This window comes from Chamaea fasciata, unplaced genomic scaffold, assembly GCF_029207755.1.
Source record: "Chamaea fasciata isolate MVZ Bird 193981 ecotype frontalis unplaced genomic scaffold, bChaFas1.0.hap1 SCAF_1, whole genome shotgun sequence".
Lineage (NCBI taxonomy): Eukaryota > Metazoa > Chordata > Aves > Passeriformes > Sylviidae > Chamaea > Chamaea fasciata.
In genome coordinates this window covers 43721080-43857960 of record NW_027094086.1, presented here as the reverse complement: position 1 = coordinate 43857960, position 136881 = coordinate 43721080, and the positions used below count along the sequence as shown (strand labels likewise).

General features: G+C 41.5%; 1 protein-coding gene across 2 annotated transcripts; it reads right to left on the bottom strand.

Moving 5' to 3' along the window:
• Nucleotides 1-15699: 15699 nt before the first annotated feature.
• KLHL14 (kelch like family member 14) lies at nucleotides 15700-76424 on the bottom strand. Of its 2 annotated transcripts, none has more exons than XM_066181934.1 (9): nucleotides 76289-76424; nucleotides 73744-74726; nucleotides 59501-59622; nucleotides 33000-33089; nucleotides 28491-28569; nucleotides 22141-22331; nucleotides 21819-21977; nucleotides 18874-19031; nucleotides 15700-18396 (listed from the first exon to the last, which is right to left on the bottom strand). In XM_066181934.1, exons 2-9 carry the CDS (start codon nucleotides 74679-74681, stop codon nucleotides 18256-18258), a joined length of 1878 nt encoding a protein of 625 aa, XP_066038031.1. In that variant the 5' UTR covers nucleotides 74682-74726; nucleotides 76289-76424; the 3' UTR covers nucleotides 15700-18255. The 2 variants fall into 2 exon arrangements, with proteins under 2 accessions (XP_066038031.1, XP_066038022.1); XM_066181925.1 differs by lacking the exon at nucleotides 76289-76424 and adding an exon at nucleotides 75184-75473.
• Between the last annotated feature and the right edge of the window lie 60457 nt (nucleotides 76425-136881).

Sequence of the window (136881 nt, the reverse complement as noted above, 5' to 3'; positions counted from 1 at the left end):
GCCATCCATGGATGTGTGGCTACTTGTAGTACAGCTGCTGGGTTTGCAGCATTGGGTACTGCAGCTGTTAGTGGGGCCGTGCTGGCATTTAAGCACCAATAATCCATAGTAAGTAATCATCTCCTGGCTTGTTTTCAAACTGATGAAACCAATGGTTCTGGACACAGTCTGTCATTTTTTCAAATCAACTACAACTTCCTAATCTGCTTCATGCTGCTACAGAAATTGAGTAGGGGGATGGGAGGCAGGTGGAGGTGGGCTGTGGGTGGAATGCACCACCACAGATGTTCCATACAACTCTTTTCACAGCTGCCTCATCCAATCTTCCACACCCCCCTGGGTTTTCCACCTTGCATATTTTCCCAACGTTGTGCTTCACAAAGCATAGGTAGGGCCTGGTGAAATGAAAAGACCAAAAGGGTGAGAGGAACCAGGATGAGAGACACTGGGTCTGGTGAGCTGTTAGAAGATTGAAGCACAGTGCAAAACTTGACCTTTCTATCCTTTACAAAACACAATTGTTTGAGCTATACTGGTGACATGGTCTTTCTTAAATTAAAGCAAAATCCTAGAAGTGACCTGCCTCAAAGATGACTCTGAAATTTGGAGTTTGTGGTTGTTAAGGTGGAGGAACAAAATTACTGTGGGCTACTGAGGCTGTGGCCGAGCAAAGCAGAGCAGACAAGTGGTGCTGTGGTTGTGGAGACTAAGGCAGCTGTGGCTGTAGTTTATCCACAAGCATGAGCACTGATATCTTCTGTGAAAAAAGGATAGTTAGCACTGAAGGAGTGCTCCAAAGCTCTTCTGGAGCCATTGATCATGCACATTACAAAGTGCACAGGAGTGTGTCAGCTTAAAAGAGTGCTGCCTGATGACCGATGAAGTTGACCAAATCTCACCTTCAGAGGAAGCTGGAGATGAAAACAAGTAATGAAATGTGTGCCAGATAAGTTACACAGGATAAGCCTGGAAAATGATAAACGTAAAGCTTATCTTTAGAAAGCAGGGAAAGGAAGAGCCAGAGACTAAAGGAACAAATAATCAAACAAGCTGCAAGGACAAATGGGATTTGTCAAGTACAAATTGTATTAAACCAGCCTAATTTCTTTCTGTGACAGGATAACAGACCTTGTGGATTAGGGAAGAAGGAATAAGAGTCTGTAAATCACAACTTCAGGGAGATTTTTGTCATGGTTCCACATGGAATTCCCATAAGCACACAAGGAAAATACACTCTGGGTACATCAGTCCTAAGCCATTTCAAAAACTAAAGGGAATAATTAGTTGATCACTGTCACACTGAAGCATGTTTGAAGAGAGAGTGTCCCAGAGATCTGTCATGAACCTGGTATTAGTGTTGAATATTCATTCAGAGTAAATTTCAGTGAAACACGGCTGACAAAGTAAATAGCATATTTATTAAATTTGCAGAAAACACCAAGCTAGGAGGGCTCCACACAGTTTTCAAGACAGACTTAGGATCTAGATTATACTTGGTGTCTTGAAGAAGGAGATAAGAAACTAACACTGGGTGAGTTCATGAGGAAAAACCCTACACTCAGAAATGAGAAGCTGCATTTCAAACCCCACAAACCTGGAAATAGTTGCAACACCATAAAAGCCATGGAGAAGATCTGGAAGTTACAGTGAATATGAGTTAATGATATGGCAAAAAGGCAAATATTCTACTGAAATGTATTTTAAAAAGTGCCCTTTGTGTGCAATGCAGATGAAGTTTTCTTCCTCTGCTCAGTGCAGATGTGGTGTTCAGCTGGAGAATGGTGTCCAGTTTTGAACAATTTTAGCACTTAAAGACGAAGGTGAAGGAAGTAAGGTGGATCTGGTAATTTTCTTTATTTTCCTCTAAACAAGATTAAAGGAACAATGCTTTTTTGATCTAAAGCTCATTACTTTGAGAAGATTTTCCCAGTTTTGCAGAAGAGTGAGATGGCATTAATGATAAATGATAAATTCTTTTCTCACTATGACTTTCTTAGCTGCCAGAAGTTTAGTGATTCTTTCATTAGAGTCACCTTCGTCTGAGGAATACAGACATGTCAGAGGACAACATGAGCATGTATGGCACCTTTCCCTGTGATCATGTGTTAAAAGCCAACAGGATTGTGAATTGAAGATAATTGTATGCATAAGTGAGCTAAAGACCTATGTGCCAATTACCAATTCTAAATAAATAAAGGTCTAATTCAATATTTTTGGTAATGGAACACTAAATGCAATAGAAGAAAAGAACATTTTCTTTCTCAGCTTTTCACAGGTGATTTAGACTAACCCTGCTTACATTCTTAGCTTGACTTCAGCAAGGCTGTTGGCAAGCACGCAAATTAATGGGAATAGACAAGCATGGATTTGCAAGAGGCATTAAATAGTATCAGTAGAGTAAAACAAATACATTCTTGTGCCATGTGATGTGCCAGCACTCTTTTAACTGCAGTCTCTTTGAATTGCCCCATTTTGATCAGAGTTGCAGACAGCCAATAGTGCTTCATAAGTACGGTATATTTCTTTCTCGAAGTCTAAAATCACTGAACATTGAGCGCCTCTTGTCATTAAAAGTAGAGGCTTTTCAACTGGGTTCCTTCCTGTCTTCTGGAGCCAGAAACATTGTACATATAATGCAATAATATGGGACTCCCTGGGGCAGAAGTACCACAACAAGGAAGGAAAAAGCAACTGAACCTTCATGGTTCTACTGTGTCCCTGGTGGAATCACAAAAAAAAAGTTCAAACCCCAAACTGATTTCAGGTTTTTGAAGGATTTACTTGGTGATTGTTTCAGGTCTTCACTAAAGATTTTCACAATACTTTTAATATCAAAACTCTCTCAGAAACAAGGATGTATAACATCAATAATTAGAATGATTTTTGCATTGCCAACCTGTTCTTTGCAGTCACATGTTAAAGGTAAAATGCAGATATTTTCTGTCAATCCGTGGCTTTTGAGAAAGTACCTAGCCACTACTGAGTCACATATCTTTGCTGCTATCCTATCATTAGTTATATGTTATGTGTAAATAGTTATATGTAAAAAATACAGGTGTTTCTCTCATGCAGAAAGGAATCCAAATAGCAGGTCAAGGCTCTCCAGTCTTCAGTTCCAATCTTCTACCACTTTCCATGTTGTGTAAATAAATTCTGGTATCTGTAAAGGTCAGGTTGGACATACACATGTTGCAATTAAAAAACAGTTTGAGGTGCACTTGTGTCTCTTGGACATCATTTCAGCAGTCACAGATCTGCAGCTCACACTGAACAGCACATGCTAAATTCCAAATCACGATGTAGCTGTGATACATATCTGCAGATATGACAGACACAGACTGCATTAGGAAATTACACTTTTTTTTCTTGGAGCAACTGATATAGCTGGGAAAAAAAAAAACGTTTTCAGGCACAAATTTCTCTGCAGATAAAAAAGGCTAGGAAGATTTTCTGTGGTTTACAACCAAGTAATGGGTCTAACCAAAAATATAATTTCTCCTGGCAGATTTGCCCCACTGCAGCCTGGGCATCAGGACTTGTCAGTGCTTGCTGGTGGTCTGTGCTGGGACCGTACTGGCAACTGCTGTGGGACCTCTTATAGGGACTGTGGTTCTCCCAGACATGGCGGAAGCAGGACAAGGCAGGGATGTGGCAGCAGCCAGTGATTGAGGAGGTAGAAGGAAAAACCTCATGTTTGCCCCCACAAACCCCATATCTATCCTGCAAACCCTATCACGCTTTAGTTTCCCCTCCAGTGCCCTAGTTTTGTCCCTCATTTGGACAATGTCCTGCCATCACTATCTAACCAGGCTTCAGCCTGCTTGCTCTTGTCCCATCTTTCCAGAAATCCCACTCACCCTCCCCCCCCCCCCCCCCCCGCCCCGAGCAGCAGTGGTCATCCAGCAGCCACCTGCTCCGTCATTGCCAACAAGCAGCCATCACTTGCCACAGACACCAAAGATGAAAAAGGAGGAAGGCCACAGCTCTTCACTGCATACAAGTGCAAATCATTGCTTTCCCAGGAGAGAAATTATAGCAGAATAAGCCACACGGCTGCAAGATTGATTCAAAAGTGCTAAGAGAGTGAACACAAAACATGAAAGTTTCCTCTTAAAGTTAAAATAAGCGATCTGAAATTATGAAAGGGGTCTAAGGAACTACTTTCAAAAAGGGCAAATATTTTAAGTCAAATGCTACTTTTGCAGACTTGCTGACTTCAACTTCTCAAATCCAGAAGTACTTAATGTCCTTATTAACTAGACTGTATTTCCACAAAATGCAGCCTAAGTACTGTTTTTTTGACCTTCTTTATATATTTACTTAGACATGAACTTGTGGTAAACGCAGAACTGGAAAATTTTTGAATGCTGAGTCAAGCTCCTAATGAGGAAAACAACAGAAACTGTAAGAGGACTGGTACGTGCAGAGAATCTGTTTCACCCTGGAGCTGCTTCCAGCTCTGTCTTTCCCTGTGTACGCGTCTGGGGGAATGGTGTCTATTCAAAAGCATCAATTTCTCCATCAAGCTGGTGTTCAGCGAGTGAGGCATTCCACAAGGCGGTGCTGGTACTCCAGAGGCTGTACACACTGGGGGCTGGTTCATGTGGAGCAAAAAGTGTCATCCTGTGCCCAGAGTAAGGGCTTTGCCTTACAAACAGCTGCTCTGTGCCCTAGCTGGTGCCTCAATCCCTTTATTCAAGGAAGCCAAAGCAATATTGCCCTCCACTGGTCCTGAAACTAGTTTAACTGCTAATGTGAGTTGGACAAAATCTTTGTTGGTACCATCAGGGGCACTTTGAAACCAGAATTTGACTCAGATTCTTGGGACATTGGCGTTGTTCCATCTGTGCCAGGAAGCTTTTGCTTTTCAGACCCAGCTGTGGCAGGGACAGTCATTATGAGTGGCAAGGCATGGCTGCACAGCAGGAGGGGGGTACACGCAGCATCACTTCCTGTGAGGGATCTTTGGTCAGGGGATCTGTGGCTCAGTTTTTGCTCAAAGCAGATAGAAACTCCACTCAGCATGACTTCTGGCACTGTCCAGCCTGATCCTGCCCAAAGACTGGATTTGCTGTTGACAGTGAACAGTGACATTACCATCAGGTAAAACCTGCAGGTCCGCTAAGCATTTCAGATTTCTAAAGTTTGTGATGCTGTGTTGAATACCTGTGTTTTCAACTATTATGTCTGCTGCTTCTCACTGCTGGCTGAGGAGGAGGTGAGGTACAGAGGTTACAAAACCTCAAGGTCTTACAGGCACCAGAGCTGGCTGAAAGGCACCCAACAAAGCCAGCCTCACTTTAAAAACCCAGGGAAACACCAGCATCCAACAGCTTCATGCTAACAGCAAGGGGGTTTAAATACTTCCCCACGTGCTCAGAGGACTGTGCAGGCAGCAGGGCAGGCTGCAGGTCTATTCCTTGGGTGTGAAAGTGTGTGAAGGCATAGCTGGGTTTCATCTGTGTGCTAGTGGCACAGTGGAAGTCTGTTAGATGATAGCGATTTCTGGTGTGGTGAGCAGCAGTGGAAAGATTAACTGTCCTGGCATTTAAGTGACCAAAATTAGGCTTCCCGTGAACAACCCTTTGAAATAAATAATAGAAATTCACACCTATTTGGGTCCTACAGCTTTGCAGACTATTTGGGGCAGGCTGAAATTGTGTGTGTAAATCTCCCTGACTACCTTGGGCACTCTGCAGTTTTCTTAAGGAGCTCTGGCAGTTGTTGGCTCTGCCTCCCTAGTTCAGTCTTTTAACCTGCTGTTCCCAGCAGCACCTCCATGAATAAAAATGTTCCTGGTTTGCAAGCCATGCTTCCCAGAAAATTACTCTACTAAGCACCCACAAATCTTACTTCTGTCTTGATACATCTAGAACAGCTGCGAGAAGTAAGTCCAAGACCACTGTGAATGGTTGAAGTATGAAATATTTTAATATTGATACATTTATTGTGAATTATCGCACATCAGAAAAACTTATTTAATTTCCACCATTGGTTTCTTTCAGTGAAGTTGGAAGAGGAGCTTGGATGTCAGAGAGGTTTTTTGCAGACTTAAGGACTTAATTTTAGAATAATTTTCAATAAGTTGCTAGGAAAGATTATGGGCTGAGGGTTTTTGCAGAATATTAAGGATTATATCACCCCTTCCAGAGCTATCTGCAAATCCTGTGCTGGTGTGATAAATAACCCCACATTTGTCAAAAGACAGGGAGCAACCAATGTCCTTGCAAACTAAAAGAGGTCTGTTTTCCAGGCAGTGAGGTTGTGAGAGCTACAGTTGTTGTTCTAATGCTGTTAATGGGTGACTGTATGCTAATTAGTCAGATTAACTAAGCGGGTGAGTCATGCACTAACCCTTCTTGAGAGAAAGTGCCCATTTTGAGATGCTAAATGAGAACATAAATGCAATCAGGTAGAGAATTCTTGAAAGATAAGACGAGAGCAGACCTGCTTGTTAATGGAGTTAGTGAAATTAATTCTGCTCTGGAAAGGGGTGCACACTTTCATGTTCAGGGTTCATTTTAATGGGGAAGAGTTCAAAACATTCAGATCTATATAAAGCATTTTGCGAAGTAGCTTTAATGACCTATCAAAATCAAGGAAATTTCTGATATTCTCTGTTATGTTTGCACCTTCGGAAAAATTTCTTTTTTCTTCTTCTTTTTTTTTTTTTTAATTAGAGGCATTCAGATGTTTCAAATGAAGACAAAACTATAATATTGTGAAAAAACACAAAGCCCTCTCATCTGTGATTGATGGGAAAGTATTAAAAATGTTTATTGTGAATGTTCAAGCTATTATACAGAAAAGCTACAGCCTTGCCACATTTGAGAATCGAATGGCATCAGTCCTGACAGGGACCACAGGTATGGTTCTGCTGTGGTATTGGGAGTCACCACTGGCGGTAAGGGAAAGAGGGCTGGGTGCCCTTCTGTGGAGAAGATATGTATCCTTTTTTTGGTGTGTGCCATCCCTTCTGGTCAGGGTAGCCACCCACTATGTGTATGTTCGCCTACTTTTACTTTTTTTTTCTTCATTACTCATAACACTGCAGGCATCAAGGAAGTGTAGCAATGGTGCTAGCAGCCAACCCACACTATCTGGGATGCTTTAGGTCCTGTGCTAAACAGGGCTCACACAGCTGGGAAGCCCCAGTCTCCACTCTGAATATCCCTGTTAGCTTCCCAAGTGCCTGACATGGTGAGAGGAGGGAGCACCAGACCTGGCTCCCAGCTGTTCAGTGATCAAGCCTGCACATGGCATTTATTCATGGCAGCATCTGCAGCAGCCCTTTGGGCACCATGAGGCTTGTGGTGACATGCTGCACGTGCACATGGGAGGCAGCAGGGAAGTCGGTCAGTGCTGTAAGGAGGCTGATGCTGGGCAGAAGTTCTGAGAAAATGATGCCATGGGAGGTTCTGTGATCTTCAGGACCTCCTGAAAAAGCACAGGCCTTGCCACAGCCCTTGGGCACTGAATTCACCATGAAAATATTTTGCCTCAAGCTTGCTTTTGAACATATTCTGTTGACTCATTATTTGCCAGAAATAGTCTTTTTTCTTAAAGTTTTTTGACTCTTCCAGGCTGATAGCAGCTTGGCAGTAGAACTGTTAGAAGTGCTGGTTCCACAACTCTGCCTTCTTTTCTAACCCAAACTCTTCCCAGTGCCACTGCAGTGGGCACCAGTTTCCAGCCCAGAGGTGGCTGCACTGAGGTGATTGGTGAAGTGATCCTTATATACATTTTCAATTCTCTGAAGGGCCTCGAGGCATGCAAAAGGCACTATATAAATCAATTAATAACAGTATCAGAGGTCAGTCAGCCAATAAGAATACAATTTAGTTTAATGAGAGATAAATAAGACAGACAGAGTGAGAGGGAAAGGGAGCTACAAGGCTACAAGCTGGCTCTAAGTACTCCAGCTCCTGGCTTTATCACAGTGATCATCAGAAACACAGAAGATAATTGTGTCATTGCCATTTCTTAGTCCAGTGTAATATCTATTACTGGTTTTGATGTCTTACTCAGCTCCGTACCAGTATGATTTTAGGAAGAGTGTACATTATTTTCATGAAAACAAATATGAGCATGAGGAAGCATTTTTCCCTTGCGTGCAATTCCTACTAAAGAATTTACATTCTTCTAATTTACTGGTTTACTGCACCACTTAGTGCACTCCTGAGATGTGCAGAATGTCCTCGCAGTTAAGAATGTGCAGATGAAATTTACCCTTTTTGCACTGAATCACTCACTCTTCCCGTGGAAGTCACCATGCTCTTTCCTCCCTCTAAATCTCCTTTAACCACTCTAATAAAAGAACAGATTATTCTGCACAGTTACAAAATGGATCAAAAACGGATGGTTGGCAGTTTATTTGGATTTTAGGGTACTTATATATTTTTGTAACCAGTCTGGTACTAAATAGGTGAATGGAAAGACACTGTTTTACATTTGATTCTTCCATTTATATGGGACTGTGGATGTAGGAATGAAAATTCTCTATTGTAGACCCAGACAAAAAGCTGAGCTACACCACCCTCATCAAAGCAGTATTTGTTAAGATGCCAGAAGATGCAGAGAACATGGAGCAATAACCCTGAGGGGGGCATGACAGGGGATGGGGGAGGCCTGTGTGGCTAAACAAGGAGGTGTTCCATGTTTGTGCCTCAGCAGAACACAAGCAGCACAGCCCATCGCTGTGTCTGTGTCCACATGGACCTGTTGGAATGCACTGACCAGTGCCTTGGGCCCCACTGCCCAGGATGTGAAGCCTGAAGAGCTGTCAGGGAAGGCAGCAGCTCCTGTCCAACCTCTGCACATCCCCTTCCCATGGGTCCGGAGGGAGCCTGTGCATTGGTATGCATTGGTACCCAGAACATTGCTGGGGAATGTTCCAAGGCTCGGTAGTACAGAAACTGCCATTAGCAGCAGAGCATGAAACATGTATCTAAAGCAGAATTAAGCACTATGAAGCACTCATGGTGAGCAAGTCTATAGCTGTAGGCAAGGCTGACTTGGGTTCAGATTTGACACAGTTTAGTGTAGCATCATTACATGCAGAATTGTCTCACCTGCTTATTCCTAGAATCTTCTTTTTTTTCAGCTGTGTCTGCACTCACTGAATCTCTCTTTGTCTGGCAGTTCCTACATTGTGTTCTAGTGGGGTACTTGTTCTGATAACCTGTAGCCATGGCAAAGGGAGGCAAAGGAGGAAAACCACCCTTCCTAAAGCTCTTTCACAAGAATCCAAAGCCAAACGGGGCTGCCTTCAAGCACATCAGCACTTCCAATGTTGTGCCCCCCAAAATCCCACTTATATTTTTGAGTCCTATCACATGCCTCAAAACAGCAGCCTGTTCAAATCTGGAGCTGTCTCCTTCACACTTAGGTAATCCATTTTCAGCCACTCAGACCTGGACATGAAAACATTTCTTCTTTAAGGAGGACTGCTCTTTGTTCTCTATCCCCCATGCCAAAAAAATCCAGCCCTGAACACTGTGACAAAGGATTAGCTCAAGCTGAGGCCAGGCTTTAATGTAAATAGCCAGACAGAGAACAGAATGGCTTCTTTTATCAAACTTAACATCCCAAAGCTCTACTGATTTCATTGTCATTATGGTGGTGATTAATTTGACCCAGAGTACTGCCACCCACTGTTAAAGCCTTCGCTGCATCCCTGTTGATAGCTCTCATGACAGAGATTACAGTCTGCCACTGCGTTGTCCATAATTAGTACTTGTCAAAATGAGATTTGCCTATGGTAGCCCACTGCTCATGAGAAACCCATTCAAAATTAAACATGCTTTGGAAAACAGAGACAGTTCATCCTCTAATTGGAACCAATAAGTACAGAATGACAACTCTTTTTCTTATCTGTTAAGTGTTGTTCAGGTCTTAAAAATGATTTTGTGAGTTCTCTCCATAGCCATCAGTAAGTGCCCTCTGGTGAAGTATGAGGGTGTCAGTCCTGTTCTGCATCTGGGTCCTAAAATGTTTGCACAGTTAATTCCCCAGAGCAACATCATTTAATTACTTCATCTGAAACAGTCAGGGCACAGTGGCAGTCCCTGACACATGGCCAATGCCAGCCCTGCTGTCCATCCATGAGTGACGGCAGGTCCTGCAGGGCTGAGCACAGCCTGGGGAATACCAGGAGTGACACCAGGGAGGGGGCATTTGGAAGAGCTGTCGCATATCTCCAGGGAATGGAGGAGAGAGGAGGGAGTGAAGCCACACAGCCCGTGGTCTGCCCAATGGGGTGGCATGGAAATGGGATGTTTGTAGTGATTGGGATGTGGGCTAGTCCAAAGCTTCATTCATTGATGCTTTGGCTTGGACTAGGCTTGGAGTCTCATACACAATTCACTTTACAGACCAAGACTACAGCTCTTCAGATTTTTTTCCCCACTGTAAGAGGAATGGACAGTGTTATTGCAACCCTGAATGCTAAGATTTAGTTACTAGATCCCGTATCACTAAGGATTGCAACAAAAGGTTTTCTGATTAAACTCTGAACTATAGGGCCAGGGATGGAGTAAGTATCCACACTGGAATCAACTGAAGTTGATGTCCAATGACATTTTTTACAAGACAAGCAGGAGAGCTGATGTTTTTCAGAAGCATGAATACATCTATCTATGGAAATAATTGCTCTGAGCAGCTGCCTAAAAACAAGTGGAGGTGATCCAGAGCATGACACCCTCGTGCTAGTCAAAACAGACCATTGTTGGAGAAATATATCTTTTTAGTTCAGGTACTGGAAGTGCTCAGCAGCTCTTGAAACCACTGGAATATATCATGGCAAAAAGTGAATGCTTGGAGAATAATTCACGAGAGGTGATGATATGCCAGACATAATTCTTCACCAATATCTTTCATTTTATTCCACTAGAAGAAGCAAGAGATTAAAAGACATCAGTATTTTTTTTTCAGAGTGCCTAGCCACTGATTAAAGTGCCACACTTTCTTACAGCAGGTTAATTAATCTTTGCACAGTCCTGTATGTAAATTCCACTCACTAAAGTTTATTGGATTCCCTACCTGAATCTTGCACAGCCAGATGACAGCTTTCATCCTTATCTTCAGTGGAAGTGCTGGTAAGAGGGGGACATTTTGTCTTGAATAGTGCCAAAATATCAGTCTGATCTGTTGTCACCTGGGCAGGTTACAGGGAGGTTTCCTAGGGATGGAAAGACCCCATTGCAAAACTTCAGTCCATTGCAACCCTGGGCAATGTAAGTTAGACAGAAACCTCCTGGTCGCTGTGCAGGTGAAGATGTGGGCCAGCTGGAGATCAGCTAAAAAGGGAAAACAAGAACTGCTGGTGGATATAAATTCTATAGTCAGGGAGAGATTGAGTCACAGGCTTAGAGAAAAGTGAAGACTGGTAATCCCTGGGTTTGCAAAAAAAGCTGTTGCAGAATGGGAATAAACAGTTCTGTTTATTCCACTGAAAGCAGGAGAAGAAAAAGAAGAAAAAACAGCTTTGAAGTTTCTGTCTGTTGTGAAAGTTTTTGATTATGTAATTATGGACTTAAATTTTTTGGAAAATATTTGTTTTCTATATTAGGTTGGTTTTTTTTTTGTTTTTGTTTTTTGTTGGTTTTTTTTTTGTTGTTGTTTTTTTTTTCCCCCCCCAGAATCACCTCTTTAAACTAATGAGACATTTAAGCTAGACATTAGGATGCATTTTGTGATGATGACGGTGACTCCATCCCGTCACACATGGCTACGAAGGTTAGGGGAGTCAGCAAACGTCTGCTGGGAGCGCGCTGGACACGGCCAGCCCCGCCGGGCTGTGGGGGAGGCAGGGGATGACCTTGGCAAGCCCCAGCCAGTCCTGCTCCCTCTCACTCCGGCAAGTCTGAAGATTTACTCTCACCCTGAAGGTAATCAGTCAGTCGTGATTTTGACCTACAGTTTAATGTGCTCTCTTGCTATAGTTACAGACATCCTCCTTCTGGTTATGCTCCCTGCTGTGACTAATGGCATCTTTGCAGTTAAAGAGGTGGTTTTTAAAGAAAAACATCCAAGTTTCAGTGCTGTTACTGAGTTAACAGTTTTAGCAAAAATAATGGCACAGAAGTCCTTACTATGGCCTGTGAACTTGTCATTTTCTGCGTCTAAATGTGTACATGTATATTTGTATACATTTTGCAAAACACCTACATACACAGGAAACAACGATTTTTTTCTGTTTCTGAAAAGGATCATCAGTCTTAGTATTCACTATTCACTGTGAAGCACCTTTTAAGTTCAGCCTCCATTCGTACAAAATAGTCTTGGTCAGTCAAAGTTTTTTGACAACTGCATTATTTTGCACAAATGGAAACAAAAATGGAAATGCATTTGCAAAGATCAGGAACTGGATACCACACAACATACCTAGATATTAAAGAAGCTTTACAAATCTGATCCTGCAAGTGTGATTTTCCGGAAGATGTTCAAGGGTGACATGAGAAACCATTTTTTAAAGATAAAACTATAAGGATTTTAATGATATTTTGCAAAATAACTCAACCATTCCTAAGTACTCCTTTTTAAAACACTGCAGTTGTTGAAGGTAATTCTCCAAACTGAAAAATAGGTTCTTAGATTTAATTATGAGACCTCTTTAAATAAATAAACCGATTTTTGTCTGTGTAGGTGCTGATGAAAATTTTGGGAAAATGTTACATTAATTTAAATCTCCTTCCCTTGTTTTCTCTTTCCAAATAGGTTCCCTGTATCTGTTCACATCTAAGTCCAATTAAATTCAAGGGCAGCAGATCACAAAAGCTAATGCTAGTAGACCAAAATTTCTACTCTGTGTGGCAAGAAAATCAGCAGAAAGTAGCTCCAGGTTTGTTTTTTTTTCCTTTGCAATATAAAACTGCAGATGTCATTTGGATACTAATTGGAGTCATTGTAGAATCATGTTAGATGCCCTGTTCTCATTCAAAATGTGGCAGGTAACATAGTACCTATGTTCTTCAAGAAAAGATCAATGACAAAAAGGTAGTTTTCTGCTGCAGGGAGAAGACAGACAATTAGAAAATCACTATTTGTATTCAATCTCTGTTTACACTGGTTGACCACATCTCTCGCAAGTGCGCATTTCTCTCCAGATTCAGAAATACACAAATATATCAGCACCAGAAGTCTCCTCTCGTTTTATTTTGCAATTCAGGATTGCTTTATTAATCAACGCAAGATGCATTCATTGAACTGGATTAATCCTGCATAAGTAATTTTGAAATTTCCTGCTGAAGTTATTTTTCATTTCTGGGAACAAATCATTTATTTGGATTTTCATATATCAGGATCACAGAGATTTGCCACAGTCAGATTTTAATTTTAGTTACATCTGAGCTGGCTTATATATTAGGGTGCATAGTTTTGCATGAGAGCATCTTCTAAAATCTGTAATTGGTGTGGAACACTGACATGCACAGAATACATCTGACAAGGTCCAGAGAGTTAGGTTCAGTTTCGCTGATCAACATCTATGCTGCAGATTAAGTGAATCTTTTATGGCATTACAAGCCCTCCAGAATTCATTAGTGTGCTTTCCCTTCCTGCAAACCACTCTGACCTCCAGTGCTGCCGTCACTGCTTCCTTGTACTAGACCCGAGAGGCTGAAACACAGACTCCTTTCCACTGCTGCACTAACAACAGAAATTAAATGTGTATCTTAAAACTGCCCTGGAGTGGGTGCATTGGCACTTACCTTGGCCTTTCAGCACTGCTTGGGATTTCTTTCTCCTTTGTCTGTACCATAAAGCTCTATTTAAATTGAAATATGGTCTCTCCCTTAAAAGCAAGGGAACTAGAGTGCTTTATTGATGAGTGATTATAATACAATAGAAACCAGTACATATAATGAGGTTTGGCATGGATTTTTCTCAGAAATTGGCTTGCAGATGCAGCTAGCAGAGGAAATCATTGTATTAAAAGCAGAAAGGGGGACAAACACGAGGGAAAGCAATGCCAGCTTTTGGAAGGTGGGTGCAGAGTACCTTTGAAGACAGCACTGTAATTAATGAAAAGCATATTTTTCAAATGCCCTCTTTGTCATTTTTAAGGGCATGAGTACAGGTTGCAAGTCACCAGCAAGTCATTCTTCTCACACTTTTCAGCCAGTGGATGGGACCATAGGTCAAGATCAGGGAAATACCTTCAGTCACCAATCTGTTGTTTTCCAGGTTCCGCTCTGCAAAAGTACCTAGGCAAATTTGTCATGCTGAGGATGAAATGGGGAAGGACAGCAGAGAAAGAGAACTATGGAATAGTCCATGTGTCCAGCTCCCAAAGATGACTCTCATCAGAGAGTCAGAAATGGACAGGGATCCTCCCTCCAATGCAGCTGGGACCAAGAATTGTGGCTCCTCTGCTCTTCTTTTGCATCCCACCATCAGCATCAGCTCTCCTCCCTTGTCACAGGTGCTGGCCATGGTTGGGTGTTGGCCACAGCCCAGGCCTTGCAGAGAGGGGTTGCTGGGCATCTCTTTGATGCAGGTTTTATTGTGCTGAAGTCTGTGCATTAAAGCTTCAACACTGCAACAACTAAGTACTCTGCTGATTTATCCCTCTGCTTGACAGCTTGACCACTGAAAACGATTAGCTGAATATCATCACCCAAGGGCTTATTTAGTTAGTTTCATGTTTATCTCATGTTGTCTTCTATTGAATTTTCTTATGTTTCTTTTCTGCCCTTTGTATTTCCTTTCCTCTATTTTTTTCAGTCTTGCTCTGATATGTGCTTTTCAAAAACCATCTTTGCTTTCCTCATTAATCCTGATTTTTTCTGTGCTCTTGATCTTCAAAAACTTCCCACCTTCTCCTCTCACAGTCTCGTTTTCTATTTTTTCCTTTTGTCTACTTTCTGCCTTTCTAAATCATATCTCAGCCCATTGCTTCCAGTTTCTCGTCTTCATCCTCCTCCCACATTACTTAAAAAGTGCATAAATCTCCCTTCCTTCCTCTGCTGAAATAAACTCATTAATGAAAGGATTCTATTAGTTGTGCTATCTTCATGATATCCGGTACAGCTCACACCTGCTATAAACACAGAGGCCAGTTTGCTCAGTGCACCCTCCGGTTTGCAAAGGCAGGACCTGGTCCCTGACAAAGGTTTTTAGGCGTGAATAAACAATGCATGAATAGTAACTGGCATTGATGGCGCTTCTGCTTCCTGGTAGAACCTTCTGCTCTTATCTTGTCTTCTCAGCCTAGCAATACCTCTTTTCCCAACTCCTCTACAGTATGCCCATGCCAGCACATCCCCTCCAAGAACAGAAATACCCATCGTTAGAAGGGTCAGTTACCACAAGAGGAACATTTTAAAGAAGTATGAAGTTGCCACAACAAGCACCAAATTCCCCAAAGCAAGACTGGGCTTAACAAAGCAGGGTCTTTTTCACTTACTGTGGGACAGAGGAACAGAGGGAGCAGTGCAAGGCAGAGGCATTTCTGAGGCATGCAGTGGCTTCTCCAGTGAGATAAGGCACAGAAATGGAGCTTTCCCTGCTGGAAAAAGGTGTGGTTTTCCCAGACCAGGCACAGTGCTCATGGGAAGACCGGCTCACTACAGACCCACGTTTTACTGCAGTCACTGCACTGACAAGCACTGAGCAATGACACTTGGAAAACAACGAGGCTGTTATGTAACACCAGAAAATAAAGGAAGTTCACACATCTACATGATAAAAAAAGTTCCAAAGAATTTAATGTAGATATTATTTATACATACACTTTATAAGTAGGAATATGGCAGACAGTTGAATTAGTACATAAAGTTTTATTTAAAGTTTCCCCCCTACAAGCAAGCTTCATTTACACGGTCTAGTACTGTACAAAATTTACATTCTTTGTGTGACTTATTTAGTAAGCATTTTTTCCTTGGTCATGCCTTCTTGATAGATAGAAAGATTCAGATACAGTCCTCATAAATCTTTAAATTACCTTGGTAAAAAAAAGGAACCATTTAAAAGGACAAGAAGTATCCTTTTAAAATGGTACATTTTAGTAGAGACAGGTGACAGTCAGTGTTTAGTGGCAGACCTTTTAAATGTCATACAAGGTTTCCTCATTTAGTATCTTAACAGTTTCCTTTTTTATATATATTTATATTTATATATTTTCAACAGGAAAGAAAAAAAAAGTCATGATTGCACCAAATATATTTTACAAGGAATTCCTTGGATCTGAACAATATAAATAAATACAAAACCAACTAAGATTGCACTATGTAGGAGAAATGGATGGAGATTTCAGGATATACACTCCACTTTTATGAGTTCCTTAGTGATGCTCACTGGAAAACTCCCCAAGGGCACATTCAAATATTAGCATCTTCAGGTAATTATTTTGTTTAAACATTTTTTCCAGGCATGCAGCTACCTCATCAATTGGACTATTGCATTTGTGTGGTACCAGTCTTTTCTGCATTACTCCAATTTTACAAGTTGTGTAATTCTGCTGCAAGCAAGGGAGTTGCAATAAAACTGGACTGATGCCAGAGAGAAACAGTCCCATGATATTTGCTCTCTGTTATTTATATTGCTCTCAAGCATCAATATATAGTGTAATTTCTGTGTACATTCACCCTTTTTCTATTTTGCAAAGCAAATAATGAAGTCTGTCTCCCATCTATTGCCTCTGCAGCAGAAACCAACCTCCAGTAGCTGCCTGCTCCTCACTTAATGCACTAGCATTAAGTCCTGTCGTATGTGCGGGGCTGAAAATGCAGGATCCCAGTGTCCTTTGCCTTTTATCTGGTGCAGCCAGCTACAACTAGGCAAATTCAAGGCCAGATATTTAGCTGACATAAAGTACATCCATTGGCTTCAATGGAGCAATGTCAGTTTACACCAGCAAAGAGGATGGTCCTGAGAGTAATGGATGCAGCACTAGTAAACCACAGTGGAAGAATTATGCACACACTTTAATGAGGTGCAGATGATTATATCTGTTAACTGCAAGGTGATGAATAATTGGGCACAGATTTTGTCACTGCTTTTGCAAAGCCAGGACAGAAAGACATAAGCTTAACACATAGACAGTCTGATTTGTGCAAGCAACTATGACTTCATGAAGCAAGTCCTAAATGCTACTGGTCCTGTGTGGAAGCATTCTGAACTTGCTTTGCAATGTGTAAATAATTACACAGGTTATAAGGCAGTGGAAAGTCTAGCCTTATATTACTTTGGATCAATAGTAAAACCCTCTCAGAGTGCATCTTAAGATCAACCACACAGGACTATTTTAACTACTTACCAGCATCTCTCCAAAAACGTGCATAAGCATTTCAGATTCCAAAGCAATAAACTTATGATTAAATGCAGTCTTCTTGTCTTTGGAAAGAACTTGCACAGATGCTGATAACTAACAGGTTAGTGAAAAGGAAGTAAGTTTTCTGGTGCTTTGTTAAGTGGTCATAGAAATAACTTACTTTACAAAGCCAGATTTTAAGCTGTAGGATCCAAATTCTGTTATACTAATGTAGAACCAGTCATTCCGTGTGATTTCGGTGAAATGACTCTGACTTTACACAAGTGTGATTAGAAGAATTTGATCCTAATCCCTAAGATGCTATTGCAAGAAGTGCTCTGTAAAGCATAGCTTTCATTGTAGTCTGCTTTCTGCTGCACTTGCACGTGGGGACTTTGAAGGCAGAGTGTATTAGTTGCCAAGCTGTGCAAAAACTGAATATTTCTTTACCTTTTATAATCTTCTGATGCTGTGTTGCTTGCAGAGCATATGAAGTAGTTGTAGGTTAGGATTACAGAGGAGGAGACAATTCTGCAATGCAGTGTGAGCTTTTCACTATTTGAATTCTGAAACATTCATGAAAACAACATCCTCATGACTTCAACACAGATCACATGCAGGTAAATACAATGCACAATACTGATCTTGTCTCTTCAGGCTCTATTTGAACAGTTAGCCATCTTTTTTTTTTTTTTTAAAGTTAAATTTAATGTGAGGAGTGTCTCTGCAGCAGGAAAAGTTTAAATCAGTCTGAAATGGCAGTCTGTCAGCATGTAATGTTGTGTGTTTTAGCTTCTTGCTTCATAAGACACCGGCACCTATCTGAGATGGGACAACGCTTGGTTTTTCTTTTCTTTTAGTTTGCTCCTAAAGCATAAACATGGAATGAGGGGTCAATTATGGTAGCTTTGTTTTAACAGGAATTCTCTTCTAATAAAATATTTACGTCACCCGTCATTATTTTCCCAAATGCACTCAGTGTTAGTGTCAGTGCTCCTGGCCCATCACTTGTTGTACGGAACACAGGCTGGCAATACCACAGTCGAACATGCTGGTCCTGCAAGGGGCTCCGCAACGTCACCTTCCAGTTCTGTCCAAGTCCCTTTCTCAGGACTATAGCAAATAGTAGAAGATTTGTAGGCTCCCTGTAGTAGAACAAAATGTCATATGTGTCAAAATGTCAAAAGGTCAAATGTGGCTTTGGTAAAATCCAAGTCACACATCAGCTCTAAAGATATCTGAAAGAGATGTATGGTCACTCTAACTTAAAAGCTCTTCAAGAGGTTTTGGTTTTTTCAGCAACTAGCCTCTGAAAATCAGTCTCATCTACAAGCACCTCATAAGCAGAGCTGTAAGCATATAGTCCCATCAATCACTTTTTCAAAATTCCTTCCGATTTTTAAATTACTCCATATCGGTTAATAGCGTGTAATAATAACTTATCTAAATAGAGAAGCGCAACGGTGAAAAAACACTCCATGTTCTCCACAAGCTGAAAACTAACCGAAGCTGCCCCTGTAGCTAATTCCCCTCTCCTCTCCATCCCATACATGCATACTGTATGGACTGGCCACAAGAACTCTGAAGGAATAGAAAGGTGATTGTAGAAAGCAGGTACGCACCATACTCCAGCTGTAGCCTCCTACAAGGTAAATACTGTCATCAAGGACAGCGCAGCCAGGGCCACTGCGACCCTCCAAAATGGGAGTCTGGAGGATGTTCCACTGGTCACCTTTTGGATCGTAGCATTCCACAAGCATTACATCAAGATGGGAGAAACCTGGATGAGGGCATTAAGAAAAGAGAACACGTGTTATGACATGCTGTTTTATTACTTATTTTACTGTTAAATCTATTAAATTACAGTTACGATTATATTATTACAATTATAATTGCTAAACATTTTTCTAAAATTGTTAAAATATTTTTCTAGAAAATACTTTCATATACATTTAAGGCAACCTCTGTAACATGAATGTTTTGTTATTTCAGTTCAAATAAATCTGTTGAAGGTTTTCACCGTTAGTTCTACAGTCTTCCACAAATCACGAGTCCATATAAAACCTGACCACATCAAGAAATACTCAGTAATAACTTGTCAGTGACACAAGCAGATTCAAACAAAATTCTTCCCTGTCTATCAGCGCTAATACAGGTTTGAACATGTAGGAAAAGACTGTCCTCGCAGTTTTTCTCAAAATTCAGCAGATCCAATCTATTCATAATTGAACAGATTGAATTTTGCTCAGAAATCAATGTCTAACAAGTCCAGGGAGAGTTTAGACAACTGATGCCACTTGATTCTAAGGGGACAAAGTGCTTAGCATGATGGACATGATGTGCAGGACCAGTTTCAATTTTCCAGCTCATTTAAGGTGTACCCTAAAGCACACAGCTGGGGTAAAGTCTTTAAGGTAACAAAAAAATGTAACCACAAAAATAGTGGTCCCATCTTTCCCTGGTAGGCCAGAAAATGCTCCAAGCGACTGCTGCTGTTTGATCACCAAAGGGCAGAGGGGCCTCAGCTCAAGATTCTCAAGCTGTATAAGTTAATATGAATTAAGTGATCTGAACACAGACATTGAATACAGGAGTCCCAGTTCCTGCTCTAATATTTAGGCAATTCACTATTTCAAACTACTTTCTTTATCAGAGCACTGCAGTAAAAGCATGCCTTTCTTAATATGCTGAAGTGCTTTTCTCAACCCTTCTGTCTTCTCTTCAAGGTATGACAGCAAAGTTAAGATTTTCTGTGAAAAGGGTATTTGGTGATATCAGCACTTCACAAGGGAGCTGCTTGCTTGAATATTATTTATGTCTGGAATGAGTATGAAATAATATGAAATAATTCATAATAATATGAAATAGTTATTTTCTGCCTTAAGGGTTTCAAGGGGTTGTAAAAAGGCCACTGCTGTGCACCCAGGACCTGTCAAAAGCTCTGTAACAAACTGCAGTATGCACATGACTAGCTGTGATGTGGTAAATGCACAGCTAACACTACTTCACAGTTCAGCTTCACAAAGGAGGGCTTTGCCACAGAGCCCTGCTATTCCCTGCCAGTGGATAATTTGTGACATTTCATCCACATTTCAGTCCCCTCCCTCCTCCCTGTCCTTGCAGTTCTTCCTTTTGTTTCACTGTACGGGAGAAAACCATTTTTTTCCAAAAAGTCCTTTTACCAGACAGCCACATCTTTCCAGCAGCCTGGATGTTAAATAACTCTCACAACAGTGAGCAGTTCAAGAATAACAAAGGCACCCAGGACAACAGTTGTAGAGGCAAAAATGCAAGGTTTATCAGAAGTAGGTGAAACGGTGTGGGGTAAAAAAGAAGGTGGCAGAATAGAAGCAATTCAAGACTTTGCAAGCCAAAGCATGTGCTTTAGCTTGAGAAGAGCTGTGACAGGTTTTACTTTTGTAGGAGGAAAAGCCAACACTGTGAAGCACTGAAACCTACAAAATTTGCAGGTGTTCATGTGCAAGCAGCTTTTGTCCTCTCCACCTTATAAGGTCCTGTCTATAAACAGCTATCACAGCTGGGGGTGGGGAGTGGAAGCACCGCAGCACTGAACCTGCCTGAAGGGGTTTATGCACCAGTACTATTTATCAGGGAAAATTTACATCTGGGACTTTGTCCCTTGCATGCTCCACAGACATTCAGATCTCCAACAGCAGCATGTGGCTTTACAGTGTCATGAGGACCCAGGGACTGGAGTCAGAAATGACTGGTCTTACTGGCAGTTAACACCTTTTTTTACCTTTTCTTCTATATTATGATTTTCTTTTTTCTTGTTGGGGGTCTTTTTTTTTGTTTTGTTTTTGTTTTGTTTTTGTTTTGGTTTTGTTTGGTTTTTTTTTGTTTTAAACATTAAAGGAGAAAGAAGAAAAAAAAAGAATATAAACTATCAAATATTGTCATGGGACAAAGGAGCAGGAGGTGTGCTTTTTGTCTGAGTGGCCAGATTAAGAAGCATCTTTAACAGCAATGACATGCAGGTATTAAGATAAAAATACCAGATGCCTAAGCAATAGTTATTTTAATATGAGACCTTTTCAAAAGATGAAAACAAGGATTATAATAAACAAGCTACATTTAATACTAAAAAGGGATTTAAAGTGCCTAGTCCTAGTATTTAATGGCTGGAAGTTTGCTTTTTTTTTCTCTTCATTAAATCAGGAGCTTGGTTTTGTGTGTTGCTCTGAATAAAGCTCTCTTTAACTGCATATTTTAGAAAATGATTTACAGAGGAAAATATTGCTGGTACTTTTGGGTCAAAGAATAATCTGTTTGTTTCATTGAATTCTTGGTAATGACAAATTGTCCATGCCTTTGAGTAATGGAAGCTCCCATTTTTATTATCTAAAGCATTCATTACTCATATATTTAATGTACTGTTATAATTTTAAAATAATTTGCATAAAATGTTTTTAAAATTGCTGGCTCAAGTGTCCTGTTAAATTGTGTTGCTTGGCTTTTAATGTATTTAACGGTGACTATCCAACAAAAATCTTCTTTATCAGAGATGTGGGACACTGAGATACTTTTTCGCTATTAAAAATGTGACCTTTCAAATGGTTTCCTCCAATGGCATACAGTCGATCATTCATTACAGCCAGAGTGTGGATTGCTCGTTTTGTGTTCATGTCCTGTTTTCGGGCCCAGACGTCCATCACAGGGTCATAGCAGTACAGCCAGGGGACGTATTCTCCATTGTGAACACCTCCTGCAAAGTAAATACACATCAGTTAATTAATATAAATAAAAACATTGTGCTGCAGCTGGAACTTAGCTTTCTGGTTTTGGGGTTCTGCGGTTTGCTGGGGTTTTTTATGGTGGTTTTGGGTTGGTTTTCTTGTCATACAGCAGGAATTATTCAAGACACTGGCCTGAAATATATATCTTGCCATTGTGAACAGCTCCTGCATGGGCTGCCAGGGGTTGTGGTAATGAAGACACGTAACGCCACTCGTTTGTCTCCAGGTTGTAGCACTCAACGCTGGACAAGTAGCCAGTTTCGTTTCTTCCACCGATGACGTACAAGTTCTTGTCAAGGCGGCAGGCGTAGAAACTGGCTCTCCTGGAGGACAGGGCACAACAGAACAAAACAAGCCAACAACAAACCAATTAGCCGTGTCAAACATTTCTTTCCCCCTCTCCAGTTGACTCCCTGAACTGAGAGAGCTGCTCCTTCAAATGCTACATCAGAGAGAAGTGTCCAGGAGCTTCACATGCTTACAGCTCTCCTAGAGACTGTGGCTGCTTTGCTAAGCAAATGCACAATACTCCACGTGAAAAAATACTTTATTTTTTGTGCACACATAAAACTGCCAGGAAATACCCCTTTTCAAAGCTGTTTGTTGCTTTTTCACACCCGTGAAAGATGAAAAGGTGCTCATTAATGTATGGGGCATTACCTTGTAAGGGATATAACAACTCAGTAAGACAAAGTGAAAAATGAGGTAGATAATGTAACAATAATAAATTATCTTGACATTCACTTTCTTTATGGTCCTTCAAGGGTCATTGTTCCCAATTTACTAAGAGAACCACATCATCAAAATTTTTCTTCAATTATCATTTTTTTCTTCTTTCTGCAGTACTGCAAATAGAACAACTTTTCTTATGCTAGCCACAACACTACATTTCCACCCTTTAACTCAAATGAGGTCTGTCTCCATCTAACTAACCCTGAGAAAAGTTTTAGCCACCTGTCTGCTTTTACATGCAACTCAGGTGTGTGGGAAAAGAATTAAGTCTTCCGGCGAGGACTTGGGCATATATTAGTTTGTCTTCTTCATGCCTCCAAAATTAATGGTGAATTTTTGTTGCTGAAGTAAAAATTGAGCAACAGATGATTTTGAGAGACATTGGTTGGTGTAATCCACTCTCAGGGAAAGCTCACTGGAATATTCAGCAGTAGGAATGTTTGCTAGAGTAGAGACCTTTAATTTCAAGCTGCAGTAACATGAGAAGAAAACTGCAAAAGAGCAGAGCTGGGCTTGGATGAAGAGCTGTACAAAATATTGAACGACAAGAGTCGTCAGTCCCCAACATAAAATTTTCTCCTGGGTGAAACCAGAATGACATGGGAGCCCAGAAATGAGCCGGCGGGCCAGGCACAGCAAAGTGTAGCTCTGACGGCTCCTGCAAAGCAGGCACTCTGAAGTGTGGCTGTAGCTTGCCAAGCCCTGCTCTGTGGCTGATCCAATGCACTCTGGTTTCTGCCCAGATGCCTTAATTTGAATCTGGGAGCAGCTGCATATTTCACTCCTGAATCATGCACTAAATCTTGGGGTCTTGATGGTCACCTGCACCATCAAGGACTTGAACTGCAGAGCACTGCAAAGCATTTGGATGAGCAGTGGTACACACAAAGCACAGCATCCTCAGTGAACAGCTTCGGTATGTCCAACTTCTTCCCGGCCTTCCCGAGAGCCATCCCATGACCAGGTGAGCTAGCAAAGTCTGGTGTGCCCTGTCCCTAACCTAACATGTAGCCAGGCATGTTCAGGAGCATTTCCTTCAGTGAAGGCAGGAATAAGATCTTGCTCTTTTGCACAGCTACCTATTTTCACAAAATTTGTAGCATCCTTTAACATTTTGGAGAAATCTCTCTCTTAGTTAGAAGTGTCTGAGACTGGCTGGTGATTTGTAAGTTGGAGGAGAAGTCAGGCAGACACCAAGAGATACAGCCATGGAAACAGCAGGGTTGGCTGGGCATTCAGGGAACAGATTTGATGCATCACTGCCGGTTTCTGACCTGACTTTTTGCATTTGATGCACACCTGACGGGGCTCCTCACCAGCCAGAGTCACTGAACTCCTCCTGTTCACTTCTTCGCTTTCACCCTGCCTGCACATGGGCAACCTGGATAGTGTGGGACAGAACCCCTTTCTGAGTGGGGCTGGGAACTCCACCGCAGGGAAGACTTCTGAAAAAACCCATGGAAACAGGAGGACAGGAATACTGGCAAGTGTCTCAAATCAACTGATGAATTAAAAAAGACCATTTAATTTATCTGTCAGTGGGCAGATAGAAGCTGATGGCATATTTTGCTCTGCATGGTCGGGCAGCAAATTGTGCATCTATGTTTTTAGCCTGATATTCTATGGAAACAAAGCTAATTTGATTACATTGTACATGTACCCATGTCTGCCTACTGTTGTCTCCTAAAAAAACCCCTGCTGACTGATTTCACTCTAATTTGACAGAGGCTATAGGTGTTAGAGGCAATCAAGTGTGTATAAGCTTTCTGAGAATATGTGACGGGCCTGAGGCAACACAGCCCAGAGTTGCCCCCAAAAGTAGGAAAAAGCTGCAGAGGTCACCTCCTACTAGACATGAGAGCCTGCATAGGCAGGTACACACTTTTCAACCCTCCTGTGTCCAGCAACCACAAGGCACAAAACCAGAGGGTGCCTCTTGTCAGTGCTCCCACATCCATTCGTCTGTCTGTCTGGTGAACCCATTAACAAACTGCTCTTGGCATGTTCTTGCCTTTTCTTTTTCCATTTTTTTTATTTTTTTTTTTTTTTTTTTTTTTAGTTCAGGTTTAATAAACAGAGGTGGACACAACCTGCATGCATTATTCTCTTAACTAGGATTTCATGGATGATATTCTGTACGTGTACTCCTGGTTTCATCCACACAGTGTCACTATAAGGAGCAAAAATGAAAGCATCAGCACACTTCACTCTTCTGCTTGGAAATGAACATTAACTCAGTAGCTTCTGTCACAAATGTTTTAAGCTTTTTGGTTTTTTTTATTTTTCAATGATACAGTGTGTAAGGGCATGCTGTTACAGTGTGCAAAGGCATGCTGTCTAGTGATGACTTTTAAACTGCTGTAAAATATGATTCAGATTAAACTATAATACAGCAATCTTTGCATGACAACTTTCCTCTCCATACTGAGAAGATACTATCCATTCTAATCAGATAACTGGAATGTACCTCAGGATATGGACAATAACACTATTATTTTGTGATTTTCTTCAGGACTTGAAAGTACTCGATGTTCACTGGTCTCCCAAATGATTTTCCTTCCTACCCCTTCACCCAACCATCAACCCAACCAACTCCTTCTTTCAAGTATACACATATAAAAGGTAAGATTTTCCTCATGATTTTCACACATGATGAATTTATGCCCTGAAACCAAATAGAACTACCAGTCTGAAGTTTAAAGTTACCAGTGCTGTTACTGATTGTTGCAGTATCTGCACCTGATTTCAGAGTCACTTATAGAGTGCATGCTTTGTTTTTTTTGAAAAAAAATAATCTTAATAGGGGTTGACATTACTATTATTAAAGACAAAAATAAATTGTGAATTTTTTAATCTCTTTTTTTGTGCCTATTCTCAGCTCACTCAGCCTCAGAGAGTACACTGACCTACTCACTTCCCATTTTCACTTGTGCTTCTTCAGAACCTGGTACTATGCCATGCTTTCTGCCGGTCTTCAAACAAAAAAAAAATTAACTCAGAATGTAAGAAAAAGCAAGTTGTTTTAAATGCTGTCTTGCTCCACGCACCTTGAAAAGCTCCGAGTTCAGCTGGCAAGGTGCAACAGCTCTGACTGAGGCATCCAGCTGAGGTTTGCACCATGAGTTCAGATACAACTGCCACGAAGACTGCTCCTTCAGTAGCCATCATTCAGTCTAACTGAACTGTTCTGCAAAAACCTCCCTGTTGTTATGGCATCATCAGGCAGATGTGTATTTCCAAAACTTATGAGTCACTTGCTGGTTCTCTAAACAACAAACTCCTGAAAATAGTACATACTTTTCAAAAGCATTTGTTCTTCAAATGAAAAGAAACCAAACTTGGCTTTAAAGAAAATATACTGGCGACATTGAATCCATAATGGAATTAGACTTTTCTTTATAGCTCACACAGTAAAATCAATCAGATATGGATTTTGGCATGTGAGATAAAAGTTTACTTATCAAATATTTCATACAGATTTTTGACTTGAGAATATACTGCCTGTGAATGAGTCCTACATTTACCTGGCAGTCATTTCAAAGGAGCTATTATAGTCTATCCAGCCAATTATTCTCAGACTAAAATTCCTAAATAGATTTTGACTTGATGGACCATAATGACTCAGAAAAACCCATTTAACAGTCTATCTTGTCAATGGTGCCTGCATTATGCCAGCAGAGACAGGGCATGACCCTGTACTCCTAGCAGGGGGAAAATAGCGTGGTGACTTTAATGGGAACTTTGTCTCACTCAAGGAGCTGGGAAAGAAAACTGCGTAAAAGCTCACTCTTATTTGTATGATCTTCTACAAACTGGGTCAATCCATACCTCTGAAAGCTATACAAACTCTGAGGAAGTCATTAGGACTGAGCAAACCAACCATCAAAAACATTTTAGAAAGTGAGTGTAAAATCTCTGTTTCCCAGCAATAGCCCTCATGCTTAGGAGCCTTTTAAGAAAAAAAACGGGCAGGCCTATGAGCTATGTATCCTGAACAAAAGAGGTGACAATTAACATCATCATAGCAAAGCCTTTTGCAGAAGGAACTATGTATGAGTGGACCATTGTATTTCAGTCCCTCTGCAAGGAGCTGTGGTGTTCATACATTACAGTTTGTTATGGGCAGGAGCACAGGGCACAGCTGAGTTTTGGCCTCTTGGCTGAAGGCATTAGCTTCCACCAGAGCACAAGGCCAGTCACCTGCCACATGGTTTTCCAGGGAAACACAACTGGCCAATGTGGAGGTGAAAAATTCCTACTGTCTCCTTTCTCCAACCCTCAGCTGCCTAGTTCTGCTTTCTGTAGTTTGTCAGCCAAATAAACCCAACTGCTCAGCCAGCTGCCAACAGCCCTCAGGAATTTGGCTTGGAGATACCCAGAGGGCCTAATCAGGACTCAGATTAGGCTCCACAGAAGAGGTCCAGGCTCCATACAAACACCAGTTGGTCTCCTAGTCAGTCTCTCAGCTCAGCAAGGATGACTTGCATGGCGATGCCCAATCTGATGTTCACCTCCTGTCTCCCCCATGCCAACACCTAAACTGGTGGTGACTCACTCTAGGAAGCTGAACCAGAGGGAAAGGTGTCCCTCTGTTTTAAAGTAAACAATCTCAGTTGTGAAGGTTATCCCACAGGGTTAGTGGGAATGAGGGAGAAGGCTAGGTGCTGCCAAAGTAGGGACTTAGGTCAATCAAACTGAATCTTTAACAAAGGTCCTTCAAAAATTCTGCTGACTGACATTTTTCCCCATGAAATTTGAAAAGACAGCCATATTTCCAAGTGTCTCATAAGACACACCTTGAATCACAAGGCTGCACTGAATTCAATATATCTATGACTGCCAGACACCTCAATAGTGTAGATAGTCAACAACAACAAAAAAAAGAAAAAAAAAGAAAAAGAAAAAAAAAAAAAGAAAAAAGAACTGTAATACTGACATGGAGTAAAGAAATTTGAGGGAGACACTGTGAGCTCTTTTGTACATGGGATCCACGAGAAGATGGGTGTTGAACTGAAGGAAGGACACTGAATGTTTTCTTCAGTTAACATTGTAACTTTGGATCTTCTGCCTTTGAGATTCTTCTTACCAAACATGCACAATTCTGTCCAGGTTTACAGAATTTTTCCTGTCAGGGTGGGATTTGGGATCCACAGTTCAGTTTATGTCATCTTTACAAGTCGTTGCTCAAGTCCACATCCACCTTTGCTCCTTGGTACACAGCAAGATTAAAACATGAACTCCTCTAATATGCATTTACTGACAGCAACTTCACTCAAAGACCACCTAGGACTAAGAGTTCTCTGACAAGTGGAGACATGTTCAGAAGAGCTTTTCATAGCTGGTGCGGTGGAACAGGATGGAGTCAACACATGAAAGTTTCAGTTCCCTCTAAGATATCTGACTATAATTACTGCTTGTTTACTGCAAACTCATCATGACACTTCAGTCAGGGAACATGACAGGACTCTATGGAGACTTCAGGAAAACCCTTCAGACCGTACTCAGGCAACCAGTAATTGCATAAAGTCCATGGCTATTTTGCATGAGTTAGCACTGCAGGACTTGGCATCTGGAGTTCTGAATTTGGAAAGTTTTAAAAATTAGGAGACAAATGGGCCACAACTGCATGCTGCAGTTTTATCTGTGTTTTCAATACTTCTATAGGCCTCCTTGCTCCCAGAACTAAGCCAAACCTCAGCTGCTGCTAGGATGAGAAAAAAGAAATTGAAAAACACACAGCAGGTTTTTACCTCTCTTGCATGGGTGGAAGTTGTATCCAGCTGTTAAACCTGGGATCGTATCGGCTAACAAAGTTTGTACTGTGTTTCCCTGTAAAGATAGATTATTTTGACACTCAGCTGTTTGTTTCATGTATTTAACATCATGATTGTAATATATATTACATATACTTCACAAGTTGACACCTTTTATGAAGGGTTCCCCCTTTTACAACAATGCATGATTACACTATGTGTACAGTAATAATTCAACAAATGGGGCACTGCAAGGCTTGAATTAGCAGTCACTAGCAGTGAAAGCAGATAGCGATTATTCTTGGTCTTTGTAATAAGATCTTGAAAATGTGTATTTAAATTTACTTATACATGCTGTAGCTTTTTCACAGCCACAATAAATCACAGCACTAAACAAAATTACTGCCCAAAGAGGGCATCCCCACGGTATCTTCTTTATGACTAGAATTTTGTCAGGTAAAAAAAATTAAAGGGAGAACACGTGCTTTTCTTTCTCCTTATATCATCTCTGTGTGGAACGTGGCATAACTCCATTGTGCAAATAACCAGGAGCTGCATAAGCCATCAGCATGGGGTATGCAGTGTTTGCACTAGATAGTTTATTCTCCCATGTACTTTCAGTGTAAGTTAGAAGGAATTACAGATGTGCATCGAAGGAGGAATACAGTCTTAAGAGTTTTATTCCAACTGTGTTAGCTAAAATATGAAGCATGAGCAACATACACCAGCTAACTAGCTTCTCCCTGCTGTCAAGCCCAAGAACTGTGTTCATGTCTTCACGATATTAAGATTTCACCTTATTTTACATGCAGATTGACACCAAAGCAAGAAAACTGAAGCAAGAGAGTGCATGGCAATTTCCTCTAACACCTGAGACTTCAATAGATGAGCATTTTGAAAACAGAAACCTTTGTTTATGTATGTGTGACTAAAAAATTGAATTAGAGGCTTCACAGGCCAGCAGGATAACCTAACTGCATATGTCACAGTTCTATAAATGGTCACTGGGCATTCTACAAGGTGAATATTTTTGCATCAGACAAGCCTCTGCAGGATTGGCTCACTTTGCCTGCTTCATTCCACACTTACTTCAGCATGTGTAAACAGACCATCAAGACTGTAAAGAAGAATAACAATACAGCTAGAATTTGTATTCGTAGTAATTTAAGATCATGTTCTACAAGAAAACAGAGAAAGAAACCACATTGACCGCTCTGGAAGTAAACTGATATCCTTGCCATGTTATAGGCATGTTCTATATGACGAGGGTAAAGCAGAAGACTGATGAGTAACGCAGCATTTCCCTTCAAATCCAGCATGGTGCCTAACGAGGACCACGCTGAGCTCCTCTCAAGGACATGACCATCTCAGCATCATCTCAAGACACAGGGTGAGATTCCCCATACTGTAAGGGCAACTGGTCATTCTGCCACTGGGCTTAGTGAAGTGAGGCTTTGCTTTTGGTCCTTATCTGGATTCCTTTAGTCTACACAGACAATTTAGAAAAAGAGGCATCGAAAGCTATAGATTCAGTAAGCAGCAAAACAGTAACAGCAAGCTTGAACAGGCTAGGTTTCACTGTCTAAAACATTTACTAATCTATTTCAAAAAGCAGGAATTCAAAATAATATAAATATTGATCCTAAGTTTAAACTTCTATTTTTCAAATTTTTTTTCTAGGATTTAATGCTGCTGTTACTGGGACTTCGGTGCTCATTAGTTATATAGCAGCTTGTTCATTGTTGTCATACAAGTCTGTAATTTGGCTGCCTAACACGTGTCATACACATACCCAATAAAAACACCGTGTATGTAGAAGACTGTAAAGTGCAGGGTAAAAGAAGGGTTTAGTAAGCCTAGAGTGGGAATGCAGGATACAAATCTGGGTCCTTCACAGGAAGGGAGATGAAATCAAACTAGAACAGGCACAGAGAAGAGCTACTATGGCAACAGGAAGAACAGAAAGTTTACCTTATAGCAGGAGACAAAGAAACTTGGCCCATTGCACCTAGAAATACAAAAGCTGAAAGGGGATAGGAGAGCTGTCTGTAGTACTTCAGAGGAACAAATCTCCAAGAGGGGAAAAACTGGTAAACTAAAGGCCAGCCTTGGCATGAGAACAAGGTCATTTAGATGGTCAAAGAATACATATTACTGGATATCAGAATAAGGCTCCAAGTCATTTAGAGCAATTGGATTCTGTAACAGCTTTCAAACAGGAGTAGTGGGGGCTAGAAATCTAACTGCTTTTCAAATGTAGCTTAGAAAATTTACAAAATGGGACTCTAAGATGTCTGTGATTGCAGGAAAAGGACTTGATGACCTACTTAATCTGCCTGGTGTAACTGGTTTGACTGCAGTTTAAGTCTGGACTTCAGTTTGAAAGAGAACTCTACCTATATTTTGCCTTGCTCGTCAGTCAGGAGATTGCACGTTAGGATGCACCTGTTCTGTCAGAACACAGAACTTGAGGCAAGCGAACAAAAATCAGGATTAGCATATCAGGATGATGGGACAAAAGGAGGCAGAAACTGTTATCTGCTCTGCAGCCATGCTAGAAGGTGATGGACTCTGAAGGTTATGAAGGTTGGTCTTAAATCCATGCCTGTGTTGTGCACCCTGCTTTCATCAGCGTTTACTCATGCAAGAACCCCTTGTGACTGGAAAGGCATAGCTACTGGAGGACGTAAAAAAGTGAGAAAAAATGTCTCCCATACTTTCTGGGTTGTCAGGAAGTCAGCAGAGCATGAAGGAGGTGGGAGCAACCCTTGGGGTCCACAGAGTTTCTCAAGAACCAGATGGTCTGATGGCTAAAGCATCTCTAAGATAATTCTTTACACTGGAAAAACATGCTCATTTGAAGCAGAAACTTTGCAAAGCCTTGGCAAGATGGTTCCAGGTAAGTCCATCTGAAGTCCCTCCTGTGATCTGACGATAGCAGACAAAGGCCTTTACATAAATTCAAGGGGGCATGCGTGAGCTGCCCCATGTAGCTGCACATTTAGAGCAAAGTAGTTTCAAGAAAGAATGCGCCCAGCAGTAGCACAGGATGTAGTTTATGATTTCAGGTCCACTTTCAGTGGCAAGTAAGATCCATTTGATAAAGAGATCAGTATAGCGATGCTCATACCTTTTTTACAGCTATCTTCTCTATGGAAAAAAATCCCAGCACTGGTACTCACAGGACAGGGAAATTGGTAGATGTCTTCAGCAACATCTTCAGCCCAGGAGTTGATCCAGATCTAGGCAATCTCAGGCCTTAGGTACTATTCATCTCACAAACAACTGTGTTTGACTCCTATCTCAGATGCAAGATATGTACCCCTTCTACCACCTCCCCATCACCTTGCAAGTCAGTTTCCACATCTTTAAAATCTGGGTAGTTATACTTCTTTTCTTTTACCCTTCATGTGATGTGGCCATTTAATTATAAATTGTCTGGAACAAGGTGTGCCTATCCATATGCCTACCACCAAATACGAAAGAGGCCCTCACTGGATGGATGTGGTCAATGATTCTAAATGAAATTGTCATTAGTGATACTGTGCTGTTTCCTGCTTCAAATAAAAGACATCCAACAATAGGACTAAGGGGCCCTTCTCCTAAGAAAAATAGTGATATTCTTAACTACACCAGAAACATGCTTATAGGGTGGCCTGGATTGTTTGTCTCAGTTTTTAGGGAGTGAACAGATGTAACAATTTTCTATAATTTGGTTTAGTGCAGATGCTGAAATGTGGCATTCACAATAAAATATATGCAGTATATGTAATTTCAGCTGGATCCTCTGGTGTTTTAAAGTAAAAATGTGTACCTGCAAGCTGTTTTATGGTTTCTCAGTCATAATTATCTCTGTTACACAGACTGCTACAACTACAACTCTTTCTTCGTGTGCAAGCTTTTTAACAATGTCTTGACAGTTCTGTGAATTTTGCAAGGCATGGTATTCTCCTTTTGCTTTGCTCAGAAGCCTGTTAAATTGTTTAATTTCTCTTTGCAGTAAATTTATGAAGTAATCAAATCAAAGAAGGTAGCAGCAGATAATCTATATGAGAAGCTCTTGCACAAGACTGAAAAAAGGATCAGTTTAAGAATCTCGAAGTCTAGATAATTAACACATTAACAACTTGAGCTGCGAGTATCTTGTTTGACAATAGAAAAGAAGCATTCATCTACTGCAGTTGCATTATTATATTATGACTGGAAGGAGCCTGGAAATGAAGGTTAAAATTCTTAACAGCTGCTGCCTGGTGCATGCACTTGAAAGAGTCTGTTCTGCTGCCTGTGGCATTTCTCAAGGGATGTGGGAGCTGATGAATGACAGAGATGCTAATGCTAAAGTATCAGATATTTATAACATCAGTACTGAAGAGTAGCCTATACTAGGTTCAACATTAGGCTGAAGGTCCTCAAAATCCCTTGCTAATTACTACATCAGCTGACCTGACAGGCAGGAAGGCACAGGAAGGCAGATGCTCCCTTTGCCTTTTAGTATTCTGTACATACCATTAGGGTTCCACTGGTCTTCTCCTCCCAGCACGAACAAGAAGTTTTCCACTTCCACGACACAGTGATGGGCACTGTTGTATGGCATAACTGCAAGCAAAGCAAGAATTCTTTGTCAGCTCAGGACACTGATTTTATCAAATATTTTCTTTTTACCATCTGTATGAAATAATATGAGAATGAGTCACCCCAGGCATGTACGAACACTGAGTTAGCAGCAGACAAAGCCACTTATTAGTAAACTTATGCAGTTCAATTGTGCAAATAATTAAGGGAAAAATCAGGAATTCTGGTCCCCTCGGTGCCCCCTCACCTGCTCAAGTACTGTACATGCTGATCTAAAAAGAACTTGTAAAAAGGGGTGAAGTTGCATGATATTTCCCTGAAAATAAGCAGATGCTAGGAATCCTAGTAGGCTAGAAAACATTAAAAAAAACCCTCAGCCCAGCTTTGTTCTGTTGGTAATGTTTCCACAAGAAGAGTCAGTATGTTCAGTAGCTTTCTATTACACAGCAATGAACAAGCTGCATTTCCATACAGTTTTAAGTTTTTAAATTAAGGTCCTGCTGATTTAATGCCTTTTCCAAATGTATACGCTTAATTTCCTGTACAATGTCATTAGCAGCACAATCACACATCTTCTATTCATCTAATCAGGAAGCCCTCTGTTAAAAAAGATCAAAACTGTGGCATCAGATTTGCAATATCCCTTTTTTAGGGGGGGAGGTGTCGTGATTACTATGGACCCGCTACAGATGCAAACATCTATTTCCTAACATTTACATTTTCCACCGCAAATGCTAAAACACATAAACAAGGATTACATGTACATAATATACACATATTATTGCAGTGTGCCACACCCACTATAATGATATTATATGGAAAATGTGAACTTATACAGCATTAGTTAACTATACCACATTGAGGAGTTTTGGCCCAGTAACACCAGTAGGAAAAAAGATGTCCTTGTTCAGCTCATCATATGGGCACCTTAAATCTAGGTGAGGACAAATGGGGAGGTGATGTGCATGTACAGGCAGGGAACTTATTGCTTGACACGGATCAACAGAGCACTTAGGAAACCAGTGCAGTGGGAAATCAATATGACTCAGGGCCAGCTCTTACTTTGTGCTCTTTTGCCAATGCCAAAAAAAAAAAAAAAAAGAAAAAAAAAAAAGAGGCAGCCTATCTCACACTTGGATTATTTTGGGTGATATATCTCTCATTTCATTTGTTTTATTATCTTTTATTTTTCTCAGAATGCAGCTGTGCAGTACAGCATATGCAAATAATAATAAGAAGAAATATGCACAGCTTTGCTATTTAGGACACATTTTCTTAAAGATCAAGTGGGCTCATTTAAGCTTCTTACTGAAGTTTTTGCCTAGGCAATGATGAATAAATAAGGTATGTTTTTAGTTTCTAGTAAAGGTCGAGTATCTTTTTCATAGTCTGTGCTCTTACAAGTCATGTAAGTGAAGCAGTTCTTAAATTAGACAGCCAGGTACAGTGAAAGTTCATTAATTAAGGTTATTTGTTACTGATTCAATTTCTATTAACTGGGAACTAATCTTATACTAGACACAAAAGATTTTATACTACCTAGAGATTCCCTACAGTAGGGTGAAAGAATAAGGACCATTTTTGCTATCTTTTGAGACACCATTACCATCATTATCTCACTCTTTAGTCTTAGACATTTTCCTATTTCAAAATCTTCTCTCTCAAAACCACAGAACTTTTCTTGATTTTGTAGATGCTTGTAGTAAATAAGGAATTTGGTCTTCCATGAGAAATTTGCTGCCTTCCTTAGATGCTTTTTGGGACCCCTCCTCTCAAGAAGAGACTCCCCAGGGTCAGTCTGTAATGGCTCCAAATTTTAAGTAATACTGTGTTCTATTATGGTTTCCAATTAAGTCCAAGCTGGTGATTGTACCCTCAACCTCTTCTGTTGGTCAGTCTGGAGAGCTTCAGCATTCGTAGAAAAAACTCTCTGCAGGCAGCACACATGCATATTTTTCATATTGTGTTTTCACTTTTGAAAACATTTGTGTTTATTTATCCACCATATTGACACAAACAGAGTAGAGAAAGAAATTCTGCTTTAAGCTTTTCTGCTGTTTCCATGCATATAAGGTATGCAATAAGACTCCTGTATTTATTATGATAATTAAACCTTGAAAACTAATGGTTTAATCCTGGCTCTTACTGAAATTGATGGCAACATTCCCACTGATACAGGATTGGGCCCAAATGACCCAAACTACCATCCATAACTCACAGGAAAGTTAAAAGGAAGCTTGCCTTAGAAAGGAAGGTAGTATTTGGCCTTCAGAAAGAAAGGTGACTGCAATAAAACACTGCAGACCTTTACTGTGACCTTTGTTTCTCTTAGAGCTTTGGGGAAAACTCTGTTCTTAGTCTCATGAATCTACCCATGGGGCTGAAGGGAGCTGGACAAAACAGGGAGGATGGAGCAACACTGTGCACTCTAAGAGGGAAAGAATTCTAGCTGAGAAGTCAACCACCTCACAGTCTTTCTCCTCGATCCCTCAGAATTGGGAGTTATACACAGAAATCCAAACTATGTGAATGAACAATTTTTTTTTTTTTCTGCTGTAAAATATCCCTTGAGAACACGGAAAACTTGCACTAAAAAAACATGATTCTTGTGAACATAACTTTTCATAGACAACAGTCAAAATTACATGGCAATGAGCATGCTAAATTCAGTATCTGGTAGAAGCAATCTTCTCAAACTCACTGGGCTTGCCAGGGTGTAACAGGAAGAATTTGGCCCATCACACAGTCTGGCCAGGCTGCTGCTTTCATTAATTTTATATAAGTCTTTGTCTGCTGTTTGGCTTTAATAGTGTGAAAATCCCATCTTCTCATTTTTTTATGTCAACTCATTGGAACACCTGCCTGCCCCACAAAAAGGGTATTTGAAGAGAAGTTTGTATGCCACGCTCAAACACAGCCCGGCGTGAGTTTTTAGCGTGTCAGTCAGTGAGTTAGAGGGAAAGGGTAAGGAGAAGCTAATCAGGATGAAATGAGATTAAAGGCTGTCTAATTTTACAGCAACTGTGATCCATCAGCCACTGTGAAAGTGACAGTGGAAATGAATGATGGAGACAGACAGGTGGGGCTGTACATTTCACTGATTTATCCTCAAATGCACTGGGCCTTATTTTATTGAGTGAACATGACCGCATTTATCATGACTGTCATCTAAACCCACTTCCCTCCATTTAAAAAGGTCACTTTACTAGGAGGGAGTAGGATAGAGGCACTTTCAAAACAGATTTAAAATTTAATAACACATGTTTATAAAACCCTGTGCAAAAATTCTTAACTTTATTAAAGACCAATTTAAAAAGAAGGCGAAAACACTATTAAAAAGAGGAGAAGATAAAAAAGCCATGGTCATCTGAGAAACATGCCAAGGTGATAGGTGCCAGGGAAATATGTGAGATAGACAGATATAAATAGAGTAGTTGGAGTGGGCAGAAACCACCTCTCCAAAGTCCTTTCCCCTCACACACACTTTCCAAAGCTCAGGATGTCTGTGCTTTCCTGCACCCAGAGAACAAACAAGTGCAAACAGCCCTGCTGAAGACAGCACTCCCACCAGCCACCTTCCCATGCTTTTGATATACGATTGGTAGGAGACACTCAGTAAGGTGGGGGGGAATTTCTCAGGTACAGATATGTAACATGCAAAGCTCTCTAGGTCAAAACCAAATGGAAGATTTATACTTGAGAATGATCTGGAAGGCAGTGGAGTCCAAGACTGCAGTGGTGTTTGCTAATACTTCATACGCAAACGCCTGACATTGTGCAGGAGGTGACATTCAGTTGTTCTTCAGATACCGAGGGAGGTGGAAGACACAGCAGCACTACGTATCAGGATAGATATCCCAAGAAGAAATTCCTCACATATACCAAAGTTCAGCTAATAAAAAGTACCAGACAATGTTCTGGGACCTACTTTCAAAACCAGAGACTACAGGTTATTGCCAAATGCTCATGAAATCAAACACTCTCAACTATGAAGCCTGTGAGGTCAACCAGATGCAATGATGCTTCCAAGGCACCTCCATGATATACCTCACATACCTAACAAGCAACAATCCGTGCTCTTTGTCTTACCCAGTTTTGCTTAGTTTCTGCCAATTATTGCACATTTAGGAAACAGCATCTGGTTTCTCCATAAATTATTTGAAGGGTCATCAGTTCCTCCTTCTCCTTACACCTTCCCGTCTATTGTCGCTTCAACAGTAACTACCAGGAAAGAAGGGAAAACTGGAATAGCACTTCTCAAGACAGAAGGAGAATGAGCTCTGCTCCCAGGAGATCTGAAATCTGTGATACAGGCTATAGCCATTCCCTGCTCTGCTAAAAACTCCTTTCAGAAATTCTACTTGATTCCTCAACACAAAAAAAAACCCCAAAACAACAAAAACAACAACAAAAAAAACCCCAAAACAACAAAAACCAAACCCAAAACCAAAACAATCCCCAAAACAACCCCAAACCACAAAAAAATCAAACCAAACCACAACAACAAAAAACCCCAACCCCACAGATTTTTCACTGCCCTGAAGCAGTCAGCTGCTTGAGATACAGGAGGTAGTGTAAGGAAAGCCAAGAAAATTCTTTCTCAGCTACTGCACAGCTTGAGCATAGCCCCTTCAAGACTCAGTACACACCAAGAAGTCATGCTCAGCATCTCTAATCACCTGTGCAGATGATGCAACAGAAGAGTGTGTTTCCAGAACAAAGATGTCATTATCAGAGGACATATGGATTCAATAATGACCTTCCACAATATTAACAGCCTGTCCTGTTGACTACATAATATTCAACTACTGCTTCTTGGAAACTGGTTGTTTCTACAGCTCTGAAGAGAGCAGTGCAATGAGAGATGTCTCTTTCCAGTACAGAAGGCACCTACAGACTCACTTTAGGAGATTGTGATTTGCTCATGGCAGAGACACAATATTCATGCAGAGACAAAATATTCATTTCATTCCCAACCCTATCGGCAAAAATGCTGGGAAGACCACAGCTGGTCCAATTATTTCCTGAGAACAAAATATCAGATACTGTACACCTTTTTGTGTTTCATACCTCATTTGCAGAAAGACTATGCATTTATTACAGAAGGTTACTTGTTATTTCTCACCAAGGAGGTTATATAAATAAACACTACCATTCCTCTGTGAATTGTTCTCTTCAATTATTTGTGCTTTAGTAACTGTGGGGAAAGACTGACCACAAGAAGTATGAAATTCTAGCCTCGGTGAATGTGGTGGTAGTTTTGCACTGGCTTTAAAGGCATCAGATATTAATCCACTGGTATTTTCTGCTCAAAAGATAATGAAAGAAAGTTAAGAGAATGATCAACATAGATGGAAAATACTCCTATCAATATTCCTGGCCAAACTGCATTCTGTCACCTCAAATTCAAGGAAATACATGCGAGATGCTTTTTCTAGTAACATTCCAATGCCGGCCTTGACACTGAGCTCAACTCACTGAGGGAAGCTTGGGACCATCCAACAGCAGTTACCATAAGCATAAAGTCTTATGATGAAGCACTGTGCCTCAAAGTTGCCTTTGAGGGAATATAACTGATACAGCTCTGGTCCAGCTGCACCACTGAGAACATCATCAGCTCAGATGGAAACTTCACTGCCTCTTCCTTCCCATGCCAGCTTTGTGGCAACTTCATTCAAGCCATCAGAGGTAGGATGGGCACAGAGCTGCTGAATTCATCTAGGATACAGTCCATACTTCTACTGAGGCTACAGGATAACATAAGCAGCAAGAAAGATCTATCTGAGTAGATGAAAATCCACTCATAATATATTGAATGACATTTCACATTAATTACAGTATTTCTCATTGTGAAGGTGTTTCTTAATGAATTTTTTTCTCTTCACTCAAATGTCGAGAGTTATTCTTTTGTACATTCTCTGGAGTAACACCAGTCAGGTTTTCCAGAGGCCAGGGAGTTTCTTGGTATAGTTGTTTTAGTGAGCTAAAATTTTCATATGTGAGCATCTAAAATAAGACACTTAAATTCACTGTGACACACCAGATCAGGAAAACATAACATCAGGAATAGCTGGCATGCTCAGCTCCCTCCTGAGATAAACTGCTTTAAAGTTACTTGGATGCAAGTCCTGAGTACAAACCTATCAGTTTGCATGGGTGAAATTCACCCTATGGCAGAATGTTCTATTGGGTTTTCCACGACATATGCCTTTGGCTGTTTGCATCAACAAATTTTATCCATAATTTTTAAAAGCTGCAAGCACTCATTTGGATTTCATTTGAATAAAGCTGCCTACTTGGATCAACAGTGATTAAATAAGGTAGATAAATACTGCACTCCCACCTTAAAAACTGATGTTCCTGTATCAAAAACCTGACACAATCTTCTCCATGAAGTGCATAGAAAACCTATACACACTCTGCTGTGCTCCTCCCTACTACCTTCTCCATGGGAATGACTCCGTGCATCTGAGCCGCTGATGCAGGTCTGAGAAGCTCCTGTAAGTGAATACCCCAAAAATCCTGGCACAGCTTGGAGCAGAGGATGTAATGCATGGTCCTGTGGAAAGGTTCCAAGTGACAACGTTTCTTGTTTTATTACTCTCTGCTTACCCACTTACCAGCTGAAGGTTGCCCCTTGCCATCCAGATGCCCCACGGATTTCCAAAGACCATTTATCAAGAGACACTTGTCCACCACCATGAGTTATGCAATGCTACCTCAGTGATGGTTGCTCCCCAGTAGAATATTCTGTGTACCTACTCAGGCCTGGGTTTACAATCGCTGAAGTGGAGCCCAACATGTATTCCTGGGAAATGACATCTTGTCACATTGTAACAGTCTCATGATGTGACATTTTGCACAACAAAAGCTTCTCATGGACGAAATGATGAGTAGTCCCTGATGGGAGAAAACCACTGCAGAGTTGCTAGAAAGCTCTGGAAAGAAATACTATTTTGTCCCACCGGGGGCTTTCAGATTCTCCAAGGTGTCAGCTCAAGGACATGCATTCCCTTCTCCAACAGTGCCACAGGGCAGAAAACCGTAACCAGGAATGGTGTGTTAACGCCCAGCTGCTTGTGACCAGTTGTATTCATTTATGGCCTGATTTCCACCTGACCTTGAGATGCACACATTCTCCTGGTCTCCTCTGAAGGCAACCTTTCAAGCTCAGAACAATCACAGCCCCTTCTTGTGTTTCCCTGGCTGGATCCTGTTGATGCTCCTCGGGGACCCATGTCTTTAAAGGCATTCATCACACACAGCAATATCTTACTTGGCCCCTACCACCCCAAAACCCAAGTTTTCCACAATCTTCTCTCTCAGTCTCACTACTTCCTACTCCGCTCTCAGCTCTTGACTGACATACTATTTTAGAGTTATTGAGGGTTTTGTTTCTTCCCACTAACTCTCAAAGTCATTCCAAGGAAAGAAAAATGTGATTTTCCATTTGGAAAACTCTACATGGAGGAAGGATATACCCATATTTCACCCTATTAAAAAAGCAGTTTCTATACCCCTAAGTTCATTCATAACAGAGAAAATGCAATTCCTTGCTAAAATTCACTACTACAGATTTTTCAAAGTTTTCATTTTAAATACTTTAATATTTGCAAGTGAAAGGTTTTGTTTACAAGAAAGTCCAGCCCATACCTAAAGCACTAGACCTAAAGCAGAAGGTGGTGGAAAGATCTGTCCAATGCCTATCACCTGGAAAAAAAAAATCTACCTTTCCCAGAAGATATATACTTCATATGGGTATCTGAAGAAAAGTCTGAAACTCCAACATGCTTAACTTCCAGCATGCCCAATCACAGCATGCAGAAGCAGGACTGTCCACATAGTGGCTAGACAAATACAAATACAGAAAGAAGCACAGGAGTTGAACCATATAAATTAGGTAACAACCAGGTTGGTTTCTCCAACAGAAACAAGGCAGAAATGTTTCTCTCCTAGACCTCTCACCACAGCTGAGCTCCTAAAGAAGGGAGAGACAGACCCACAGAAAACTTTCAAATTCAGGGCAGGAAATCACCTAGGCAGCAAAACCACAAATTTACGTAAAATTTGCACAGATTTACTTTGTAAACCTATACACAGAAGACAAAATCAGAATGTATAGCTGAAAATGATCCATTAATAGATTTGGACTAAATTTATGTTAATTTTCTTCTGCTTTTTATGCAAACAGTACTGTTTAATATTTTCATAAAAAAACAGCTGTGAAAAATGTGTTGTGATGCCTACTCATAACAATCCAGAAAATTCACTCCATACAAGTACTCATACCCATGTGTTCTCAAAAACCTTTCGTGGATCTAGAAATCATCCAGTCAGGAAGCAGACAGAAAACCACGTTTCTCAAAATTGAATACCAAGCTCAGTATCATAGCACAAGTAGCTGCTATTTAAATCAAGAGGTGTCAAAATTCATGGGCTGAACCACGTTCACACGGAATCACAAGTAATTCACAAATCACATAAATTATGGTCATGGAGTGCTGACAAACAAGATGAAAGGTCATGTTAATTCAAATCACTGGCCATGCTGGCACTGCCGTATTCAAACACAGACAGCAGACTAAAGTAAAGCTGTTATGATCAATCCCAAAGACTTAAAATATACCTGTGTATTTTATAATATAATAATATATAAAACATAAGTATCCTCAAACAGCTTGCATCTTTTGTTGAAGACATTTATTTTGCAAAGAGAATTGTTCAGGAAGGTATCATTTTCAGTTAGTTAGGTGAAGGGACCCGAGGACTGAAACACAGAGTCTGCATGAATGAAACTGGGACTCGCTGTGCTAGTAAACACAGCTTGGACCAGATTCTGGTGGAGACTGAATTGAAGAAGGGAATGAAACTGAAAAGGGCAGGGATGGGTTAGGACAGGTCAGAGGGGACAGAACAAAAGTACTGAGACTGAAGGAAGAGACAGCAAAATCTGCAAACACAGCAGCACATACTAATCCAGAACTCTATGTCCTGCAGTCTTCACATTCCTCTGCTGTCAGCACATCTGGGTGCAACCCAGTCATATTTACACCCCCTGGTTTGCGGGAGAACTTTCTTCCTGAAGGTCCAGTCCCATGACACCAGAGGTCTGTGGAAACTGCCACTGCAAAAAAACACTTCAGCCCCTTCTTGTCTCAGGATCCATCACTTTTTGTGCTAGCCAATGCATTCATGAAGCCAAGAAATTAACAATCGAGAAACCCTGCTATTTTTTTTTAGGTGTGTTGAATTTAACCTTGATCTGTTCCCCACTAGGCTTCCCTGACAAGGCACACAAATTGGAGTGAGCAGGACTGCAAGACCATGAGAAGTAGGGAAGGACAGATGTATTAGCAGCAGCACCGTTTTGGATCAGCTTGTAATAGTTGTGTAACTACAACCTCAGCACATAATACCAAGCCACTGAAATGGGTTTCACCCAGGGTTGCCGTGGCCCTGTCCCTCTTAACAGCCCAGGCAATCCAGGCCACTCCTCATGCTAGCACAGTCTCTCCTCAGAACCCCCCAGTGAGTCCTTTCAAAGCAAAAACTGGCAGAAAAATGATCCTGAAAAATAGAAGGTATATTTTAATTTTAGTTTAAGCTGGGTTTTTTTCTACAGCTACCAATTTCTCCTGTTCTGAGAACACCAATTGTCTCTGCTTTATATTCAGAGCCTGATTTGATCCCTGTGCCTGATATGCAGGAGCACTCTGTGCTCACTGCTGTAACAGAAGTAGGTGGGAGAGGCTGTCTGGAGAGCATGGTGTGAGAGGTCTTGAAACAGGCACCCCAAAATAAAGAATACCTTTTACTTTAATCACATTGCACCTCTGCTCCTCATCTGAAAAATGGGAACAATGATAGACCATGCTCCTCACAAAGAGGACGGTACCAAACTACCACAGTGAATGTCCATGAAACAGTTGGCCTCTGTTGCTGTGAAGTCTGTGAAGAAAACCTTGTGAAAAAATTCTGTCTTCTGAAGAATATTTCAGAAGCATGTGACAGACAGGATCTATTTGCTGAACACCAGAAGAGAAATGCTGTGAGCAGAAATTCAGCGCAGTCCCTTCTTGTGCACTGACGTGTAACAAAGAATAGTGTGTGATATCATTGGAGATTTTATCTTAGTGCTTATGCAAACAGAGGCCGAATTAAGGTTGCAGAGGCAGCTTAATTCTCACATTTCTTAACTCCAGAGGGCTTAGTATCGCCGTCTGTCTAACAGTCTCTGCAAGCTGGGTGCGAGTCCCTCGTGTGTGATTCACCCGCGGTCTGACAGACAGCTAACACCTTCCCGCTGCTTCAGCATCTCCGGATCACCCGCGAAGGTGTCGCGGGGTCCGAAGTCTATGGAGCCCATGGCCGGAGTTACAGGAGCCTTCCTCCTCCTCTTCCTCCTGCTGCTGCTGCCGCATTTCCTTCCCGCCGGCAGTGTGAGGCTAAGCCACTAGATGGGGTGCGCTGTGCTCGGCTCCCCCCTCCCCGGGGAGAGGCGTTTCAATCATCTTTTGGCTTCAGGTTTTGCAGCCAACCAAAAAACAAAAGAGGTGAAATGCAGCACGAAAGGAAAAAAAAGAAAAAAAAAAAAAAGAAAAAAAAAAAAAGGCATAGCCAGCTTCCTCCCAAGCAGTTAACTTCTGCTTGTTCCTCGTGCTCGGCGTGAAAGGGAAGAAATCAAACGGAGTACACAAACCCCCGAGAATGCTCGGTGCATCAATCCTGGTGGATGCTGAGCCCCCGCCGGCTCCCGCTGCCTGCAGTGGGCATGGCAGGTGCTCAGGCTTTGGCACGGGGATCAGTCATACCTGCTTTGCCTCGTCTTGTCTCAGCTCCTCGAACCCAGACTGCGCAAGGATCAGTCAGCGATTTCTCTGGCAGTCTACACTCATCTGCTTTTCTACTCCACGCGCCAGTCCCAGTGAAATACAGCAGGCACAGTTCCCGTCCCCACCAATAAGCCGCCAAATCTCTCTCTCTCTCTCCCTTAAAAATGATCTGGAAGCTGGGTAAAAACAACGTGCTCGCTTTTAGCAAAGAGCGTGCTTCCCCATTACAGGGGTAAGGAAGAGGAAAGAGGACGTGAGGAAACTCTAATACAAAAAGATAACCTCAGAATTAAAGGAAAATATAAAAATCTTTTCTAAAAGAGTCAGTCCTTTCCAATGGAAAAAGAGTGCTTTACTCAATTAGTCCCCAACTGAACTGCATAATGGTGGCCAGAGTACAGCTCTCTTCTCATCTTCCTGAAGAATGATCTTTTGGGGAAGGCACAATGAAGCTGAAGCATGTCTAGTCCATCCAGGAAGGAGCAAGGAGACTTGTATTTACCTGCCTTTCCACCGCTGCTGAACTATGCCTTCTCTCACTCTTTCCCAACAGCTTACAAGAAGAATTGTCCCTCTGAAGGCACCATCCATCCCAGTAACAATACTTATATTAAACCTGTATATAAAATACAACCAAACACTCCTTCCCAACATCCAGCTTCTTCCAGCTTCCCACAAAAATACCAGCATCCGGGATCGCCTGCACAGTTCCCTCTCATGACCTGGCCCAGCCTTGTAAGCTCCTACAGACTCCTTCTCCATCACCAAGAGAGAGAGAGCCAAAGCCAGGATGATTTTGAAGTCAGTCTTTTCCTTGTATGATATGAATGGGGAAAGTCCTCCTGCTCAGCAGAGGAAGACTACCTGATAGTAGCTGCGGGGATACTCCTAACACAGGCAGGGGTAACTACACCCTCTGTTCTCCTCTTTACCCCAGCAATGGAACAACTTGAATTTTGCAGTCTGTCACAGACAATACTGCACAGACTGATTTCCCTGCAAGTGTCTCAGAAACCACCTTGAAAGAGCCACATGCAGGGGGTACACTCAAGTGGCAGTCCAGCACTTGGATTTCAGAGATTGCACTTTAGTTGTGACCTGAGAGAGGAGCACAGGCAGACAGATATGTGCCTGCCCAACACTGTGTCCTGTCACATACCCTGCAGGTGAAAACGCAATTTAACTTTCATTCCCAATGAATTTGGACTTTCACAAAGAGAAGCAGATGTAAAAACATAACAGAAAAAGAAACACAAAGGAAATAAAATAAGAAAGTGCATTTGAGTTGTTTGGGTTTTTTTAAATTCATTGCAAAAATGCTGATAAAATGTGCATTGCATCACTGCTGGACATTAATGCAGACCGATCCTGCCTAAGGAGTATGCAGTCTTTATATAAATCAATAGACAGAGTCTAATCCCAAGTGCAGTGCATTTGATCATATATATTAATATGGAGACTGCTGATCCACATCTGGCTAAAATAAATGTGTTTTTACACAAATTAGGTTACCACTGATACAAACAGTTTTGGTTCATACCACAGAGCACGAACAGATGATGAACACTATTGCTTTGGTAGAGCGCTGTGCTTGAGGAAGTCACCACTTATCAGCTGGGCTGTAGTAATTGCTGCCAGCCTTTTACAATTAGAAGAAGCCACTAGCTTAAACTATCTTAAGCACTGATTACATTGTTTAAATGAGCACATTTTACCTTACATTTGTACCCACTTAGGAGCACTAGCAGGCATTGCAGCTCAACTACTGGGTGCTACCTTGGGGAAAAGCAGATCAGTTGGATGTCTTGCAATCCTTTGGCCACAACAGAATTACAAAATATCCAGACTCAATAAACTTCCACAGGTGACAAACAAACAAGAATAGCAACTGTCTGCAAAATGAGTTGATGAAAGTAATCTACTCTTTATGCCAGTGTACACCGTTTATACGGTACTAGAACTCTGAAGTTTTGCACTGACTGTACATATCCCAAGAAGCAGTATGAAATATTTATTGCAGAAATAACTTCATTAAAATTCTGTGGAGTCCTTAAAGTCAAACTTTAGCCATTAAGTCTGTGAAGACAGCTCCATGTGATCAGCTGTATGTAAGCTTTCAAATGGTAAGTCCTCTGATTTTGTTTTGTTTTTTGTTTGATTTATTTTGTTTTCTGATGTAAGTCCTTTTTGGTGTTCTGCAATATGTGGGACATCTCTGACTGCAGAAACCCTTTTTGGGACACTTGCTGAGATCTATTTCACTGGATCTTTACAAATAAATTTATTTCTGATGCAGCACCAGGGTGCATAAATATAGTTTTGATTAAAAAAAATACTAAGCAAATATACAAAATTTTTGTCTTCAAATCATATTACTTTGAAGGCTTAATTATTTGTTTTCTACTCTACAGTACAAGTGCTGATAACCCAAAACATTTTCAAAAGTTACAAGCCAGACCACTATATCCAAGACACTACATATGCTTGATGCCCCTTCAATTTACTTTCCTCAATTTGCTTTCAATTGACTTTTAATTTTCAACCATAAGATCAAAACCTCCCATTTGAAAACAATCAGTTGAATCACACAGCTTTGTCTTAATATACTAAATGTGCAAGATCAGAGATAAAGTTGTTGGCAACACAGCTAATGTAACTCTGCAGCAAGTTCCCTGAAGTAATCAGAATTAGGTACTCAGTTACGCTTTATTTGGGCCCATGACAAAGGGCAGCATTATTGTTGTCCTCTGAGAGGACAGTCCCAGGGTAGAACTGTGAGTACTGAAATTGTTATGGTGTGGCGTAGTGATAACTGAACCAACTTCATGTTACTGACCTAGCCTCAACTGATGTGCTCTCAAGTTCTCCTTTGTTTTAAAGGTCCCAGTTGGTCAAGGGCCCAAGTTCAGTAGGTATTGTATTCACCAGTGGCAGGAAAAAAATGCATTAAAAAGGCATATATGAATGATCAAAAATGGGTAAATTGAATATTTCTTCCCAGTTTTTAGTATCTATCTGTGGGTTGCTCTACTGAATAACCACAAATCATTTATAAGTAGAACAGACATTAAATTATCAATATGTTTCACCCATAGATTTCACAGAGTGATATGAATTTGGTCCACACCATTCTCTCTGCTTACCTCTAATAGCCCAGACTCTCCTTTGCTTGTGTGTTTTTTTTTTTTCCTGCTACACTTGCCTGACATTTTGCACCAGCCTCTGGAGGCCACCCAAGAAGGATTCCAGCTGTGGACTCGTGAGCATCTCTGGTGTCTTCCCTCATTGTCCAACCCAACCAACCAAAACCAGTCAGTCCTCAACCCCAGGTGCACCCTCTGTAGGGCTCCCAACACCCCAAACTGGTGTGCAATCATTCATTTCCCACTTTGGTCCTACTTTTGCAGCCTTGCTTTTGTGAAGAGGAAGAGGATTCCCATCCCTGGCTTTGCACCCCTGGGCCACTCCAGCAGCCACTGAGGCCTAACCCAGCAGCACCCTGCAAAATCTCTAAGCCTCAGGGGAAACACAGAGCCCTCAAGAATATTTTTTTGCACAGTGCTAAAAGGCAATCAGGGACTTCAGAAGAAGAGGCAAAAAATCATGGTATCAAGATGTAGCTTCATTCCCATCGAACAGCACTGCTTTGTGCCATGTAAAGCCAGAACATTTTTCCCTCCGTTATTTTCTCTGATGACAATGAATTATTTTCCAATACTGAGAGTTTCAAATGAAAGCCCTGAAGTGACTGCAACTACCTCAGGTGGGCACCAATGTTTTACCTGGGGGGGAACCCCTTTCCATGGCAGCCTTGCCTCTCTGAGGAAAAGCCAGGCTGCTAAAATAAAGCTGCTGGAGTGAAGCCAAATCATGGCTTCAGGAAAACAGATGCTATGTCAGGGCTTTATTGATGTTGTAAATCTTTGCAGTTAAGAAAAATCAAATTTCTGAGTGCTGAAGTGATCATTTCTTGGAGCAGTGCTAGAGACAGCATGGGAGCTGACAGAAGGACAGTGGCTCCAATCTTGCTGGGTGAAATATGTCCTGGTGCAGAAGGCCCCTAAAACATCCTGCACATTAACGGGACTTAAGCTGGAGGCTTGAGTATTGGATAAACCCTTACATAGGACATCTCTGCCCTGAACATGTCTCTCTTTGCTGGAGCTGAAGTTAATGGGAGCCAGTAAATGCCCAGCTGATTCCAGCAGTCGTGATTCTGCTGAATAAAACAAAGTTTAAACGAGCTTGTGCAGACATTAGTGGTAATGCAGCTGGGAGACAAAGGCTGCATGGGGACTAGCCAGAAGGCTGGGATTTGGACACCACAGCTCTGTGCTACTGGCTGCCATGGTACTTAAAATAATTGCAGTCCTCTGGAGAGAGTATATAGATAAACTCTGTCCTATGTTAATGCACCATCATATAGAGTTGTTTACAGGCAGTACTTAGTAAAGTACTTAAGCATGTATTTAAACAGGCTGTTGAACATCAGTATGATTAATACTTTGCTGAATTAGAGATATAATATGAATACATTTTTCTGCTGTTGCAGTTTTTCATTATATACACTTATAAACTGGACATAAGGATTTTCTTTCCATTTTGCATCCAGCAAATGAGTTAATTTGGGAGTCAAATTCTGCCTTAGTTATGCCTGCACAAAGCCTTTCATATGTATGAGGGCAGAAGACTTCTTTTTAATTGGACTTATTTTTTGTTAGTCTATAATCAAGAAAAAAAATCTGTTTGGTTTTTTTTTTTCTTTCTGATCCTGCAGCTCTTTGACATTCCTTTCGTGTCACTTCAATCAGAAAAGTACCTTTTACATATGGTGTGTATGTTGTGTTGGTTAAGGCCATGCACACACAGCAGCTGCAATTCTTGACCAGCAAGCAAGCAGCTGCTGTTGAGTGCAGACTGGAGCCACACACTTTGTTATTCTGCATGTAAAACTGGGGGGGGAGGGAGGAGAAGAGAAGAAACATGGCTCTTACATCACTCATCATGGTAATTCTATTTAAATATATTTTAATGATTTCTAACAACATAATTTGCCAAGCCTCCCCACCTCAAAGTGATGCAAGCACATCTCTCTCTCAATTTTTCCTATACTGCTTAGCCTAGGAGGAACATTTACCATATTCTAGTAAGTTTTGGAGTCAAAGCTTTTTTCAATCCATACCTGTATATACACACACATATATATATTTAAAACAATCAGGACTCAAAGCATTGGCCTACTCATATGCATTAATGTCATCACTGCAGAACCATCACCTACATTTACGTGCAGTTTCTGCTCACAAGGAAACAAGCTTGATTTAACAGTTTTAGCCACAGCCACCTCAAGAGCTGAAGACTTCCCCCCCTCCAAATTAAAGCTAAATCGTGTGCATTAAATACATTATCTACTTGTAATAAAACGGGAATATTTAAAATGATTCAGTCACAGATAATTTGTTGCTGCAAACGACAGGCTCACATCAGCCACTGGCCGCTCTGAGTGTTTGCTGAGCCCAGGGAACGCTCGGGTAGGCTTACCCACTTCATGGAAAACAGATGTTTGCACTGTGGAAGATTCCTGCTCCCTTTTGTGGTCTTAAGAATCGTGAGTGGGATCTCTCAAGCCAAACAGCTGGGGTGGTTGCTGTGTTTGCTCACTCACCTAAACTCTCACGTGCAGGTTAGTCCAGGGCACTACAGCAGGAAACCAGACACCATTCCATGCCAAAAACACAGCCCAGTTTATTTCACACTCAGCCCTCAAGAAGCCATCAGAGTAAATCTCCAGAACAGCTCTGGAGGGGCTCAAAGGCACCCCTTTTTTTAGCCTGGGGGTGATCAATTCACAAACAGAGGCAGCACAGCTGTGGGGCAAGGAAGGGCAGTTCATACTACAGCTGCCTTTGTTGCTCCTGCCTGGCAAATACCAGAAGAGACCACTTGTCTAGACTGATGGGAAGGCATATGTTAAAGCAATTAATTAATTTGCTCTAAAAGATTGAGGCCAGGCCAGGCCAGGATTTGTCCCTTTCCCAGTGCTCAGTCTGATTGTAAGCAATGGGACTTCCACCATTTCCCATGGGAGATTATTCCGCAACCTAATAGATCTCAATGTCAGGAAGTTTTTTCCTGATATTCAGCCATAATTCATATCCATGAATTATGAGCTACTGTCGACATCACATCCATTGAGGCATTCCTAGAGCCTGCTTCATTTAAAATTATATGCTCTAGTTATGCAGGGTTTCTGTGTACTAGGGCAAAATGCTTTTTCTGCAGGTTAATTCATTACTATTCAATTTGTTAACACTTTTTTCCTCGGTGTGAACAGTCATTCTGCAGTTGCATACCCTGTATAGTAGCACAATCCCCATTTGAGAGTAGAATCACAATACATAAATATGACAAAACAACATACCAAAACCCATCCCTGTAAAGACATATTAGTCTTTTCCTGCAAATACTCCAGCATTCAGTTAAATCAAAGCAGTAGCTTAGACAACACCTGGCATGAGACAGAAAGCTTAGAAAAAACCCTTCTCAAGTATTTAATAAATTTCATTTCTGTCTTAAACAGAGTGAAGGTAGGGGAGTAGGGAGGGCAGTAGGGAAGGGGAAAGGCATGGGGAAAGGAAGGGAGAAAATAACTTAGGCTGTGAGAAAATAGAGGAAAATTGAAGAGAATGACTTCTTATGAACAATGAGCCTCTACAACACAGTAAGAACATACAACAGCAAATAAAGTCGAGGATGCAAAATGTTCACTTCTTACCACTAAAGCGCTTATAAAAATGGAGAAAGCTAAGGCAGGCTTCAGAAATCTGTATTGCAAATAATTGTGTACAAAACACTTCTGAGAAGGAAACTGCCTTTTAAGAACATTTGAGAGGAGAAAATTGATAAAATGTACCAATTCCTCAAAGAAATCAGAGGATTTCAATGAGAGTTTTTTATTATTACATTTTACCCAGCTAGCAATGTTCTGCCATCCTGTTTGCAACCCATTTCACATAAATGCCACATTAGCCACTGGAAACAGAAATGGTTTCCAAAGTAAGAAACACACCTGAGTTCATTTTCATCTCCATACGTGCCTAGCTCCCATCAATGCTACATAAATCCTAGAGCAAGTATGTAAGAATAAACACACAAATTTTACCTGGAATCATCGAAAAAACAGAAAGCAATGTTTGCAAGGAGCACTGAATTTGCAGTGACATGTAATTTTGTGTTGAAGTTATTTCAGATAGTTGATTTTTTTAGAGACAGTGGCTATATCATATTGAGGGACCTACACAAACAGGTCTGGTGAGAACGTTTTGGCAATGTAGAAATTCTGTGACTTTACTGAAATCTGTATCAAGAATTCACAAGCTAAAAAAACTGTGCTCTAACCACAACCCTCTTCCAAAAGAGATGTTGAGAAGGGATGTTCTGATGTGACTATGGTTTTGCCAAAACACTTGAAATATTTTGTTTTCATTTTGCTTTGGAACTAAGCAGTAGAAATTACTGCAAAATGGAATAGTCATCCTCAAGCCATTTGTAAAGATATGTAACTCAAGTTGAAAGATGACTTGGAAAAAGGTAAGCTCTGTGATCCAGGAGGAAGGCTTTGAGAGAAAGGTTCTGATGCCCTTGCAAGGATGTAGCAAGGAGTGGCATCTCCAGGAGCCAGCACCTTTCTTTGTAAGATGTCCCCACGGCAGCCTGACATCAGCATCTGCTGTGAAAATAGCACCAATCATGGGGAAACTCATCTATCTTACACCTGCTGCCTTCTTACTCAGCTCTCCACTGCCTCAGTGCCCTGCCTGAGGAAGGGGCACTCCTCCGTGTTTTGAAAAGAGGTTGTGCCCAGGTCTCTCATCCCACTCAGGTTATCAACCACAAAGGGTCCTGGCTGAGCACAGGCAGGGAACAGGACATTCTGGACTCTCCCTGGAAGTAACTGTTTGCCAATGGCATTTTTGAGGATGAAGATGAGTAGGTAGATTCAGGCATCTTTGTAAGAGGAAATGAACAGCCTGATTTCCACAGAGGTGGGTGTTCACAAGTTCTTAACAAAAGACAGAGAGCAGTCAAGAGAAGCTGAAAGACTGTTGAGAGCTTTAGCACAAACAGACTGAATGCAGTGAAAAGAGTTGTTTCAAAGATACATCACAACAAGATGTGTAGGGACTGGGATCACAGGAATAGAAAGCTATCCAGAATTTTCAACACATCATATTTATGGAAGAAGCAATCAAGTAACACTTGTGTAAACAGAGAAGCTGACGATATTGTAATCAAAACCAAAAATGTATACAAAGAGGGCTGACATTTCTTGAAAGTTATCTCAAATAGCAGCGGAGAAGAAAATAGTCTTTAACACATAAATAAAGCAATCATTGTGAGAACCAGCTACATTTTCACCTGCTATGTTTGACTCATTCTCAGACTTCTGTCTTGCTCTTGGATATGCAGGCGTGCACCATTAATGGCACTTGCACAGTTGAACTCCCACGCATCATCCTCAGAATGGGAGTTGTGGTTAACCTCTGCTATGTCACATGTAAAAAAGTACTCTTCACTGTATTCCTGTTTCTCACTTCTATATTCTTACTTCCCTGTAGGTGTAAAACATGTGGCTTATTGGCAGTGTGTATGCCCACCTTGAAATAATCTCCTAAATCCAGGCTTAAAGCTGGATAGTCATACCAATCAGCCAAGTTCTCTGTGTGTGAATCTTTCTTCCCTTCTGACCGTATTTTCCTGTTTCTGAACCTTTAAAAAGGGCATAAATACAAGGATGAAAAAAAATAGATGGAATTTATGTTTAAAAATAGCTTTCAGTGCAATCCAAGAGTTTCTTTAAGGAAGACACACAGAAGCATGTGCATATGTGTACATGTACAACTTCTACATACATCTACCACATTTATTCAACCTGCCTAGTGGGTAATATAAACACTACTGCCTTAGCAATATGCTAATGCTTGCTCAAGCTTTTCAATGCAGTGCTGAAACCATCCTTGACACAGCACTACAGCACTGAAGCAGAAGCTGCAGCATCCCCAACTGCTGGATAAATGGAGTAAGAGAGATGAAATTTATCAGGGCTGCCAAGAAGTGCTCATCAAGACCCATTTTTTGACTAACATAAGTGTGCACTATTCTCACAAGTACAAAAAAAAAAAAAAAAAAAAGGAAGGAGAAGACAAAATTTCAACAAACATTTATCAAGACAACCTGTCCATCTGATTTCACACATTTTTTGCAAACATCACTTGTTTTTTTCAGTTACCAATTGCTTTGGGGTAAATTGAAGGAGGAAACCTTCACTTCTAATACACTACCATTCTTCAAAAAAGTAAAAGCTTTACAGTGGATGAATGTATTTACTTGAAAAACACCACATTTCCAAAGGCACAATGTGTGCTAGGCATCTAGTAGTACTCAAGCTGACACTTAAGCCTTTGAAAATTTCTTTCAAAAACCTCTGATGTGAGCTATAATCATACTGTATGTCTTATAAGTAGCCAACCTAGAAAATAGAAAACTGGATAAAACACTCCAAAACATGAAGGATTGAGAATTTCTCAGATACTCCAAAGACATTTCAGAAAAAGAGGAACATGAGTTTTGTTATTAATTTGCTCAGGAAAGATGAAGTATCATTCAGTATAGGAAAGGCTGATACAACTGAGCACCATAGAACTGCCAAAGAAAACATGGAAAAAAGAAATATAACCTATTCCAGCAGAAAAACTGCAGGCTGGGGACTGGAGTGTCCCAGGTTCTCTGATGATGACTTTGAAGTAAATTATTCTACCTTCCTTTCACTTGACTTCCCTTCAGATAAAGTATGTAAATAATGATGTTCAAAGGGTTTCAAGAACCATCAGTATGTCTAAATTCTGGCTGACGTGCAAAAATGTTGTTACTGCAAATAACAGGAGGACTGCTGCACTGTCACAGAATATATTGAAGGGAAATTTAAAAATTCAAAATGACAGAAATAACATATGTTAAATTCAGACCCGGCTACCTGCAGGGGACTGACTGCTTAATATAAAAACAAAAGTACAGCCAACCTGGGGAAGGAAGGAAAAGGTGGACTGCCTTTATCAGAGCATCAAGGATGGAAAGGTTTCTGGCTGCTCACTATGGTCAGGGAATCAGATGAAGATGACAGCCCTGTGTGATTGCTGCTGGCAGGAAGGAGACGGATTGGGAAGGAAATCAAAGTGCCTGCTTCATTGTTTGTCTTTACACATGGACCAAACACAGCTGACTTAAATATATCTAGCAAAGGGCAGGAAGGACAAGAAGAACAGAAAAAAGACTAAGGGATAACTAGGAGAAGAAGAAACCTGAAAAGAGATGCTGGTCATCTTGACTAAACTCTCCAGTCTGGCAGCTTTCTGGATGATTTCCCTGTCTTTCCCCAAAAAATACAAGACAGTTCTCACTGGACAAGGACGTTGGCTTTTACTCTGGATTAAGATCCAAACCTAGTGCAATCCCTAAGCATAAATGCATTATGGCCCATACACATATTTGCCATTATTGTGACGTTCACTGAATTCTCTCCGTGGTTCACCCAGATGATGTGGTGAACTAGGGAGGTTAAGCAATGTTACAATTAACATCTTATTGAAAAACAAAGTATTGATATGAAAACAGTATCTGCTGCAGCTGCAGCTTCACATGGATGGAACATGCCATTAAGAGTTCAGTAATGCTTCCAACATTTTACCTTTTGTGCTTCAGAGAAAAAAGGAATTTTAGATTGAAGCAAGGAATCACTCTATACTAGAAACCTGTAAGACAACTTCTCTTCTAGTCATCGCTTCTAATCAGACAGATGGATAAATTGCTATAGAAAAAAACCCACAAAAAAACCTCACCTAAAACAATGACTGCATCATTTTTATTTATTTCTTGCATTCGCTGTTCACATAGCAAGAAATTTAATTCCAGTTAGATCATTCTCTTGTGATACTTTTTTCTTTCATTTAATATATTTTTAAATGCTTAGAAGCATTGTGACAGAAAAGCATGTATTTTTTTGCCCTGGTTTATACCCATCATCCTTACCATTACAAGACAAAAGCATTAAAGTAAAATTAATCATGTCAAAAGATTTTAGCAAAAACAAGAGAGACCATGCATAAAGCATCGCTTTGTCTAGTGTGAAGTCACGCTCTGATTAAAAACATATAATGAAAGTGAAAGTAATACATCATTGCCTTAGCAGTAGGGTTTTTGGGAAAGCTATGCAATTCTGAACACAAAAAATCTTTATAGGCTCTGGATTTTGCAATTATTATAGAATAATTCTAACAAACAAAAGATTGTTTCACTTCCTTAAAGTTTAATTAATCTTAAACCTTGTAGTTAAAACAAACAACCAAAGGAGTTCTAGAATTAAACATGGACTCCTGGCAGGACCATAACTGGTAATTAAAACTCAAGCAGCAGTTGCTGGTTCTGAGCAGTGAGGCATGAGGTGGTGACACAGAGACCCCCCCACTGCCCCACATCCAGTAAGTAGTAATGAAGACTACAAAATATCATGGAATAATGAAAATCCATTAAGAGAGCAGAACTTTTGATGTTACTGAGGACTGTCACACACCCATCAGGTGTTCCATTTCTGTCACTGGGCAATGGTAGCCTGTTGCTGCTACGTGTCCTGTCTAGTACCCAGTTAAAAAATGAACTGGTGTTTGTGCAGCAAATGTAGGCAAGCCTAAAAGGAAAACATGCAGTGAAGATACTTGCTGTACTTTGCCATAAAGTCTATAAAAGCCTCAACTTTGCTCAGGCACAACTGTGCAGTAAGTGTTTCAAATTAAACACCAACGTGCACATTATGATGTGCATAATATTATTTATAATCTCAGATTAGGATTGTGCCCATATCAAGCAAAATTAGGTGGTAAAAAATGTTTGTAGAATGCCTCTTACTTACTCCTTTTTTTTCCTCTTTATTCTGCCTCTATGTTGTCAACATAGAAACAATAACTCTCTGAGAAATACCAGACAGGAAAAATACACAGCAATAGCAGACTGTGAAAAATCTACCAATCCCCTGAGCCATAGCATTCTTGCCTATAGATGATGACATTAAAAAATTGGAAATGGGTGCATGCTTCCCCTCCTCTCCTGGGTCTATGAACAAGGCAAGTTGTTTTCCTGATACCTTTCGAATTACTCCCATTAGTACTGATGCATTTGGTGCTTTGGCTACCCAGGCAGAGAGAGGTGGGCAGGATCCCCTGCCAATAGATCTAGTCTTGTCTAGGGAACAAAATGAGATTGCTTCTCTGCTGAGCTGTCATACTCGACAGCTCATGCTGTTCCACCTGCACCCGTCCTCACAGCCCCAACTGCAGTGCCATGGAGTCAGTAGTTCCTGATGGTTTATCTTCTCCTGTTCCTTATGCATCACACAAGGCAGGACACAGAGCCCGAAGCAACTGAGTGCTGAGGAGTGAGCCACTCTCTGTGCTGAGAAGGAAAAAGGAAACAGGCAAGCAGCTCCCTCTCAAATGGGTCTGCAAGCCCTGAGAGTAACTGCTGGGGCTCCTCTCAGTGGAGAGTGACAAGAGGAGATTCAGGCTCCTCTCATCCACCTCCTCCTCAGTGGCCTTGCCACTGCACCCAGGATCGAGTGTTTGCTCCTTTCCCACCATCCCTATCCCCAAATGCCACTGGCACAGAGAGCAGAAAAGGAGGAATGTAAATAGGTTTGCAGGAAGGGAGGGGGAATTTCTGTGCACACTTACATTGGATCAGTAAGCCTCTAAGTGCAAAATGTGGCATTTTGTTGGTCTGTCGGAGAGCCTATTGGCAGCCAAAATGTTAAAGAAAAACTCTGTAACAGGAGGAAATCAAATACACCTAAGGTGATAATAAAATAGAACATCTTGAAATACCGGAATACAGGAACTGAAATTCTTCCCATCACAGAACCTCATGAGTAGGACATAGCTTTTGCTCTGTCACTATTCACTAAGGAGCAAACCCCTAATTTGCACTGACAAGTTGAGAATGAATTGCAACGTCAGGACTGAACGCACTATCTAAATAAGTGAAAAAAACCCCCAAACAAACAGAATACAATCTTCTGTCTTTGCTGCTGATTGTATATCTCTGATAAGACAACAGTGGATTAAGACAGAAGTAAAAGAGTAAAGAAAGAAAACTCCTTCCTCAACTGCAAAAAAAAGTACATGATAAATTTAGAACTATGCCCTCTAAATTCACACCCCCCCAAATGTCATAGTATGTTGATTCTACACCACAGCTGCACTGAACTACCACTATGTTTTAAGCTTGTACAGTTTGTTGTCTTCCCTAAGACTCTTCAGTCACAGTTCTTCAAGTCCCTGCACTCCTACGCCGTAGTTCTTCAATGTTTCATGGAAAGGACAGATGATCTACTTGGACTTATATCCCATTCTCTCTTAAGTTAGGAAAAAAAAGGGGATACTTGAAACTCTTATTTCAACTGGGTTTTTTTTTTTTTTTTAATAGTTATTGCTACCATTTTGTGAGTAGTAAAATATTTTCTAAGAAATAATGCTTGTTAATATTTTGTCTTTTTCAGTGTGAAAAGACAGGTGTCCTCCTCTGTGTTCTTCAAACTTTAGCCCAGCTCTGTGTTCTTCAAACTTTAGCCCAGGCCAAGAGGGCATCATTTTCTGGCAGGACTTGCAAGAACAGGATTACTCATGTCAAGAGAGGGCTGTGTATTTGACAGCTGTTGTCTCAGCCAGCCAGATCCTGGGACCTTCAGGACTTCCAGTGCTGAGCAGCAAGCGCCTGAACCAGAGCTGGCCTTGCTTGTAACCACAGTACAGAGTGTTACGTGCACCACCATAATAGAAAGAGAACTTTTCTTCCCTGTTTCCAAAGGTAACACAGAAAAGAGTAAATTCTCTACATAAAATTATTCTGAAACATCTCTCAACACCACCACAGGCAGTTCACCAACAGTTACTCCAATACCAGAGATGGACGTTTAACCAGAGCATTAAGGTGTCCTGCCTCTGGGTAGTTTCCCACGGTCTTGGAGACCGCAACACATCTAAATAATCAAGAGCTGAATAAATTCCATTCTTACAAAATCTGACAATCTACAGCTAGTTAAGATTCAGAAAAAAGTTTTTACTTCAATTCAGTTAAGAGTTCAGATCTTGAAACAAGAGGTCCATTCCTCCCGCCTCTCCTGTTGAGCCACTGGATTAAACCCAGGAAATGAAAAAAACACCTGGACAATTCTGCCTTAGGCAGTATCACTGATTTTTCACTGACTTACCATCTTCAGAATTTTCTTAGAAGTACTGTACAGAGGTGGGTATTGGAACTCATTATTCTGAAAAATGTGAAGCATAATATATTCCCTAGCACAGATGCAGAAACTTTTATTGTGTACACTTCATATAACCTTTTGTAATTGTCATTCTTATACAACACCTTCAACTATTAGTCCAGGTCATCTATACCTAAACAGTCTTTATGTGGCACCACTTTGTGAAAGGCTCCTAAATTTTCCATAGGAAAAAATCACTCTGCAAGGGTATTGTTTCAAGTCATGCATCATAGAAATTTAAAATTTTTTTTCATCCTAACATGAGCATGTAATGTTAATGTGGATGTATGCCATTTTAGGGCTTTGGATAAGGGAGAAGAACAGAATTCTGTAAAATGTATTTTACTGGAGAAAAAAAAAAAGCAGGTCTAATAGGAAATCCAGGTTTTACCAGTTGTCCAGTTTTAGAAGTATGGCTTTGATTTATGGATCAAAATTGCTCATTTATTATTTTATCTATACTGCTTTGGGCAATTTTGACAGTTAAAATTTAGTTTTATTGACCAATGCAGTCAGTTTAGTCACAAGGGGACTAATGCACACACAGCCTGCTGCACTCAAGAAGCTATGATTTGATTCCATGACCAAGTCAGACTGGGAATCACAACCAACATAACAATAAGTTCCAAATCTCGATGCTCGAGGCAAAATACTTACTCTAAAACAAATCCACTATTAAAAGAAGGTGGGAAAGAATTTTGTGATAGCAGCCTCCATGCACTGTTTATTGTAGCTGATATATTCCACCAATGCTTCTGTCAGCAATGGACGCAGGGTAGTACAGAGGAAACCTTTCTTTAATGATTGTGGACAACAGATAAAGCTGGAAGAAGGAAATGAAAATGCAAAAGAGAATCAAAGGTATGCTCTAGTACTATGGCTTACCAGGGATCTGACTCTTGGGAAAAATGTCTTGAAAAAACTGCCTTTTTTTTTCCCTAAACCAGATTTTATTCATATATACATAAATATGCATGGGTTCATGTTGCAGCTTGAAAGACTTACAAGTTTACTTAAAAAAAAAAACTTACTGGAATGATTTTAAGCCAATGTTAATTTAGGCCTATCCTATTATAAAATTAGCATCTTCTGCAATCTCAATTTATTGCTCCATTGTGAAGCCCCTTGTGATACATAAACAAATCTCTGAAGAGAAACAAATCAATAAAGTGTCTAATTTGATTAACCATGTTTTTAAATTCATCAAGACAACTGTACAAAAATAAACCACTTACTTGTCAGTATTTTCCACGTCTTCTTTTCATCATCATAATACTGAACCAAATTGCTGGGTAGCCGGTCAGGTCCGGGAGGCAATCCTCCAACCAGTAACAGCATTTTCTTATTGGAACGAATTCTTCACCCAAAACAAGAGGAAAGATGAACAACCACATTACTGAGGAGTATTTTTAGTGGCAACAAAATCATAACCATCAAAAGAATGTTCACTGCTTGCAGTTTTCTATTTCATCTTTTTTGTGTTTCTTTTCCCAATCATGTCTCAACAATTTCTTGAACCAAGCAGAAAAAATGATCAGAAAAGCTGCGTATCTCTCTACTCATGGAATAATAAGCTTCCTTTATGCAATTTGTTAGAGGTTCATTCTAGAACGACCTTTTTCTTATATTATCCCTTTAAATCATCACTCTTTACAGCTGAATACACATGAAATGCTCTGGAGTTGTACTAAGGTTAAGCATTAAAGTTGCATGTCAAAAATCGTATTAGTCAAAATCATTATTATAAGCCATTCTACACTCAAAGAACCTTGAAAAAATTAAGGTTATGCAGAGAGTTTGTGAGCCAACTCTTTAATCACACACTGAACTTCAGATATATAGTTTAGTACAATTAGCAGCACTGGGCTAATGGTTATGGGTTAAATGCTACTTACAAGCACTTTTGTTTGTTTAATTTAGTCCAGACTCTTGCTTTCATTCTCCCCCCCGGCTCTCCCCCTCGTCTTTGCTCTCCCCCTGTGCACCACTGGCTATAGCAACACCAATTGGTAAAAATGAGACTGTGATGTTGTTGTGAGCCTCCCCAGAGTGGAGCCCTGCCAATGCTTGCCACTGATCCAGCGGCATGAACCTGCTCAACTGTGCAAAGTCACTCTAATTCCCTCCCTCTGTTTTTCTACCTTCTCCCCCAGGGGGCAACCACTGAAAGGAGTGACTACCCACCCATCAAGAGCTGGCAATTCGCTGCTATTAACCGTGACCGTGATTCCCAATCTGCCTGGCAGTTCTTAAGAACAGGACTGCAATGTCTCATCTGCAGTAAAAGTGGTTATCTGCACCCTGGCCTCCAATGCCCCACCTGATGAACGTACGATTTCTCTGCAGCATTAAGGGATTTAGCACAATTGTAAGTGAAAACTGGAGGGGAGGCCCAGACCCCCAGATGAGCCCTGATGCTTTAATAGTCACTTTGCATATAATTGAACTTTCACCAGTTATACTTAGCTTGGGTGAGATAACACTGAAATAAAGGTCTAGGCTCAAAATGTTCCTGTTAGGTAGGAAGGTGACGTAGCCTGGAAAACATCCATCCATATGGATGACTGTGCAGCGGGACCACGCATTTGACGGAAAGCACCCTTGTCAAACACAGTTTTTCCAGGCATGACAACACCCGTGTAGCACTCTGAGTGTGTCAGTCTGCAGCAAACTCCCCAGCCAAGAAAGGCACAAAACACCACGAACCAAAGCCTGCCACCAGAGATGCTCATGGCAGGGCTAAAGCAGCACCCAGGAGCTCCAGCCTCAGCAGTGCACTGCAGCAGCGGGAGCTCTACAACTGAGGCACACTCATGCCTTCACTCCAATTGCCACCTAGAATGTGGTGACCCAATGATTTATATTTGTAGCAGGACTGCATCTTCTCTTGAAAAGAATGGACAAAATTAACTAGGTTGTGCTGTAGCCATGTACCAACCACATGGAACATCCTTCAGGAAGAGAACACACAGCTGAGGGCTTGACCCACACAATGCTCCAGAATAAAATTTGTCAGATGGCTGTCCCAAAGACAACTATAGGCTACAGATACACCTATGACAAGGATGGCCAGGGAACCATCTGGTATACGGCTTTATCTGTTTTTTAAACAGATTCAGGGCTCAGAGAAGGTCATGAATTGACAGTGGATGAAACAAAACCCTCAGTGCAGGAGCAGGAGTTAAACCACGGGGACAGTGACACTGTTCCATGCTGTCCTCCCCATTGGTTCTCTCCTGACTTGGGGAGAAGCCCTGCAGCCCCTCAGTCTTTCTCACAAGCCAGTTTTTGATGCCTGCACTGCACCTGCTATGTGCTGTCAAATGAGGACTGTTACCTGCCCAGCAGACTGTGGCTGTGTAGGATATCAGGAACCGTCTCATGATCACTGTCAGCAGAGAATCCGTAGTGAGACCAAGCTCTGGGGAAAGCTTACTAAAGCACTGTGTCTTTTAGCATTAAAGCCAGCAAAGGTTTTAATGAGAGAACATTTGATAAAAACTATGCAACATGGGAGTATGATAAACTGGTTTTGGTATGAGTTAGGGATGACTGCACGTGTAACAAGTGGCAGAGCAAACCAGAGCCATAAGTCAGTTATGCATGGCCATCCCTAACGATAGAGAATAAATTGTTTATTCCAACCCTCCTGGTGTTGTATGTTATATCACAATCAACTCCCTGTGCATTGTAAAATTCAGAATGCCCTTGCAAGGTTTACTTGATAAAGGAGTTTATTTTGATTTTCATCTTTCATCTGTAAAATTCCCTTCTAACTCCAAAGCACTGTGAAAATCCAATGAATGGCCAAGGCTCAATAGTTAAGGTGAAGAATGAAATGTCAGATATAAACTCTGAGTTTCCAGACTTTGGCAGTTGCAACTATCCTTAACATTACTTTTTCAGCTAAACAGCCTGAGAAGCTACTGTTTCTTGAGAAGTAGCAGTGCTGCTATATTAGTATGCTTAAAAATATTAATTTTTTTGATAAGTTTAAAATGGGAAGAAACAAGAACAGAGACTTTTAGTAGTTGTTTAGTAAGAACTTAATAGTCAGCAAAGTGTCTACCAAAAGCACAGGGAAATTTCACATGGAAAAGAAGAGATGGGTACTTATACTCAAAATATCTAATTCATCCGCATTGAGAGTTCTTCCAATGAACCAAGTAAAGATAACACAGTGGCTAAAGACATGCAGGTTTTAAACTAATATGTTCCCTTGGAGCCAAATCTGGTTTTTAAGTTTTAATGTGAAATGCTGCAATTTAGGTTTTGAAAAGAGATTTTCTTTATTATGTCATATTTATGTTTCATATTGCACTAAGCAGAACTGTTAGAAACTTACAATGCATTCTAAAATATGAAAAACATGTAAATGACCACTGCTTATATGCAGAAGGCTTCTAAATATTAATAAAAATGTAATTCAGTGAAACATTATGAGGAAGACAGGATTTAAAAATATATTTAATACATTGAGCAAGATAAGGCTTCCCCCTTTCTTGTGTCATTACATGTTTGCTATTTGGATAATTCAAGATTGCATTGTGAAATATTCTTCATTATATCTGACACAATTTTTTTTCCCACAGTCCTTATTTTACAGTCTAATATACTATTCAGTTACATGCTGTGGTTCACAGTGTCCCCAGCAAGGACTTCATCATCACCTTGTGTTCCATTAATAGTAGTGGGTCTTGGTCAGGGAAGGCTAAACTGTGGACAGGCAAGCTGATGTCATGGCAAAAAAAAAAAAAGAGCTGAGATAAATTCACCTACATGTTATCTTGAAAGCATTACTTAGACTCCAAAACTCTAGTTCTAACTGATGAACATGCACGTGTTATTATTATTCTGCACACACTTTGCAGTTTCTGTTCGGCTAAGATTTTAAAACACTTAATTCACCTTAATTAAGTTCCTGGGTACCTCATGTGGTGTGAAATTTATTTTGTCTACTTACAAGACTGGAAACCAAAGTATATTTCAAAGTCAACATTTTCAAACTTGTGTAGTTTTCCTCAGGCAGACAAACCCAGAAATTTGAGTACTCACAAAAGTGGCTTCATTTTCAGAGATACCCATCAATATAACTAAATCCTACTCACTTCAAAGGTAGCAGCAGATGCCCATCAGCTCTAAAACTCAGATCACCAGTCCATGGTTCAAACTAACCATGAATATTCACAGCAAGAGGCTAAGCCCAAGAGAGTTTATAGACTCAGAAGAAATCAGTAGAAAAGGCTGTAAGAGACCTCAGAACTCTGACAACCACTCCTACTCTTTTGCAACCTTGATAGCCTTATGTTAATAGAAAATGCATGAATGGGAAATACTCTTCTTGTACATTGTTTTTCTTTATTAACATATCCATCAATCTTGCACTGGTGGGTTTTCCTTATCTGGGCAATTAGTAGAAGTTCATTCTACAAAAGTTGGCAAGAAAACAAGCCTCCATAACAGGTTTGCTCCAGACTCTTCCAGTTTTTAAACAATGAGCTAAGCTCTGCTCTCTGCATTAGGGAGTGCAAAGAAAAGGAAAGAATAAAACCATGAAGTGGCAATCCTGTGGTTCTTAATGCATCCAGTGTAGTGTTACACATCAGAAGAGAAATGCATCTTAAGACATACAAGTGATCACCATCATCAATGGGAAAAAAGATAAAAAATAAAATTAAAAGAAAAAAAAAAGAAAAGAAAAAGAGTATTCAACTATACTTTTTTCTTAACTCGGGGCTATAGTAAACCTAGAAGTCTGGACCATTAATTGTCTTTTCATATAGGCTATCACCATGGCCTTTAATATGAAGAGAGCTGGGTAGCTCTTCAGAGCAGGGACTTGACAGATATGATGGCATCCTTGCTCCTGCTTCAGTGCTGATCTTAAACACAGCAGAGCCAAACTGAACTCCAAGCGTTTGCCCACTGAACTCGGACACAAACAAAACCAGCCATAAGACCAGCACAGACCCAGCAAGGGCGGGTGATTGTGTGGTGAGTTTTACTTAAATCCTCATATCTCATTGCATCAAAGGATTTGAGAAGCTGGAGTTAGACAGTGATACTGTCAAAATAAGTAACAAGAATCTCAGAAAAGGGTGCTGTATTAACCTGCAGCAGAAACAAATTATTTCAGAGAGGTTTAGATACCGACCACGAGGTAACAGAAAAAGAGATACATACTATCCCAATCAACATTTCAGTTGCAGACCTTTTGTTTGTCAGCAGCAAAAACTTAATTTCATCTTCAGAAACCAGGATGGTCTTTAACAACCCTTTTCTTCATAAAAGGCATCTGGAGGGGTGCTGTGTTCAACAAAAATGTAGTTGACAATCTAGTTGCAGTCTACAAAACAGAACAAACGCTGCAAGCATCCATTTGCCCATAACTGAAAAAGCTGTTTTGCCATGGACAACATGGGATGTGATCTTCAACAATTACCTTCCCAGCTCCTGGATGGGCATTTCAGTGCAACAAAAGTGTCATATGAAAATTGCTTATTTCAATGGATTTTGGATTCCATAGTTGACTGCAAAGATAGCCATGATTAGTAACACATGTTTAATAGAGAGGAAATCTAATTATCCGGGAGTTTAACTATGAACTCAATGAAAGCCATAAGGTACAATGTAAAAATTATTTTGGACAAAGGAATTTTATGAGGTTTTGTTATCACATAAAATGAATTAACAAACATCATAACCTATAGGTGAATAGGCATCCAGAATCTCTACCTAACCCTACAGCACTGCTAGGGGAAGGACCTAAGTTCTCACAGTTAACAGACCAAGTCCTGCATAATGTCCTTCTCCTTATGGATAAAGTACAAACATTAAGAATATCCTGATTTTTTCAAAACATAAGCACAATAAATTCTCTTGCAAATGATGACCAATAAATTGTTTAGTTCTTCCATTTAAAGAATGTTCAAAAATTTGCTGAATGTATGGATGCTACTTTATGAATGGATTTTTTTGCCTCTTCTAATTTGCACTTATTGTCCCAGGCACACTAGAAAGAATGTGAAAAAACTTCTAGAAATACTAAAAACCTGAAAACCAGTCTTATCATGAAGATTTTGGTTTTCATCTTTTCATTCTCTATGTAGGCATGCTTGGCAGAAGGCCCCAAGTACAGTTTTCATTGCAGCAGAGAAAGCTCACAGTAATGTTCACTGAAGATGATGCTCATTTAATACATGTTGCTGACCACTGACAGAATGAAGTTTAGGAAGACAAATACTAAGCTGAGAATGATTTGCCTGCAGACATTGATAATTGGTTTTCTCCTCTGAATCTACTAAAATTCTTTTTCAATTTTGCCAGTACTTTAAAAAAAAAAAAAAAAAAAAAAAAAGCATAGAAAAGAATCAGTTAATGTTTGCTTTAACAGTAATCATTCCTTTTCCTTCTAAAAGCAGAAGTCTAAGGGTAAGTGAATATTTTATCTGGCAGGCCACACTTAACTGTTACAAAGTTACCTTACAAGTTTAAAGTTCCATTATTTCTAAAGGTGTCGGGCAGTTTCCCATACCCGGTATTAAAATAACTCAGAATCTGTTTGAAGCTCTGAAAACCCCATTTTTCTTTACAAAATCAATCCCACTACTGTTGATCTCTAAGTTAATATTTAAGAGTTAGCCTCCAGCTTTTATCTGGAAGATTTTTTTTTTACCTTTTTGGAATAAAAGCTTCTGATGTAATAGGTTAGCAACTATCCTGGAAGACAGACACCTATCCAGTGCTCCTTTGGGAAGAACACAGAGGAACACAGAGGAGTGTCCTTCTCATCTTTGCCTCCTCAGATCTGAATGCTAAAGATATCCTTACTAGCCACACACTGAGTATCTGGAGCATTGTGAGGGAGGTGAATTCAAAGGAATGTTACTAGCAAAGCAAATTGATGAATGAGACACAAAACCTCCTGTGTCATGAATCTTCTTGGTAAAACTACTCAAACAACAGACTTTCCTCACTGATGGAAGTTCTGAAAAACTCTTAAGTAATTCCCTTTATCCTGGATACAAAAAGTCAAAGCTAAGTGCTTTTACAAATTGCTTTCCCTTCCACACGTCATTTTGTCTGGCCTTTTTTTTTGGATTTGGTATGTTGGCTGGTTCCATTTTTGGGGGTGTTTTTTGTTTTTATTTTTCCGACAGAGGTTGTAAAATGGAAATATTTTATAGAATGCTTCAAAGTCATCAAATCATCTTTTTAATTTTTTCCCCCTAGGAAATTTCAGCCAAGTCTTATGTTTTGATTTCCAGACTGTGGAAAGTCAAGAAAGTCCTTTTTTGTTTGGTTCTGTGTCTGATGTCCATATCAACAGAAGGTCTCTGCATCAGAGGCTGTGTTCTTTCCAGCTGAGGCTCCTTTTCCTTAGGAAGCCAAAGGAAAGAAACACATCTCACCAGCACACTCAAGGTATGACTTGTTACCTTTTCCACTGGTTTGTTTGGGTTTTTGGTTTTTTGGGTTGGTTTTTTTTTTTTTTTTTTGTTTTTTTTTTTTTTTTTGTTTTTTTTTTTTTTTTTTTTTTTTTGTTTTTTGTTTGTTTGTTTGTTTTTTTACTGAAAGAAGGCATCAGTTGGGGAATGCAGGAAGAACCAACTGTGGCACCAACTTCTATTTACTTCCAGCTTCGCTGCAAACCGTCTGCTTCCATTGAACTTGGCAGCTGACAATATTTGCTCAGTTCATTGTCTGCTTTCCAAGAATACAGCAAGTGTTGACTACTAAGTACTAGGCATGACGGTCTTTACAGAAAATTTCAGGGAAGCAGCAAATATGAAAAATGATGCCAGGAAGTATATACCAATAGTTTTCAACTTTCCACAGTCTTCTATTTCTTTAGATGGTCCTTTGGTAAACACGTAATGCCAGACAGAATCTGTTTCAAAAAAAACAACATGAGAGATATTTACAGAGCAGGGGAGTCCAGCTCAAATCCTTCTTTTAGGATTCCCATTCCCTGAACAATCTTTTCAGGCCATGCTGAGCAAAGGATAATAACAAAACTTACTCTGATTTAGAAAACATCTTGGATTTTTAAAACACAGGAGTTGTTCAAAAAGATGAAACAGTGTTTTTACAGATTATACAGATTTTTTCATCACATGAGTTTCACAGAATCAAAGCTTTTTTTCTGGCAAACTATTTTCTGTTGATTTTGTGTTCTATGTTAACTCTCCTCACTCCCCTTGCCCCCAAGGCTCCCTGTACCTTCTCTTCAAGTACAAATCCAAACAATTACACCACCACAGCTCTGTTCCATTTACTGCTCAGCAGTTACAGACTGAGAACCTCCATATACTTCTGCTATAAAGGAAAAACTATAGTGACCCCAGGCCACAACATGCCCTCTAAGACCTTCTCCTTTCTATCTCTTCTCTCCACATGAAGGGGATGCACATCAGGCAAAGAGTGAACTGAAAATCTCAGACCAGTAGCCAAGACATGTGTGTCTGATGCTCACCATGATCCTACAACACTCCATTTGTAAAAGGTGCACCCAAAGCATAAATCATTCCAGGAGGATTTTGTCTGAAATGGGACTTCCTTGTCTAGAAGGCTCTGCACCACTCGAACCTAAGTACATCCCAACAGGACACAGATGGATTGTGGTGTCAAAGGATGGGCAAGAACAGCACAGGAACTCATGGGGGACAGCTCTGCTTTTAGTGACTTGCACGACTTGTAAAGCTGCTATACAGACTGTCACAGGTGGTGGAAAGGGACATTTTTGCTCCAGCATTTGAGAAAGAAGTTCCCATTTTCATAGGCACTTTGTCATCAGTTTGAGTGGCTTGATAAGATAGCTTGTTTTTAAACTCAGTTTAATTTTCCCTCTAGTCCAAGCTGTTCTGAAATCCAGTGAAAGATTTCGCCGCAGACAAAAAGAGTTTGGAGATGCAGATGCAGGTATTTGAAGCTGCTTCAAGTGCTAAAAAGGCAGGGTGACAAAGCCGAGGAGGAGCACAGTTCAGCAAACTGCAGCCTTGGAACTAAGGATCCAAGCTCAGAGCAGTGGGGATTGGTGTGTGAGAGGTCAGGGGCACTCAGGAGTCAGGGGAACAGAGGATTCCAGAGAGGGGACAGATAGAGGTGAAGTTCAGTAGACTGGATCTGGGGAAGAGCCCTATCATCCAAGGACATAGATAGGAGGGACTGCCAGTTCACAAAGGACACTATTCCAAGTACTGCCTCTGACTTGCAGGGCAAGTACCCACACCACATGCCTGGCAACCCTTCTTTCCCTGCAGCTGTTGAAAAAATGGTTGGCCATAAAAAAGGCCATTAAATGCTCTTCATAAATTATGTTTCTCCTAACAAATACTAAAACTGAGCCAAAAAAATGGCTAACACCTATGCCTCTGCAACTCATAAGGATTTTACCACCCAGGACATATGTGTCTTTAAAAAGGCTCCCAAGGACTTTCCTGACCCACAGAAGTCCTTTTAGGACAGTGGTGCTTCCTCGGTCCATAATGGGAGCTCCAGGTCTCCCACCCTTTTGGAAACTCCACATCTCTCCACTTACACTTCAGCATGAGCTTATCTCCAATGGCAAATGAATGCACATGAGGCAAGTAAGGAAAGTAGGTGAGACTAACTAGGATTAAACTGACTACAGGTCTGTGGTTCACTACCCTACAGCCTCTAATGTGTCAGTCTCCCTTCTGTAGCTCAGCTGAGAGAGTCCTGGCACTTGTACAATTTCCTGATATTAATTCAGGCACAAAAAAACTGATCCAAACTCCCTAAAATAAACCACAGCCTCACATCCACTTCATCCATACTGTAATGCAAAACTTAATAATTCACATACATTTTAAAACACGTTTTTCTTATCAGGATGTAAATTCAGGATCTGTAGTATTTCTCACTTGCAATTAATCATGAATAAGAATATTAGTTAAAAATCCAAATATTGCTGTTATGATCACACAGGGACGGGTAGGTGGCTGTAACCAGAACACAGAGTGCATTTCAATGAAAAAACCCACATTCTTTTTACAACCACCATACATGTCCTGCCTAGATTCTACAAAAATCTCAGCAGAAAAAGAAGTTAAATTGAACTACGGTCTGTGAGGTTTGGGGACAAATAGTGTATGCAAGAAGGAAATTATTTAATTGCCAAGGGATGTAACTGGTTTCTTCAAATTTTTAATCTCCTCTGTAGAAAGTAAAACAGACCAGGCATTTATATGGCTTCTACATAAATGCCACTGTCTCACACTATTCAGCACCTAACATTTTCCTTCTTCATCAACAGTTACCATCTTCCCACTGAATGAAAACTGTTCATATCATCTTCATCACCCGTCACTGTTTAATTTGCTATCACTTTCACTAATACTGCCTAACACTAAACAGTCTGGATGACACCCTCTCTCCACTGAAATGAAATAAAAAAAAACCAAACAGCAAACCAAACCATCTCTAAAACTTTAGCTTTAAGAGGACCAGAATTTGCACTTCCACTCTCCTCAAGGTCTGGCAGTCAAGGGAACAAAAGTATAAAAACCAGCTGGATCTGTACATGCTAGGACTTTGCTGAACCCATGAAACAGCACGGGCAGGCTTAGCCTTCTTATCTCTTTGTCTCCTTATTTCCCTCTTTTCTCTTGTGCTCTTTAATTCTGTATTTTCTGCCTAGGACTATTCCTGTCTTATGTCAGTTGGTTGATCCCCATCCATTTTTCCTACCCCAAATCGGAAAAAGCTTTTCCAGAAACTGCAATACTCAGCTGTTAGTGACAACAGATGTTTTTTCTGCCAAGAATTAGTGTTCCCCCTTTTGTTTCATTCTCTATCTTCTTTTTATCTGCCAGGGTCTTTTTTTGTTTTGCTAGTTTCCTTTCCTGCCTGTATCCTATTCTTACATTTTTCTCCCTTCAAAACTGTCCTTCTCTCACCTCTTCCTTCATTTGTAGTTTCTTGCTCACACTACTTATATCCCATTTCTCCCCTAGGGTATCTCAAGGTAGGGGATTTCTTTTCCTGCATTTCCCTCTCTTTCCCAGTTTTACTTCCCTCAGTCCCCTCTGCCTTCAGGTGTGCAGCTGTATTTGCTGCTCTGCCAGCAGATCTTGGGAGGGGCAGAGCAGCCCAAACACACTTTGCTCGTGAGAGGAGCTGCAGGTGGTAATGCTCTGTCCCCAAACTTCTAAAAAATTGAAAACACATACCATGTATTATATAAAATACATTATATTACACAGTAAAGCACAGAGACATTTTAATCAAGTCGGTACTCTGTGAAGATCCGAGAGTCCAGACAAATGTCTGGAATATGAACTTTATCTAAATGTATTTTCTTCCCAGAACTACAGAAGATGATACAGCACAGAGCTACGTGTCTCTTTCAGGGACAGCCAAACATAAATTAAGCCTAATGTTCAGGGTCACTCACCCCACTCCAGGCTGAAATCAATTATGATTTTTCCCAGTGACATCAAAATTGACTGTGTCTCAAAGGCTTTAACAGCAGCTTGTATGCTGAGGCCCTGCTGAAATGAGGATCACTAGGCCAACAGTATTACTAACTTCGCTCAGAGTTGAGCACCTGATTTAATGTCAAATCAAAGCCAAAACACCCATCCCCTGTGGTGAAGTCCTAAACCTCAGAGTGCACAGCAAAACTCCAAGTCAGGAACATAATTCCTCAGCTTTAAAATTCTGATCATTTAATTGTTGTACCTTGAAAATTAATTTTACAAAAATACATCAGGACATTGAAGCATTACCTTCTCTTAGGAAATGTAATGAAAAACTCTACTCTCTCTGTAGGTAAATAGTGTTTTTCACTGCAGCACAAAAGACAACTCAGGTACCTTGTAGCCCCAGCATTACTTGCACTGCAGGATTTGAATTTGTGGCACAAACATTATAAATACCTTTGCTCACAGAGCACTGACTGGCTCTTGTGAGTCCTATCTCTTTCCTCCACAGGATTAACTTTATGGTTACATTTCAGAGAAGAATCAGCATATTTTGAGCTTCCCGTTACATTCATTTTCATTGAGAAATAGAAGTAGCCCTGACACCAATGTACTCCAAAGTGTGCATATGATGTGTAACATAGGTGCTTTTCTTGAAGTAGCTTGTTAGGAAAAAGACAGAAAGAAAACGAAAGTTATTTTTAAAAATGCAGGGAAGTTATTGGCAAATTCTAACACTGAGTGCAATTCTCCTTTCTTGAACATGCAGGAAGCATGTGGCTATGGCACTGGGCTGCTTGCATTCCTCAATCCTTACTGTACTGAGCAGGAGCTATATCACTGCACAAGAGGAACAGTTAATCTCTTTCTAAAGACATGTGAATCTTTGGTGAATGACCTTCCATTAAATTCCAAATTACCAAAGTCACCATTACTCACAGAAAAAAGCAATCAGAGTTTTGAAGTCTTTTTTCTGTGTGATAATTTTTATGTATTTCCACATGTACTTCACTGTTAGTTACTTTTAAGATTTCCTTCTGCAAATTAGCAACTTAAGGAACTCTTGGCAGATTTTCTTCCTTAAAATAAAATTTTATGGAACGAATGTCAACCTGTTAAAATTGCTACTTTAGAGAAACTACGAGTAACAGAGAGGAGAAATCTGGAAATCTCTGTAGTCTTGAACGTTTCTTTTTTTCCTCCTTCATTTTTAAGAAGGTATGTGTACACTTAGGCAGCCTGGCAAAATCTTGAAGTGATTAAGATTCAAAGATGGGCCTTCGTGACCTTTATGAATTTCCAGGAATATCACCCAAGACCAAAAATGAAAATATAACTATTTCATTTCGCCTTACTAAGCATTTCAACATCTCCAACACTTTAACATTTGGGCTAAGTTCTAATGTCTGCTTATAAATAAATCTGAATGGTTTTGTTCCCATTTTACTGCCACTGAAGAACCCAATCAAGAGAATCTAGTTACAAGACTGTTATTAGACACACATTAAAGTTGGGAAGGTGACAGCATGTTTTCACCCACTGTGGTTAAGGGTCTCTGAAATACCACTGTTTGCACAGACATGCAAACCTATAACAAAACAAAACAAAACAAACAAACAAAAAGTAGCCTTTGTGGTATTTGGAGTCTCCAGTAAGTCATTAAGTGCAAATTAGACTCTCATCTAGTACTACTTAAAGTGCAATCCCTTTGTGTATGCTCCCGCTTACAGGGAAAGCCAGCTCCCAGCACCAGCAGTATCAGATTCTTGCAGCATCCATGACACTTGTAAGCATTCAGTGGTCAGAACACCACTACATATCCTTCAAATGACATGGACCACTGAAGCTGGAAAGGTATCTTCACTGAACCAAGCCGGCTGGTATCTCAGCAATCCACCAGGACATAAGCATCAGCTTGCCCCCGGCAGTGTGCAGAATCTTGCCTGAGGAGTTTGTGGGGCTTGCATTTTTGAAAGTCATCACTTTTGAGCGTTGAAATGCTAAGGGTAGGCACCAACTTAAAACAGTGGCATCTCAGAAACACTTCATGATGCAAAATAGTTGTATTTGATGTTCTTGATTTCAGAGTGAGAATCAGTTAAACAAGGTGATAAGCATGACAGAACACTAACATAGTGAGCTAGCCAGAAATAATAAAACAGGGCACACCACCTCAAAGGTTAAACCATGTGAGTGCCTATTACATAGAGTATAAACAATCCTCTGCACTAATGCTAGTAGAGTGTATTATCTAAAGTATTTATTAATGTACTAGTTTCTTTCTTGCTGCTGTCAAATCAGTAGTAATATGCACCTATTAGCTAAAAAGCTTATAATAAGCCAAATAATACAAAGTGTGGTTTGATTTCTGTGCTACCACACCACTGTATTACACCAACACTAAAAGATGGTATTATCTTTCCATCTGTGAATGAAGAACAAACATATTTTAAAAGAAGATAAATTTCGGATATGTTTACTCCTTGTAAAACTACATGTTGTGCGTTCACTTCCTAACACCAACTTCATATCGTCAATCTTTGACATCATGATTCCTTACCTTATAAAATGAAAGAAACTGACATGTCATAGATGTAAGGACTAAGAAGTCACAAGTTTCCATGTACAAACAGGGACATCACCCCGCCATCAGTAATATCAGGGTGCGCACAGATGATGCAGTTATTTATGCAAATAACAGATTTAGGATTTGGCTATTACAGTTTAAAGACGTAACCCCTTGTTCAGGAACAACGTTGTGGGAGGAAAAAAAACATTATGATTTAAAAAAAAAAACCACCTCCCAAACCCAGATTCCCAACGCGCGGGCGGCCAGAGGGCCATGGGGAGGGGACGAAAAGTTTGGTGGTGCAGGGGGCGGGCGGCTCGGCCCCGCCGCCGCCCCCCTCCAGCCGCTCCGGCCGCCGCCCCCGGCTCCGGCCCCGCGGGGTGTGTGCCCGCCGGGACTCCCCGCGCCCGCAGCCGCCGAGGGGGCGGCCGTGACGGCAGCCCCCGTTCCCGCCGCCGCTCACCTGCTGGCCAGGCTCTGCCGGCAGTGCTGCCTGAAGGGCATCAGGTGGTAGTTCATGGCGTCCAGCAGCAGCTTCTGGCAGACCGGGTCGGTGCGCATGAAATCCACCGACTGGACCCGCTCCACCAGCTCCGGCGCCGGGATGAGGGCGAAGCGGAGGCGCTTCATCAGGTCCGGGGCGTACTGCATGCGGGTCTCCCGGTCGTGCTCCAGCCAAAGCACGGACATCTGGAAGAGCGCCAGCTCCGACTCGACGGGGGGGGGCAGCGAGTCGAGGAGGGCGCGCATCTCTTCGAAGTTGAGCAGCAGCACGTCCTCCACCAGGTACTTGTTGGCCAGCTTCTTGGTCTCCTCCAGGCCGTGCAGGGCGGCGATCTTGCACACCTGCTTGTAGTTCTGCACCGAGATCTGGTCGTTGAGGAACTGCACGCACAGCTTGGTGACCTGCGGGATGTGCAGGATCTTGCTGACCGACAGCACCTCCTCCACCGTGTCCAGCGAAAGGGTCACGTTGGCCGTGTACAGGTACTCCAGCACCAGCCGCAGCCCGATGGACGAGCAGCCCTGCAGCACCAGGTTGTTGATGGCCCGCGGGCTGGCCAGCAGCTTGTCCTCCGGGGAGGAGGATGGGGTGCCGGGCTCCTCCTGCGTCTGCGGCGGCGGCGGCTCCTTCGGCGGACCTCCCAGCCCGTCCTGGGCGCCGGGCCCCAGCCCCAGGGCGTGGGGGTGCCCGCCGCTCCCGCCGCCGCTGGAGAACAGGGATCGGAAGTACTGGGAGCAGGAGGCCAGCACGGCCTTGTGGCAGTGGAACTGCTGGCCCTGGGCCGTCAGGGTCACGTCGCAGAAGAGCTGCTTCCTCCACAGCAGGTTGAGGCCGTGCAGCAGGTTGTCGCTGTGGCTGGGGTCGAAGGTGGAGGTCCTGTCCCCGGATCTGGACATGGCGAGCGGCCTCCGGCACACCTGCCTTTTAAACCCTCCTCCAACCTGGGCAGAGGGGTGGGGAGGAGAGCGGGGTGGGGGGACACACGGAACGACACAACAATAAACACAGAGCTTTAGAGGCCCGGAGGGCGCATCCCGGCTGTGTGCGCAAGGGTGGCGGGGGGCGCAGCCGGGGGACGGGCTCCCCTCTGCCCGCCGAGCCGCCCCCCCTGCCCGGGACACGGACGGGCTCGCTCGGAACGGCTGCAACTTGGGAGGGCTTAGAGGAGATTTTTTTTTTTTTTTCCTCTCCCCTCTTCACCCCCGCCCCCGTTTTCCTCCCTCCTCGGTGCAAACCGGGCAGTTCTCCAGGGGAGGAGCAAGGAAGCCGGGGACATTTTCAAAGCTGAGCCACCCCCCAGGTCCCCCCCCTACCAAACACCCAAGCAATCAAACAAACCCCAAATAATACCACCACCTCCCCCCCGCCCCCCAACTCCGCGACGCCCAGAGAAACTACCAAGTGACTGAAACTCTGTGCCGGGCAGGCGAGTAGCCCTGCCCTCCCCGCTCGCCGCCAGCCCTCGGTCCCCTCCGGCCGCTTCGGCAACTCGGCGGCGCCAGGACCCGCTTCCTCCCCGGGGGCTGCGTGCCCGGAGCGGGGGCCCCGGCACTGGCCGGCACCGAAGTTGAGCCCCACTCCTCGGCCCAGCGCGGGGGTTGCAATACTTCGCACCCCGGAGCGGGGACGGGGGGGATGGAAGCTCAGCGCCGGGCCCGGCGAGGGGCCCCCGGCGCTGTCCTGCCCGGCTCGCTTCTCCTCGCAGCAGACGGCGCCGCGGCTGTAACTCCGGTAACTACGTGAAGTTCAAGTTGGGGGAAGGACGGGGGAGGCGGGAGTGGGCGGCGAGGAGCGGGGCCATGCCCGGCGGCCCCCCGGCCCGGCCGGACCCCGCCGTGCCCCCCGGCCCCGTGCCCGGCCCGGGGAGGGGGATCGGCGAGGCTGCCCCGAGCCCCGGCCGCACCTGCGGAGGCTGCGCAGCCACCGACCCACGCTGACCGCATCCCGCCCCGCGGAGCGCCGCCGCCGCCGCTCTTCCTCCTCCTCCTCCTCCTCCTCCTCAGCGGGATCCCGCCGAGACCTGCTCCTGCCATTGCAGCGCGCTCAGTCGCTTCTCGCCAATGCTGGGCTTCCTCTGCCTCCCTTCACCCCCGCCTCGCCCCATTTATCGGCACAGCGAGGGGCTCCCTCCAGCCGCTTTCCCTGCCCCGGCGCCGCTCAGCCCCGCTCCGCGCCCCGCCGGCGGCTACAGAAACCTCCCGGAGCCTCTCCCTTTAAGTGGACCCGGTCAGTCCCCCCCTTCCCCACCGCACACACACACACACGCATACATACATGCACACACATACACAGGCACACACACTCCTCCTCTTCTCCCTCCCCTTCTTTCTTTCTCGTTTTGCCCATTTCTTGCAATCGGAGTTTATTCTGCAAACGCGTTCGTTACACAACTGCCCCCCCACCCCGCACACACAAACACCCCTTTCCTCTCCCCCAGCAACAAACAAATAAGGAGGCACTAGAAAATGCACGGAGACGGTTAGACACAAGGCCAGAAACTTACCTGCTCCACAACCAGCTGCCAAAGTAAAGGTTCACTTAAGCTCCCCCCCAAAAAAATCAATTGTCCTTCCTTTTTAAAGGTTTGCTCGCTCCTTAAAAAAAAAGAAAAAAAAAAAAAAAAGAGAGAGAAAGAAAGAAAGAAAAAAAAAAAACCTTCTGGTTCCCAACTCGGAGCAGTCACTCTTTACAATTTATTTTGTCGTACATCATTTGATCACCATGAATTAGCAACAGCAAGAAAATGTACGAGAGAGAGAGAAGGAGAGAGAGAGAAAGAGAGAGAGAGCGCAGAGCTTTCTGCAAGAGAAGAAGAAGAAAAAATGTACGTGTGACAAATTATGCTACCAAGAAACAACACATCATTATCCTTGGGCCTGGGGCTCAGTGAGTCGTAACGAGAGTAATAGGAAATCCACGGTTGGGGAGAGAAACGGTCGTGCATGGCCAGTGGAGAGAGACCATACAGGGGGATGGATGCTGGAGAGACTCGCAAAATTATGGCTCAAGGCTATTGTAAAAATTGTCGAGCGTAAATGACTGCGATTTCAAACATCTTTGGAAGAAAGAAGGGGAAAAAGCGAGCCCCCCCCCCCCCCCGCCTCCCTCCCTCTCGCTCTCCCTCTCTCTTCTCTCTCTCTATAAAGAACCGTCAAGTTTTAGTGCGCATTGCTAATTAGTCAATTTCTCTCTGCCTTCACAGGCTGGCGACTTTGCTGCTGAGCTGAAACTGCTAATTTCTGTGACCAGCTTTTTTCTTAGCTGTGATCTGGATGAATGAGTAGCTGTCTCACAGAGATGACAAAAATAAACTCTAATCCCCCCAAAAATTTCCACTACATCTTTCTCATGCATAGATTTATGATCTTCAAGGGCCCTGTGCAATATGCAAACTTTTTTGTGTGTGTGTTGCTGGGGGGGGGGGCGCGGAGAGGGGGAGTAAGTCTTGTATTCAGGTTGCACAGTACTTGTTTTGTATTTCTGCTCTCCCCCCACACCCCAGGAGTGATAGAAATAATGTCTGGTTTCAGTAGCCAATACCTTACCCCCCATCCCCTTGTATTCATATTATTGCTTTGACAGGGTACATCCTCCTTCCTTGCAAGTATGATGAGACTGTAGGGGTGGAAGGGAGAGAAAGTGAGGCTACTAAATGGTGTTAGTGGTAAAATGTTCCTTTTACATTTGTTCCCTTGCACTGTTCAAGATTTATGATCTTGTTTGAAGGCATATTTTCTCTATCGTTTTTTCTGGTTAGACAACCGTCTCTGAACTTCACTGTCAGCTCTTCAACAGATAAGGGTTCAGAAGTCACAGTTTTTTATTGGAAGATTAGCATATTGTCAGATTTGTCTTTTGGTTTCGAGACTTTGCAAAGCAGAAGCCTGAACCAAATGGCAGGAAAGCAGCTGCTATTTCACAAACATAACCTTTCAACTTTCTGCCAGAGCTGATACCCTAAAAATGTGCATAGCGCAGCCCATCAGCCCATGGGTTGGGGCTTTGTTTTGGTTTTTGCTCCTTTATAGTTGTAAGAAGCAGAGGTAATTCTTACTCTAGATATTTTGGGCTTTTCCTTCCACTAAGGGACATTTTGGTAGAGGACACGTTCTCCACACTTTATCTCATGATATATTGTACCCTCACATTTATAGTTTTGTTCGTCTGTTGTCAAACCTGCAATTGTCCAAAAAAAAAAAAAAAAAAAAAGCAAGAAAGGAAAAAAAAGGTAGAATGTGTGCCCTTGAATGAAATGCACATGAAAGGAGACTCGAACAAGCACTCACAGAAAGTTTCACCTGGTGTGAAAGCCTCGAGCCCCATCCCCTTTCACAGATAATGCTCAGGCTCCTGTTAATTAAAACACACACCAGGAGTGGGACTTTGAATGCCAGGTCTCATGGTCCTTCTCTTTGACTTGGCCAAGGATGCCAATGCATTTACAGAGCTGGAGTCAGATTGCTCAGGAATGCAAAGGACTGGAACTGAAAGGCATTTTATTTATTTTCTGGTGACCTTAATAAAGAAGTTCTGCCATACCTCTCTCTTTTTCCTTGCCAGATAGATCCCTTCCCCCTCCCTTGGATGTCAATTATTTCTGCAAGAAATTTCCAAGAGGTAAGGCAGCTGGTGGTGTGGGGCATGGTATTCTTCCCAAAATGACACCATCCCATGCTGTTTCTAAAACCATGTTCTTTGATTTGCTCTAGTTGTGGCTTCCTCCCTTCTGCATCCCGTTGGCCACACAGATTTTGACCCTGGTGAGATGAAGAGAAATCTGAATTAAAAGATGCCTCCATTTTGATAGTAGCTGGTGTCATCAGTGATGTGAGTTGTCTCCCAACTGTAGCAGATGGGAAGAATGATTTTTATATCATACTTTTTATGCTGAACTTTGCTGGTCTAATGGCTGTAAATAAACCCCATAGGATTTTGTATCAATTTGCACTGACTGATGTATCACACACACTTACACCATTGCAAGCTGCCAAAATACATCCTGGTAGGAAGTTTCTTGGACTGGCATACTGCTATGTTTTGCTCTTTAGTGAAAAGATGAGGTTAATTTTTATTTAACTTTGCTATACTAACTCGGGTTGAAATAAAGTTTAGTCTTAACTTACATGTATGATTTGTGGTCACTTATAAGTTATATTGGAGAAATATTTCCAGAAGTCCTGGGTATGGTATTTTCTAAATGATCTTAAATATTTTGAAGGGAAACTTCAAAGTTTCTAAGTTGGGTGCTTGATTTCAAAGTGGAAAATTAAAGTTCATTGCTTAGAGATGGCAGATGTTGGCTGAAAATACTATGTGCTTGCTTTCTTCTTCTGTTACTCTCAGACCTGCACCATGTAAAATTATCTGTTTTTTTTTTCTTTGGAGCAGAAGTAGATGTACTTGACACTTGGTTTAAGCAGGAACTTCACATCTCTAATTTATATACCTAAAACAGTCACAGACTTTAGAGAAACCACTGGGAGCAAAGACCGTCTCCCCTGAGGCACTGAATACATAAGAACCCTGAAGCCTTCCCTATCATAGCTATACAACTCTGTTCCTAAACTGGATTTTCAGTGGACAGTGGGCAGTGGCCCATGCTTTCATCTTTTCAAAGCCAGGGGTTTGAAGGTGTTATCCTTTTAGTCATCATCCTTTTCCTCAGCTCTTTCCATCCCAGCAGATTCCTCAGTTTAGCAAAGTCTGCAGAGGCTTGTGGTTGGGAGGTCAATACTACAAGCTCCAAATCACATCATGCCATTAAAGGAAGAGGTCCTGGTGCAGAAGAGGCTTTTATGGAGACAGGATAAGACACCATCATTGAAATCCTAGAGAACAAACTCAGTAAATAAACAAGGTAAATACATTTCAGTAAGATTAATTTTATTAAAAAGAGGAATTTTGAATGCCTTTGTTGTCTGTGCTTGTAATATGAAATATATCTCTGAACAACCAATGTTTTATGGGGGATTTTTTGCAGATTTTGTTGTGATATATACTGATATCCTGGTACATCTCAGAAATCAAGTCACATGCACAGTATCTTTATTATTAAGAACCAATATAAGTGTCAATTCTGAACACCTGCCCTTTTGTCATTGAGACTGCTGTCAGAAACAGGGCTTCAGCTGCCTCCCCTCTCTGGGGCACAGAATTTGTCTTTTATGCAACTCATCTGGCCTGCTGAACTCTCTCAACAGTCTGCATTTCTGCCTCTGTTGCATTTCGAATGGTAGAACAGAGACTCTGGCACTCACCAGAGCCACCTGGATGTGGATAGGATCTGCCACCACAGGAAAAGAAAGTTCTTTCCAGGGGACTTCCAGAAAGGTAAAGGCTAGGGGTGGGCTGGGTTGTTTTTGTTGAGCAACAAGCAGTGCTAATTGTTTGGACAGATCTGAGCACACAGGTCCCTTTTGAGGTACAGGTGCTGTACAAAGAGGTGAACAAGAGCGGTACTGGCAGTTACCAGTGACATTGCTACTCTTGCTGAGCACTGTTGTACAACCCACCCTGAAGCTTCTGACGTGGAAGTCTGAAAGCTCACACTTCTGAAGGCAGACCTGGCATCCCAGTGCACTGTTCAGGAGTACAGAACTACTAACTTAACTACTTACTTCATCGCTGGTGGTGTCAGTGTAGGAGTAGGGCAGAAGTGGAATATTTCAGGAGGCCTTGGTGGAGGTTGTTAGACCCACAAGTCCAGACATCTGAATTCTAGCCACTGGCACATAGTGATTGTACCTACAGTGGCCTGCACACTTTAGTTTAGCACCTGGGAACCACTCAATGCTTCTAAGTGCCTTCTTGATCTTCAAGAAAACCATTTCCCTGGAAACCAAGATGTGAGGCATTGCAAGGAGCTGGGAGGGCAAGAGAAGAAAAAGTTGTCTTGAGTCTAATAATATAGATGTAACAACCCTGACCCAGGTGCATTCTTTAATATCCCTGTACTTCAGTTAACAAATGCTAAAAAGGATTTTCATTAGTGCAGTCCAAGCGTCTCCCAGCTTGTGGTTCCTCAGCCCTGCTGAGCACATCTGCCCAGCTTCACACCCAGCTGGGTATTTCTGAATGTTTACTATCACGATTGTGATGCCAGTGGCTACTGCAACTGTGTGACTGTAGAGACTGTCTCAACTGGGCCCCGAGGTGTCAAGGTGTCCTGATTGCCTGTGAGGTGTCCTGCTTAATCCATGCTTGCCTTGTGCTTTGAGATTCCTCTAGAAGTACTGACTGGTCCTATTTACACTCACAGATACATTGTGGAGTATTGTTTCTGTGCGTGAATGTGGACAAAACAGAAATTTGACTGTAGCAAAGAGTCATAATACCATTAAGTATTCAGACTTTTGCTCTGTTTACCCAAAACTCTGATGGGGTTGGACTGGGAGCTGCTACATAGTACCCTAAATGAGTGATCCTAAGAGCACTGAAAGGCAAGTTGTTCCTCCTCTCACAGTCTGCAAAAAAGACTATAGAGTAAACGACATAAAAAAAAATCATATAATGCAATGCTGTGCAATCAAGATGACATGAATAAAGTTTGTAGAAAACCAGTAGCTTCTGAAATATCAAAATATAAGGTATTTCCTCTGAAAGAGTTATTAAAATAACTTGGCGGGGGGGAGGCAGAACTCAGAACTGTTAAAAGAAGCAGTTAAGCTTGGGGAAATTGCAATCTAAAAGCAAGGTGGATTAAGCAAATCCTTCTGTACAGAACCATGCTACAACTAGGAACCCTCTAACCATCACTCGGAAAAGCTTACGCTCTGGGACTCGATTTTCAGGCATATAATACGAGCTTTAGTGATTGTGTCTGCACTGTACTCCCAATTAAGGGATACTCTCTTGTGCTTAAGTCCATTTCTGTTCAGGAAAGCATTTAAGCATTTCTTAAACCATATTTTTAAGTACTCTCTTGAAAGGGAATGCCTTCCTGTTGTGGGATATGTGTGTGCATTTGCCAGTCAGTTTGGCTGAGTTTTCCCAGCCTGGTGCACACAGGAGTCATTGCAAAACTAAGAGGAGGATACATTGGTGGCAAGTGACACTGTTGATTGCTCTAAAGCCACAGTCAGGCTTTGTAAGTGTTCCATCCCAGTTACTTGGTTTCTTGAGGCAGCGTTTTGAGACACACAGGGGAAAGGGCAAGCTTCAGAGCAACAGGAACTAACTGGATTGCAGTGGCTAGAGTACATTTTTGTACTGAAGAAATATATAATCCATAGGTTTAATGTGACTCTCATAAGCCCCAAGAGAGCACTATCAGTTTTTAAGGGAGAGAGGAGTTGCAAAGATTTTTTTATCTCAAGCAAAATCTGCTGACAAAGAGTTTTGTTGTCCATCAGTCTAAGTGCTCTGGGGACAGAAATCTTTCCCATAGTGCTCCATTTAACTGCCCCAGGATTGTTTTCTCCCTTTGGATGTGGCAGAGAGGAGTCACAGAATGCCCAGTCCCTCATGTGATAATAATGACATAAAATAGAATGTGACGTTAGCTTTGACCACCAAGGTGCTTATTCATTAATGATTTTGGGGGCATATGTGTAAAAAAGAAAAGGAAAGGTGAGTTAAGTTTTATGGCTTCCTCTTGGTTTTCTCTATCTTTCTAAGACAACACTGGGCACCTTCTGACCTGGGTACATGAAGACTAGGGCTGTGCTTAAATAGTGCAGTCTTGTTCTGCTGCAGAGGGGAAGAAGGTGATCTCTCTTGATCTCTCTGTGGAGATCATGTGTCATTACTTTCTCAGTAACCAGACTTAGCACCATTGTGAAACAGTGAATGTGCTGCTTCTCCCCTTTCCCAAACTGTATTTTTATTGTCAAGTCCTCAGCATTCAAATTAGTTCGTTTGCTGAGAAAAAAAACCACCAACACAAAACATAGAGACAGGGCTCCATGAGATTAAAACCAGGTAATCTTTAATTTTATGTGGTCACTGAAGGTCAAGCATTACTCCCCTGACTGGTGTTGACCCTCGCTAGTTGGTGAGGGTGATTTTGGTGAAATCCAGCAGTGGCTCCAACTTAATCCAACTAGCTACCCAGATAAACAAGTCCTCTGTCTTGTTTCCACCAGGTCCAATTGCAAAATGGCCACCTGAGGTTGGTGTAGCATTGTAAAAATACCACTTTTTTCTTTTTTTTGGTCAGGGATTATATAAATTTAGTGGGAGATAATCTAGGGAGAAATTATGAGAAAGAAAAGAATCCCTTTGCTTTGCTCAAGTGTTCCTCTGCTTCTCAGTACAGTGGGAAGTTGTGTCCAGCTCTCTGGTTCAAATCTGGCCCAGGCAGTAGAAATCAAAAAGAAGTCATCACTGAAAGGCTGGCAGGGCTCTGTGTGTCACCAGCCAGCTGTTTCAGCCCAGCATCTAGTTCACATAATAAAAATATCCTTATAATTGGCTCTGAGTGACATTGCCTTGGAATACAAGCAGATCATCGATGGTCTGCTTTGTCAGGAAGGATATGCCATCCATTCACAGCTGGAAATTGTTCCCCTGCACCTTTTCAAAGATTACCATAGTGTCAAATGGGGGAAAGTGAGGAAATCAACAGTAGTTCTATTTGTCTTGTACCAAAGGATTAAGAGGAGACTCTGATATCAACAAGCTCATTCATGAGCCCTGTATCAAAGGTTAAAAAAGCGAGTGCGAAGGTAGATATCATTAATTCTAAAAAATGGTGATGAAATAGAACAAAGCAATGTTTGATGTTGGAGCCCAGTCATGAGAATTGAATATCTTTTTTTTTTTTTTTTCTTTTCCTTAGGCTCAAGTTCCCTGGGTGATTTTCAGGTACCTATTGCTCGCCAGGTAACATCTTCCTGTCTGCCCAATGCCTCATATTCATTTACACCAAGATATAAATAAACATCCCAAAAATTCTAGAGCTGAGAAATAACACTGGAGAACAATGAAAAAGGCTTTCCATTTTAACTTCATTTGGATACAGCACATCAGCAGGCAGTTCATTGCCGATATAAAGGGGCAGTCCTGGTGGACCCAGTGACGGCTCATACAAGCTGTGAATCGGGCTCACTACTATTTTACCTATGATAAAACTGGGAGACAGGCAAAATGAAGAACATCCCTTTGCTGAGACTTTTTTTTTTTCAAATTAGACATATTTTAGTTACAAAAGATTGCAAAATTGTTCACAATAATAAAAATTTAGGATTTCTTTGGTCCTTGTCTCAAGCCTAGCTATGATGATTAAAAAAGAATAAGATTAAAAGGAAAGTTATTTATTGCTCCTTGACTTTGGTTTCAGACCTGAATGCATTTTAAGTGCCAAGTGACAAACCCTTTAAAATAGGGATAACAATGGAAATTCTGTCTTTTTAAAGCCACCATGGCATTCTTGTAACATCCAGGCTTTTCCAGCCTCAGGTCCACTATCAAGAGCTCCCAATGACAGACACCCAGACTAAAACTAGCACAGTGACCCAAGTTATTTTGGAAGTTACAGCTCAACATACAAGATTGCATGCAGTAGCTCTGATGACAAAAATGAATTTACCACATGGAATCTCACAGCATATTGTGCGGTAACTCAGAAAATAACTTGAGTTACCATTGCAAATATATATAAATAGTACAGATTAACAGCATTTATAGACACTGATCTATTAAGTCATTTTCCTATGATACCTTCAGACCTTTTGTCTGAAGCAGAAAAACCATCATTAAAGCTATGGTTTGCCAGACAATTACTTTGTCAAATCTCAAGAAATTGCATAATAAATTGTATACATGCATCAAACATGAACAGCAGAGGGGTATAACAAGCTGTGTATTTCCAGTCCACTTGTTCTTTCATCTAAACAGTAGCTGTTGTTTTGAAGAGTAATCCTATGTTCTTTTCAAGGCACAAAATGTACATATACATTTATCTATCAAACTAAGTAGAAATAATTGAAACACTTAATATGCACAGTAATAAAGAAATGCATGAACAACTTCATTATTAATGTCTATTGATTATTTATGTTTTCAAATAGGCAAATGTAGCTACTAATATTTTATCATGTTAGTCTATATGTGCATTTTGGCTTTACCTGTTTATTGGCAAGTTTACTATCCACATTATGGGTATTTTTATTGCTGTACACTCATTTGCTATGCGCATAACTGAGGTCAGTTTACGAACTGACTAGTGTTTACTCAATTTGATTACTATGTAACATTGCTGAGGCTATTCTCCCTTTGGAAAATTAACTGTACAAGGAAGCCCAGTAAATCTTTACTTAAAAATTCCAAACTTTAGATTGATTTCAGCGGTGGGTCTGTATTGATCTAAAAAGCTTTGCGTTCCTAACTAAAAACTAATCTTTATTTCACCCTTTAGTGACTGCAGCCATAAATATGTTCACTCATACTGGAGTTTAGTGGATTAATGGTTATTGGAGATTGTGGCTTCCAACTGGGGTTGGTAAACCTTAACCTTTGGAGGACAACATGAAGGCATTTACCCCTTGTCATCTGTAATAGCTGGGTCCCCTTCTGACAGTTACCTGGGTGTTAAAGAGGAGGCAGAGCAGGAGATGGGGATTAAAGTACTAGTGGCTCACTTTATCTATCCAGTTACCTGTTATACTGACCACTGTATCCAGACTTGGCTCTTTTTCTGATGCAAAGGCATTGAAATGGAACAATTTGTTTCATCTGTGATAACAGAACTCTGAAATTTCTAAGCACTAGAATTAGTTGTTCCTCAAAATTAATAGACAGAAGTTTTGTGTCTCCTTTCATTTCACCATATTTGTGGGAAATGTTTTATGTGACTCAGGACAGATCTTTCTTACTGTCTCTGACAGATTTTCAAAGGCAGCTGGTGGGAGATACTGCCTTACATTCCACTGCAATGACTGACTAGTTACTATCCCAAACATAATTACACTAATTGTTATAAAAACCGTAATTGCAATAATGTCTTAAAGTAGGGTTTATTCCAGAATGTCATGTTCTGAAATAGATGTCAATTAGCACTTAAGTTATGAACAAGCCATCCCTACAAAACTTTAATTCACTCAAGTCAGTTTAAGTAACTCAAGAAAGCGATGTGAGGGTAGAAATTATTCCCACATGTAAGGACTAAAAGATCTGCCCTAGCTTTTCATTAAAGAGAATAATGATTATTGAGAACATTAAAAAATTATTTCATTAGCAATACAGAGAAGGTTTCACTGGAACACGAAATATACAAAATGGTAGATGTCAAGTGATTATATTAACAGACACAATTCAATATCCATTGTTCCAGAAAATATACTGAGCTTAAAAGAGAGATTTCTTCTGCAAGAAATATTGACTCGAGCCTGCCTAAATTCAAGGGAGAGATTTATTCTTCATAAGCAGGTACCATCTTGTGACAGTCATTTCTATAATTATTCCCATTTGAAAGCATAAGGGATACTTGTGTCAAAAAGGGTGCCTGGTTTTTGGAAACTGATCTTATTTTAAAACCTTTCTTTCTATTTCTATTAATTCTTCTATTTTTGCAAATCAAATTCCCAGGAAGGGAGATTGCTTTTGTAATAACATAGAATTGCAGTTGCTGGCAGCTGTTGCAAATGATTCCAGGCAATTTACGTCCCTTGAGACATTTTCCCAACATCAAGGTAATCAGGGCCAGTGGGATATAATCTGGGAACAGTTTTAACAACAAGTTTCCCACCCTGGACCAAAAAACACAGTCCCAGTGGAGATGAAGGTTGCCTGTTGTGCCTTGTTATAGACCCCTTACACTTAGCTGCAGATTTTGCATCTGTTTTGTTTATTAAAATAAGAACATTCACTCAAATATTTAAACAAAGGTAACAAGACTGTGGGAATACCAGACATCTGCTAATCAAAATGTTGCCCTTCTCATAGCATTTAATTTCTTTTACCTTTTCCATCTTCCTTCAGTGTTCTCTGACCCATCTCCCAGCTTCAGATTTTACTCAAGAAGGTCAAAATGCCCAGAGGTGCATGCGGTTTGGCCCCACTGTTTGCTGTCCTCATATCAGATGGAAACAGGATTTCTGGGGGTCTTTTACAAGCTTTGGCTATCAGCAACAACCACTGGGGCTTTGTAAAGATAATCTCAATTTTAATAACAAAGCATTGGCTTTCTGAAGTGTGTAGGTTTCTAGAAATCTTTGATGATCTGAAATTTGTTATCCCTTTGTTGGCAAAACAAGCCTTAAACTGGAGACAATAGAAAGAACAGAGGGTCCTTCTGCTGCAGGAGGCTGAGGGGACAAAAATCTGTCTCTGTTCCCCCCTTCAAGCATGCAAGGAGAGTGTACACAAAATCTTGGCAGTTAAGATTATCCTAAAAACATTGGCTCATTAGCGGTCCCTAAAAGCTTTGTGCCATATAAATAAAGTCACAATAATTGCAGGTATTTTCTGTTTGCCGTTGGGTGGAAACAAGAAGGAATGATCAAATGCTAAAGCTGATCTCTCCGGTTTACATTGAAAGCCTCCTCTGAATGCACATGTATTTGATGCCACATAGACAACAGCAGCAAGAAGAATGAAATTGGTCTTTTTGGCCCAGCATGAGGCAAGAAAAGCCTGTAATGCTGTGCACCAGCTAGAAGAGATTGTCCCTCCCTTCAGCACTAGCTGTATAGATCTTCCAGCATGTGAGGAATACCTTCATCTGCCTGCCGGGAGGAGCAGAAGGAAAATGGGTATGTCTCTTGACTGCCTATCCCTCTGCTAGTGCGCACCCAGTGGTGGTGTGAGCAACTGCTTTGGAGTCAGTGTTGGCAGGAGAACCAAGTGCCCCAGCAAGCAATGTGACAGGAGACCACCAAGCTCATTTCTACTGAATCAGTTTTGCTAAACAATTCCAGGGCAAGGAGACCAGCTCTGAGTGCTACCAGGCTATTAGGGGGAGCAAGTCCAGTGGATCAGTGGGATAATGGCACAAAACAGGGGAAATGGGAGTAGGCAATTGATGTTTTCTGGCTGAGAAAGGAGTATATAGAGTGGGCATGGTTTTTTTGTGGGAAGGACATCCTCACAGAATATCACAGGCATCATCAGGTTAGGGGGAATATATTTCTAGGAATCTTTGTTAAACCTATGGGAGTTCATCACTCATGGTCATCTAGCTGAGATCAAAGTAGGGCCACCTAGAGTAAGACTGCTGTTCTCCTCCAGGAATGCCAGGTTGCTTAGGGAATGCCAGGTTACAGGAAAAAATAAAAGAAATCAAAAATGACCTCATCATTTCACACAGCAGTAAATATGTCATAAAGATTTTTTATCACATGGACTTGATGTACATTGTGCAGTAAGAAAAGAGATTTGATCAACAGGAATAACTGCCCTAATGCTAATATGATCTACTGAGTCACAAATCCTCTTTTTCATAATACTTAAATACGGATTTACATGATGGACCATAACAACTCCAAATGCACCATTTATATTTATCATGTAAATAATGATGAGCTTTCAAATTAGAATGCAGATCAAAATAGCACACCAGTTATTCAAATTGCTTCTTGGTTCAGAAACTCACTTTTTTGAATAGTTCAAAGGTATCAACTGTTTAGGCTGTGATAGTGCATTACAGAGGCCCATGTGAGTAATGTGCACATGAAAGTGGTCCTGCTGAACTGGGTAGATTTACTCAGCTATATGAAGTTGCTTATGGCTGAATTTACCTGCAGGAGAGACATCAAAGTCAGTCAGGACACTTTATTTTTCCTTGTCAGCTTCCAAAGATTCTGTGAGTTGAGCACAAAGACCATGTTAACACTCACTGTTTTCTGCCAGGGGAATAATTTCTGTGTCCAAGGCATTTATGATCACTATGAACTAATATGCTAGTTTTTCTATCCTTTTCTTCTTCCACAATTCAGTACTTTAAAAAACACAAGAAACTTCGCTAGGCTTCTCTTTATGTGCATGCACCTTCAGAAATTCTGTGCTACTCTCTCTAAACCTGCCTTTGCACCCCTCAGCTGTGTACAAACCTTTCAGCTTTCATGTGCCTAGTGTAAGCCCTGCATTTGGTGTTCAGATCTTTAATAGTTAAGCAGTAAATTGTTCTCCAGACTGTCCAGCGTTGCTGGAAAATGGACGCATTTTCACCTTTGATACTAAGATGTCAGCCAGGGGTGGCTTCTGTGTTTCTCCAGTGCTGAAAACTAGTCTTGTGCAAAAGGCCAGTACAAAGGTCTTACAAGTCAAGTTATTTGAGTCCTCCCTCAGCCCTGGAAATCATTCCTGATTTCTGTAGTTTGCAGCAGACACCAGGCTTTTGGTTGTCTCTCAGTAGAAAGGTGAGTTCTAAAAATAATAGAGGTTCAGGGGATACTAGAAGGCTCAAAGGTTATTTGGCATTATCTTTTCCCAATCTGTACCCATCTCCCCCTAAACAGACAGAGTCCATCCCCTTCTACTTTCTCTGAGTTAATTATAACTTGCATTGAGTAGTGTCATGGAGAGAGACATAAAAAGCAGCAACACTAATAGTACTCAAGGGGAATTTAGCAGCTCTACAGCAGAACAAAAATCTCCCAGCAAAGAGTTGTGGCAATAAATGAGCCAGTTTGATACCAGTCAAAGTCCACATGCAGATAGATTTATTTGCTCTATATTGGCCATGCTTTTCCAGTTTCATGAGATAGGGATATTTCTACAGGAAGGATTCCACGTTTAGTTTGAGAGGCAGCATGTCCCTGTAAAATGGAGCATTCACTGGCCACTGCACCAACACAGGGACACTGGAGTTTAGATGAGCTTTTGCAAATCCCCAAGAGAGGAAGGAAAAAAACCACCTGGTGACTTCTTAAAAAGAAGTATATGAAATTACATTTCAGCACAGTTGAGGGAGGGTAGATGGGGGTGTCTTGCTGTCTCTCTGCCCTCTTGAGACAAATCAGAAACAGCCAGAAGCAATCACATTATAAGCAGAGCTGTGTGGGGGCTTTCCCAGCCTGTGTGCTTGATCTCAGATCAGGGGCAAAGGACAGCATGGATGTGATGCAGAAAGCAGTACAAAACAGACCTATGGTGCCAAAATTTAGCTGCTTGCTTCTGTTTAAGCTGTTTGTGCTGTTTTAGATGTTAGGCAAATTCTCAAGGTCACTAGTACCTTACTCAGGTCAGGTAAGGTACTAGTGACCTTTCATTACTACTGGGTTATCCAAAGTATCATATTCTTCCACTTGAAATTTGGCTGCAGTCCTTTCTTCTTCTCCTTCTCCTTCTCCTTCTCCTTCTCCTTCTCCTTCTCCTTCTCCTTCTCCTTCTCCTTCTCCTTCTCCTTCTCCTTCTCCTTCTCCTTCTCCTTCTCCTTCTCCTTCTCTGGTGACCTCTCTTTGTCACTTCTCAGCAATTGGTTCTCAGGCTTTTCATTAATAGTCTGAGCACCCTTTTACTTTTCTGGCATATTCCCCCATGTAGGAGGAAGGTGGGTGGTTTTTATCAAGAGGGTCAACTAAGAGCAGAGATATAACAAGAATTCCCTGGCCTCATTTAATTATATTTTTCTGCAGAATTTTTCCTTGTGGTGGCCAAATCCCTACTTGCAAAGTGTGCTGACAACCATGCTCCTTGGTAAAACAGAGTGAAGTCAGTGTTGTGGACACCATGCCAGTTCAGAATCCATGTCTCAGAGATATCTATTTCTTATGAAGTATCTTCATGTAGTGGAGGGCTTGAACTCGTGCTGTGAACTCATGTCCATCCATGACTTGGATCAGACAAAACCAACAAAAGCAAAAAAGTGTCTCTGAATCTGCACGTAGTTGTCCCCAACACCAAAACACCCTTTAATATTTAATCCTTAAAGGTCTGAAAACATAAGAATGATCTCTAAAGTCTGGAATTTGTTGCTTGTATTTGTTTTTCAGGCTGCCCGTTTTTGAGACATGCTGCCTATGCAGTGTAGTTGATGGGGGAGTGTTGTCTGTCGAAAGAAGCTGTGAACTTTTTCCTCTGACTAGGGCAAAGGCAGCAGAGAGCTTTGTGAGCCATGGATCTGTGGGGAGCCTGACTTAATTTGTACTTGTTTCCCTTCTTTGCAAAAAGATAAAGATTTTCTCTTGGTACTTTTAGCCAATTTCTACAGCAGTGAAGACATCCAAATGGCTGCTCCAAGTCTTCCAGGCACTCCATAGACTTTTCTCCAGATGGAAAAGACCAATAAAGTGCTGAAAACTCTCATGGAGAGGAGAAAATGTAAGGAGAAAAAGAATGTCCTAAATACTGATTAAACACAGAAGAGTAGAAGCTGTTACCATGATTTCCTGTCCCAGTGTTCAAGTCAAACTGAATTTGTTGACTTCCACTTGGTCTTTTTCTAAGGTTTATGAAAAATATACAGTCCTCCTGTGAAATTACATTGAACAAGCACCAGATACAGAGCTCCCTTCCCCCATCACCTTTCTGCACTGTTTCAAAGACTTACTTAATGATTTACATTGTTCACAGAGTCACTCAAGCAGGCAAAGTGGAATTCCACCTGATCGGTAACATGGGGTACTTCCCATCTGAGCTGGAGTGTGAGCTGTTTGTCAGCTCTCCTAATGTGCCAAGAGCTATATGGGAACTGCTGAGGTGACTATAGATTATAAGGGCAAAAACCTGCTTTTATTTTTGCAATGGCATGAAAAAAACCCCATAGAGAATGTCATTAGGACAGGGGACAGGGCAAACTTATGCACATCAACACATTATCCAGCCTCAATAGCACATGGTACATTGTTTCCATTTCCAGACAAAAAAACCTCACAAGAGACAGAGATCAAAGGGTTAGCTTTTCAGTGATCTTGTCATGTGGCTTCTTAAATGATAATGTAAAGGTTTTAAAAAACATTTACCGTAATTTCTGCTAAGTGTCACAGCCTAGTGAACCATTAAAAGTGAAGCAGCTCACTGAACCGCGCGGAAGTGAACAGATGGAATTCCACCCTCCCTCTGCTCCAGAGCCTCCTCGAACAATGCAAAGTCTTCTTTCAAATCTCCTCCTCTGAGCTCATTACCCAGGGCAAATATGTGGCAGGTTCTACTGCCACAAAAGCTGGGGCTTGCTCTTCTTTGTGGCCAGGCTGTGAGGTAGAATTTTTTAAAAATTAAAATAATAATTTAATCTGGTTTCTGCACTTTTGCAATCCTTTGTTCCCCATTTATAAGGATGCTTTGAGAAAAGGAGGACATCCTGACCTGAGCTTTCCAGGGTCTCATGGATCACTGCCAATCTTATTTTCTCCAGACTTTACTTATAAACAAAGGTATCCATTTACTTTAGGAGCAGTTGTTTGCACCTCCATAGTTCTGAATTTTCTAGAGAGAGAAATATAGCCCTGCTGTCACACTAACTTCCTCCTCTTACATCCTCCTCACTGCTTCCCTGCCTAGGTGACAAGTAATTGTGCACAGGTATGCATGATCTTGCCCTCTCCCTGCTAATTTTTTAGAGTGCTTTATGGGCTCATGTAAATTTGGATCATTATCTCAGGGCTGAAATTTCCACTGAGTTTTGTGGGTTTTGTGAGCACAGTGTGAGCCATCTCCTCAGGCCAGCTTACAGTAGAGGCTAGTAGGGGTCCTGCAAGCTCCAGTGAGGCATTTGAATCAGTGGTGCAGCAGCTGCAGGGTGAGGTGGGGGATGCTCAATGCTTGATAGGTGCCAAAGGGCTTAGGGGGAGAGGATTCATGCAATAAACTCTATTTCCACACGGTGCCATCCTCTCTCTCCAAGGAGATGGGTGAAGGATATCACACAAAAGAATAATCTTTGCTCATATCCGGACACATCTCACACCCCAACACAAAACTGAAAGGTCTCCATCTACATGGGGACTTGGCAAGCTTAATTTGTGCTGGGTTCCAGAATGTGTAACTGGACAAAATCAACCACTTTTCATCTTTATCTTTGAAACAATATGAAAATATTTTATTCTGAAGGTGCTTGGACAACACAGAGGCCAGAAATAGTAGCTGAAGGAAAACCCCACAATTAAACTGGGTTTTTTTAGATTCTGAGTCTGTTTGATAGTCATCAGTGTAGCAGAGGAAAAGTCACTATTTTGTCCTCAGCTTAAGCATGCTGTAAAATCATGCTCCGATGTCTTGGAGTTTAGGTGCTAACCATGAAGCCTGCATTGAAATCTGGGATATAATATGCACCTTGGTATCTTGAGCCCTTCACTTTGCAAGTTTGAACTGAAAGAGGTAATTCCAGCCTTTCCAGATACTGGAGAAAGTTGGAGTTCAACTTCATGGTGTAGCTGGCTGGTGATGTGGGCTGAGAAATACATGACTGTAGGGAAAAAAGAAGGAAGGCTCTGGTACCTCCTTCCCAGGAAGAAGCAGCAGCTCCTGTCACAGGCTGTGTACAGCAGCAGGAGATGCTGCCAGCTGAACAACACATCCCTACAGGGGCATGAAGTGCTGCTTAGCCAAGCATGACCAGCCTGGGCTCTGCCTGGCCAGGCTCTCTCTGCTGACTGCAGCACGCTCTCACCAAGGACACCCTGTTTCCCCTTGGGAAGAGTCAAAGTACCTCCCTCAGCACATTCCCCTTTACCCAGCACACAGCCTCCTGTTTTCACATGTGTCTGCTGTCTGTCCATCTCTCTGCTGGGTCTCTTTTCAAGCAACATCTTCCTGTTCCTTCCCAGGGTAACACTTAGCCACATGACTCTGACCCTGCCACCACTAGTTGAGCAGAAGGAAAAGAGACCTCTCTGGTATGAAGAACTGTGGTGTTTAGGAGAAGATCCACTTTGCTCAGAAATGGCAGCTGAAAGCATAGGTAAGCTGGGAAGGGCTGAGTTGGCGTTCTGGGAGAGGTTACAGCACCCACCACCTGGATGCAGCGGCCATCCAGGGAGAGCCATGGGAGCTACTCTCAGAATGAAAGGCTGAGAACTGGTCCTTTTATTTGTGGAAATAGATACAAATGAGTGCTCCATGTTTCAGTATCATCTTTTTTTTTTCTTCTTCTTCTTCTTTGTCATTTACATTGCATGCATACAGTTGAGCAACTTGGCTTCAGTCTTGATTGAAATATTTAATGGATATTATTCATTGTTGGTATTCTCTCAATGTTGTTCTCATTCATTTTAAAACTGCCAAACCTTCCAATTTTTCAAGGATGCCTGGCCTTTTAAATAAAGAAAGCATTTTGATACCTTTATTACATTTTTTGAGGCCACATTAGCTTGTTTTTGCTATCATTTTGACTTTGATTTTAATAAACCGAATAGAAATAGCACTCTCCATTTCTTAAATACTGCATGCTTTTCCATTATTGTCCACAAACAGTTGATTCCAATCAACTTTCTACAGCTCATTCTGTCCTCAGAATTATTGTACTTTTATAACCATTCACAAATATTTTCAGAAGTGCTTCCAATGTGATGATATTATAACCTAGCCCTAAGGGTTTATTATCTTCCACATTATTCATTTCACCTAGTCTCATTTCCTTGGACTAAGTCCAAAATAGCCCCTGGTCTTGTTGATTGCTCCTCACACCGAAAAAACTGTTTGGTACTGCACTCAGAAGCACGCATCCATCCTTAATGACTCCACTACTGCTATGCCCATCAACGTCAGTATAATTGAAATTCCACTGTAGTCACTGCCTCTGCCTTTTTACAGCTTACCCCTTATCTATCTAAGCATTTCCTGATCTACTACTTTGTTTTAACCACTTCTCACGTGCATGCCAGTTTTCTTTTTGGATTGTTCCATTCCTTGAAGAGGTCCTTATTCATGCTTCACATTTGTCAATTATTTGACAAGCTGAATAAGGAAAAAAAAGGCATTATAAGTAGCACTTTACCTATTTTTGTATTTCCCCTCAATGTGGGAATAGGGCATATCAGAGAATTTGCCAACTATGGTTACTCAGGTGCAAAATAAAGTGGTGAACGTAAATAGAGGGAAAACACTCCCATATTAAAGCCACATATATTCTTTTCAACAGTCAGTTTTTCTTGGAAAATTCTGGTTGTAAAATAAAGCAGAACATTTAGGATGCTTCAAATAATACAACCCTCCTCCTGGTGAGCAAACCATGAGGGGGCTTCCTGACCTTAGCAGTGTTGCAGTGCCAGCAGAGAGAAACCACTCTTCCATTGCTTAGGCATACACTCAGCCTTTGAGAGCCTAATTTGGCTTTTTATATAAGCAGATCTTCCTTAAACAGAATTTCAAGGTAGCAATCAGCCCTTTACACTGTAATTCTGAGAAAGTGAGAGCCTTTCCCCTCATTTATTAAAAAAAGTAAGTTTTACTCTTACATGGCATGCTGAGATTATTGAGTTGGGTGGATAGAATAGTTTACTTCCAAAACTGCATAATCTCACTGCTGATATTGCTAAACTGTGTGCAGTTTTAAATGGAACCTGGTGCTGCTGAGACTCAGTGAAATGAAACCTTCACAGGTCTCAAGGTCCCCTGGGCATTGGCCTTATGGGGGTGGGTCTAAGGGACCTGTTGCTTAAAATAGTTGAGCCTCACTGGTGAGTATGCAGGTGAAATAAATACCACATAAAGCTTAAGGACTTGAGAACCCTTGCTACATATTGTTGTCTGTGAGCAGGAAGACTCTGGTGCATTACTAAGATGCCCAGCTGACTGCCATCCTCACATCCTAACACACGCAGCCCACAGGAATGGGAGGAACTCATCCGTGTTTCCAAATGATGATCCTGCTTCCTCGAGGGGCTAAGTCTGCTGAGCCCCTCACTCAGTCCCTTCAGTGGGGAGCCAGCAGTGTCTTGCAGGGCCAAGCTGACACAGATAATGGCATTCCTTTTGTCCAGGCACCTCTACTCACACCAGGGTGCTGCACCTGGCAGGTGTTTCCAGTGAGCAGCTCACACCAGGGTGCTGCCTTCTCACAATCTCAGTGCCTCGGGAAGTTGTTAGATAAAGAATTACAAGGTCCCTTCATTTTTCATACACCTGCCAGTGTAATATTGTACCTAACCTCATATTTGGGCATCGTCCATCCTGCAGTACGTGTCTTGTGTTTATTTCAGTGTCTGTCAGAGACCCAGGGTTAAAACTATTGGAGGTCCAGATGACATCTGGCTTCTCAGCTCCTCCAGAATATTGGCTGCAGTGTTTATCAGTGCATTATTCATCAAAACTGATGATGCAAAGTACAACATGCTGTCTGCAGCTCAGCGTAAGAGTGGAAAGAAGTTGGCAGAAATGCCTAGTGTTCTGTGAGCAGCATGTAATCAATAGTCTGGGTGCTTGTTCACTTTATGTTGATGACTATTCCCTCTGGTACGTCTTTGTATATTTTTGGGTTCTCTGTATTACCAGCTGTGCGATTTTTCTCTCTCTTTTCTTGATACCAGCTTTGATAGAACAGAAGGGGCAACCTTTTGTGCAGTGGGTGTCAAATCAAATAAACTATTTGCACAAAGCCTGGAAATGAGAGTCAGAGAAAAAAAGATTTAGTTGAGATTTTCCATGACAGACTGATATTTTTTTCCTTCTTACCTTTTTTTTTTTTTTTTTTTTTTTTAAGGAAAAGGGGAGAGATTAAATGTAGTAGAGCTAAAGACTGCTTTAACTGTTACTAAATTTTTGAACTGAATTCTGCTTTTCAGGTAAGGTACATCTTGCAAGACTCCAGAGTCTTCAGTGAGGTTACTCCCATTTACACCAGTGTAACAGAGCAGAGTGTGAATGCTTATCTTTAATGCAAGAACTTGCAAAACAATAATCAGATTCTCAGCTGGGGTAAGTTGGCAAGTTTCCATTAAAGTCAATGGACCTAGGCTGATTTACACCAGCTGACGATCTGCCCCAGTGTCTGCTACACTACACACACACCACACACACATACAAGCCACTGCTTATTTATTTTCAATGTTAGACCTGCATGTAAATTTGGTGCAACAACAACCAAAGAGCAGTGGTAGGTGAGTTTTTTTAAAAAGCTATATTGCAGATAAGAACAGCATTATTCTTCTTACAGATCTCTCCTTAGCATGTGGGTATCAGTATGCAAAATCTTACTATTCCTGTCCAGTGCAAAAATTATGAAGAAGAGTGGAACTAAAAATGGCTGTTTCACTTATGGCCCACAGCAAAATAGCAATCTTCAAAATTCTGAAATGGAGACTTTACACTAATTCTCCTAAGCAAAACATAAGGGATGCAAAGCAAAACAAAATCTTGCTATGTCATTTAATGGCACCTCTTAGAAGGGCTGTGTAATTTCTGTTTTCCAAAGGGGTTCTATTTCAAAATGTGTTAAACAACAGTATGTGGATCAGTATGCACCGTAGCAGAGGGGAGCTCCCCTGCTATTCATCAGTTCTCTGCCATTTTCCCAAAGCCACACAAGGCCAGACCATGCACAGAACAGATATGACTGCTAGATCTGAACAGTGGGTCAGTCCCAGAGACCATTTAGCCAATATGATGTGATTTTTATATTTGACCAGGACTACTGATAAACAGTAAGCGTGTATGGTTGTCTAGGTAAGACGAGCTCAAGTTAGAAAATGTGGGAGTGTAAATCAGCCGTTTATTTGTTCTTTCAGCAGAGATCTTCTGTTGTGCTTTCAAGACTGAGAAATGTGCCATAGGGTGATTAAGAAAAAAAAATAAATAGAGAGGAGCGATGAGTTTCAGGCTTAAGAATGTTTGTCTAGGTAATGCTTCTGGAATTGAAGTTGGAATGATGTTCATGAAGCTGTACAGACTCAATAGGTGCCGTCTGCAGCTCTTCTGTCACAGCATGTGCTCTTTCCTGCCTGAGATGGGGAAGTAATAACTTCAGTTCTATTGCCATAGCTAAGCAACCTTCCAAGACTCACTTGGGTCACAAATTCAGGCCTTGTGAGCTCACATGGAGAACTGAGGACTATCAGAAGGCCTGTCTCGTATCTACTCTGTCTTGGGCACTTGGGGATATTTTTTTAGTAGCGGCAGAATCCCCAGTGTTGGGACCAGAGAAAATGATGGGATGAGAAACACTCCCCCACTTAGAAGGAAGGGAAGACATTTTATATTTTGAAAGGTTTGTAGTTTTAGGTCAAAAGACAAACTGTCCTTGAAGATGTGCAAGACTGAGGGAACGTGGGTTATGCTGGAGTTGGTATCTCTGCCTTGGCACTATTCCACATGCTTTCTGCAATGTGTGGAGTATGTCCTGGAAGCATAATCTTTCCTAGAGGAGAGTTCTGATTAGCTCGTCAGACTGACCTGCTCATCTTATTTGTCTCAGTTCAGTAGGCATGCTGCTAAGCTCAGGCTTTTTGGATCTCTCTGAGTCATGGGGTGCTCTGGCACAGCAGATCTTCTAGGCTGGGTGTTAAAGAACTGACAATGCTAGAGGCAAGTGATTTTTGAGAACCACAGAGGAGAGGAGAAAATAAAGAGGGAAAGTGGGTCACCACTGCTATACACTGGTGTTAGATTTGATTTTGATCACAGCCTGTTGCAAAATCGTGGCACGTTTAGCCTTGTCCCTCAGGGGACTGTGGTACCAGATCTTGCTGTGGGCCAGAGGAAAGAAAGAGTTATTGTGGTTACCCATAAAACATTCAGCAAGACAGAATTTTATTGCAAGGACTGTTTTGCCTGGATGCAGACTGCTGGATTTGGACTGGAACAGTTAGAGAATTTGCTTGCAGTTGTGTAGCAGGTCAGGAGTTGGGTCAGACCAAGGACCAAGAACATGTGATGTGGTTGTACTGTCCTGTAATCGTTAAACCACTTGTCATCCCCTGCTCCTGTACTTTTCAGGCTTTCAAAGGCTTCAACAAAATCAGACAATGGGAATCCATCATGAATGTTGCAGCCTGTAACTAATGGTGTATGTTTGTATAGTCCTGTGGCTCTTTCCTCTCCTCAGTGTTCAGTGTTCCCCTTCAGTGAACCCCTAGATCTGTGTGATGATACTCCTCTTCCTACCCACTCCTCTTCCTTTCTAAGAACATGATAGAAATATTAAGAATAGAAACATCTGAAATAAATTTGTTTGCCTCCTTACATATTCAAAATATTTCTTATTCAAAATAAAAATGAAAAATTCCAAACTTGGGTGTTTGCTGGGGTGTAGGATTGTGTTATTTCATTTCATACAGAAGAGGAATTTGTTAAAAATTCTAGTTCAGCAAGGTGCTTTGCAAATGTTTTGCTTGGTAGACTGAGAGTACATGGGCAAATGGGTAGCTTTGGGAGGATCTGGGTTCACACATTCAGAAAATAAAGTGGGAAAGCTAGTAAAGACCTCTGGGATATTTTTTGTAGGAAGATATCAAGTCATGGAAGTAATATATTCCAGTGGAAACCTTTTCTGGCGTATGTTCTTGTCAGGTTTAATTCAATATAACTTTTTTCAGGGCTCTTGAGAGGAAGAAAAAGACTCCAGTTGACTGGAACCTCATACTCCAGTGTTGACTGGATAGCTGCATCAGTCCAATGCAGGGAGCCAAGATTTTTTTTCATTCTCTTTTTGTGTGTGTCTTGAATAGCTCTCCAGTGCAACACCTTATGCCTGGCATTACTCTCCCATTCAGTGGGAAGCTGGAGCTTCCTCAGCACCACAGATGACCAAGGCTTCCCAAGTCATCTCACTTCCCAGCATGGATGCCCTAGTATGCACTGGTATGCCCTGCTTGGCCGCTGAGCCTGATTGATTGGTAGGAGAAAAGGACACCACTCTGAAGCCTGCATGGACTATTTGCACCTCCCAGCAGCTGCACCATCCTCTCTGAAAGGTGCAAGTACAATTGTCTGCTTCATTGAAGGCATTACTTTGCAAGAGTACATATAGACACCCACTTCAATTACTGGAAATGTGTTCATAAAGACAATCAAAACATTTGTCGTCATACGTGTGACATCCTGCCTAAACCTTTCTACTTCCTGAGAGGGTGTCTCTGCACCATGCCCAAAGAAGTATTTCCTCTACTTGACAGATTTCAGAGTTGTTCAGCCAGGAAATCTTGGACTGGTGCTTTGTACTAGGGATGGGAGTACAGACTCACCCATACCTTCTCACACGGTTGCATACACTTGTATGGACGCACAGATCCTCCAAGTCAGTAATATCTGGAATGACTAGTAGGTCACAGCCATTGTTGTATGAGGCTTAGTGGATGGTAGTCAGAAAATGCATGTTCCTTTTCATACAGGTCTGGTTTCTAATCAAACCTGAGATAAATTTAGAGTAAAGACAGGAGGAAAGACAGGAAGTTTAGCTTTCTGGGACTCTTACTGTCAACTTCTATCTCAGATCTCCCAACAGAGAGTTATTTTACTGTAGCACGCATTTAAGCAAAATGTCCCAGTGTCAGGATTTCCCAATTTTCACTTTTTGTCCCTTACAATGTAACTCTATTTCATGCTGTGCTCTATCCACAGCTGTTCACCAGCTCCCAAATAATTCCTTCCACTTGTTAGGAAATGCTGCTCCACCTGACATCTGTCTTGCAGGTGAGGGACCCCCTTCTCCCCTCACTAAGCTGAGCACCATGCAGCGACAGAGGTGCACAGCACCACCCAAAGCCACATCCCTTTCCTGTGATATGTGGCACTTTCCATCATGCCTGGCCCAGGACTGCACACCTGCAGCTTGGTCTCTGGACCAGGCTTTCTGCTCAGGTGGGGACACCAGCAGCTCCCCAGCAGCTCTCCCACCCTGTCCCTGCCCTCCCAGCCTCCACAGCATAAACCCATCCATGCCCTCTTGGCTTCCCTTGTTGTGTTTTATGACAGCTGGGCCACTTCCAGATTGAAAATGTCTGAATCAAAAGGAAGAAGTCATTTGGTTCTTTTGCACTTGTAAAATTGTATATGGTGTCAAGTTTTGAAGTTCAGAGCATCCCCTGCATGGAATAATCCAATTTAGTGGCCTTTCCACTAAAATAGACTCTAATCCAACCCCAGGTGAGCTGAGCATCAGTTTCCAAAGGTGTGTTTATCTCATGTGTTCTAAAATGAAAATGTAGCTATTATTTTTGCTAGACATAAACAATATTTTTAACATTATCACCACAAGTCATTCACTGGCCAAATATCCACAAGGATTTTATTTGCGAGAAAAAAGGTGGCAAAATTATTCATCAGTATTGTGGCATCCACGACCTTGGGTCAAATCCTGTGGTGCTGTAGGGAAAGAGACTCCCATTAACTTCAAAGTAGGAATGTGACTTAATGAATTGAACATACATGAAACAAGGCCCTTAGAAATCAACCCTTTGGATATTCTGTGTCTAATTATTTTCTGATTATCTAAAAGATCATCTAAGCTTCTTTTTAAGCCTCTGATAAACCAACCAAAGTTCATTATGCTACTATTAGCATTATTATGACTTACTATAAATAATAATGTGAATATTTATCTATCTCGGGGATATATTAAGAAGAACCTCAGGGAAATGAGGCCATACAGAGAATTTTGCTGCAGGACCAGTGTTTTTTAGGGGAATACTGATTTTGAGTGACTCAGGTTTAAAAACTTCAGAGCACTTTTCAGTTAAAATATCTACTAATTTAAGACTAACTAATCTAATTATTACGCAGTCCAGAAAATGTTAGTCTGTTTCTCACAAGAAGGGAGAACATAGATTCCACACTTACCTTTTCAGCAACTTTCTCTGTGATTAAATAGTCTTATAAGAATATTTCTTGTGTAGGAGTGAAATTGTGTACAAACAATTCATTTAGCCAAAACAAGCAAACAAACAAGACCCCAAAGCCATTTGAAATGCTTCTGGTTTTAGTGGCATAGCCATGGAATGAATCAGCATTAAAAACAAAGAAAACTAAGCTTCTTTCCCTTTTTTTCCTTTGTAAACCATTCAGTTTGAATAATCCACTTTTTTAAAAAAAACCATCTGCACATCCATTACCCAAGCACTTTAGAATGCCATAATCTCGTTTTGTGACCAGGATGTAAAATTCAAATGTCATCCAATTCTATCAGTAAATGACATTTTAGTGCCTTGTACTAGATATTGCACTGTATCAAAAATCTCCTCTGTTTTTTTTGGCTGTTTTTGAACACAAGGATGTGTAAGAGGAAACAGGTATAGTATTTATTTTGCAGATTCATCAGAGAAATAGATAAGACTGGTTTTATCAGACACTGGGTAAAGACAAAGGGATTTTTAATTCACTTTATGAATTCACGGTATAACGTCAATACTGGGGCTGTAAGTGTTGCAGGTGTATTATCTCCCATGTACATTTTTGACACATGCACTCAGATATTTTCACCTGCAGATCTGTAGACACGGTTCTGTATGGGCTAAAATGGGCCTACTAAAGGCCCGATAGAAAATTTATCCCTAAAATATTGATTACTTTCCTGGTTGTTAAATCATTATTAAAGCAGGTTGAAAACTCGTTTGCAGTCTCTTCTAATACTACTACTGTCACAAATGACATCACTTTTTAATAAGATGGATGCTTTCAGTTCTGGGCTCAGAAATGCCAAGTGGAATTAGCAACTTTTAAAAAAATACATTTCAGTGTTTATCCCTGTTGTCAAGTGCTTCTCACACTGTACCTCCACATTGTTGGCCCCCATGATATGGCTGCAGTTTTCTTTTAACTCACCAGAACAGGGCAGCTCCAAAGAGGCAAGGCAGGAGAAAGCTTGGCAGGCACAGCCTGGTGAAGTGTGCAGGGGGATGAATTCCACCCTCCCAATTGCTCCAGTCCAGTGAGCTGCATCCTTCTGGATGCTCCCTATGCTGTGGCCACCAGAATTACAATAAAAAAAAATATTTGCAAAGTATTCTTGAGTTGTCTGAAGAAAGGGACTTCACGCAGAGAGGATGTCGAGCATAAAACTTAAAGCCTTTAAAAAATATTAGTGTAGGGCAGACCTGCACATTCAGAAGCATCTCTTTTGCTGCTAAGAAAGGAACAACAAACAGACACAAGCTTTGCATAGAAAATGATTAGCTGAAATGAAATCAGATGGTCATATAACCCTTTCAGACTCTGGAATTAAGTAATGAGCTGTTATTCCCCAGCTCTTGTGTGCTACCACCATTGTTGCCACGTTTCTGTTTTTTCTGTCATGAGCAAAGCGGTCTCTTTGGAAAATACTTCAGAACCTTTTCAAATCCTTTATCCCTTTCTCAGGAACAAAGCTGTCAGCACTACATTGCCTGTTTCATTTTTAGCATTATTATTATTATATTTATGTCTTTCATCACAATAAGTAAGTTGGCCACAGCTCCAAAGAGGGGGATTTTCCTCTCAAGCCATGTCTGGCCCTATGGTTGTTTTGTTCTCCCCACTCCATAAGTAACCAGCAAGAGGTGCAGTCAATAATGTGTTCTCTCAACTGACAACTGTAAGGGATGTGCAATTCCAGTTGTTTGCCAAGTCCAGAGGGACAGGGAGGAGCCTCTGGGGAGCCAGTGAAAAATGTACACCACCACATGCACATGAGATACTGTTATTTGATTAAAGAACCATGAAACTCTGAAATACAAAAGGATCCTTCAGGAATTATTCTGCATTCAGGACTCCAATGATCTTTCTATGCTGACTGTTGGGCAGACTCTAGTTAACTGGCACTGTCCTTAAAATGCCTTCCAACATGTTTCCAGCAGGAAAAGTGTTTGTAGGGCATGGACACCAGCTGTTAGGCAGACATCTCTACTGCAGGCTCCCGCGCTGCCCCTGAAATGAGCAAGGTTTTATAGGTCTACCTTGAAGTCATGTTTTCTCCTTCATTTGACCCTTAGCTTCTATTGCCCTGGCAAGTAACTGCAAGTAACTGCAAGTCTATTTAGTGTTCTGTGGTTTGTCTAAGATCTTGGGGAAAGAATCATAGGAAAACACAATGAAAATATTACACAATGTAAAGAAGAGCAGAAGTCACATGAATGCAAGCAAAGTGCCTTTAAAAGGGACTTTTTCTCGTGGCTGAGGACAAAGAGGTGTGCGATGATGCCTTGGAGCATGTATTGTTGCTCTTTATGTGTTGCAGTGGGAAATCAAATTTACCTGAACAGTAGGAAGGGTGGAAACAGTGAAACCCCAAGCAACATTAGTATATACAGCTGAGCCACAGCACCCAAGAGAACAGAATCTGGGTCACAGTCTCATCTTACCTTACAACATGGTGAAATGGCCTCTGAAGAGCACAACCAATGACCAAAAAGCAAGGAGAGAGGAGTCTGGCTACTCTAAAGCCTCAGGAACAAGACTGCAGTCTCTTTCTCTATAAGGAGGATTTGAAATTTAAATCAAATTCCTAAAAGGGGAAAACTATGCCAGGAACCAAACATTCAGACCCCTCCTGCTATTTTTCTTTCTTCTCACTGTTTTTTGGCTTTTCAGTGTGTATTGCATGAGGTGTGAAGCTTTATGCATTATCTTACTTGTCTGTGTGTAAAAGGTACCTGCATTTTGCCAAAGCAAGAGCTGAGATACAGACCATAGTAAGTCTGCCTTTGGTGGTTATGTTTATTTCAGCTTGCATTTCAGAATCAAGAGCCATAGGGCAGTTGCTTCCAGCAACTTAAGGATTGAGCTCACATGGTGAATATGATGCAACATAATTTCCAAAGCAACTCAATGTCTGCACCTACCTTAAACTTCCAGGGGAACTAGAATTGCTCAGCATATCTGGAAGAAGAAAGGTGTTGCTGCTGTAATAAAATCTCTGAAAGAGACAGGTTAATAGCTCTGACTAAGTAATTTTTTCCTCATTAACACTTTATTCCCTTACCAGCGAAGGTTTAGCCTACAGATTCTCAGGCACGGTTAGCACTTCTCTTTGCTTCAAAGCCAACAAGAAAGCAACAAAGTCTATAATCCTTTGTGTATGGCTGTGCACATAAACTCAAAGCTGGCCTGTTCTTTCAGTTCAGTTTTACGGCTGTTTTGGTTAGCAACAAGAAAACATCAGGTTTGCACCATGCTTTACCCATACTGTTAATGAGCAGTCAGAAGGTTACATGGCAAAATGCATTTCCAGTTTCTCACTTAAACTCTGTCTAGCTTTGTATCACACCTAAACTGTCCTACAGAAGCTGAGACACCAGGGCATCATGTGTGCAGTGGCAAAGAGGATCTTGGAAGATAGCTGTGATTTTGGTTCAAACTCACATCAAGGAAATCTGCACAAATTGTGATGTTGCTCTCATCAGGTGTGTGAGGAAAACTCTCCCCAGGACAACTCAAAAGAAACTCATGGCTTGTTCAGTTTGTCATACAGAGTATGGCCAGCTTTGCATTGTCTCTGCTGACCCTCCAGATGGGCCTTTGGCAATTCTTCCATACCAGTTTCTTTCTTTTCTGTCAGCCTCATCCTCACAGAAGGAAACAACAGCTTTGTTCTGCCCTGAGAGCAGTGCTGGAAAGGGTTAATTTTGCACTGTCTGACTTCTGTGTAAACACTGCTGACATTTCATCACTGGGATTTGTCACTAGCCAAAATAAGATCATATTCACCAGTTTAAAGGCACTGAAGAAGTGTCACTGGCATCTCTGTATTTAGGGCTGCATTACTGTCTCTGCTACAGATCTTGTTTTCACAGATTAAGAACATCCACAGAAAGTTCTGTATGCACGGCTGAAGCTATTTAAGAACTGTGTTTTAGGGGAGATGTGAGGACAGACAAAAATATTCAAAGCAACAGATAAGACAGAATAACAACAGTCAGAAAGAATAGATTAATTAAAGTACTCTCCTAGAAAAAGGAATGACCTTCCTAAGGCTTGGAAGGGAACTCAGAAAAACCTATTGCCTAAGCCAAGGTGGGGCCTTTTGGTCCCTAATCCACTTTTGCATAACTGCACCCAAACAGAGGTCAAGAATTTAGGGTGAGGGTGAATGAAAGGAAATGCATCTTTCTAAAGGCACTTTGCCTGGTTTGGTACCTGGGTTTACAAACTGAAATCTCTGGAAGTGAAACAGCTCAAGGCTGTGTTACAACACTCTGGACAGTCTCTCTGAGTTCTACAGCACGACTAAAATGAGGTGAGGACAGCTATGCAGCAGCTTCTCTTATGAGCTGCTGGGGAGAGGGGCTGTAAACTGAGGGCAAACCTTGCCCTAATAATTTTAATGGGTGACATTTAAAGCGCAATATAAATTTAAGGCAAACAATATGAGCTAAACCAATACAATATAATCTATGATTTGTAAGTGCTGTTGCTAGTTACTCTTTTTGTGCAAGTACTGTAAAATGACAGCCAGCCCAGGATAAGTTAATGCCAAAAGATGGGTTTGTGCTCTGAGCTCTGCTATGCCTGAGCTAATCTTCTGGGTAGGAAGAGCATAAAAATTACAAGTATCCAAGAATAAGTAACGCTTGTAAGTTTTCGGCAAGGAGATAATGAGACAAGTTCACCAGTTGGCTCAGCCTTACTGATCCAGACACAGTGATGACTCCTGGCAGGCACGAGGATGTGATATAAGAAGCAGGTCACGACTTTTAATCTAATAGTTCAGAAAAGTAGGGTTCAAGGCAGAAAAGTCTGGGGTTTGAGTATTCAACCATCTGCCCCAAAATAACATAACCTGTCCTGAGCCACAGGGAGGACTTGGCTCCCATTCTGAGTACCCCCGGGCTTCACCCTGCAGGCAGTACTACCACTGGGGAGGAGAGTTTATTCTGGAAAGTCATTAGGATTTTTGCTTCCTGTGGTGGACATTAGAACTGCCACTGGATCTTTGCTTTTGGGAAGAAAATCTGAGGCCTGTGTTCCTTACAAGGCAACAGTCACAGTCTGTGGTGATCTATATAGGTGCCTATAAACTGTTAAAATGAAAGGTTTAAGTCCATATTCTGCTTAAATAATCCCAGGGGGGAGATACTTCAGAATCAGATAATTTTAACTCCAAGGGGAAAAAATTTGTCTCAGTGCCCAAAGTGAACCAGTCCTGCAACGACCTAAAACTGCAACCCCTGCTCTCCACCACACTGTACAAGGCAGTCTGTGACCACATGGGTAGATGGAGTAGCTGATTGTGGGGCCAGGAGGCACCAGAACATCCAGCAAGGCTGTCAGTGGAAGGGGCAGGAGGGGCCTCTGTGTAGCCAAACATCACACAGGGGACACCCACCTGAAAGGGACCAGAGATGCTGGCACTGGCCACGACGGTATGCACATCCACAGTGGGGGCTAGAGGAGGAGTTAGGCAGCTGTGCATATCTCCCTCATGCCCATCTTGGCTGTTTGCCATGAAGCAGTGCCTTCTTGTCCTCCCAGTTTTCATGCACAGTGCTTTCCTTGCCTGTAGATCCTGGTGTAGGCACACTAACTGCACACTGCATGCAGCCCCAGCACTAGAGGTGCAGCGCACACCACTCTGCCAGGGAGGGAGCTTACCTTCTTCTGCCAGGAGAGAGGCAGTGGGTAACAACATGCCTGGAAGTCATGTGTACATTGTGAAAGCAGCACAGAGCCTTCACAAAGCTGCAGCATAGCAAGGAAGACCTTGCAGGAGAGGATGCTGTGGGAACGAGGAAGTCTGTGGAGGCCTGAGCTGGAAAGTACAAGACAGGAACTTGGAGAATTTAATCTCTCAAACTGAGTCTCAAAGAGCCAGCTTAGGGCTTGGGGAATTGAAAAGATCATAAAACGTAGAACCATTAAGGTTGGAAAAGATCTCCAAGATCAAGTCCTATCTTTGATTGAACACAACCATGCCAACTAAATCGTAGCACTAAATGCCACATCCAGTCATTTCTTGACAACTGCCAGGGATGGTGACTCCAGCTTCCTATACTGCCCATTCCAGTGCTTAGCCACCCTTTCCTGGTGTTCAGCCTGAACCCATCCTGGTCAGGCATGAGGCTATGTCCTCTCATCCTGTTGCTTGCAGTGGGAAGAGACTGATCCCCACCTGTCTACAACCTGCTTTCAGGCAGTGGTAAAGAGTGATAAGGTCTCCTCTGAGCATCCTTTCCTCCAGGATAAACAACCCCATCTCTCTCACATGCGTCTTGGGTTATGTAACCAAAAATTGTGTATTCTATTTTTCCTGTTGAAAGCAGTTGGGGACATGTTTTTTCTTGATCTCTTGTAACTCCAGTGGGGAGGGGTGCGGGTGCCTTCTGATAATGGGCCGGCTTTTAAAACCGGGTGGGACAATGTTCCTTATCTCTTCCATGACCCATCCTCCCTCCGGGGGATATCTTCTGTTAATGGGCCATTAAGGCTCATCCCATGACTGATAAAATTACATCACCCATTGTGAGATGCTCCACCCAGTGGGGGGAGCCAAACTGTTCCTACCCGAATAAAGACTGAGACATAGGGACACCAGATGCTGGTTTTCCACTGGATTCCTGAAGGAAGACCACCATCTCGCCATTACTGGACCCTTTTCTACAGGACCGTCTCTACTCCAACAGAAACACATCTGCCACTTCACGAGGGCTTACTCTGGACTGCTTCCAACATCCTGACCAACAGGGTGTCAAGTTATATTTCTGACCTTGTGAGGGCTTCTAGGATTTTTGTTTGTTTGCTTGTTTTTTGTACTACTACATTTGTATTCTTAATATTTCTAGTAAAGAACTGGTATTCCTATTCCCAAATCTTTGCCTGAAAAGCCTTTAATTGCAAAATTTTAATAATTTAGAAGAGGGGAGGATTTACGTTCTCCATTCCAAGGGAAGCCCCAGCTTTCCCTGGCAGAAGCTTTCTCCAGCTCTTCACTGTCCAGTCTTCCCAAACTGAGACAACATGATGCCCTCTAGACCCTTCACCAGCTTCACTGTCCTTCTTTGGACACGCTTCAGCACATCACTGTGTTTCCTGTAGTGAGCACCCAGATCTGGACAGAGCCCTCAAGATGAAACCTCACCAGTCCTGAGGTGTGGCCTCACCAGTGCTTCTGGCACATCTTCTGGGTGTGCCACAAGACACAAAAGAAGACAGAGCCTTTCTTTTCTGGTCCACGAGTACCCACTTGGCCCACAGTGGCAGACACTAATTGCTATTTCTGCATGATGGGTGGTTGCAACACCCATATTTCTACATGGGGGGTCGAGGATGGTGGAAACGGCAGTGACACAAAACTGCCAATAAAACTGCTGGAGGCTGGAGGAGTCCCTGCTAGAGTGTTGGGAGGAGACATGCCCTAGGTCCTGATGCAGCCCTACTAGGTAGATGTGAGAGGTCTTTGCAGAGATTACCTGTGGCCCACATGACATGCACAGCAGCCAGAGTGGCATATCCCTGTACGAAATGAGGTGAGATGTTTGCCTTCCCATCAATTTGGTAAATATCACCAGCACAACAACCAACCAGCACCCCACCCTCTAGGAAAACACCAACATTTTAATAGCTCAACAGACACCTTCTCTTCAGGGATCTCAATGGCACTCAGAGACTGAAATTGTGACGGTGTGATGAGGGAAGGAAGGCACTGCAGAAATTAGGTACTTGGCTGGTGTGGCTGTGGGACACATCTGCTAGGCAGATGAATAGGAAAACATGGTCAAGTCTTTAAGACTACACTCTTCGGGCAGAACAGAAGGAACTGCCTCTTGGTTCAGCTCCACCAAGCTACAGCTGGTAATAACATGGGTTAATATATATGTTCCTTGTCAGCCTTGTAATTTGGGTAAAAAGAACGAGTGTTGGTTAATTTTTATTCTTGTGTTTTTTTGCTGGACATGGTAACAAAGAGGACACAAAGGCTAGTGTGAGATGTCACCCTGTAAATTCACATGGCTTTGTCCTTAAACAGTAAAGATTCTTTTTTTATCACTACTGACACCTCAATATATGGCAAAGGACACCCTGAAATGGTCATTGCTATTTCAAATGAATGGGCATCAGTACACCACACTGTCAAAAGGAATTATCCACAAAACCAGGGCATTTGAAAGCTGAACTTCCATATAGTTATGGGATTTTATGCAGCTGAGAAACTGGTAGCAATAGGAAATAACTCCATGCGGTGTTTTACATGGACATGTTTGAATTACACATACAAGAGCCTTCCATTGTTCACTCTGCTTGTGTGAGTATATAATTTTCCTGCTGTCTTTTCCCCCCTTTTGTTCTTTTCAGCTATTTTGTGATTAACACCGTCTGGGGAAGAATTTCAGTATTTTCTCTGGTTTAGCAGGATGTGAGTGAGGTGGTGCTGCTGCATGAATCTTTTAAAAGCAGCCTAAGAAATATTTAAGACCTTAGTCTAGGAGGAACAGCTCTCCCAGGCATAATTTTTGGTGCTGGTTGCAGCAGGGAGCGTATGCTGTGAGGAAAGTATTATTTTTCTAAATGGAAGGTGTCAGATGGTCACGCAATGTGACTGCATGTTCGAGATCACTGCCTCCCATCTGCAATTTGTGACGTGTGAAAGATTCTGCCCAAATGTGCTCACCAACTGGAAACCCTCGGCACTTTTTTTTTCTTATCAGGAGAGACCAAGATAACCAATGGTTTTACAGATCAGGGATCCTATCAAATTAATATCATTCTAGGATAAAATCTGCTTTAAATACAACCACTAAACTCCAGCAAAGTTAACTAGTACATACAAGTTCATTCAACTGATTAAAAATCCCTACTAGTAAAACAAGAAAATATACGTGGAATTTTTTTCAAGAAAAGTATTCCACTCCTATCTTTTAGCCGAAGGTTTGGTATAAAATATGACAGTCTTTTCCAGCACTAATTAATGCCACCTAATTATAACACTTACTAGGCTCAACCCAGGCATTCATACATTGTGAATAGTTTCTCCTTGTCCAGCTTCCCGCTGGATCACACAAGATGATTGCTTTTTGCCTCTCTCTATTGGTTAAATGGATGCCACTCTGGCTAGGGCAGAGGCTTAACAAAGATTATTTGCCTTCAGCAGAAAATATGAACCCCACCAAGAGGGGAAGGTGCTTCAGACCAGGATGGTTGGAAGTGCCTGCCCTGCCCTCTGCCCACTGAGGGCAGCCCATCAAAGGGGTTATGAGCCAGTGAGTCACACCCCACCTGTGCAGATGGTGGGGCCAGGGGAGGGCTGCCCCTGGACTTCAGAGTGCCTGCTGCAAGGTTCAGGGGCTGCATGGAACCAAGAGAGACTGCTGGCAATTGCCCTGGTTGAGACAGGACAGAAAATGGTTCTGTGAGGCAGTAGTTAGGCTATGCCAGCATCCCATCTGACCAGTGTATGGTGACAAACCTGTGTGATCTTTGCCTACCACAGGACTATGGTGCAGCTCACCTACTATTATTAAATTCCAGAGCACCCCAGACAGGGGTACTTGGAGTATTCAGGGGATGGATATAAACCTCACCCAGTCACTGGAGCATCCTCAAGTGTTTTATAGTCTGAGCCGACAGCTACCAGAGGAGAACTCCTCTCATGTGAGTTACTATTTTTGATGATCAGTAGGTTCTTTGCATTTTATTTCCTTTCTTGGTTCGCCCAGGAGGTAATACAGAAGGTATCAGTGCCAGCTCCCTGAAAAGGAGCAGATGTGCTCATGACTCAGCACTGGATGCCTGTCTGAGGAGGGGCTGCTGACCAAGGCTGTGTGATGAACAGGGCCATTGCAGGTATGGCTGCAGCCATTTGCATGAAGCAGAGCTATCTGTGACCTAACTGGTGTACACACACAGAGGAACTGAAAAGGGAGGCACTTGTACAAATTGGTAAAACCTTTCCAGGAAGATAGGGACTTGCCCACATGACAATGACACTGTTATTGGCGCGGCATTAATAGGTTACAGTACCTCTACTGTTTCCCATTACCACACAGAGAGGCTTCAGGGACAGGTTCTTAAAGAAAAGACAGTGAACAAGGTGCAGGTGGAAAGCACTTGACTATCAGCCCTTCATTTACTAAATGGGTATAGCAAAGGTAGATGACAAACCTGGCTGCATTGGCTTGGGAGACGGACATCACACCAGCCTGGAAAAAAAGAAATATTTTGTCTTTACTCCTGATAGATGTCTCTCCTAGGTTAAATGCCAAATACTAGTCACAGGTGCAGGCATCTTTGCTTGAGAAACAATCCCTGGGTCAGGGAGTCCCTCCTTCCGTGAAGCCATCCCAGATACATCCACTGAGCTCTGCTTGGTCTTGCTCACCCCAGTTAAGCAGGAAGCCAGTGAGCTTTCTTCAAGTGTTTCAGAGCCACTTTCTAGTTGAGTAGAAGCCATCCTAAGCAGCCTATACCCATGTATGCTTCTGCCTACACTGTCCTGTAGACTTCTCCATCCCTGTGTTTATCTTTTTACTTGCCTTATGGATGCACACAGCCAGAGGGGAAATATCTCTTCAGAGTCTTTGTTTTTTTACACAAAATAAATGCCCTATGGTCTCACATACAAAAAGATCTTTCCCAAGCCTTCCAGCCTTTCTCTTCACCTGCCCAGATCATGCTCCTTTTACTGTGTTTTAGTCACCTCTCTGTTTTAGATGATGCCTTTTCCTTGCACAGTGGATGAGTATTTCCCTATTCATGCCACAGCTATGTGGTCTGATGCAGCCCAGGCTGAAGGGTTTCAACAGGCTGCTTTTTCTTAGTTACCCTTTGATGTACTGGTATGGGTCCTTCTTTTCCAAAGTGTCATAGTTTAACCCCAACTGGCAACTAAGTGCTCAAAGTAAGCAGTACTTAGCAACAACTAAAACATCAGTGTCTTATCAGCATTATTCTCATACTGAATTCAAAACAGAGCACTGTACCAGCTACTGAGAAAAAAGAAACTCTATCTCAGACAAAACCAGGACACCAAGCAGTATCTATTCAATCAACTACCAGTTTAATAAAAAAGAAACAAACACTGAGATTCTACTACTTTTTTGAGCAAGAGGAGTAGAGAGCTTGCTAAAGGTACTTCAAAATAAATTTGAAATGGAGATCCTGTTCCAAGGTGTTCAGGCGTGGTGAAAGATTTATACCCTACAGTACTTTTGAGCACAGCTTCCTGCACTTAGCTTGAAGCCCACCTCACCCAGGCTTGCTCATTGCTCTCAGTCCATGAGCACCAGAGCCCTGGACAATTTGTTCTTAGAAAAACATACAATACTACAGCTCCAAGAGAAGGTCTCTGCCATGCTCAGCACTGATCTAGCAAATCAATACCTTACCCTAAGCCTTCATTCCTTGATCTTTCTCTGCTCTTGCCCCATATGAAGTGATGGCGGCCTTCTGACTGCATTCATGCTTAATTTTGCCATAATTATTCTATCTTCCCCCTCATTTTCTTGCTGCAGCAGGCAGCTCACAGATAATACTGGTGGTTTCTCTTTGGTGGCCACAGGGCCACCATGTCCTTTAGAGCTGCTGAGCAAGGACCTTGCTGTAAATCACAAAAGCACAATAAATATGTTTTGTCAGCATTCGGTGGTAGGAAAGTTAAATGAAAAAAGGGAAAATAGGCACTGCATTTCAGGGACCAGAGCCTGGTAGGATGTTTTCCAACAAAGACCATACTACAGGATCCTTTTTTGTTTGTTTTTTTTAAAGCCTGAAACAAAACAGCCGAAGTTTTAGAAGCTCTAAGGGAAAAAAAAAATAGGCCAATAATTTGTCATCTACTCTGTCCTAAAACATGGTGAGCTGAACTGACAAGTGACCAAAACATACCCAAATATTGTATTATGTGCATGAGGCAGGAAGTTTGGTGGCGGCAGATTTGAAGGAAGATTTTGTATTGTTCAGAGAGTCACCCAAGCATGACAAGGCTGGAATTCCATCTGTTTGGCTGTGCTCAATGAACTGGGTCATTTTCAATGGTTCACTAAGTTCTGACTATCTAAAAAAGTAGAGTTATTATGCTTTTAAAATCTTGGCTGCAAGGCAAGTTCACCTTACTTTTTTTCACCATCATTCATGAGTTTAGCATCTCTGAAAGAAGGTTAAAATATAGTTCACAACCTAGAAGATGAGTCGTGTGTGATACCCAACTTCTGGGTTTCTGGAAAAGAGATATGAGCAAATTTTCTCACATAATAAATACACTTGTGTCAAAGAAATCCTTGGCAGGACTTTGTTCCCTGAAGAACTAATCTGTAACATTTGGACAAGCTGACTTCCAAGACCAATCTTTTTGTTTTGAACCTCATGAAGGTCTCTGCACCCTTGAAGCTGATCTCTGGATGCAGTCAAAGACTAAACATTTGGATGGCCATTTTTGCACTGTTGTTCCTGTTTATGGTAAGAATAGCCACAAAAGCAGTCAGAAGACATGGAAAGATAATGTCTTTGGGGGCAAAAACCCCCAACTTACTCAAAGGTGGAAAGAGAGATGAGAGAAAGGAATGTGTCTACCCTTGCCAATATATGACCACCAGGGTTTAAGAAGGTGATCTTTACTTCAAAATATGGAATTCACTTCTCATTTCTGTATTATACATTATCCCACCATAGATTGCACTGGGGCAAATGTATATTACTATTTTTAGTGTCATAACTAGTTTTTCCTCTGTCCCAAGGGCCTAGTAACAGTTAGCTGCCTTCCAAAGGTGATTTATAGTGTTATAAAAAATATAATGTCAACAAAACCAAGACAGTTAAAGAATGAGCACAGTTCACCAACAAAACTATATGGACCTCTAAACAGAATCCACTGAAATCAGCACTTTGGAATTTAATGTGAAGAACACATTATGGAGCCTGCAATTAAAGACTTTTTCCCCCTAGATGGTCACATAAATAAATGAACCATTCAGAGTGAATCAGTTCACTGAGGAGAGGGAAAGTGCACAGCATCAGTTTTCTGATCACCTCCAGACATGAGGACTATAACTTCCACACCCTGACCTCCTCCATGCCCAAGTTCCTCCTCTTTAGCGCATTTGGGTCACTGGCAGACAAGCACCCACGATAAAACTCCTTGTGGAGATATTTAAACTGCTAAGCACTAAATGTACCTATTGAGTCACTGCAGATGCTGTATGTTTAGTCTTCTTCCCACCTGGCAGGCAAGAATGAGGTTCAGTTTTGGTGCAAAGCAGCAGCACAAAATTATGGTACCTCCCACCCAGGCATGGACAGCTTGGTGGAGAAGCTATGGTCTCACGTGTTTGGCAGGAAGAGGAGGTCTCAGAAGCTGAGCTAGTCCTGTTGTTGAGGTGCAGTGGGCAGATGGTGCAGTGAGATGGTCTGGGTTTTTCTACATAGGAAAAAAGTCTGCCATTTGTATTGTTGAGAAAAGAACGCAGACTGCAAACGGCTTGAGTTTTTGCAGGTTTGGAGGGTTTTTTTAGTAAAAAAAAAGAGTGTTAAAGGCAGTAAAACATACACCAATGCCAGATTTTTTTTAGAAATTAAAGTGATTTTAAGTGTTATTGGCTGATTCTCTTCTAAATCTTCGTTTCCATTTTGTGACTAATTGCATTCAGTTTTGCCTTACTTTCTTGCATACATTTCTTCAGTCTCTGACCCACATAACCAAGAAAATAAAAAGAAAGTTAAGAGCTTTTCAGTTATTTTGAAGTTTACCTCCAAAACAAACCTTCAGATACATCTCAAGAAGTGACCACTACATCTGCTGATTTTATTCTCTCTCCTGTGTCTAGACTGATCTTGTATAACTGCCCTGCAATTTCATTGTTTTTCCTCATTCTCTATTTCTCCTGTGGTTGTTGGTGAGGAGATGAGCCCTGCGGTGCAGGATACTGCACCAGCCAATCAACCGGCTCTTTAGTTTTTCATTTAACAACTGCAACAAGTCTCAGATCTATATAGTGAGCAGGTGTCACAGATTTGCTCTAACCCAATATCTGATGCCTTGCAGAGTAGTTTCTCCAACCCTCATTTAACCAAAACATGCATTATTTCTCTGATTGAGGAGGTGCATTTTATTTCTCTCTGCCCATGCAGCCAACCCGGTCATAATGGGAGGGTGACAGGACATAAAGCTGCTCTACCTGCTTAGCTGTGGGGATTGTTGGGGATCCTGAGGCTGCCCAACTGAATTCCAAGATTCAGGCAACTAGAAAAGTGGCAGAGGAAGGAAGGGTTTTCTTCAGAGCTGCACTAACAATCATAACTCATATGCAAGGTAAGGGGAAGCAAACAAAGAAACAAACAGAAAGTAATAATTGACAATGGATCAGGGCCTGCAAGATGCTAAGTTTCATCAGTGCTCCTGACCTTCACAGCAGGCAACATGGTACATTTTTCAGAAGGTACTGCTGGACCTGCAGAAGCGTGTTTCATAATCATATTTTTATATATGTCCCTTAGAATGTCAGAGTCCTCACAGAATTCTCTCTCCACACCCACTATTCTCACCATTTCTGCTTCACAGAAGCAGGTGCATTGAAGGGTAGGGAAGAAAACAACCACACCCGGAAAAACTGTCTCTAGTTTGGGCTCATTAGTGGGAACTGGAGGAGCAGCCCACGTGGCCAGTGCTTGACTTCTACCTCAGAGGCACCTAAGGCTAAGAGAGGAGGGAATGGACTCCAGACTAAGGGATGTTAGTAAGTTACAATGGGAATTGTGATGTGTGGTACTTCTGTTAGTGCAGGTGCTCTCATGCTGCTCAGATGTCAGGGACTGAGGCACTTGGAATGGGAGATACCTTTGAAAACAGCAGTGTGTGTAATTTACCTTCATTTTAGCCTGATTCTGCATTATCTTGCTTTTTGCTATGGCTTATGCTTTTCTGCAATGAGGTGAAAGCACATGTTGGACAGTCCCCCTGGCTTGGGAATGTCCTGAGTCTAAAAGTAATGCTATGTAAAAAATGTTTCTGTGAATCAATAAAGCAACTGTGATTTTCAAACCCAAATAACGCTTTTATTTGAATGAGCCGTTATTATGAAATAAAAATAATTTAATGCCTGGCTTGATAAGGGTTTTTTTTTGTTGTTGTTGTTTTGTTGGGTTTTTTGTTTTGTTTGTTTGTTTTTGTTGTTGTTCAAATTTTGGAGGGTGTTTTTTGTGGAGTTTTGGGTTGGTTGGGGATTTTTTTGGTTTGTTCGTATTTTTGGGAAGAGACAGATGAGCAAAGGAGCAGGAAGAAAAGTGCTCTGCATCAACTACACCACTACATGCTTCTGAGTCATTGGCAGCTCTGAAGGAAATTATCTCAAATGCTTATGATCAAAAGTATAGCAGGTGAAAAATAAGATGAAATTACAATTGACAACTTCTCTGGGCTTCCAAATCACTCAAGAGAACAGGATGGCCATTCCTTTAAATATCTTTCTTTATATAAGATGTAGGATGAAAAAAGCTATATTACATGAACAGAATTCAGTGTGATTGACATGTGCAGGAAGTATCTGGCTGCTAGAACTAAAATGTCCTTGGAATTTTTTAAAAGCATGAATGAAAGCTTCATAACTTCCAGAACAACAAAAAAACCCCCATGTTGGTTGTTTCCAACATGGTGAAAGTTATACAGGATTTCATCTAATAGAAGAAGAGAAATTTATGTCTGAAATAAAATCTGACAACTGCTCAGGATTGTAAATTGGTTGTGTTTGTTATGTGAAAACAGAATACAGCCCAACCCCCCAATATATCTGTTTGTTGCTTTAGAAAGGTGCATTTTACATGGCCTAAAATATCTGAGCTGTGTAATTTAAGCAGAAAAATATGAATGGTTCCTACAAACGGTTTGAGAAATTGTTATCTCACCAAATTCACATAAGTCCAGAAAAAAAGGCTATATGAATTAAGAAAGCATGAAAATATAAGCACTATAAACACCAAAACAAAAATGAAAAAGTAAGAAAATGAGATGCCAATATTAATGAACATACATTAAGCAGAAAATGAAAAAAAATGGAATCTAAGCTAGTGAACAAAAGGAAATTTACAGATAAAAAATTAAAAGAAAAATAAAAGAAGAATCTTCTTAGACTTAAAAGAATAAAAAAGATTGACTTGAAGGGTGTTTATAAGGAAAAAGATGAAGCTATTAGAATAAATATTTATAGTATAAAATGGTGGAAATATTCAAAAGTTGTCTATTTTTCATTTAGGGAAAAAAGAATCTATATCCAAATGATAGGAAACTGTTACTGAACTCTTTTTCAGCATTTCCAGCAAAGTGTTATGCTGATGATAGATAGCCATTGTGAAAGCTAAATATTTAAAATCATCAGGTGTTTTACGTAGATTATTCAGATGTCCTATTTAGATTTTTTCCTTTAGATTGATTTTCAGTAATTTTTGAAACAAGACAGATGTTGCAGAGGAGAAAGAGAAAGACATCATTTTGCCAGTGTTTAATAAAGAGAAAATACTATGCTTCCATTAGCTCCAGGCCTCTCAGCCTGATGTGAGACCTGAGTTTTGAAATGGGACTATTGACAGAGAATTTGATTGATAGATAATGTAGTTTAGCTAGTGACAATTAACACGGTTTTATAGAAAACTGTTCTTGTCAAACTAACTTCCTAAGATGTTTATGAGATTGCTAATTTAATTGATGATTATATTGAGTTGGTGTACATGAAGTTTTGTAAAGTATTCTACTTGGTTATGCAAAGTATTTTGATCAACACAGTACAGCAACAGAAAACTAGTATGGCTCATGTTAAACGCATTTAAGCCAGTTAAAAGATATGTCTGAGGATGTAGTTATAAGGAACAATCACCACTGCCTCTGTGTGTGGTTGCTAGTAGGGTTCTGCAGGTATTGGTTCTTGTCTGTCTATCATTTAACATTATCAGTGACATGGAAGAAAAGAGAAAATCATTATGAAAGAGTTTGCAGATGGCGTGACATTTGTGGCCGTGTTAAATAATGACCTGCAGAGATCTCTGCTGCAGGAGGGTCTGATTGATGGGACAATGGGTGCAAAACACCAGTAATTTCAGTGAAGCCATATATGCAGTACCTAGGGGGAAAATACTCGAAAGGGAGGGAATGTCTTCATAACAGAGCCAGGGAAAAAAGATGGGAATTGTGATGGTAGGTCAGCTGGGTCTGATCCTGAACCCTGTTTGATGTCTGAGCATATAAACAGGAGACTGCAGTGTCAGCCATAAGGCTGTCAGGGTCCTTTGTCATGTCTACGCGTCCACAACTCACACAGATTTGAGGCCAAGATGTAGATGCAACGTGGAAGAGTATAAAGATAATTACATTAGAATTACATGAGAAAGCTTCCACTTACCTGGTCAGGATGGAGGATAGAGATGTTTCTGAATGATGGAACATTGATGCTAAATGGGTCTTCTGATTTCTAGTCAGAAATACAACAGCTGCTGGGGCTGAAGTGGGAACCTCAACATTCATGAAGGTAAACTGTGAATGAATGACTTACCACTAATGAGCAAACAGTCAGCCTGGCCTGAATAAAACCCACCTTCTTCTGTCTTGATGTTGAATGCTGTTGATTTTGCAGTTTAGAACAATAGAATCATTGGAAAGCTAGGTCCAGAGTTAAAGGTAGAATGTTCAGGAATCGAAAGTTTAACAAATCCTACTAATAAATCCATTATTTCCATTCCCTAAACAAGGTACTGTAGATCTTATTCTGCCTGGGAGCTGGGTAAAAACAGCCAGTTAATGTACTAAAGGTCAGAAATTCAAAAGTGCTCTACAAATGCATTACAACCAACTGCTAATAATTCTCTCCTTTTTTTAAGGGGTCTGGTCATGTCCAAGGGAATGCCAGCTACATTTTTCTTAATGTATGAGCACAAGTTACACATAACAACCTAACAACACAATACTGCCTCTTTAATGCTAATCTATTCCTTGCAATCTACTAGATACATGTAGAATCATTGGTGTGTATCAAGAGAGCAAAATCAGATTCTGAAAATATCTGAAAGGATGCACTAGAGTGTACATAATAATGTATTTTAATCTGCCAGGCCTTAAAATTAATCATGAATTCCCACAGAGATTTTAATAATTTTGAGATGATGGGGTTTTTTTCATATAGTGATATTCTTGGACAGAGTTCTTGAAATGCTACATGGAAATGGATGGGGGAGGGAAAAATTTGGGCCATTTTTCAATTACCAGGTTAGCTAAGACACAGATACAAGAGCTACTGTTTAATTGGTTGTTTTATTCTTTTTCTTCCACCTAATAGATAATCAGTAAGGTACCTCAAACACAAACTTTTATCACATCATAAAGTTGGAATACAGCATAAAGTTTATCTCTTTGGGCATATACTTATGGGAACAATTCTTGTCAGCAAATGCCATAGTGAATGACTTGAAACTTCCTGGGGAAAACTGCACTTCTAGGATCTCATCTTGTGTTTTGTCCTAAACATTTTTTCTCTTTATGGAAAACAATATGTCGTGGTTCCTCATGGCTTCAAGACACACAGGGCCATAATTTTTTGTCCAAATACCTACACCTCCCACTACTAAATACATTTTACCAGAGCCACTTTGCATAGTCACAGCAGAAGCACTATAACTACCCCAAACTCAAACTATCTTACTTTTTTTATTAAATGCTCTGTCTTTGACATGTCACCGTGCATGATGTGCAGTAAACAGCATCAGTATTGCTGAAAGTATATAATTTTCAGGGCTAAAACAAAGGTATTATTCCAAAAATTACTCTTGAATTCACCAAACGAAGGTATTTTTAATACACATGGAATTAAACTAAGAGGTAAATTATTACTGTGCATTCTGTTACTGGTCCCTGGGAGACACCAATGTCAAAAGAAATCAGCACAATAAGCAAAATGCATTTAACTCATTGAAGAAAAAACTAAACCCTTGTACTTTTTTAAATTAAAGAGTATTATGTCCCACCACTTATATGAATTTTGCACAGCTGTTTGCACTAATATGTGTTAAAATGGGTAATTACCATAGCAATCATGGTGTGAGAAAACACTCTTGCTCCATTTTAAATATATAGTCGTGCTTTTATCTCTCTCTTGCCCACAGACACACCTGATTTTATGCTATTTGCTTTCTTGTTTGTTCCTTTCTACTAGTTGGAGCCAAGAAATATTTCAGACACCAAATATTTGACACATTTCTGGATCTTATGTTAACAGCCTATGGGCTGCGGTTTTGGTTCCCTGTTTTAATGGTTAGGAGAAGCAAGAGGCAAACAGAATAGTGATGTTTATGATGAGAGGGTAGATGAAGGGGTGAGGAAAGCTGGGAATAGCTGAAGTGTGTCTGACACAGCAGTTTCTCTTCTGTATCACTATTTTATTTTTATGAGGCTGCAGCAAATTGATAGCTTCTGATACCATAGTCAATAAAACGTTGTGTAAATTCCAGCGATGGGCTGGAAAAAGATTGAATTAAAAGGGAGGTATTGGGTCACATCCATATTTCAAGTCATTTGTTTGCTGCCTTATCTCAGTACCTGAGGGAAACAGTTTCTTCACAACTAACCACCCAATTAGTACCTGCTGAGCACTCGATGTTTGATTTTCTTCTAGCTGTCCCCCTCTTTTGTTGCAAACCAATTTCCTAACAGTCTCTTTTTCAGCCCACAGGAAAACTTCTTCTTTCTTAGCAAGTTTGGACAAGTTGAGAAAAGGGATTTGAAAAAGAAAATTATTCAGAAATCTCCCAGAAAATATTTTTTTGTAAACATGATGTGGCAGTCTGTTTAGCCATAACTATTGATGCAGTTGTTACTGCTTCTGCCAGGAAGACTTCTACAGAGTCACAGGATAACTCAGGTTAGAAGGGACCTCAGCATGGTCCTCACCCAACCATCTTCAAGCAGACTCAGCCATGACCTCAGATAGAAATTCTTGGGGATTTCTCTTGTCAAGTCTTGCAAATCTCCAAGGATGGGTACTTCACAAGCCCCCTGGGCAGCCTGTGGCACTGCCTCAGTGTGTTCCTGGGGAAATTCTCCTTCTTGTGTCAGTGTGACAATGTCATATTTTCAACTTGTCCCTGTTGTCTCTTGCCCTCTCACCATGCACTGATATAAGAGACCAGCTCCATCTTCGTGAATGAATGATGAGGTCCTTTTTTATCCAAATCGGATGGACTTGAATACATCCAGTTTACAAACACCACCCTCCTCCCCCAAGCCCAACACCATGTCTCCCCCTTTGAAAATTGTACTGAGCAATTCCAGAGCTGACTTTTTCTGCCATCAACCTGGCCAACGTGTAAATGCAGTACAGCTACCTGTCTTTTCATACTTAGTAAGGAAAAGAACAAGAGCGACATAAATCTTAGAAAGAGATCTTAGGGAGACTAAGATGGGGCTTTTTGGACTATCTCTGCATATGGATTTATTCCATTCTCCTAATGATTTGAGAAAAAAAATTACATCCTTCAGCTGATTTCTGGAAGGTCTTAATGTTCATCATTACATTAATTTGATAGGCTACAACGAGTGTGAAATATATTTAGAGCTTCCCCTGCAAATGATGGTGCTCATAATACTAAAATATAGTTTGCACTTTTTGCAGCACCTTTATGGAGAGGGATGTCCAAGCATTTGCAAACACAAAGAAACACAAACCAATAGGACTCTGATTGCCACTGAAATGCAACCTGGAGCTGGAGGTAAGTACTCAGCAGTGCAGAACAGAAGAGGAGTTTATGACAGAACATAAAGAAAAATTTTGCACCTACCCGAAACTGCAAGGGGAATTTAGCTAAGTGAGATGAAATTCCCTAACTCAGCATCTGGAAAGGACATCCTGCTTATGTACTTTTCCTCCTGGAAAAATGTCTCATTTCTGGCTCTTCACACTCAGCCTTTTAGACCATGCTGACTCACTTTGAGCAGTGGAACTTAGAGAAGATAATAGGGGTGAAACTGATGGGATTCAAAGAAATTGCTCTGAATAACAGATGGGATTTACTAGAGAATTATTTAAATTTTGGAGAACTGAACAGGTAACGTATTGAACCAAGCAGCAGTTATAGCTCACACTTCTTCTAGGATGTCATAGGGTGATGTAAACACCCTGTGGAAAGAGGCATCCCTATGTCAGATTTTTCCAGAAGACCAGCATTAAGAAACCCATACATCAGTGCCTTACACTCATTATGATGCCACTTAGCACCTTCAGGATCCTCTCCTCACCAGCCGCCATTTCCACTGCTCACAACCCCGGCTCCACACAGCACTGCTGGGAACACCAGGAGCATGGCTGGCACGCTTGGAAGGGTCCTGCAGGCAGCCTGGGGAATGCTGCAGGCAGCACAGCAGTATGGCAGTGCCAAGGGGTGAATGGCAGCCAGAGTGGAGGTGCTGCTGTACCCCAGATGCTGCAATGGGATGGCTACTGATGAGCAGGGCAGCCTCTGCAAAATAAGACAAACTGTAACCACTGCATAATCATTCATAAGAGCTAAGCAATCTTTAAAATAACAACTATGAGTGCAATTTATGAATCTTTCATTAATGCACATTTAGTAATGACATGATTTTAAATTAATGTGATATTTACTGAATTGCTAACATTTTGTCCTTTTAATTAAACACCTCTTTAACCAAAGCAAGGTTAGATCCAACATATCCAAATGAAGCACATAGCACTGCGCAACTCACTTAAAAAATCTCAGATGTTTATTAGTGAGCACCGGTATCTTAAGCTGGGAGACTGTTTTGCTTTTGCATTTTGTATGGCTAATGTGTCATTATTGCCCAGAAAAAGACAAGTATAAATGACTTCAGAATCAAAGTATATAAAGCAATGGAGAAAGAAGAAGAAATTTCAACAGGGATCTCCAAGTCACTTTCTCTCTGGCCCCAACTACGTGTACCAAAGTAATCTGTGAACAGACATCATGTCACACAGAGTATTTTGTATTGCCACTTTGCAACTTAATTCATTATTTATTGCTTGTTTAAAAGTGAGGGGTCTAACTTCCATACTACCTGCCCTTTTTCATTCACACCTTCAGTGTCACATTCATGTAGTTGTGCATGTTGTCCTTCTTAATAGAAAATACCTGTTATCCTTCTCCATTTCATGCCTGCTTTTTTTCCCCAAACTTTACCCCTTTTTCACAGGGAGAGGTTAGCTCAGTGTCAGATTATGGAAAGCTAAGAGAGCATATTGCTGACGGAGATGGAGGCAGCAGTCATGCCATGTCAACATTGAAAGCTATGGATAAAAGCAAGATAGTAAATGTCAGAGTGGCATAGGACATCTCTCTGGCAAGCAGTGCAAGGGACATTCCCATGGGGTTGGCATTGCTGCAGAGCAGACAGGACAGGCAGGTACTTCCAGTGCTGCTGGGGACAGTGCTTTCCTGAAGGGGGGGGACAGTGGTGGGGCTTTCTGTTGTACTTGGTGGCCCCCATGGCATTTGTGCATCCCAAAATCCCTGCAATTTTGTGCAGTGGCTGTGGCGGAAGGCAGAGTCCTGCAGACAAGCTGGTGAGCTGGGAGGTGCTGGCAGACCCACTGCCCACTGGCAGACAGCCCATGGAAGGATGTGGGCTTTACCAAACCCTGTGCAGCACATTGCGTTATTTCACTCTTTTAGCCTTGTAAGTGCATGGAGGATCTTTACCTGTGGTTCTACTGAGCCCAGAGGGAAACCTGAGGTGCTGCAGCCTCCAAGTAGCACCTGAGACAAAAGAGTAAAGTCATTTGTGGCCAGAACAAGAGCATTTACTGCTAAGGTGATACAGAAGCAAATGTGGCCTTTGTTTGGCATTTTACATGGATAAATCAACTTGGCAGGGTAGTATCCTCTCCTGCCTGACAGTGGTGAAAAGTCACAGAGTACCTCTGGGGCAGAGAAGGGCCCCAGAAAAATGACATTTTGTCCCTCACACCTCAGCTCTTTCCTGCAGTGAGGTAATCAGGGGAGCAGATGATCAGCATAGTGTGGTTTCCAGTCTAATTGTCAGGAAAGTGAAGAGCTCAGCCCAAGCTACACTGCAGCAGATTCAGCGTGTCCTGCAGCCACCATCAGTGCTGCACAAAGAGGAGGGCAGTAGTCAGTCCTTCTAATTCCTTTGCCTCAGTGATACATTTAACCCCATTCATATCCCCATAAGGGCTGTGGCAGTTTTGCCTGGTGGGAACATCCTGGAGCTGCAGGAGAGTAGTGAGGTGCTTTTGTGCCATGATACTGCTATGCCCTGGATCTCTGAGAACAAATAACATAGTCTGTTCATGAGTGTTCTCAAGCTCAGCACAGGCACATGCACACACATATCTCAGTGCACCAACAGAGATGCATCCTGAAACTCAGGGAAATGCACACTGTCTTTGCCTGGTGCCTGGATTCCTGGGAGCTGAGGCTGAGCAGAACAGAGCAGCTCCTCAGCACAAGAGTTGCTGCAGCTGCCCATCTTTAAAGTGGAGAAAACAACCCTGACAACGTGTCCTCACCTCACAAACCTGAGGAGGTTGGGACAGATCTGGCACTTTGCTGCATGCTGTGGTGTTGTCCCTCCTTGCTGGCAAGGGTTTCTCCTGCATTTGGAGCCAGAGAAGCAAAAACCAGCAGAAACACAAGTTCTTGCAGCTTCTTGTCCGCGCTGGCAGACACCTTCACTGTGTTGAACCTCAGAGTTATATCCCAAGCTCTGCATAAGCCAGCCTTTAGATCAACAGTTCTTTCACCTTTCTAGCAATTTTCCAATCTGAACGTCTGCAGTTTCTGAGGAGTCACTGAGCCCACTCCAAGGCTAATCAGGGCTGTTTTCAGATACATCCCTGCTGTTCTCCAGGATTTTATTTTCCACTGCGGAGTTTAACCCTTATATCCTCATGTAAGGAGCAAGGGATCTGCCACTTGTCTAATCTCATAACTATTCACAGCATCTGTCACAAAATTATGAATTGAACAAATTTCACCAGCATTAAGAACCTAGGATTCTCAGGAAATTCAAAATTTCTGATCAGACTTTAACAAAGGACAATAAATAGACCATTCAGTTAGTGCAATTTCATTATAGAACAGTAGTCTTCTCTCAAATAGCAGTAGAATGGTTTTATAATAACTTGTTTCAGCAACACCCCTAAATAGACTGAATATTTCTTAATTAAAACCCATGGAATGGGCAAAATAATGCATATTTCAAAGTCAAACACTGAAGTGCTAATTTGAGGTCATAACCTAATATTATGTGTGTCTTGGTCAAACCAGTCTTTATTAATATATTTATATTCAAAAAATATTTACTCTAATTTGCAATTACTATGAAACAATATTTAAAATCTCTAGTAGATGGTATTTATAAAAAATATTTTAGGGACGCAAATACTTCGTAAGTTATTTTTGCACATTATCCTGAAGATAACAATATGGTCTCTCAAGAAAAAATTTTGGTGTAGCCATAAGCCAGTTACTGACTTTTAAAGGCCATGGATGTCAATAATGACTTTTCAGCACTTCTAGTTTTAAGGACTACCTATGACCTGAGATAACTGAATTCCAAGACTGAAATTAGAGGATTTTTATGGAACAACATGGTTACTACCATGTCCTGACTCTGCAAAACTATAAGTATGTGCTCAGCTGTAAATCCACTAGTGTCATTGTCTTTAATGGCACCATTTGTGTGTCTAAAAATCAATCATGTATACACATGCAGAATTGGAATCACAATAACAGAAAACAGAGGCAATGATTAATTACCCAATTGAAAGCTGTTCACGAATACCGTGTCTGACAACTCTATAAATCCATTGAAATCTGTGTTAACAATAAATGATCAAAGCTTAATGCTAAGGGTATAGCCTAATTGGTAGGACAGGAAGTGCTAAATTCAACAGGTATTAATGAAAATGATATTTAGACATTCGGAAAAAACTTTCTGGGCACTGAAATGTGCTCAGAAATTCAAGGAAATTATGGAGTTGACACCACTGAGGAATTTTAAAGAAGAGGTTGGAAAAATTTTCCAGGTTTGGTTGTGGTTTTTTTTTGGGTTTGTTTTTTTTTTTCAGGTTTTACTCCTGCGTCTTGTGACAGAGGAGCAGGAAAGGGGATCTCTGCAGCTGTGCTCCTACAGACCTGGTCTGTGTGCAGAAAAGGACCTTGATCTAGCAAACTGGGAGGGAGCTGGACATCATCAACACATGGGTAGCAGCAGAGCCTTAGGGGGACTGTGCAGCCATTTGCTGCTGATGTAATAATCATCTAGTATATACCCAGTATATATCCAGGATAAATACTTATCCAATATATACTAGGAAAAGTACTTCTAGCTTGCGAGGCAAAGATCCCCAGCATGCCTAAATCCAACACAAGTGAAAAGATCTGAGCCCTTTGTCCTGGGCCTTCTACTATGCTAGAAAAGAAACACACTGTCCTTTCTGCATATTCCTTTTAGAGGTCTGCATGGAGTAACAGAGGTCTCATGCCATGTTTTTAATATGTCTATTTAAGACTTTGCTGGGCTATTGGATTTCCCTGACAATCAGTGCAGTTAGTGCAAATTATTTTTTTCCCCTGTATCTTCATCCCATGCAAAGCCATTCTATAAGGCAGAATGGATGTAAGATATGGACCTTGATGAGGAAGGTTGCAAGACAATGAGATGGGACAGTAAAAGGGTGGTTGGCTAAGCAGGAACACACTGGAACAACTTCAGATAAACCCAAAAATAGAAAATTCAGTCCACTGTGTGTGTATACTGTTTACTCTTGTGCAATCTAGTTTTGCTGACAGCTGTGCTCTATTACTTATAGTTTCATATATATATACATACTTTATACTATATTACTTACAGCTATTATTTATAGCTGAAAGAAGTAACTTGATTAAGCTGCTTAACGTCTGTTCTTTCCCCACTCCTTTATTCTCTAGCTCCACACCTCACCCTTGTGAGCTGGCATGACCTGGGTGCCATGGTGAGGGCAGCAAGAGTGCACAAAAGGTCAAAGCCCATACTATTTCCCAGCCAGCATGGCCGTGTTTAGAGGTGGGGAGAGAAGACTATTTTGGCTAAGGAGTAACCAAAATAGTATGTAAATAAGGAGATTTTGGGCCCATTTTCAGGCAGCAGTTTTAACTGCACTATTCTGAAATCTCCTGCAGCTCCTCTGCTTTCATTGAGCCTCCTTTTTCTTTTCTCTCTTCTTCTTTCAGATATCATCTAGATGTTCCTTGACCCCCTCATATGATCTCTTGTTCATCTTTCCTGGTCAAACAAATTTGTCTTTCAGTCCTTCACACATCTCTATGCCAGATCCTTCATACTGTCTGCTTTTCTGATATCTCCTTAAGGATAACTGGCCACAAGTTCAAGGCTCAGATGACAAAAATAGAGATCTTATTTTTTCCTTCAAATGTCTCTCTGCTTGGTCTGCTTTTTATCTACACCATCATCAAGATGTTGGTCACTGTGGCCTGGGTCAGCTTTGACATAGCTCTTTTTTATGTGCCAATGTCATATCTAAACTTGTGTTCATGTAATTTTCTCAAAATTTCTGCCTTCCAAAAAATACCTTGGTGTTCTGTATGTCCTTGGCCCTGTGAGGTGTTGACTGCTCCCTGGCCCATCAAGGAGCTCCCACCCACCCAGCTGCCACATCCAAGCAAGCACTACCTCACATTCTCTGTTGCTATTCTTCAAGAGTGGGAGGAGCGCTATGCCAACATCAGCAGATTCACTTCTTTGTTTCCTTTGAGTTGTTATGTTTTTGGGCTTTTTCCTCTCAGGTAGGTACCAATAAGAATTGGCACCAGTTCTACAGCTGCCGTGCTGACTGCTTTGCCTTGCCTTTATCTGAAAGTCCTCCTCTATGCACCCTCCAGCCTTGTGCTGCCTCTCTCTTCTTGGCTTGCAGGCTCTCTGGGCTGTGATTCACTCATAGCTCTGTGTTGGGGCAGCATCTAACACTGTGGGTTCAGGACATATATAGCCTGCCAGCACTGCTAAGATCTGATGGAAATGTATGAAGTAAGTAGCAATGTATGCTTCTGCAAAGTAATGTCTCCAACACCACCGTCTGGATCATCTGAAGGTTTAATAAGCTGTGTAAGTGCCTTGTAACAGCTACTCATAGCAAAACCAAAAATTCTTTAGCGCCCTCTGTCAGGGACAAAAACCAGAGAAGGGGGTGTTCAACAGCTACTGCTATCACCTTCTTTTACATTGGTTTTGTTCTCTTACCAGAGAAATCCTGTAGTCATGGAAGAACTGAGGACATCACAGGTTCATACGATGTTTCTGGCTGTGCTGTGCACGATACTTCTTCTGTACCAGTGCCACTGTTTGCTGGCATGGAATTTTGGTTACCCCTGTCTGCACAGAATTTCATGGTCAAGTCACCCAAGGAGATAGAAATATGTGTAACTGGGAATGTGATCTCCAAACTTTTTGCAACTAAAGTTTATGGATGGTCTTCAAATCTTTAATAATTTTGCAAGGAAGGAAGCAGAAAGCATTTTTCTCACTCTAGTCGGAAAGGTGCCAGATTGCTGTTTATCCGTGATCTTCCCAGCAATCTATGAAATTTGAAGCCTGGATTGATGCATATTTAGGTCTTGGAATCAGCAATTTCAGTTTGATGCCACTTTCTCATCAAGTGTAGAATATGGTGTACATCTCCAGATGGCCTATACAAATGCTCTGCTGTACTTCACTCACTTTTTGAATGTCAAGCATCTCTGGGATTCAGCATATCACCAATTAGCATCTTATATCCATTTGACAGAAATGATTCCTTGTTATTTCATACATTTCTTCTTTAATAATATTTGCACACTGAATTCCCCTTCTGATAAGAGAAAGGAAGATAACTCTAAGGTCAGGGGCTGTTTGTAAAACATTTTTCTCCTGTGCTGTTCTGAGGTTTTGCTTCTTTGAGCTAGTGTCCATCTCTGTGTTGAAGCTCTCTCAGTGTTGGGCTATATGACTATATTTTAGTCTTAAACAGCACTGAGCAAACACTCAGCACTTTTAAATTTTATTATTAATGTAGGAAATTATTAACTGCATTCTACACCCAGATCCTCTCACCCAAGAAGCAAAGAAGTGCAGGGTACAAGAAACTGCCTTTCCCCTTAAAACTGCCCCCAATCCCCTACTGTCACTGATAGCTTCTCTGAAATCCACATTTACCCACAGTCTCTGAAACACTTAGAGCTGCCATTGCTCTCCAGGCTGTTCTGAAATACACCTTTGTACATGTTTGCTTTGCCCACAGCAAACACTTTGCTTCCTCTTGTCCTTTAAAGTGTGCACTTGCACCCCTCCACATGATGCTTGATAAAAGAACCACAACTACAGACACAACTAAGCAGATCTGACTCCTAATACTGCAGCGCCAGAGCCTTTCAGCTACATGCTTTCGAACCACAGATGCATGTGACAGAAACCAGCTTTTGTTTAGAAGCCTGAACTGTTCACATCATCACCCAAATCCAGGAATGAATGCTTTCAGGGAAAATCTATGAGCAAGGTTTGCCACTGAGCTGGCAACATTGGTGACATTGCAGTCCAAATCCTCACTATGTGGGCAAGCTATATTTAGCCTCAAAACTACATCCATCTCCATGGATGAATAGGGGTAATTAATAAGGTATTCTCCTCTATGGATTGCACTGCTTAGTTCTTTCATGCACGTGTGTGAATGTCAGAGCTCTGTAAAGGTGTAAAGGAGGAAGCCAAAGAGTGAGGCTGCAAAGGTGAGAGGGGAAAATGCTTCCTGGGGACAAAGAGTGCCTGCAAGTCCCCAGGAATTTTCAGACTTAAATCCTGTTCTGCGTTAGGCTGGTGAGAGTATGGGGGCACCTATGCATGCAGATACAGGTGGGAAAGGGAATGAGGCTGCTTGCTTGTATTTTTAATATGTAAATATTTGCATGATAGTGGTAAAAGCAAAGGTCACTTTTCAAAAATAGAAATACGTAGGTGTCTTTTCTCTGTATGCCTACTTTCCACTCCGTGTCTCATGGTGAGGATGGCTGAACTTGTGTGTCCTCTGCTCGCAACACACAAAACAGGTCCGGCAGGCCAGCAGCTGCGGGGGGGAACTGCAGCATGTTCAGAAGAGCTGGGGCTATTCAATGCCTCCCACAGGCAGTGTCTGCAAAACTGAGGGGGAACCTCCAGTGGCCCTGTGCTCAAGGCCGGACCCCAGCCTGGGCTGATGCTTGCGGCATCCTAAAATCAGGTCCCCAGGTCAATTTGGTCCCACCTCATGAATGCAGGGCCACAGCAGCATTTGCTCTGTCTGCAAAACCATGGGATATGAACTCGTTCAAGAGAAAGAGATGTATCCACCAGAATTTTACAGCTGAGGTCCCCTGCCTCTGACCCTCTCCCCGTGCAGCTCAGGTGGCCTGTGAGTACTGGTGGCATCTCAACAGGCTCTGCCTTCAGTGTGTCGGCACATGCAGCTCCCCTGGGCTGGTGGCACAGCCAACAGCTGCAGTGGTGTAAAACAGCAGAGGCTCAGTGATGCTCTGCTGAGATGCTCACTCCTCACACTTGTTCAAACAAAAGAGACATGGAGCAAAAGCTGCTGGAGAGAGATTCAAAGGTAATGGGGACACTGGAGGTGGCACTATGAGGCAACAAAGCCCAGTCTTCACCAGCTTTTCCACTTATTTTTGTTTTGTTTTGAAACAAACATGTCAGGGGCAGACACAAAACATAAAATATGACCCTGCATTCAGCTTCTCAGGTAAAAACGTAAAATGTATGCAAGCAGTTTTTTAAAATGCATATTATGTTTCTGATAGACCAGAACTGCTGGAGCAGATCAGATCTCTCAGTTAAATATGCATTCATACATTTTTAAAAAATGTATAATATTGACTACATCAGATGTAATGGCTCCTGTAGAGTCATTACAGTGCACAGTGCAGGCTCTTTATTTGGTATTGTATCAATTTGTAGGGTGGACTGTCATGGTGTTAATACAGATGTATGTTAATAACAGTATGGAAGCAGAGAAAATGCTGCATGCCAGTAGCTGGATTTTAATTCCAGCATTTTTGCCTGTTAAAAATATATCCAAGCTTAAATCCTCCCTTCTCCTCTGCCCAGTGAACAGAGTCTGAAGCACTGTCCTGTATTGGTGTTACATGTGGGTCACCAACACATAGCTGGGGGCAGGTACACACTGGATGTACAACAGAGAGCTGCAATGCAGGGTGGAAGAGAGGGAATTCGGCCTGAAAAGATCAGGCGGTTCATGTCTTCATTGGCAAAGGAGGGCAACAGCACAGGATGTGTGAAAAGATCAGAAAATGGCTTGATTTGGGTTTGCTTTGACAGGAGATAAAAATGTCTCGTGTAATTTCAGTTAAAGTATGAAAGGAAAAATATGTTTACTGAGCTCAGATACAATATTGCATGTCTTGAGCTTGTGAACAATTTTTACAACCAATTTATAAATACTTTAAAAAACTGCTTTTCTGAAGAAAAACAAACAGCTAAAGAGAAATAAACAGCATCCCTGCAATAATTCTGTAACTTCATACTGATGTAACCCAACAACTTACAGAAGAAGCCCTCCATGTAAAGGAAACCAGAGAAACTATAATGATTTTCAGATACAGTTGACAAGAGACCATTTAGTAAACTTTTATTTTTTTAACTAACAGTATGCAGGGATGTTGTATTCTAGGCTGCTACTAATAATCTCATCAGAATGCAAAAGCAGTGACTGTGTTATAAAATCAATGATCTGTTATATTCTGCAAGAATTTACAAAAGCCTAATGTCATTTACTACACCATGAGAACCATACTTGGATTAAAAAAACAAAAAAAAACCCAACAAAAAACAGAATTAAAAAAAATTATTACAGCTGATGAAAAAACCCCTGTTTGCTAACGCCAAGTTTTAAAGATATGATACATCCTAGGGTTAAAAAAGTACAGAAAAGGGAAAGGCATTTATGTTTGGGAATGTGTCAGACAACAAGTCCATCTGAACCCCACTCACATCACAGCTCTGCTGTGGCTGGTCAGTCTCCATTACCCTGCAGTGGCAACTGGCTTTGTGCCATAGGCTCAGGCTCTGGAGAGCTTTGCACAAGAAGTTTGGGGGGGGTGGTGGTGGTGTTGTTCCCTAACAGTTCTGACAGAAGGATGAATGCACCATTGCTAGAAATAGGTTTTCAAGTAATTGCAAAGGAAGGACTTTTTTGTTTTGTTTTGTTTTGTTTTGTTTTTTTTTCTTTTTACTTTATACAGAATAAATGAAGCAAAACCTAGACAGACCCAAGACCTTGCCATGCACTGAACACATCATCATCTTCATAATGGTTATTTCTTTTCACCAGCAATAAGATGTGTTCTGCAAACATAAACTAATTAAGCCCCACAACCTTGGAAATGAGTCTGTAATTTCCTATAAAAGGCGAAACTTAAGCGAAGGCCAGATTGTGACACACTTACTAAGTACAAGTGCTCCACAAGTAGCTCCATTGACTTCCTCGAGACCCTTTTTGGTGTAATGTGCAGTGCAATGAGAGGTATCACAGCCTGGTGTTAAATGTCTTGCCTGGAGGTGCTCAGTGAGTCAGAGCGGGGCAGCACCAGGCTCCGGGACCCAATTCCATCACTCCCAGGGTTGTAAATTGTACCAAAGCTGGTTGGAGCTGCGTGCCTACACCCAACGGGACCAAAAGGCCTCTCATGACTCCTACCTGTGACCCTTGGTCTCAATCCCTCAGTCCAGGCTAGGGAAGGAATGAAACTGCAAAGAACTTCTTGGAAATAACTGGTGATGGGTTGTGCCACTTTGGAAAAATTGGCAGTGCCTCTTCACCCTGGTGGCTATCTGTGTCAGAGGTTAAAATCAGTCATGCCATAAAAAGCAAGTCCTTATTTTGGCAAATAGGTGAGCAGAAGATTTTTGCCTGGGAAAGGACTGAAGAGGGGAGGCAGCCAGGTTGCTCAGAGGGCTCAGCCTCAGAGCAGCTGGGGATTGGGCTCTGGGCTGGCATCCAGCAGGTGATGACCCTCCTGCACTGCCCCCAGGTACCTCAGGGGAAGCCATCTCCACCTGGGCACAGGGTGCAGATGCTGATAATAGAGCTAGGCTGGGACAAAGAAGTCTTTAAAAGGGACATTGCACCCCCTAGGATAAAGAGACAGTTTCTGACGTGTTCTGCAATTACAGGACAAAGAAAAATGAGAAACGAATGGCTGATCTGTTCTTGAATCATGGTTTGAATCACATGCTTTGGAAAGAGGAAAAACAGACCCACGTAGTGCATTAAGGGTTTAATATCACATTAAGGAATTGCTCCTTGGGAGTAGTAAACACTGACTGCCACAGGTCTCCTCTTAGAAATTGCTCCCAAGGATGACATTGGATGGTGCAGCAATGCAGTCACACAGGTAGGTCAAGCAAAGGAAAGTAGACCTGGAACTTCCAAGCTTCTGCGTTCGACATTGGCTCTTCAAGACTGTTCTTCTAAAGTACCATTTTCCATGTAGCAATATAAAAGGGTTGGTGTTACAGGTGAAGTATCTGTGGAGAGCAGCCAGCCTATGTTATAACAATGGAATAAAGATTTCACACTTTCAGACTTGCACGTTCTGGACATGCCAAGGTGCTGTACACCTCTGCCAGCAGTGGCAGCTCATCCTTTGAGGTCCTCATTAATTTTGATAAATTTCACATGTATCCTTAAGACCAAGCAAAGAAAGAAATATGTATTTATTATCCTAAGCTTTCAATGTAACAATCTTGTGTACAAGAGGATGCATTTAATATTGGTTAGATTCTCTTTGGTGGTAATAAGCAGAGAATAGATTCAGACTTTATGCAAGTGGACTAACAAAACCAAGGGAAAATATATTTACATATAAAAAACAAAGGGAGGAGTCCAGATACATTATTCAAGAGGTCCTATTTCAGTCTAGAGTTTTTGGTTCATTTTTGGGGGGGTTTAATGAAACAAAATATGGGGAGTTTGCTTTTACAGAACGATGTGTAAGTTTGGTTAGCATTTCTTTCCACGCTGGAGGCCAATATGACAACAAGTGAGAAGATCAGAGCACCAGCAGCTCTGAAAGGCTGCATTTTATCCAAGCCTTCTGAGACATGCATGTCCTAATGTCCCTTTTCTCCCTCCTCTGCTGTTGCTATTTTCATTTGCTGACAAGCCCGACATTAAACATTTGCCAGAGTTTTCATATTGATAGTACGTTATATTGCTATTACTGAACAGTTTGGGGCTTTGTGGCTAGCTACCATGACAATAGATGCAGAGCCTGGAACCAGTTTTAGTTAATTAGAGTCAATCAATCCAAACTTTGCTAACTTACTCATGTGAAACAATAGTATAATGAACCAAAGTCTGCAAGATGATTGGGAAACACAAATTATTGCACCCTGATAAATTAAATGTGACTATTGCAAAATCTTCCTTCTAAATGAATACTCTGAGAGAGAATGTATGGGTGAATAAGCATAATTTAAAATAAAGAAAAAAATTAAAGAAGCTGTTAAAATCCCACTTCAATGTTTTAATTTTTCTTTAAAAGAAATGGAAAAACCAGATTGCTGTATATACAAGACCAAATGGGTATAACATTTTTAAGATTAAAATTTTTACACCAAGTAGTCTTATAAAATTGACTCCTCATCATTTGCAAGCTAAATTTCACAATACACGTGGTGTCTAAAGAAGTGCAATCATTCTGTTTCTTTTGTCCTTCACAACTGCTTATTTTTCAAAGCTATTTGCTAAATGTTTGTCTGACCTTGACAAGGCAAAGCTCTGAACCTTTACAAGCTGGTATGCTGCTGTCAAACAGCCCTTCCTCATGGACAAAAAGATTTTTGCTCCTCTTTTAGGGTGATAAATATTTCCCCAATTCTCAGAATTCAACTGATGTGTCAAAAGAGAATTTACCTTCCCCAGCTCTTTTCTCTTGATTTTCTAAAACCGGTATTTTTAGAATAAAAGGATCCAACTGATTAAAAGAGCACCAGGATGGCATTTAAGCTTTTGTATTAAAATTGTATTTTGGGTATTGTACTGGCCTATAATAAGCTACTCAAAAGGTTTTCAGCTTTCACAGGGTCTTAATTTCGTCCAGTAATGCCTCTTACATTTTTATTCACAATATGTCCTCAATATGTGATACAATGTACAAAAAGAGCCCTATGACAAATGACTGAGGCCCTGTCCTAAAGAGATCAGTGTGTAGACATGCAGTAGATGAAATACGGTGCACACATAGACCAGCTGAGCCACAAAGGATCCTCAGAATTAAGCCCCATGGGATTTAAGAAGTGGGTTTAAATAAAAGGCAGAGGAACTCTTGGTTTCACAAACCCGAATGAGATTTGAAAAGCTGGATGCACCAACAAAGGTATTTTCTGTAAATATTTTATATTATTTGTTTGATCAAACAGCCCTTTCCAGAAGGAGCAAACTATTTCTATATGTTGATGTACTAACACAGGTTTTGGGGGGGAGGTGTTTATATAGGGCAGAATTTTATCTATTCTAAAGAAAAATTTCAGATCTCGAAGCTTATGGGGTGGGAAAATTTGTGCTTGAGACTGCAGTTTTTTCCCAGATGTCTCCCAAACAATCAATACTCAGGGTTATGAATATTTGTATTGCTCAGTCACAGATGTGTTAGGTAAGAAAAGCTGGAATCTTTCCTGACCCCTTACAGAAGTTATCACATTTTCCCTGCCACGTGTATTTGTGTATTATTTTCCATGAACCATGATAAAGTTGGACATTGTTTCAACCATACAAGGGCATGTTAGGAACTGTTACAGAGTGAAGAATCAGATGCATATTTCCCCTCCTATCTAGGATTTCAATGTTACATGAATTCTGCTTCCCATTCAGAGGCTAATACGAATTTGGTTTTGAAGAAAGATAAAAATCTGGGTGTTGTGTACACACTGCTCATGTCCAGGCTGCACATATACCAGCTGTCCTATATAGGTTTTTGGGGAAAATAAAAAAGAAGAACTGAATCATTTAAGACTTTGCAAACTGGACATTTGGCTAAAAGAAAGATTCTGAGATCACTTTTACATATCACAGTTGGATTCCTAAAGCTAAGGCTGTGAGCTGTTAACAACAAATTCAATCAAAACCATCTGACAGACATTTCTAAAGCAGTTTAAAAGATCTAAAATTATAGCTTTCTCTGCCATGCAGTGAAGGGATCAAGAAAAGTAGTAAAATAAAAATATGAAGGTTAATAGGGAAAATTTATTAGCACCTGAAAAAAATTACAGTACAGATTTTTCAGAAATTTTCCTAGAACTTTTCTACAGTAATTATACTCTCCTTCATCTGTTTCTTCCATGTTCTGAATTTTCCTTCCCACATTTGATGGCAAACACATCTG

What these genes read in the sequence shown, in the direction of transcription:
- KLHL14 (XM_066181934.1), bottom strand. Translation starts at nt 74,681, where the DNA reads ATGTCCAGATCCGGGGACAGGACCTCCACCTTCGACCCCAGCCACAGC. An exon ending in GACGTGGAAAATACTGACAA is followed by an intron (nt 33,090 to 59,500) that starts GTAAGTGGTTTA and finishes CTTTGCTTGCAG; the next exon opens with TTATGCCATACAACAGTGCC. An exon ending in GAGGCTACAGCTGGAGTATG is followed by an intron (nt 18,397 to 18,873) that starts GTGCGTACCTGC and finishes GTTCTACTACAG; the next exon opens with GGAGCCTACAAATCTTCTAC.